Source organism: Vicia villosa, linkage group LG6 (genome assembly GCF_029867415.1).
Source record: "Vicia villosa cultivar HV-30 ecotype Madison, WI linkage group LG6, Vvil1.0, whole genome shotgun sequence".
In the NCBI taxonomy this organism is placed as follows: Eukaryota; Viridiplantae; Streptophyta; class Magnoliopsida; order Fabales; family Fabaceae; genus Vicia; species Vicia villosa.
Window position 1 is genome coordinate 141,229,593 of NC_081185.1, and position 144,179 is coordinate 141,373,771.

General features: G+C 33.2%; 9 protein-coding genes and 1 pseudogene across 9 annotated transcripts; 8 read left to right on the forward strand and 2 right to left on the reverse strand.

Moving 5' to 3' along the window:
* The first annotated feature begins 2,145 nt into the window (after nt 1-2,145).
* LOC131614826 (auxin response factor 18-like) lies at nt 2,146-3,236 on the forward strand. The gene has a single exon (XM_058886375.1). It carries the CDS (start codon nt 2,151-2,153, stop codon nt 3,234-3,236), a length of 1,086 nt encoding a protein of 361 aa, XP_058742358.1. The 5' UTR covers nt 2,146-2,150.
* A 5,083-nt stretch (nt 3,237-8,319) lies between these two features.
* Nucleotides 8,320-8,770, forward strand: LOC131614827 (uncharacterized). The gene is made up of 2 exons (XM_058886376.1): nt 8,320-8,612; nt 8,695-8,770. Exons 1-2 carry the CDS (start codon nt 8,320-8,322, stop codon nt 8,768-8,770), a joined length of 369 nt encoding a protein of 122 aa, XP_058742359.1.
* Nucleotides 8,771-12,311: 3,541 nt separating this feature from the next.
* Nucleotides 12,312-22,019, forward strand: LOC131614829 (auxin response factor 18-like; annotated as a pseudogene).
* Nucleotides 22,020-24,914: 2,895 nt separating this feature from the next.
* On the forward strand, nt 24,915-30,777 carry LOC131614830 (auxin response factor 18-like). Its single transcript, XM_058886377.1, has 5 exons — nt 24,915-25,880; nt 25,980-26,541; nt 28,616-29,781; nt 30,170-30,512; nt 30,620-30,777. Exons 1-5 carry the CDS (start codon nt 24,930-24,932, stop codon nt 30,676-30,678), a joined length of 3,081 nt encoding a protein of 1,026 aa, XP_058742360.1. The 5' UTR covers nt 24,915-24,929; the 3' UTR covers nt 30,679-30,777.
* Nucleotides 30,778-35,159: 4,382 nt separating this feature from the next.
* Nucleotides 35,160-36,132, forward strand: LOC131612572 (uncharacterized). Its single transcript, XM_058884340.1, has 3 exons — nt 35,160-35,270; nt 35,398-35,454; nt 35,725-36,132. The coding sequence occupies exons 1-3, from the start codon at nt 35,166-35,168 to the stop codon at nt 35,863-35,865; spliced, it is 303 nt and encodes a 100-aa protein (XP_058740323.1). The 5' UTR covers nt 35,160-35,165; the 3' UTR covers nt 35,866-36,132.
* A 9,657-nt stretch (nt 36,133-45,789) lies between these two features.
* On the reverse strand, nt 45,790-46,716 carry LOC131612573 (protein S40-4-like). The gene has a single exon (XM_058884341.1). It carries the CDS (start codon nt 46,580-46,582, stop codon nt 46,085-46,087), a length of 498 nt encoding a protein of 165 aa, XP_058740324.1. The 5' UTR covers nt 46,583-46,716; the 3' UTR covers nt 45,790-46,084.
* Nucleotides 46,717-66,101: 19,385 nt separating this feature from the next.
* On the forward strand, nt 66,102-67,442 carry LOC131610255 (aquaporin PIP2-1-like). The gene is made up of 4 exons (XM_058882148.1): nt 66,102-66,524; nt 66,600-66,895; nt 66,968-67,108; nt 67,192-67,442. The coding sequence occupies exons 1-4, from the start codon at nt 66,218-66,220 to the stop codon at nt 67,309-67,311; spliced, it is 864 nt and encodes a 287-aa protein (XP_058738131.1). The 5' UTR covers nt 66,102-66,217; the 3' UTR covers nt 67,312-67,442.
* A 12,058-nt stretch (nt 67,443-79,500) lies between these two features.
* On the forward strand, nt 79,501-81,660 carry LOC131612574 (V-type proton ATPase subunit G1-like). Its single transcript, XM_058884342.1, has 4 exons — nt 79,501-79,621; nt 80,503-80,591; nt 80,974-81,074; nt 81,175-81,660. The coding sequence occupies exons 2-4, from the start codon at nt 80,504-80,506 to the stop codon at nt 81,316-81,318; spliced, it is 333 nt and encodes a 110-aa protein (XP_058740325.1). The 5' UTR covers nt 79,501-79,621; nt 80,503; the 3' UTR covers nt 81,319-81,660.
* A 25,215-nt stretch (nt 81,661-106,875) lies between these two features.
* Nucleotides 106,876-111,671, forward strand: LOC131610256 (probable E3 ubiquitin-protein ligase LOG2). Its single transcript, XM_058882149.1, has 3 exons — nt 106,876-107,602; nt 110,775-111,270; nt 111,479-111,671. The coding sequence occupies exons 1-3, from the start codon at nt 107,115-107,117 to the stop codon at nt 111,587-111,589; spliced, it is 1,095 nt and encodes a 364-aa protein (XP_058738132.1). The 5' UTR covers nt 106,876-107,114; the 3' UTR covers nt 111,590-111,671.
* A 7,113-nt stretch (nt 111,672-118,784) lies between these two features.
* Nucleotides 118,785-120,958, reverse strand: LOC131610257 (uncharacterized). Its single transcript, XM_058882150.1, has 2 exons — nt 120,600-120,958; nt 118,785-120,394 (listed from the first exon to the last, which is right to left on the reverse strand). Exons 1-2 carry the CDS (start codon nt 120,748-120,750, stop codon nt 119,058-119,060), a joined length of 1,488 nt encoding a protein of 495 aa, XP_058738133.1. The 5' UTR covers nt 120,751-120,958; the 3' UTR covers nt 118,785-119,057.
* Between the last annotated feature and the right edge of the window lie 23,221 nt (nt 120,959-144,179).

The window sequence follows — 144,179 nt, forward strand, 5'->3', positions numbered from 1 at the left end:
AAAATTTTCAAATTTTCAGAAATCCCTCCATCAAGTTGTTAGGGTTTTTAATATTTTTTAAATTAATGTAAATCCAGCGACGTTATGACCACGTCGCAAATATATTTTTTTTAAAAAAAATATCTCTGACTCCATCCATTTTTACGTTATCTTCAATATTTTATTAATAAAAGGTGTAGTGACGTGGTAACCACGTCGCAACCACCAATTTCTAGCCACGTTTTAACCACTTCACAACTTCACGTGGCTGGGAACATATTTTTTGTAGTGAGTGTTAACGAAAAATCTTTTTTAATGTTTTGTAGATAACAAAACTTGTTAATTTCTTGTAAGCTTACTGAAGCTATTTTAATTAGTGGTGTAAGTCTGACGAGATTAAGAAAATACATAGTTGAAAAGGTGTATAGAAGAATTTTTTTAAAGCAAAAGTAAATAAATCTCCTAGATTGCAAGGTCTGAAACATACACTTGAGTGAAATAGTATAAATCTTGTTGTGTGATCTCTCTTAAATTCTATTATCTATTGTATTGTCAATCACACGGTAATTAAAATTGGACCGACCGGTTCAACAGGTTAGACAGAGAACTAGAACCCTAACCGTTTCAAAATAATGCATGATTTAATTTTCTTTTTCCTTTTCTAATCAACTTGATGTCCAGTCCGATTTTAATTACATTGTTCAATCATATTCACACACAACACTAAAATATTATCTTAAATTTACACTAAACTTTCTTCTCCAACTATTCCTTGAAGACTCTTGGAGATGTAAAAATAATTGTACTCCGTTGCTGTTTATTGAAAAAATGAATTTATATTTAATTTTATTTTAGAAAAAATGACTTTTGAATTAAAATATTAAATAAACATAAAGTTATAATTTTTTCTTATAATTTGTACAGTGATAGAAAAAAATTGTGTATTTGTTTTTTCTTATAAATCGATGGGAGTAAGCTATAAAGCTTTTTCCCTAACAAGTTTAGATAAGAATCTATACTTAATAGCAATATAACATAAATTACTAGAAACAATAAACAACACAGAGAGCGCCAAAATTAAAATGAAGAAAAAGTTGAAATTGAAGAGTGAGAGAGAGGGGGAACCACCCGGGAGAAAGGTTAAATGGAATATATTGAGGGTGGCGCTTGCTGCATACATCATCTTTGGCCGGAGGAACTGTACATGCGGAGGTTTACGTATCATTTTTGGTTTCTTTGTACTGATTTGTTTAATTTAGGGCATGTTTGGATAATTGGTTTATTTGAAGTTTATAGCACAACTGCTTAACAAAATAAGCAGAACAAAAATTGCATATGCTATTTTTTATAAAAAAAATTAATTATTTTTATATGTGCCATTAACTATTTCAGTTAATCTATGAGAATTTATAAAGAATACTATAAGCTCTTCTATTGGTGAATTTGCATTGTTGTTGGGTTCATAACTGTTTGCTATGTGGTGCTTCATTCTGTTATAACCGTTTCAAAGCTGTTATTTTTACATCAACTCTTTCAAACTACTACAGACTCTCAAGAACAATTTTACATCAACTTCTAAACTTTGCTATTCTCTCTTTCTCTCCCCATCACATCTCTCTCCTAGGGATTGCAGAATCAAGCAATCAGCGAAGGTACTTTCCTTTTCTTCTTTATCTTTCTTTTTGTTCTTTCTTCTACTCCTCTTGCTTTTTCTATTTCATTTCTATTGCTTCTTCTTTTTAACTTTCAATCTTGTTTTTTATTGCTTCTTGATATCTTTATGAACTTTGGAAGGGGAAGAATCCGCTGCAACTTTGTCATACTGAGATGAGAGTGATTATGTTGTAGGGAGTCCTTAATACACGTTATCTCATTGAAATTTTCTTGAGTTTGTTACACGTTTTCTTCTTTCTCTGTAGTTATAACTAGGGCTGAATATATTTGATCGATTTAGATTTAGATACTTACACGTGTAATAGAGATTTTATGGTTATAACTATTGATTGAACAAATAAACTGCAATTTGTATTTCTGTCCAGTCATTCTTTCTGTAATTTCTGTCTAATTCATATCACAATTTTCCTTTTTAATAAATTTGGTGTGTGTGCAACTGAGTATACATTTCAAAACTAAATGTTAAAACTTCTTTTTATGCAGAACTTGATTTTAAAATGGCAAGATCTAGGAAAGGAAAAGAAAAAGTTGCAATAGAGTCAAAGAAGAATAAGACAGATGGGAACAAGGATGTGGATCCTCAGCTATGGCATGCTCTTGCTGGAAGAATAGTGCAAATTCCACAAGTTAACTCTAACATCTTCTACTTCCCTCAAGGTCATGCCGAGCATGCATATCAACCCGTCAATTTTCCTGCTGACATCAAAATTCCATCCCAAATTCCATGTAGAGTTGCAGCTATCCATTATAGGGCTGATCCTGACACAGATGAAGTGTATGCAAAACTCAGGCTTGTTCCTCTGAATAATAGCGAGGTTAGTTTTGATGATGATGCTGTTGCTGGCATCAATGATATGTCTGTAACTAGGAATAAATATCAATCTTATACAAAAACCTTGACACAATCTGAAGTAAGCCATGCTTCTTTTGGATTATCTTGTCCTAAGAATTGTGCAGAAACAATTTTTCCTCCATTAGATTATTCAGGTAACCCTACTTCCCAGGACATTTCTCCCACGGATGTTCATGGTGAAACATGGGAATTCAAACATGTTTATAAGGATGCGCGAAAGCGGCATCTGTTAACAACTGGGTGGAGTGAGTTTGTAACCGAAAAGCTACTTGTTTCGGGGGATTCACTTGTGTTTCTGAGAGCGGAAAACGGTGATCTTCATATTGGAATTCGAAGGTCTAAAAGAGGAAACAAATTTGGATCTAACCCTTCATCAAAGAGCAAACCTGTTAATGAAATTGGAATTCATCTTGTACCATCCCACGGAGAACTTACCTCGTCTTCAAGAGAGAAAGACGATAAACCTCAAAAACATGATATAGGAAATGAATTGAGAAGTGATAAGGTGATGGGAATTGGGAAAGTGAAGGCTGAAGATGTTATTGAAGCAGTAAGACTTGGTGTCAATAAGCAACCATTTGATGTGGTTTACTATCCTTGGGTTGGTACTCCCGAGTTTTTTGTGAAAACCTCATTAATTAGAACAGCAATTCAGAATAAGTGGCGTTGTGGAATGAGGTTCATGATGGCCATTGAAACTGAAGACCCGTCAATGAAAGCGCTCTGGTAGGGGGGGTTATGAGAGCGCTTTTAAAAAGCGCTCTGGTAGGGGGGGTATGAGAGCGCTTTTAAAAAGCGCTCTGGTAGGGGGGTTATGAAAGCGCTTTTAAAAGCGCTCTTATAGGGTGGGTGCTACGAAAGCGCTTTTGGGATAAAAGCGCTCTGGTAGGGGGTGTTATTAAAGCGCTTTTGAAAAGCGCTCTGGTAGCCCATTTAAAAAATTATATATTTTACAAACACACGCGTTTTGTTTCAGATCTTTCTTCTTCCTTCGTTGCTCCGCCGTCCTCTCTCTGAAACCCTAGCAACCTCCGTCGTTCTTCTTCCTTTCAGATCCAAAACACACGAGTTTATGGTGAGTTGAGGTTCGTGTTGTTGCTGAGTTCGGTTTCGATTCTGAATCTACAAACCAAAACCGGGTGAGACCTTTCTGAGTTTATTTCTTATTCTCTCTTCCTCTCTCAAATTTCTGAAGGGTTTGTTTGATTAGGAAAGTGATGAACAAATGTTTGGGTTTGATGAATGTTTGTCTGGTTATGTTTAATGATGATTTGTGAATGGTTTTGTTTCTGATGAATGGTTTGCGTGTATGAGAAAGATGAACAATTAGGGTTTTGGTTAGTGTTTGCGGCTGTGTATTGTGATTGTTGTTGGATGAATATGAACAATGTATTTACAGTTTCTGGAGAGGTTTTTCGAAGATGATGAACAGAATTTTTTTTAGGGTTTTTGGTTGTTGGCTCTACGGCTCTACGGCTGATTTTTTTTAGGGTTTTTGGTTGTTGGCTCAATTGACTTGTTCTTTTATCAAAAACTATTTTTATGTGCATGTGGTTGTTAATTGATTTCTTATAAATTGGTTTCTGTTCTGGTATAGCACTATTTTTATTAACTATTTTGTCTTTTGTTCGGAGATGAGGAAATTTTTGGTTGATAGAGAAAATATTGAGAATGTGAATGTTGTGTAAATAATCACGTTTTTCTATTGTAGGTTGAGCTTCAAACAGTGGATGGACTGGTAAAGGATAGAACACAATGTGCCCCTGCCGATTATGTTCCACAGAATATGAATCAAGTAATGTACCCCGAAGTCTTCTGTGGCAGGATCGTTCGGGGTACAGTTATTTGATTCATATTCTGTGACACAATACAACATAGCTCAGGTGACTACTGGTTCTCCACTAAAGCATCAATACAACATAGCTCCAGATAATACAGGAAGCGTACATTGGTTGCATAAGAACTCGGAAGTTGTTTCCCATTTAGTTGTTTTGGTTTAGAAATATGTGAATTGGTTTAGTTGTTTTGGTTTAGAAATATGTATATATGTATTTTGATTTACATTAATGGTATATAATATAATACTTTTTTTGTATATAATCGATATCGATTATAATGGTATATATCGATTTGAAATGATAAATTATAGGTTCATGAAAAAATACTGCCAAAAAATAGTAAATTACAGGTTCTAAAATATTGCTGCCAAAAGTGCAGGTTTAGAAATAATAAAAAACATAAAAAAAAAACGCAACATACGAAAGCGCTTTTGAAAAAAGCGCTCTTATAGGGGTGCCTACCAGAGCGCTTTTTCCTGAAAAGCGCTCTTAAAGGGGGGCCTACAAGAGCGCTTTTTCCAGAAAAGCGCTCTTATAGGGGGGCCTACCAGAGCGCTTTTAAAAGCGCTTTCGTAGCCTATGCCAGCGCTGGCTTTGGCAGCGCTTTAAAGCGCTGTTAGAGGCCAAAAAAAGCGCTTTTAAAAGCCTTGCGCGTTGTAGTGAACCAGGACAGGTTGAACGATAAATCCATCAGCTAGAAGTCTTCCATTGCCTTCATTATTTCCATCGCTTCGTTTTTGGAAACCCTACTAATTCGAGGTTGGGTATTTGTAATGGGCCAACATAACTATGAAGAGGACATGAAGGAAACCTTACCGCAAATCAAACTTAAATGGACTATTATCAGTGTTTTAAAAATCGAACCAAATCGGTAGATCAAATCAGAAACCGAAAGAATTATTGGTCGGGTCTAATTGTTAGACCGAGTATGCTATTGAATTGGTGAAAACGGGTGAATGAGTGGTTTTGGAAAACCGGCAGTTCAAAACGACGTTGTTTTCATAATTCTTTTAAGAAAAAAATTAAACTTTATTCAAAATTTATATGGAACAACTTTCCCTTATTTGCAATTATCTGATTCAAAATTTATTTAAATTTGTATTTCATATTATTATTTTGTTGTGAGTGATGATTATATTTAAATATTAAATTTAAATAATGAACATGTGAAATTATGATAATTTTGAAGGTGTCGTGATATTTTTTAGAAACCGAGTCATCCGGTTCGACCGATTTAATAAATATATAGTTTATTATAGAGTTCCGTTTATTCAACCGAATTATCCGGATTAATCCGATTAAGTTGAGTGGTTTGACCACTGACCCAGTGGTTCGACCAATGAACTAGTATCCTCACTGGTTTGATGACCGGTCCGACATTTAAAAAACTGAATACTACAAGGCACAAATATTTAAAAGACTTTGTGGTCCCCAAAGGAAGGAAACACCGATTCAAAAGAGTCTAGAATAGTTCTTGCTGAGTCATTTATTTTTTGTTACATCAAGAATCCTAGTGGGATGTAAATTACGGTTGTGTTGTAACCAATTATGGCCATATACTCACTCCGTCCCAAATTATAAGACGCGTTGGAGAAAAAACTTGTCCCAAATTACTAGTCACTTTTCATTTCCAATGCAACATTCATACAATTTTTTCAAATATACCCTCTATCATTTATTACTCTTCTTTTTCATACTCTTTTAGTTTCGCTTTTCAATGTAATTATTGAAGGATATTTTGTTAAAATTATACATCATTTCACTTTTCCATAAAGCAATACTTACATTTCTTAATTCGTGTGAAATGCCCAAAACGTCTTATAAATTGGGTCGGAGATAGTAGTACAATTCATTAGATTTTCTTCTCTGTTGTATTGTGTTCACAACATTTGGTGCTTTCATTACATTGCCACCATGAGTTCACCGCCCCCCCCCCCCTTTGAGAACTATTCTTCCATTCCTGTTTCATCTTCCCCAACTTCCACAAGTACTCCATCTTTCACTACTTCGTCTACCCACAAACTGACTTCCAGCTTGTTTAATGTAAATTTCTTAATAATTCATTTTTTTCTTTATTTAGATGGCATGCTACATGAATATGTGAAAAAATTAATTATATTCTTCCATATTGAATTTTACTATTCTTTGTTGATATATTTGCGGTTTGGTGTGGGCTGAATTTTTAACTTTGAATAATATAATAGGCATTAAAATTTCCCAATCAACAACTTGCAATTTAAATAGAAAAGTCTCAACTTGATGTTTATTTGGAGGAGCCTAGCTTGGATTCTACTTATCAAAACTATGATGACTTGAATGTTCTTCAATGGCGGAAGGAGAATATGTATCGGTTTAAAGATTAATCTTTAATGGCTCGTGATTTGATAGACAATCCTATCACTACTGTTGCATCTGAATATGCTTTTAGCATTGGTTCTATCATTCTTAACAAATATAGAAGTCGTTTATTAACGAAAAATGTGGAGGCTTTTTTTTGCACTCGCAATTGGCTTCACGGTTTTAACAGTTCAGGTATATAATCATATATAATCATATTTTTAATTGATTTATTTCATTTATATGTGGTTTATTTGGCTACATAAAATATATGGTTGTGACTTTTTTTACATCTTATTTTATGTTGTTGTAGTGGGTGACGATGAGGAAAGGAATGATGTAAGGTTCCAGCCAATTTCTATGACATTAACTAAAGCTTCATATGCTTATGACGTAGACTATAATTGATGAAGTGTTTGTCATGGAGCCTTTAGGATTGGGTTTTTGCTTATTGTTTTTGGTTGTCTTTGTTTAACTTGTGCTAGTTTGTTTTACTAATTTATGTCTCTGCATGTCCTAAACTAGATTAGATTGTGGATGTTGGTTTTTTGGTATTATGATGTTAGTGCCATAACATGATTGAACTAAGTAGACTATTTTGGTGTTTTACTATGTTAGTTTTTCAGTTTTTGATTATGACATTGACATTAAGATTTATTGAAGTTTTATTATGCATGGTTAAAAAATATATTTTGTTGGCCTATTTGATAATGATTAAAAAATTTGTAAATTGTGTAATAAATGAAATTGTAAAAAAAAATTAAACAAAATTGACGGGACAGCCCGCTAACCCGCCAACTCGTAAATAAACGGGACAGACTTGACTTTTAAACTCAGACACCTAAGTTGGTCTGCCCTGCCCCGCTTTTGAACGGGCCTAAACGGGACGGATAACCCACTTTACCACCCCTAATTGCCATCATTTGAAATGACTTTCCTCAAAATTAAAGTGTTTGTTGAAATTAGAAATAATTGAATTGTTACCAATAATTTCTTCGATAAATATAGCATAAAGAAACATCTTAAAAAATATTAAAAACTCTTGGAGTTGTAAAAATAATTGTAATTGGTTGTTGTTTATTGAAAACTTGAGTCATAAAACAAATTAGATACAATTTAATTATAATTTTATTTTAGAAAAAACAACTTTTAAATTAAAATGATTAGATAAAAATAAAGTTATGTTTTTTTCTTATAAATTAAAATGATTAAGAAATAGAAAAAAACGTGTATTTGTTTTCTATTTCATTTCTATTGCTTCTTGATTTTAAGTTTCAATTATCTTCTTGATTTTAAGTTTCATTTGCTGGGTTAGTCCTTTATACACATTTTCTTCTTTCTGTGTGGTTTTACAAAGTTGCACTGCAATGAGCTAATGACTAGGGCTGAATATATTTGGTTGATTTAGATTGAGCAAAAAAAGTGAAATTTCGTTTGGCTTATTTTGCAAATCACCTTATAATGCAGAATTCGATTTTAAAATGCCGAGATCTAAGAAAGGTTGCAGTAGAGAGTCAAAGAAGAAGAAGAAGAAGAAGAAGATAGATGGAAACAAGGATGTGGATCCTCAGCTATGGCATGTTGAGTAGTCTAAAAGATGATGAAAGAAATTTTGTGAATGACGTGACGAAGTACAATATGGCACCAAGGTACATCGTGTCTGCTTTGAAAGACAAAGACTTAGAAAATCCCACGAGTATTACCCAGATATATCGAGCTAGAGCAACATACAGATTGGGCAAGAGAGGTGCACTGACAGAAATGAAAATTTTATTGAGCCTTATTCACCGAGAGAAATACATATGTTGGTCTAGAAATAAGGAGAATTCAAATATTGTGGCTGATATCTTCAAGACATGCCTTGACTCTGTCAAGTTGTTGAATATGTTTCCTCTGGTGTTGTTTTTTGATTGCACATACAAGACAAAAAGGTAATAATTTTAATGTTAATTTCTCCCATCTTAAAAATATGTCGAGTGATCTGGTTGCTGAATGCGTTTTTTAATCGTGTAGGTACCGACTACCACTGCTTGAGATTGTTGGTGTTACATCAACAAAATTGACGTTTTCAGTTGCTTTTGCATATTAGAAACATGAAATGGAGGAGAACTTCACATGAGCACTAGAGAGGCTTAAGGAGTTGTTCTATTATGAGAAGTTGCTACCAGATGTCCTGGTGACGGACCGGGAACTTGCATTAATGAATGCCATTGATTCTATGTATCCAAATGCGTCTCATTTGTTATGTACGTTTCATATTTCAAAAAAATGTTAGCATGAAATGTAAAGAGTATGTGAAATTAGAAATACAAGAACATGTCATGGATCAGTGGAATAACATGATGTGTTCAAATACAGAAGACGAATTTGATGTACATCTAAACCACTTCGAGAGTGTATGTGGTGATATTCTATCATTTGTCAAGTATATGAAAGAAACATGGTTAACACCATTAAAGGAAAGAGTTGTTGCTGAATGGACTAACAGAGTCACTCATTTAGGGAACAACACAACAAACAGGTACATTCTTCTAAAAGAAAATATGTTTATGTTTTCTATCTGTGAGTTGTTTTATTTAACGTGTCTATGATTCCTAGGGTGGATTCTGCATATTGGAGTCTGAAGAACATGTTGACTACAAGTCGTGCGGATTTATGTGCAAGCTGGGAGGCTGTGAACATAATGTTGAAGTTGCAGCTAGGTTCCATACGAGTGTCGTTTCGAAAAAGTATCGTCAACATTGAGCATCGGTATAACACTCCATTCTATTCTAAATTGCATATTTTTGTTTCAAGACAGTGTGTTCAACTCATTAGAAAGGAACTAGAAAGAGTCAAATTTGTTGGTGCGAGCAAGCAGATGTGTGGTTGTTACATTAGAACAACACATGGGTTACCGTGTGCGTGTCAGCTCGCCGGTTACCAAATTCTAGGCATACCTATAGCTTTGGAGTCTATCCATGTGTTTTGGAGGAAATTGCAAATTTCAGAATATGAGGTGAGTCCTGACGAGACCAAGTGGGATTTAGAAGAGGAGTGCGAAGAGTTGAAGCGACAATTCAATACTATGGGTATTGTGGGTCAAAGGGTGTTGAAAAAAAGAAGTTTGTGATCTTGCCTATCCATCTATATCTTCAGTATGTCCACCGCCAGTGAAATAAAAACCAAAGAGAGGAGTTAAGAAGAGTAGAAAAAGTGAGGAAAATGATGTGCATCGTGATCCAAGTCAGTCAGAATATGATGATGCTTCACAGAGGAGTCAGACTGCAAAGAGATCATGCACACAACCAAGTGGGAGTCAATCATCAACCATGCCTATTAGTAAGTAACCTTCTACCAATCCTACAAAAGCCAAGTACTTGTCACAGTTTCCTGCTTTCTATCATCTGTACATCGATGACATTGTTGATGTTGAACCAGATGAAAATTGTGGTTTCCGTTGTATTTCATCTGCATTAGGATTGAGGGAAGATGCATGTTATAATGTTCGAAGACAGTTGCATACTCAAATCCAGCAACACACAGATTTGATTTCCAAGTTGTTCTATGACAATGTCTCTGATGCTAGTAATTCATTACTCATAAATCACTTGGGTGTTCAGGGTAAGGAGAATTGGATGACGACTCTGATATGAGTTACCCTATTGCTTCTAATTATAGTGTTGTATTTGTTTCTCTTTCCAAGTTAATGAACATAACATTTTTCCCGCTTCTCATAGCTCCACCCCCATACACGAGTCGACATACAATCATTGTTGTTGGTTTTGTCAACCGTAATCATTGGGTTCAGGTGAAGTTGAGACCTGATTGTCCACTGCCTCCCATCAGTGATCGTTGGAGAAAGAATTGTTCTAATAATGCAAAAGCATGGGAATCAACATATGCGGGTCGGTTCAGACACTGGGAAGAATTGTCTAGGAAGTCAGACATTGGAAAAAATTGTTCTAATGATGCAAAAACTGTAGTTTTGTTGTAATGCATCTATGTATGACATATATTATATTTATATATTAAGACAGTTAGTTAGTTAAAAAAAATTAAGACCCAGTATTACCGGAAATTTGAAATTTCTGGTATTTTTCAATTATTGAAAATTTCAAATTTTCGGTAATTTTATAAACTGAAGTCACATCGGAATTTTCAAATTTTCGGCAAAATTTTCGGTACCGAATTCTGGTAAGTTTTTAATTGAAAAACATACCGGATATTTAAAATTTCCGGTGCCGGAAATTTAAAATATCCCATATCTATTATCTGGCGCGGTAACTAGGTAATTTCAACAAAATTTTTGATATTTATCTAAAAATTCCGGTACGGAACCGGAAATTTCCAAAAATCCAATATCTTACAAGGTTATATGATAAAAACGCACCCCTTAAGAGTGACATGTATAATATGAGAGTGACATGTAAATTTCTCGTAATTTCTCCCAATCTCGTATATTAGTTCTTTTGGGCTTAAGACTACCCTTCATAAAAAAAATGGTTCTATATAACATAATTCTAAAAAAAATATAGTTATAAATTTAAGTGGATCAATGTGTATCAAGTACGTACTCAATTTTATAATATATATTGTATACTTTAAATGGAAAAATTATTTTTAAATTGCAATTACATTTAGAATTATTATTATTGTGCTCTTTTAAATTTTATATATCATCTCATCCACTTTTACACTTTTATACACATAAAATTAATATTTTATTTTCTAAAATCATTCTTAAATCTTTAAATATGAAAGTTTGACAAATTTTGACAACTCAAAATTACACGTGACACACTCAAATTATAATTTATTGTAAAAAAGAATTTTATGCTACTTCATTAAAAATATTATTATTTATTCCAAGTCATGCATCAGTGATAAAATATTACCAAAATATAATAATTAGTAATTACCATGATATACGTAACAGAAATGAGTTGAAACTTGAAACAAACCACATGGCGTAGACGGAGGAGCTCGAAGAGTGGTTTGATATTTTCTGTTAGAGAGTTAGACACGTGGCTTAATCTAAAACACCCGATTCATCTAACGGCCTAGATTCATCCAAAGGAAGGTAACATTCCCGCAATATTTATAGTGACGTGTTATTCTGCATGTGTAGTAAGTAGTAACATTCCCTATTTTAATGGAAACAAAACAGGAGATATTCTTGGTCTTTTGAAACAAAGCACTAAAGCAGGAGATATTCTTTGAAACAAAACAGGAGTCTGTCAACGGTTTTTGCATATATATAGTTTATGGTTCCTCTTTATTCACCACACCAAATACTCTCACACTGTACACGCTGAATTTTTTAACAGGTTAATTTCACTGTTTTTCCATTGCAATCTTTGATACAAGTTTTTGTTGTCAACATTGGGAAGAAAATTCTCAAACTCCATGTTATATGATTTCTTGCAAATAAGTAGCACTGATTATTGTGTTTTTAAGGAAAAAAATGCATTACGATAACACTCTTTTTTTCATCGTTTGATGCAGAATTTAATTTTAATATGGCGGGGTCTATGAAACCGAGAGCAAACGGTTGCAATCGAACTCGTCCTTCTAATAAGAAGAAGGAAAAGGAGTCAAGGAAGAAGTTGATTGATGGGAACAGAGATGTGGATCCTCAACTATGGCATGCTGTTGCTGGAGGAATGGTTCAAATTCCAGAACTTAACTCTAAGATATTCTACTTCCCTCAAGGTCACGCCGAGCATGCATATCAACCTGTCAATTTTCCTACTGACTTCAAAATTCCATCCAAAATTCCATGTAGAGTTGCAGCTATTCATTATAGGGCCGATCCGGCCACAGATGAAGTGTATGCAAAACTTAGGCTTGTTCCTCTGCATACTAGCGAAGTTAGTATGGATGATGACGATGTTGCTGACATCGATAATATGTCTGAAACCAAAAATAAATATCAATCTTACACGAAAATATTGACACAGTCTGATGCAAACAATGGTGGTGGATTCTCTTGTCCTAAATATTGTGATAGAAGGGTAATAATAGGATTTATATTATTAGTATGGTTATTGGGCTTTTAGTAGTGTTTGGGCTTTTAAGTTATTATTATTATCCATTAAGAATGTTATATAATGTAGTCTCATGGAGACATTTAGAATCAATCAAAGAAATCAAAGTTTATGTTTATCTTTTATTTTAAGTCCTTTAATTTTAGTGTTCTTCCCCTTTTCAATTACAAACCCTAGATTATAGTTTTGATAGGATTAACTTCTTATCAATTGGTGCTTTCATCATGTACTCAAATCCTCCTATGAATTACCCTTATCTTACACCTTCATCTCATCAATGGAGCATCCCTCCTACCTATCCCACAAACCCCTCTTTCACAACTCCTATCACACCTCCACCTTCATTTCCATCCTTTCCATGGGAACTTTTCTCATCCTATTACACAAATCCATATGTTCCAACATCATCACCAAGTTTGTATCCAAATCATGGATATTCACCACATCCACCTAACCCTAATCCATATTCATCTTACTCATCATCTCCTTATTCATATTCATATGACTACAATATTTATCACCAACAACTCCAACCAACCAACACCTCCTCCATAATTTCTCATCAATATCAAACCTATTCTAGAAATAGAAGAGATTTTGATAAATATCTCCAAGTGACTCATTCCTCTTTTAAGAAATTATCTCAAAAAAATTCTCAAAAGCTTTCTGTTTCGCGAAAAAAACAAAAAGCTAAGTTTCCCAAAGTTCTCTTTGAAACAAATCTAAAACAACAATCAGAACAAACTCCTAATCCGAACATGGTCGGATTTTCTGCTTTCAACTTTGAATTGTCTTCTTTCACCGCGACTTCTTCTATGTTCGGATCTTCATCGGCGAATTCAACACAGTTTGGAGCATCTTTTTCGAACCCATTTGGAGCACCGTCGGATTCTCCACCGTTTGGAGCATCTACCTCGGCTTCTTCGACTTCTTCAACGCTGTTTGGGGCACCATCGTCGTCCTCGACCTCTTCGACTCTGTTGGGATTTGCGTCTTACATAACACCGTTTGGAGGAACTTCATCTGCTTCGACAACATCAACTCTGTTTGGTGGAACATCATCTACGACTGCAACAACAACATCCGTTTTTAACTCATATGAGACCGGCGCGAAGATATTGTTGTTTAATGATGTTTTAGAACATAATGCATATAAGGTGTTTGATAAAATACCTCTCTATGTTTCTGATGCGCTTACGTCGGAAGATACTGGTTCTATTGTTTCTATTGAAGCTGAGAATGACAAGGAAAGGATTGTGGATGGACAAGGTTTTCGAATTAGAGCAGATTGTGATGGATACTCTACTGCTAGTTCAATTGATTATGATGGTTTTAGTGACAGCGTGATGCAACACCGTTCCCAACAACCACGGTTCCCAGGGGAGTTAGATTTGGAGTTGCAGCAAGGTTTCCCTTTGAATACCATAGCGAAACCTCCACGACCTCCGGAACCTCCAGTTGTGTTGAATGCCTCAGCAGGCTCATATATTAGCGCCGAGACAGAATCTATACGTTGTGATTTTTCTGCAACATTATCACCAAAAGTCCCTTTGACTTCTCAAGAAATCACACCTTCACCAGCAGTAGAATCAAGTTTTGAACCCCCGGGTCAGATCAATTCACAAAAAGCAATAGAAGAAGGCGAGGAATATCTTGAGGTTCAAAATTGTGGCGTGGAAACAAATGATCATCCACACTCAATCTCATTGGAGTTACACGACCCTACCGGTTCCACGACTAACAACAACACCGAAATTGTGAATTTTGATTCTGCGGCAATAGAAATAGTTATCGAATCACTGACATTAGCATGGCCAGATGCACCGGGAACAAGCTTTGAACCCTTGACTGAACTTGGTCTACATACTGAAACAGAACCTCAAGTATCGGAAGCTGTAGCATATATTGAGAGCCACCATCCTACTGAGGAAACCGATATTGAGATTGATGCCGCTTCCGAGGTTAGTGCTGAAACCGAAACTGAAAACGAAGGTTCTCAAGTGAAAGTGGAGATGGATGTTCTCACTGGTGAGATGGTAATAATTCAATTGCCTCAAGTGTCGGTTTATCTTACGTATGGTGATAAAGATTTTGAAAAGTCAATAGTATATTACAGCAAATTTGGAGATTATTCAAATTCTTCTCAAATGGCATTCTTTCTCAATTATTCTCGCACTCTTCGTTTCATTCGTTCTCCCATTCCCGCAATGCTTCTTTCTTCTTCCGCATTTCAACAAGGTGATTATTTGGTGCTAAACAAGTGCAAGCTGATGGATGTCGGTAATGCTTGTTGGACGTATAAACAATTTACGAATGATATTCAGACAAGGCAATATAGATGTCCCGAGGTTCTTCTTGGTTCCAACTACTCAACTCCAGCTGATATGTGGTTCTTTGCTTGCTTTTGCTTTGAGCTTGCCACTGGTGATGTTCCTTTTTATCCTCACAGTGGTGATAACGATGATAGGGATGGGGACCATCTGGCATTGATGAGGGAGCTTCTTGGAATGATGCCTCGCAAGATTGCTCTTAATGGTCGTTATTCCCGGCACTTTTTCAATAGATGTAGTGATTGGCGACACATTTGTCGGTTGCGGTTCTGGCCTATCACTAAGGTGCTGCATGTGGGTTGCAAGAGTGGAAATTGCATATGGTCTGCTTCATATCCCAGAAACAAGGCATCTAACAAGGCATCTGCTAGATCTGTCAAGGGGATTAAGAAAATTGGTGTCATTGGTTCTCCTTTCACATTTGCCACTACATTAGAGCATGAATACAAGAGTGATATCTTTGGAGAGAGAGGAATTTTACTGGGTGCCGTTCATGGAATTGTTGAGTCCTTGTTTAGAAGGTACACTGAAAATGGAATGAGTGAAGATCTTGCTTATAAGAACACTGTTGAGTCCATAACAGGAGTAATATCTAAAACCATCTCAACTCAGGGCATGTTGGCTGTATACAATGCTTTATCTGAAGATGGAAAGAAGGAATTTGAGAAAAGTTATGGTAAAGCGGTGCAATTCTTTACCATGTTCCGAAAATCAAAACTACCTTGCATGATAAAATTGATTTTTCAAGTTCTGAATTTTGTGTTGCAAATAATCAGTGACAATTTTTCATTCAAGCAATGGGATCCAGGAACAATATCTCTATTCTCATATTGATTTTTAGAACCTTGAGGACAAGGTTCATGTGAACCCCGCGGCAATGATAGAAGGGTAATAATAGGATTTATATTATTAGTATGGTTATTGGGCTTTTAGTAGTGTTTGGGCTTTTAAGTTATTATTATTATCCATTAAGAATGTTATATAATGTAGTCTCATGGAGACATTTAGAATCAATCAATGAAAAATCAAAGTTTATTTTATCTTTTATTCTCTTAGCTTGTAGTGTTCTTCCCCTTTAGTGTAGACAACCCTAATTTCATAGTTTGGTAGGAATCTTCCTATCATATTGTGCCGAAACACTTTTTCCTCCATTAGACTATTCAGATATGCTTCCTTCTCAGGAAATTTCTCCCAAGGATGTGCATGGAGAAACATGGACATTCAGACATGCCTACAGGGGCGCGCCAAAGCGGCATCTGTTCACAACTGGATGGAGTGATTTTGTGACCGCCAAGCTACTTGTTTCGGGGGATTCTCTTGTGTTTGTGAGAGATGAATACAATGATCTTCATGTTGGAATTCGAAGGTCTAAAAAACGAAACGACTGTAAATTTAACTTTTCATTAAAGAGGAAACTTGGTAGTGAAACTGGAATTTGCCTTGGACCATCATACGGTAGACATTCTTCATCTTTAGGAGAATTGAGAATAAGTGATAAGGTGATGGGAATTGGGAAAGTGAAGGCTGAAGATGTTATTGAAGCAGTAAAACGTGGTGTCAATATGCAACCGTTTGATGTGGTTTATTATCCTGGGGTTGGTACTCCCGAATTTTTTGTGAAAACCTCTTTAATTAGAACAGCACTTCAGATTAGGTGGCATCGTGGAATGAGGTTTAAGATGGCCATTGAAACTGAAGACTCGTCAAAGATAAATTGGTATATGGGAACAATTGCTTCTATTCAGGCTGCTGATCCAGCATGGCCCGACTCACTTTGGAGACTTCTGCAGGTATAGACATGTTCATTATATACTCCTTTTGAACTCAGATTTGTATTTTTAAAATTTGTTTGATTATTCTTGTAGGTTACATGGGACGAACCTGATTTAGTTACAAATACAAAAATGCTGAATCTGTGGCAAGTCGAAATAGCATCGGAAATGCCTTTTCCCCCTTTCTTGCCATCAAGTAAGAAACTGAGATTGGCTCAACACCCAACTTTCTCCATTGATGGCCAATTATCAATGCCAACTTTTCCAAATGCAGGCATGCAGGGAGCCAGGCATGATCATTTTAGTCACTCCAATTCACACTATCGTGTCGAGAAAATTCCACTAGGTCTCTTTTGGCCTTATTTCCGACAATCCTTTGATCAAGATGCCTCAACATCGAGGACTGTCCCTAATAGCCCGACATTGCAAAAGGACAGCAGTAGTGAGAATGCTTCCGGTGAGAATGTTTCAGGCTTGATATCAATTTCTACACAACCATCAGAGAAAATGGATCATGCGAAGCCGAAACATCTGGTGCTTTTTGGCCAAAAAATAGTTCATAGTAAGCCGAAGGAGTTGGTGCTTTTTGGCCAAAAGATACACATTGACTCAGGATATGAAAATGGTGAGGAGAAAATCACTAAATATTCTTCTGATTCTCCTCTACAAGACTCCTCTAGTGAGAGGCTGGAATGTAATCTAGAGAACCAATGCATAAAAGATACACTGGAAGGAGAAACAATGGAGATTGAAGATTCAGGTAAGAACTAGAAATGAAATGTAGCATCGTTTTATGTATTGCAAAAACTGGTTCATCTCTTAGAAATTGATAATAATAATAAATTTGATGCTGTTTCAGTGAGTCCATCAAATGAGGCAGCGTGACAGTTCTATTAGCAATGGAAGGAAGAAATGTAGCCTGTGTGCGAGTGAATCCTATTACTATAGTCATAATTTGCTACAAAATGTTATCTGTGTATTCCAATACTTGGACAGTTTATTCAATTCTAATTCATCTTGCATTGAGTTTTTCTACTATGTTGATTTTTTTGGTAGCGCTATGGATAACTGAAGTTCGAAACCCACCACTTATGTTGAGATAAATGGATTCCAATTTCAGTGACATGACAGAAAAAGTTTTGACTCAAGTGACATGACAAAATTAAACTTATTTCAATACATATTAATTCAGACTTAATATTATACTCTATCCTTTTCAAATTATACATCAAAGAAAAATAAAAGTCACATTTATTAAAAAAAACATAACATAATATATTCACAATTGACTTTCAACCATATTGAGCATCACAAATTTCAATGATCCGACTCAAAATTTCTTCTTTATGTACTCTAATATATGTGGTGACAAAGTTGTCAATTTTTACTCAACACATCCCAACTTAAACTATTGAAATGATACTTGATTACAACTCTATAGTATTTAAGACTTCATCATAATAAACTTTGGTTGTAATTTGCTTTCTAACAATTTAAATTAATGTTGCACAAAATTAAGTGACTCTTGAGTATGAAGATATGATGAATCGATTAAACAAATGCGAGCACAATTTATATTACACAGAATTAAAAAAAAAAAATTGGTGAGACATTTGTTAGCCATTGTGTTAGTTGGTTAGAAGTTAGTTATCAGTTATGGTAGTTACTCGCTTTGCAAGTAATATAACTCACTCTTGTATATAAGGACCATTTTATATCAATAAATAAAGTGATTTTTCCCTTGCACTAACAAGTGGTATCTGGAGCCCCTCCAAAGGGTCTTCTTTTCCTTGATTCATAGAAAAATAAAAAACGTAGTATTTGATTCAGGGTTTATCTTCTCGCTGGATCCGTGGATTTCAGATCCAAAGGCTTGTTTAGGATGGAAAGTCTAACTGTATGCTCGATGGCTGCAGAATTTTTTTTGTTTGTGAGAGGGTTTGGCAGTGGTGAGGAAGTGGTAGCAGCTGGGGTGGGTGGTTTGCGTTTCAGATGAGATTGTTGTTAGCTGGTCTGTGTTGGTCAATGTGAGAAATTTGGATGGTGTGATCTTTTTGTCTGCAGCTTGCATGAGATGGTCGTGCAATTGTATCTTCTGTTTCTTTTCTGGTTTTGTATCAGAGTGGTTTTGTTTCCAATTTGCAATGTGTTTGGGTATAACTATTTGCTTAGCTGATTTTGTGTAGCTGGGAACAATGTGACTTGTTATCGTTCTACTTAGACTATGGTTAGAAGTTGCAAAAAACAAGCTCTCCATTATGAAAAGAGAGAGATGATGAAATGCAAGAGTGAGAGAGAGGGAAGCTCTCGGGTGAAAGGTGAAATGGAATATATTGAGGGCGGCGCTCGCTGCATACACATCTTTGGTCAGAGGAACTGTCCATGCGGAGGTTTACGTAAGTTTTTGGTGTATTTCTCTCTAATTTCTTTGTACTGATTTGTTTAATTTAGGGCATGTTTCGATAATTGGTTTATTTGGAGTTTTATAACACAAGTGCTTATCAAAATAAACATTTATGCATAAAAATTGCATAAGCTATTTTTCTAAATTTTTTTAAAATTATTTTTATATGTGCCATAAATTACTTTCAGTTATCTATGAGAATTTATAAAAATAAATTAATTTTTTTTATAAATAATACTATAAGTTCTTCTATTGGTCAATTTGCATTGTTGTTGGGTTCATAACTGTTTGCTTTGTGGTGCTTCATTCTGTTATAACCGTTTCAAAGCTGTTATTTTTAAATGACCCAATTCTTTTACATCAACTCTTACAAACTACAGACTCTCAAGCACAATTTTACATTAACTTCTAAACTTTGCTATTCTCTCTTTCTCTCCCCATCACATCTCTCTCTTAGGGATTGCAGAATCAGGCAATAAGGGAAGGTACTTTGCTTTTCTTTTTATTCATTTCTATTGCTTCTTCATTTTAACTTTCAATCTTGTTTTTTATTGCTTCTTGATATGTCTATGAACTTTGGAAGGGGAAGAATCCGCTGCAACTTTGTCATACTGATAGTGATTTAGATTCATCTCATTGAAATTCTTGTGTTTGATACAAAGTTGCTATGCAATGTATTTGATTCATCTAGATTTAGATACTTTCACATGTAATGGTTATGACTTATGGCTATGCAATGACTGGGGCTAAATATATTTGATTCATTCTTTCTGTAATTTCTGTCTAATTCATATCACAACTTTCCTTTTTAATAAATTTGGTGTGTGTGCAACTGAGTATACAGTTTGACTTTTTTATGCAGAACTCGATTTTAAAATGGAAACATCTGGGAAAGGAAAAGAAAAAGATTGCAATAGAGAGTCAAAGAAGAACAAAGAGGTGGATCCTCAGCTATGGCATGCTTTTGCTGGAGTATTGGTTCAAATTCCACAAGTTAACTCTAACATCTTCTACTTTCCTCAAGGTCATGTCGAGCACGCATCTGAACCTGTCAATTTTCCTGCTGACTTCAAAATTCCATCCCGAATTCTATGTAGAGTTGAAGCTACCCGTTACAGGGCTGATCCTGACACAGATGAGGTGTATGCAAAACTCAGGCTTGTTCCTCTTAATAATAGTGAGGTTGGTTTTGATGATGACGATGTTGGTGGCATCAATGATATGTCTGTAACTAGGAATAACTATCAATCTTATACGAAAACCTTGACACATTCTGATGCAAACAATGGTTCTAATGGATTATGTTGTCCTAAGAGTTGTGCAAAAACAATTTTCCCCCCATTAGACTATTCAGGTACCCCTCCTTCTCAGAACATTTATCTCACTGATGTTCATGGCAAAGCGTGGGAATTCAAACATGTTTACAAGTGCAAGCCGAAGCGACATATGTTACAAACCAACTGGAGTGATTTTGTAACCGACAAGCATCTTGTTTCGGGGGATTCACTTGTGTTTTTGAGAGCTGAAAACGGTGATCTTCATATTGGAATTCGAAGGTCTAAAAGACTAAACGAAATTGGACTTAACCTTTCATCAAAGAGGAAACTTGGTAGCGAAATTGGCATTCCTATTGTACCATCATCATTCTCCGGACTTACCTTGTCTTGTGGAGAGAAAGATAATAAACTTCAAAAAAATGATAATGAAAATGGATTGAGAATAAATGATAAGATTATGGGTAGGGGAAAAGTGAAGGCTGAAGATGTTCTGGAAGCAGTAAGACTTGCTGTCAACATGCAACCGTTTGATGTGGTTTACTATCCTCGGGTTGGTACTCCCGAGTTTTTTGTAAAAACTTCTTCAATTAGAACAGCACTTCAGACTCAGTGGTATAGTGGAATGAGGTTCCAGATGGCCATTGAAATGGAAGACTCATCAAGGATAAATTGGTTTAGCGGAAGAATTGCTTCTGTTCAGGCAGCTGATCCAGCATGGCCTGACTCTCTTTGGAAACTTCTGCAGGTATATATGAACATGTTTATTACATACTACTTTTGAACTCAGTTATAATGATAAATAACTAATTGCATTTTTAACTTTGTATCAGTTTTAAATAATCTTTTGATATCATACTTTTTAGGTTACTTGGGATCAATCTGGTTTACATCAAAATACAAAAAGGGTAAATCCGTGGCAAGTGGAAATAGTATGGAACCCTTTTTCCTCTTTCCTGCCACCATCAAGGAAGAACCTGGGATTGCTTGAACATCCAGCTTCCCCCACTGATGGCCAACTTTCAATGCCAACTTTTCCAAACTACTTTCAAACTCCAAATATTCCAATTTTTCATTTACCAGAAACTAGTCCTGCTGGTATGCAGGGAGCCAGGCATGATCCTTTTGGTCTCTCTTTATCAGACCTTCACATCAATAAGTCTCCATTAGGTCTCTTTAATCCTAATTTCCAACAACCACATGACCATAATGCATCAACATCGAAGACGGTCCCGAGTAATGCTGTATTGCAAAAGGCGAATGACAGTGAAAATATTGTTTCGTGCACGCCATCAGAGAAACATAATCATGCAAAGTCGGCGCAGATTGTGCTTTTTGGTAAAACAATAAGGATTGACAAGGGATATGAAAATGCTGTGAATAAAATCACTACTAATTTTTCTAATCTTCTACAAGACCCGCCAAAACAATCTTCTGGTGAGAGGCTCGAACGTTATCCCGAGAACCAATGCATAAAAGAAACTTTGGCAGGAGAAACATCAGAGATTGAAGATTCAGGTAGAACTTAGGAATGAATTAAATTTAGTATTCTTTTTTGCATTGCAATTATTGGTCCATCTCCTATAAATTGATATATTATATATGTTGATGAATTTTTCCCTGCTCTTTCAGCAACTTCATCAAAAGAGGAAGGAGGTTCAAAATTTTAACGGAATCCATTAGCTGCACGACGGAGTCTACAGCAAAATTGCATCAGTTCAATTTGAAGAGCTTGATGATCAATTTTAAGTTCTTTCCCTTTTCTGTAAGATCATAGTTGGCTTATGTTGGTGTTTTATCATGATTTTTAAAAAAAAAAGACAGTTCTGAGTAAATATGAGTGGATCCTATAGGAAGAATTTCTTATAAACATGATTGGTTTATAAGAAGTTATCTATGTATTTCAACTTTCATTCATCTTGCATTATGTGCATTCTAAGGCTGAAATTTTATATCATGTACCTCAAAAAAATGGTGCATAATACTAAGAATTGTGCTAGTTTACAGAAAAGTGAAGAAAGAAAGATAGAAGAATTTTAAGTTTGGCGAAAGTCTAATAAGCAAATTAAAAACAAAAGTGTTGACTAATCAACAATATGATATGTTACACACACGACAACAGATTCATACACTTAATGAGCATGGAACTTGTAACTATGTGTTCTCCTCAATTCTCGTACACTCATATAGCATCTTGTTATTTCTATCATCTATCAAAACAATCTTTCTTGGTCTCAATATCTCTCTTAAACTTAGAAATATATACATTATTTTTGGGTGTACATCAAGTAGTTTTTTTAAAACAAAATGTGATACACGACGGCTTATGTTGCAGCAAATTGATTTTAAGTATTGAATTGATTTTAAAAAGTTGGTATTCGTTCAAAATAAATAAAATAATTTAAGTGACAAATTAGTTAAATAAGTTGATATTAATTCAAAGTAAATAAAATTAATTTTAAATATTGAATTGGTTTTGAGAGAAACCGGTTTAAAACTAGTTTTTTTAAAAGTTGGTTTTTTGTGAGAAACCGGTTTAAAACTGAACCGATCCACATGTAAACCGATTTTAAAAAAATAAACCGGTTTTATAAAAACGGTTTTAAGATCCAAACCAAACCATATATATGGTTCAATTTGGTTTGGTTTTTGATCCATGCACACCCCTAATGTTGCTGAACTATAGGGCATACTGGAAAGTTTAAAAATTAAAATTGCTAAAAAAAATTGGGATATAACAAGTTAGTAGTCAAGATGGATTCCAATGTTATCATGGATATGATCCAAAATGAAAGGAATGGCAATGTTTCTGATTGGAGTCTGGTTAGGAAAATTCTAAGTTTGTTGAATAATGAATTAGAAGATCAAGTTTCATCATGTGTTTTGAGAAGCAAGCAACTACACAATCATGTTAGCAAATATAAGGTGTACATAGACCCAAGTTTCGTTGATCCACCACAATCCTCCATTGAGTTTGGTGCAAATTCTTGATCATGTATTCCGGAACCTAGGTTTCGGTGACGAATTGGTGAGAGAATCTAATCAATAATATAACTCTGATTGTCCAAAATATTAGTGATGGGATTGTTCATATTATCATTTAAATTGGTGAGTAGGATTGGTATCACATGCATATGGTGATGAAGTGATAAGAACATTGCATTATGTGGTGATATTTACAATTGTAATCGGTGATGGTTATGATTGTATTGGTGATGATTGTCATTGAATTATGAATAACTTATATGAATGGCAATTGTGTGAATATGCTACCATTGCTATGTTTTGCTCCGCTAATCTAGGATAAAGAAGATCAGGTTAAGGAGTAGCTGCTTGAGGTAGAGGACAACGTTGATGCCTCCTTAGTTGCTTTATCGCTCGAATCTTTAGTAGAGTCGCTCTGATATGCTTTTTTAATAACCAATGATGTCTTCGTTTTTTCTTATAAATCGATGGGAGTAAGCTATAAAGCTTTTTCGGTAACAAGTGAGATAATTAGGTAATAATCTTTACAGAATAGCAATATAACATGACATTACCAGAAAAAAAATAAAATCCACAGGGAATCTAGTCTTAATAAGTTATTTTAATAAGTTTTTCTAAACAGTGTCAGAGTATAAGCTGGTTTTGTGTATTTGTTGTTTGATTATTGGTCAATTTGTGTCCAATTTGCATTGTTGTTGGGTTCATAACTGTTTCTTTTGTGGCGGTTCAATCTGTTATAACAGTTTCGAAACAGTTATTTTTAACTAACCCTATTCTTTTAGTCTTAACTCTTTCAAACAACTACAGGCTCTCAACAACAATTTTACATCAACTTCTTAACTTTGTTATTCATAAACCCAATTCACTTATATTAAGTTTCATATGCTTAACTCACCATTACATCTCTCTCTTACGCATTGCAGAAACTGGCAATAAGGAAAGGTAATCTCCTTTTCTTTTTCCTTTCTTTTCTTCTCTATCTTTCCTTTTATTCTTTCTTCTACTCTTCTTTTATTTTTCTTGATTTTAAGTTTCAATTTTCTTTTTTATTGCTTCTTGATATGTTAATGAACTCTGGAAGGGGAAGAATTGGCTGCAACTTTGTGATACTGACAGTCTTTCATGTTGTAGCTAGGGAGTAGTGTTAGTCCTTAATACACATTATCTCATTCAAATTCTCGTGTTTGTTACACATTTTCGTCTTTCTTTGTGGTTATAACTAGGGATGAATATATTTGATTGATTTAGATTTTGTTGTTATAACCATTGATTGAACAAAGAATGTGCAATTTGTATTACAGTAACCGTTTGGCTTATTTTGCAAATCAACTTTTAATGCAGAATTCGATTTTAAAATGGCGAGATCTAAGAAAGGTTGCAATAGAGACTCAAAGAAGAAGATAGATGGAAACAAGGATGTGGATCCTCAGCTATGGCATGCTGTTGCTGGAAGAATGGTTCAAATTCCACAAGTTAACTCTAACGTCTTCTACTTCCCTCAAGGTCATGCTGAGCATGCATATCAACCTGTCCATTTTCCTGCTGACTTCAAAATTCCATCCAAAATTCCATGTAGAGTTGCGGCTATCCATTATAGGGCTGATCCTGCCACTGATGAAGTGTATGCAAAACTCAGGCTTGTTCCTCTGCATATTAGCAAAGTTAGTATTGATGATGACGATGTTGTTGGCAACGATAATATGTCTGAAACTAAAAACAAATATCAATCTCATACGAAAACCTTGACACAATCAGATGCAAACAATGGTGGTGGATTCTCTTGTCCTAAGAATTGTGCCGAAACACTTTTTCCACCATTAGACTATTCAGGTCAGCTTCTTTCTCAGGACATTTTTCTCATGGATGCGCATGGAGAAACGTGGAGATTCAGACATGTTTATAGTGGTATGCCGAAGCGCCATTTGTTAACAACTGGGTGGAGTGACTTTGTAACTGACAAGCTACTTGTTTCAGGGGATTCACTTGTGTTTGTGAAAGCTGAAAACAGTGATCTTCATATTGGAATTCGAAGGTCTAAAAAACGAAATGACTGTAGATTTAACTTTCCATCAAAAAGGAAATCTGGTAGTGAAACTGGAATTCGTCTTCGGCCACCATCATACGGAGGGAAAGTGAAGGCTGAAGATGTTATTGATGCAGTAAAACTTGGTGTCAATATGCAGCCGTTTGATGTTGTTTACTATCCTCGGGTTGGTACTCCCGAGTTTTTTGTGAAAACCTCTTTAATTAGAACAACACTTCAGACTAGGTGGTGTTCTGGAATGAGGTTCAAGATGGTCATTGAAACGGAAGACTCGTCAAGGATACTTTGGTTTTACGGAACAATTGCTTCTGTTCAGGCTGTTGATCCAGCATGGCCCGACTCTCTTTGGAGACTTCTGCAGGTATAGACATTCTCCTTTTGGATTCAGTTAAAAGCAAATATAATTAATTGCATTTTTAAATTTGCTTTGAGTAATCTTTTGATATAATAATACTTTTAGGTTACATGGGATAATCCTTATGTACTCACAAATATGAAAATACTGAATCCGTGGCAAGTCAAAATACTACCAGACATGCCAACTTTCCCTATTGACGGCCAATTATCAATGCCAACTTTTCCAAACATTCAGACTCCAAATGTTCCAATTATGTATTTACCAGAAACTAGTCCTGCAGGCATGCAGGGAGCTAGGCATGATCATTTTAGTCACTCCAAATCAGTTCCATTTAATCGCGATGCTACAACATCGACGACTGTCTCTAATAATCTGACACTGCAAAAGGAGAGTGCCAGTGAGAATGCTTCGTGCTTGATATCAATGTCTACACAACCGTCAGAAAAACAGGATCATACGAAGCCGAAACAGATTGTGCTTTTTGGAAAAACAATACAAATTGACACGGGAAATGGAAATGCTGAGAAGAAAATCACTAGTTCTTCTTCTGATCCTCTACAAGACCTGCCGAAACGTTGCTCTGGCGAGAGGCTGGAATGTGATCCAGAGAGCCAATGCAAAGAAGATACTTTGGCAGGAGAAACAGTGGAGATTGAAGATTCAGGTATGAATTAGAAATGAATAAAATGTAGTATGCTTTTATGTATTGCAAAAACTTAGAAATTGATATATGTTAATAATACTTTTTATGCTCTTTCAGTGACTTCATCAAAAGATGCACCGTGACAATTATATTAGCAATGGAAGGAAGAAGTATGATGATCATGTACTGCATCTTACGTTAGATTTTTCATCTTGTTGCAAAATTTTATTGAGAACAACTGTGAGTGGTTCCTATAGCCATAATTGGCTATAAACATGATTGGTTTATAAGAAGTTATCTATGTATTCCAACTCTTGGGAGTTTATTTCAATTCTGATTCATCTTGCATTATGTGCTTTCTAAGACTGAAATTTTAAGTAGTCTTAGTCATTAACTTAGATGTTTAAGGTCAAACTTCCACAATTTGTAACTATGCAAGCCTCAAAGGAGAAAGAAATAGTAAAATTTGATCACAAAGTTTACCAAAGAAAACTTCCATCATGTTACTAATTATAGCATTTCTCTAATCATCACAATCTAAAAATAAGTCAGCGTTACAATTTAAAATTTCGATCTCTAAAAAAATCACAATACCTATCAAATTTTAAAATTCGATCTCTAAAAAAATCACAATACCTATCAAATTTTAAAATTTCAAAATATTATAATTTATAATTTCAATCTTTAAAATCAAATTCTAAACATAATCATCACACATAACAAAATAGTATAAAATAGAAATCAAAATAAATTTTGAACAAAGTCTAATTGTAATATATACTAAATAACATTGTTAAAAAGTTGCATACAAGAATTTTTTTTAAGCATAAGTAAAGAAATCTCGTACATTGTGAGGACTGAAACATAAGTGAAATAGTATAAATCTCCTGTGTGATATCTCTTATAATTTGTTCAGTAATAGAAAAAGTGTATTTGTTTTTCCTTATAAATCGATGGGAGTAAGCTAAAAAGCTTTTTAGGTAACAAGTGTGTAACAACTGAATACCAATATAACATAACATTACCAGCAACAATAAATAACAGAGAGTGTGCCAAAATTAAAATTAAATTGTCTCAGATACAAAGAAAAAGGTGAAATTGAAGAGTGAGAGATATGATGAAATGCAAGAGTGAGAGAGATGGAGCCACCCGAGAGAAAAGTGAAATGGAATATGTTTGGGGCGGCGCTCGCTGCATACATCATCATTGGCCGGAGGAACTCTCAATGCGGAGGTTTACATTTCGTTTTTCGTCTCTTTGTACTGATTTGTTTGATTTAGGGCAGGTTTGGATAATTGGTTTATTTGGAGTTTATAGCATAAGCTATTTTTCTAGAAAATTTTTTTAATTAGTTTATATGTGTCATAAATTACTTTCAGTTATGTATGAGAATTTGTAAAAATAATTTTTTTTTTAATAAAGAATACTATAAGCTCTTCTATTCTTCTATTGGTCAATTTGCATTGTTGTTGGGTTCATAACAGTTTGCTTTGTGGTGGTTCATTCTGTTATAACCGTTTCAAAGCTGTTATTTTTAACTGACTCAAATTCTTTGAAACTACAGAGACTCTCACTATCTCAGAAACAATTTTACATCAACTTCTAAACTTTGCTATTCTCTCTTTCTCTCCCTTCACATCTCTCTCTCTTAGGGATTGCAGAATCACGCAATCAGCGAAGGTACTTTCATTTTCTTCTTTTTCCTTTCTTTTTGCTATTATCTCTTTCTTTCATTTTTATTGATTCTTGCTTTTCAGTCTCAGTTATCTTTTTTTTATTGCTTCTTGATATGTTAATAAACCTTGGAAGGGAACTTTGTGATACTGAGATTGGTCAAGTAGTGTTAGTCCTTAATACATATTTTCTTCTTTCTATCTGGTTATACAATGTTGCAATGCAATCACTAGGGCTGAATTTATTTGATTGATTTAGATTTACATACTTTCACATGTAATAGAGATTTTATGGTTATGACTGAGTTTACTCTTAAACATTTGAAAACTAACTTTTAAAAATTCACAAACAAAAACAACTATATTTTCATCTTTTTATGTGTAACCGTTTCGCTTATTTAGCAAATCCTCTTTTAATGCAGAATTCAATTTTAAAATGACGAGATCTAAGAAAGGTTGCAATAAAGAGTCCAAGAAGAAGAAGATAGATGGAAACACGGATGTGGATCCTCCGCTATGGCATGCTATTGCTGGAAGAATCGTGCAAATTCCCCAAGTTAACTCTAAGATCTTCTACTTCCCTCAAGGTCATGCCGAGCATGCATATCAACCTGTCAATTTTCCTGCTGACATCAAAATTCCATCCCGAATTCCATGTAGAGTTGCAGCTATCAGTTATAGGGCTGATCCTGACACAGATGAAGTGTATGCAAAACTCAAGCTTGTTCCTCTGAATAATAGCGAGGTTAGTTCTGATGATGACGCTGTTGGTGGCATTGATGATATGTCTAAAACTAAGATTAAATATAAATCTTATACAAAAACCTTGACACATTCTGATGCAACCTGTGGTTGTAGTGGTGGATTTTCCTGTCCTAGGTATTGTGCAGAAACACTTTTTCCTCCATTAGACTATTCAGGTACCCCTCCTTCTCAGAACATTTCTCCAACAGATGTTCATGGCGAAACATGGGTATTCAAACATGTTTATAGGGGCGCCCCGAAGAGGCATATATTAGTAACTGGGTGGAGAGAGTTTGTAACCGAAAAGCATCTTGTTTCGGGGGATTCACTTGTGTTTTTGAGAGCTGAAAACGGTGATCTTCATATTGGAATTCGAAGGTCTAAGAGAGGAAACGACTATGGATTTAACCCTTCATCAAAGAGCAAACCTGGTAATGAAATTGGAATTCGTCTTGTACCTTCATCCGGAGAACTTACCTCGTCTTCAGGAGAGAAAGATGATAAACTTCAAAAAAATGATAAAGGAAATGACTTGAGAATAAGTGATAAGGTGATGGGAATAGGAAAAGTGAAGGCTGAAGATGTTATTGAAGCAGTAAAACTTGGTGTCAATATGCAGCCGTTTGATGTGGTTTACTATCCTCGGGTTGGAACTCCCGAGTTTTTTGTGGAAACTTCTTTAATTAGAACAGCACTTCAGACTCAGTGGTATTGTGGAATGAGGTTCAAGATGGCCATTGAAACTGAAGAAGACTTGTCAAGGATAATTTGGTTTTACGGAACAATTACTTCTTTTATAGCTGCGGATCCAGCATGGCCTGATTCTCTTTGGAGACTTCTGCAGGTATAGGCATGTTTATAATACTCATTTTGAATTCAGTTATAAGCAAATATAACTAATTACATTTTCAACGTTGTGTCAGCATTGAATAATCTTATGATATCATACTTTTTAGGTTACATGGGATGCACCTGGTGATTTACTTACAAATACGAAGAGGCTGAATCCCTGGCAAGTTGAAATATTACAGCACGTGCCACCTCAGGTCCCTTTTTCCCCTTTCTTGCCATCAAAAAAGGAACTGGGATTTCCTGAACTCCCAACTTTTCCCATAGATGGCCAATTTTCAATGCCATCTTTTCCAAACAACTTTCAAACTCCAAGTGCTCCAATTTTGTATAGTACTACACGCATGCAGGGAGTCAGGAATGATTCTTTTAGTCCCTTTAAGCCTTATTTCCAACAACCATTTAATCACGATGATGCTACAACATCGACGATAATCTCTAATAACCCCGCATTGCAAATGGCAAGCACCAGTGAGAATGTTTCATACTCTACACAACCATCAGAGACACTGGATCATGCCAAGTCGGAAGAGTTTGTGCCTTTTAGCCAAACAATACAAATTGACTCGGGAAATGAAAATGCTGAGAAGAGAGTCACCAATTATTCTTCTGATCCTCTACAAGACCTGCTGAAAGTTTCCTCTGGTGAGAAGCTGGAGTGTAATCCCGACAACCAATGCAAAAAAGATGCTTTGGCTGGAGAAACAGTGGAGATTGAAGATTCAGGTAAGAATTAGAAGTGAATAAAATGTAATATCCTTTTATGCATTGCAAATACTGGTACATCTCTTAGAAGTTGATATATGATAATAATATTTTTTATGCTGTTTCAGTGAGTTCATCAGAAGAGGAAGCGTGGCAATTGTATTTGCAGTGGAATGAAGAAGAATGATCTTGTATTGAAAAAGAAGTCTGATATTGTAATTTGACAATCCAAAGTTTAATTGAGAATAAATGTGAGTGGATCCTATAGCCATAATTTCCTATAAACATGATTGGTTTTTAAGTGGTCTATGTATTCCAACTCTTGGAAAGTTTATTTCAGTTCTCATTCATCTTGTGTTAGTGCATTATAAGGCTGAAATTTTATCTTTAAATAGTCTCAGTCATCAACTTAGATGTTCAGTTCTGATTTTCGTCTTACTAAACTTTCTTACTTAATCTGAAAAAGTGAAAGAAAGAAAGTACAAAAAAGACTAAATTTGGTGAAAGTCTACTAGGAAAAAAGACTAATTGTATACACTGACAGGGGTGTCAGTATTATGATATGCTTGGTCTGTTAGTGATCCTGTTTTAAGGCGCCTGATCTTTTCTCAGTTTACAGACAACCTCTACTTTTGCTCTGGTTTGGTTTTTGAGAGTAGAGGTTGTGGAATATAATTTAGTTAAACTAATATTTTTAGTTTGTTAGGAAGACTGTCAGGTTATGGAACAAATAATAAGAGAATAAAACACAAATGATTTATTTTAAAGAAACAAAGTCTCAGATTTGTGTGTGGGTGGGGTGGAAGGGAGGTGCATGTCTAGCAGCTAGATTGTCATCAGTGGGGAGTTTATCATGAAGCATTCTCCAAAGCATTGCCCCAGTTGACATTAGGAGACTTTTTGACAAAGAAAACATAAGCTTGCTTGAGGGATAAGTCACCCAACTCAATAGGATTCAAAACTCTCTTGTTCTCAAAATCCTCCAATGGAATGTGATACAAGCTGATAATGTTCATCAGATTGGGATATGCCATCTTCAAGTTATTATAAATTAACCCTTTTTTTTAGTTAATGATGAAATCTCTAAATTTGGAATTAAGGGATATAAGGTTAACTAGAGGAAATATTCAATGATTGAGCTAGGATTTGACCATACCTGTTATCTAGTCAAGAATTTATCAGTCTTTCCATTGCCAAGAATCCAACTAGGATTGTTACTGATTGAATTGTATGATTCCTTTAAACCACTCTTAAGAGATGAGAAAATATGTTGTGAAATTGTTATGCCATATCTCAAAACTACTAGGATTTAAGATGTCACCTCTAAAATTATATCTAGTACTCTCAATTTTTTTAATATAAAAAATATTCCTTTTTTAAAAAAGAATAATTTTTTCTGTACTTTGATGAAAATTTCCGACACGTTACAAATTTTTTCGGAATTTTCATAATTTACCATTCTATATCAGAAATTTAGTTCATTTAAAACTATTGATATTTTTTAAGAAAAAGTTAAACTATCGGAAATTTCATAATTTCCGATAAGATCTACCGAAATTTTTTGGAAATTCTTTCGGAAATTCTTTGAAATTTTTTGAAATTTTTTCAAAGAATTTATAGTATATAGGTGAAATTTCCGAAATTCTACTTGCTACTTTTAAATAGGGATGTCAACTTTCCTCCGTTAGCGGTAATCCACATGGGGATTCTCAATTTGGGGCTCCAAAGACGGGGAAATTTTCCCCCGCGGAGACGGGGATGGAGAACAAAGTCTCTCCGAAGACACTTCGGGGACGGGGGTGGCGTAAATATCCTCCGCCCCGTAGAGTCTCCGCCCCGCCTAAATTAACATAATGTCTTTAATTAATATATAATTTTAAATTATTATGTAACTTTATTTGTCATTTCATATAATTAATCTTATACACAAATTTAATATATATATATATATATATATATATATATATATATATATATATATATATATATATATATATATATATATATATATATATATATATATATATTTTGTTAGTAAAAGAGTGAGATCTAAATGATCATTTCAATTTTTTTTTAGTTTGAAATTTTGGTGGTCATGACACTCAATATTATATATTAAATATTGTTAAAACAATATATTTATCATAAAGGAATAATTTTTAAATTTTTTGTGGCTAGTTTTTGAAGCTTTTACTTTAATTTGGTTTAAAATAAAAAATAAAAAAACATATTTATAAACCTTGGAGATTTGTAGGGATCCGCGGGCACGGGGATGGAGGACAAAATCCCGCGAGAATCCGAAGCGGAAATGAGGAATAGATTCAAGGGCGAAGACTGAGATGCAAATGTATCCCTCCGCCTCCGCCCCGCCCTATTGACATCCCTACCAGGAGCAATGGTGCAACTCATTTTTGAGTTCTTTATGGGTCCCACCAGCCATATCATCTCAAAATAATTTATTTAATATTTATTTTATTGATGTAATTCAAATGGGTCCCACAACTTTATCTTATAAATTAATTTGATTGGGTACCACAATTTTTTACTAGTTGCATTGCAATGCAACTCTACTATGACATGGCAAATTGATTCAATATTTAATTATTATATTTATGTCTAGTTGGAGAACTCATTGAAAAATACTACCATTGGAGATTCTAATCTCTAAGTAATCATCAAATAGTCAAACACGTTTTGTTCTTTCATTAACACTCTATGACAAAATTGATATATAATAACAAAATAATAGGTAAATATCATTTATATTTATGATTTTTTAGTTGTAACCAAAGAAACTTCTATTTGTATATAACAATTTTTTTTAGTGTGTTAATTAAGAAGGAATATGCATCTATTTGATAAGTTAAAGGAGAAAATTGTATCTTATAAAATTAAAGGTTAATAGTAATTCACCCCCCTCTAATGTTAGCGAATTTTATTTTTGCCCCCTCCCTACCCTTTGGCAACAGTTTTTTCAAAAAAACCGTTGCCAAAACCTGTCTTTGGCAACGGTAGGGGGGTAAACCAAAACACGCTCATATTACAGGGGGCAAACTACTATTAACCCTAAAATTAAAGAGGGTGGTGTTATTTTAGTAGATTTTAGGGAAGGAGGTTGTATTTCCCTATTTCTTAATATTAAAACAAAATAAGTTTATTAGTAATAGTTTAAACAATAGACATATCTTTTTTATTGAAACTATATATAGATTATTTTTATCCACAGTATTTTATTGAAACTATATATATATATATATATATATATATATATATATATATATATATATATATATATATATATATATATATATATATATATATATATATATATATATATATATATATATAAATTAATTAATTTTGAGAGTATTTTTTTACTAAAACATCTAGAATGAAGAAAATTCAGCAGTCTTCCATATCCCTTACAAGCATCATACATTCTTTAATTAGATTACTTAAACTTAGACTATAATTATCTTCCTCCTAAAGTAACTATATAGTATATAAACAATTTTTTTAGCTTATTAAATAATTGAAATATTTAATTTATATATAAATTAGATATATCAATTAATTAAATCATAAATTATAATAATAAAATAAAATATTCATTTCCAATTCCATGGGTTGTGCTTGGTATTTGAAACGAGGATTGTGTGTTTGCATATCAAAATGAAATGATGCTAAATATATTTATTTCTCTTATTTATAAGACCAAAATGGAAATGTCTTAATTAACTTCTTTTTAAGAAATTACTAACCATGACAACATAGCCTATGTAATTTTTATAAAGTATAAATATAATAAAAATATATAAATATAGTACAAAATACTGAAGGACAAAATCTATAGTCTAAAAGAAATAACGCTAAATTACAGTTTTGGTCCCCCTGTTTTGATATTTTTACGGTTTTAGTCCTCCCATTTTTTTTTAAACAGTTTTAGTCCCTCATCTCAATTTTGATTCAACTGTTCATGTACAATCATGTACTGAGCCAAGAAATAAAAACACGCAATAAACACTACCTATACTACTTAACAAATCTGCGTACAAGAACGAAAACAAATAACAAAACAATGGTCTTGTTTGAGGTTAATGTTTGTTTCAACCTTTAAACACATGTTTAGCCAATGCTTTAAATTTAAACTTTTGAATTTTCATGTTAAGCCAATGTTTCTTTGGAACACGAGAAAAACATCTCAAACTTATATCCAAAATATTTAGAGTTTTAAGACGTTTATTTTTTTATAAAAGAATAATGTTAAAAAAATTATAATATATTTTTTAAAACACTTGTTATTAAATGTGAGATTACATTCTATTATCAAAAAATAAAATGTGAGATTACATTTACAATTTCTGTTTAAGAATAATAATTTTATTAATATTTGTTAGTATAAATTTAAAAAACTTAAAAAATTATTTTGCATGAAATCTATTTTATAAAATTTTAAACATGATTATTGAACGTAATTGAAGGCACAATAATTTTTTTAGTAAGAAATATATAATTAAGTTTATATTTAGACCCACAGTTTACAAAAAAATCACTTTAAAAGCCCACTGAAAAACATTTGTAGTTGAAACAACGTAAAATGTAGGAGATTTTTTTCTTATATATAGAAAAGACAATTAGCTTAACTAATTATATTTTACTTTGCCTCAACTACAAATGTCTCACAATGAACATAAAGCTGCAAAGATAATATCTAAGGAAGTAGATGATGAAAGAAGACTACATATTTGTGCAAAAAAGTATGAAACCATCATCAAACAGGTATCAAAATCAATGTTGAAGTGCTTAAATTTCATTAGAATTTGCAAATTTAAAATTATTATCTTATCAATTATGAATAATGTCATATAAACGATTTTAAAAATTGGTGATCTATTACTTCTTTCAGTTTGATGAGTTAATGGAAATAATGAATGCCGATAACACATTGGTGCAGCCACGCAAGGTATGTCTTTTTTTTTTTTTTTTTTTACTTTAAACCACCGGTTTAGTCCGGTCCAGAGGCGAGTTCTGGCATCAAGTAAAAATTTATAATTATTTTTGGCTTTATAATTATTTTTTGAAAATTTTTTTTTTATAATTGAGCTTAATGGAAATTTGATATAATCACATACAACTTTTAATTTTATGAAAAATAAAATTTAAATTCATTCTTTACTAATTAATTTTGTAAAAATTGATCTTATACGTAAGCATTATTGTTTTAAATTTGTAGAGACAAAAAAGGAGCGGTTCAAATGCAAGCACAAGTACTTCTTCACACCAATTGTATCGTGAAAGTAATGAAGTCATATTGCAGACAGTGACTAAGTTTTTGCAAGAACTAGGAGCTAATCCTTCAGATTCTGACTCTTGAAGTTAAGATCAAGAAAGATTACTGTCTTAGAAGCTATACTTCAGTGTTTTGTATATATGTAAGATAGTATTTGACAATCAAAGCGTTCGACCGTGTTGAAATAGTGTGTCGAAGAAATTGTAGTTAATATAGTTGCATTTTGTACTTCGTGTTTTGAATTGTGTATTTTACTTGTTTTGGGCATGGACTTTAACTGCCTATATAAAGGCATTGCATGATGTAAATAACAATAACTCACTCAATACAAATCCTATTTTTACAATTCAATTTCTCTCTTTTCTCTCTTCTTCTTCTCTAATCTTTCTTGAAAATCATAATTGTTTCAACAAATTGGTATCATTGTCAACTAGTTCCACATAGTGGTTATCAACATTATTGCTAGCAAATACCTGGGGTCAATGATGACGAGTTATCAGTTGAAGGGAATGCTCATAACTGAGCCTTACACATATCTCAATGAAGTGATTAGATAGCATATTATCCAGGGCACTGGTAGATACACACGTGGAAAGATTCATCGGAGGAAATGGTGCAAAGACGTCGAAATGATGACCAACTTGAGACTTTTGGCAGAGACAAGGGAAAATTTCAAAAAAAAAAAGAAGGAAAAAGTCTTGAAGTCTTGTAAATAGTGAAAAGAGGGACAATTGCCCAAGAACCATTTTTTATATTCTTAAAAAAAAACATATAATCCACGAAAGCAAGCATTATGAAGTATGATCATGCTACCAACGATCGTGATCTTGCATCAAACTTTTCAAAACACTCTATTACTCTAACATAAGAAGGCATTATTACTGTTAGTCCTAGGGCCACACACCAAACTCTCCATCGAAACTTTTCAAGTTACAAGAAAGACATTCGATGCGCTTGTTCCCGAAGTTATCGACGTCAAATATATTACTCTCCCTTCGACCAGGACCAATAGCAAGCACTACGAGGAAATTCACGAGGAATATGTGCGACCTCACTCAAGCATAAAGCATGAGATTCCAACCTCCTGCCAACTTCCCACAATGGGATCTAATCGGACTTTGGTCCACATGAAACGCTGAATTAAGCAGAAGTAATTATATCTGCATTTCATATATAAAGTTATACATGCGTTGAGATCTATGTATTCTACTTATTCTCACACTCAAATATTTCTCATACATTCACTGACTTGGACGTTGGAGTGTTAACCTTGCAAATCCATCTCGTTTTGCCGCATCGAAAGTTCACTCCACCACACTGGAACCATATCTCGTTCATCATCAACTATTTATGATTCATGAACAAAACATATATCTAAAATAAGTCTCTAACTAAAACAGAATAACATAATTCACAATTCAATTACAAGTTTTTTGGCCAAAATATATAATTAAATTAATAATTTGTAAGAAACTCTAAGATTTTGTTTGGAAGTTTCAAAGAAAAGAGATGAGAGAGCTTTGAAAAGGGGAACAATGGAATGAAATGATTCAAGCGATTTAGGTTTAGAGTTTTGGTGAATTTAATTTTATCGATAATACAAAGCACTCCTAATTTGAAGGAACTAAAAAACTGTATGTGAGGAGGGCTTTGGAGAATTTTGAAGGATTTAGTGTGTGAGATATTTGATCGAACTCTAGTAAGGTCGAAGAGTAGCTTTCTGGTTTGACAGTTCGATAGGGTTAAGCATGAAGACGAAGGTTGTTCACATGCTTGTGTTGAAGATGCTAGGGTTGTTAGCATGTTAAATTAGGTTTTAGTGTTTAAACCCTAGTTTGTTAAGTTAGCTTGTTTATTAAGTTGGCTTGTGTAATGGGCCTTGTGAAAAAAGCCCATTAGTTAGTATGTTAGGTTTTATTATAAATAGCATACTAGTCTCTCATCATTGCTAAGGCTGCAAATCCTAATTTAGGGTGAGAGAGGTTATTTGTTATTCTTGTAAAGTTGTAATCTTGTTTTCTAAGAGAAAGTAAAAGAATAGCAGTTATAACCAATTCTTGTGTTCTTCTTCCTTGTCCTTTATTCTTCCCTTGCATTATACTTTGTTCTTGGCTTCGTTTTTCACAACAAATTGGTGCGGTGAGCGTGGAGAAGATGCCTTCAACAAAGTATGAGATTGAAAAGTTCACCGGAGTTAATGATTTCGGTCTATGGCGCTTGAAGATGAAAGCTCTACTGGTTCAGCAGGTTTGCTTGGAAGCGTTGAAGGGAGAGGCATCCATGAGTGCAGAATTGACGGCAGCGGAGAAGACGAATATGATCGAGAAAGCACACAGCGCAATTTTGTTGAGCCTTGGTGATAAGGTTCTCCAAAAGGTATCAAAGGAGACGACGACATCAGGGTTATGGGTGAAACTTAAAAGTTTGTATATGACCAAATCACTGGTAAATCGACTTTACCTGAAGTAAGATTTGTATTCATTCAAGATGATTGAAGACAAAGTGTTGGCTGAGCAGTTGGATATGTTCAACAAGCTGATTCTTGATCTTGAAAATATTGATGTGAAGATCGATGATGAAGATCAAGCGCTGTTACTATTGTGTTCTTTGCCTCGATCACATGCTCACTTCAAAGAAACTCTCTTGTATGGAAGGGAGTCCCTGACGTTTGAAGAAGTTCAATCAGCCTTATATTCTAAGGACTTGAATGAACGAAAGGAGCAAAAACCTTCGACTGTTGGTGAAGGTTTGGCTGTTAAAGGAAAATTCTTGCAGAAGCATGGTAAGTTCGTGTCATACCCCAAAATTTACCCACCATTTTTGAAAGTATCTTGGGTCAAGCAGTCTCCTCAGATACCTATGATCATCAGATGTTCAAGGCTACACAAGAATTGGGCATGATCACATTTCTCCTAAGCAATATGTCCTCAGCTAGGGTTTGACTTCTTTTCAAAGGAAATAAGTTTTATAATACCTCAAAAGGATCTCATGACCTATTATAAGTTCCAAAGGATCCCCACATCAATTTTCAAGCCTCAATTCACAATATTGCTCAATCAATTGTCCTGAAAGTCAACAGTCGACTATGCTAGGTCAAAAGTCAACTATGGTCAAAACACAGTCAAAAATCCTGATTTTTGGTCAACATCAACATTTTTATGTTATATTCATCCTTTGATCAAGGGTTGATCATGATTCATCAGGAAAAGCTCAAAAATCATCAAAAAGGAAAATTTCTAAATTAGGGTTTTAAGGAGAAGGACAACTGAACTTTGACTGATCATATCTCCCACATGGTTCATCAAAAATTCCCCAACCAAAGCTCGTTCTCAAGGAAATTAAATTGTCTACAACTTTTATGTTGGGCCCAAGGTCAAGAAATGCTTCAGCATAAGAGATATGAGCCAAAACATTACAGGTCCCTTTAAAGGTTCACAAAAAGCTGTTTTTTGCCAGGACCATTAACTTCAAATTAAATTCCTCAAATGCAAAAAATGTTCCAAAGGGGAATGTAGAGGACATCTTGGGGTCTCCAAAAAGTATAATAACATCTCTATAGGACAAAATTTGAGAAAGTTATGATTGGTAGAAGTTGGCTAATTTTTGAAAAAATGCATGAAGCCACATTTGAGAAAATTTTGAGTTTTTAGGTAAGGGACCTATCTTTTCAAGTTTGAGACATGTTCCTAATATTATCCAAGGCCCCTATATTAACTCTTACATTTTTATGATTTATTTATTTATATTTATTTGAATTTGTTTCACTTAAATAATAAATAAATAAAATAAAATAGTAAGTAAATGGATCTTTGCACATAAGCTTGTATTTGGATCAACATGGAGGCCCAATAATTCAAACTTGAAGTCCAATTTTCGTTCAAAGACAAGGGAGAGACAAGATCATGCAAAAGAGGAAGCTTGAAAAAACATGTTTTGTTAAAAATGGCAATATCTTAATCCCCTTGATTCGCGTTTTGATACGAACCCCAAGGACGTGGGTTCAAGTCCCAGCATCCACAAAGTTTCATTTTTGACCAATTTCCCTCTTCTTTCATTATCTCCATGCCTTCCTTTTTTTTTTTTAATTATTTAATTTCTAATTGTTTTTTTTTAATTAAGATCACCAAAATAATAACTAATAAAATAATTAAAATAATAATGATAATATTAGAATTAGTTTTTTTTAAGCTTTGTTCTAACTATTTAATTTAATATGTAAATAACTTTTTTTATGATTTTATTATTAAAAAAAAAAACTCACAAAAAAACAAATAAAAAATCAACTTAGGATTAATTTAATTTTCCTTTTTGAATTAATATTTTGCATATAATTAATGTGTATAACTAGACTTAATTTGTATATAATTTCTCTAATGTTTATTTAATTAAAAATAATAACTCATAAAAAATAACTTTAGATTAGCTATTAATTTTAAATCTAATTTCCTTTATTAATTTGTAAATAACTAAATTAATTTTGTAAAAATGTGAATTTACTTGATTAGGTTTTTAATTAAAATTATATAATTGTTATTTTATTTATAGGATTTTATGTAAATATTTTTTTTTTAATTTTGGGATTAATTTATTTCTCTGAAATAATATAGGATATAATCAGTTCACTCACTATTAATTCTAAACCACCTTCTTCTAAAAAATACAAACATAAAAACTTTCTTCTAAATGTTATTTTCTATTGTTATTTAATTTTCTTAGAACAATTGTATAAGTGCCAAATATTTGTAATAGCTCTAAATAGGTTTTATATTCTCACATCCCCCATTTTTTATTGTAAACCCCTAACTCAGCCTTTTAATAGTTAGGATTTATTTTCTTTTTTTTTATTTTCTGCAATATATACTTGTTAGATGTATGCTTAGGATTGTATGAGAAGATAAAACTAATCGTTAGATCACCTTTAATTCAAAGATAAAAAAAATAACCGAATTTAACACACGTGATTGTTGCACACACTCACCTCTAGGGTACGCCCCTCTTGGTTGCCTTTGGAATAAGGTCGCGTCCCTCGAATGTAGAGGTATTTTAGCAAAGATGACCCTCGAATAAATCATCATAAAAATGACCCTGTCCCTCAGAGCCCCTTTCGGAAAAAAATGATGATAGTCCCGTAAAGATGCTAGAATACCTCTACATGTTGCCTTCAACGACCTCCGATGACCCTTCGATGACCCTTCGATGACCTCTACATAAATCTACCCCCCGAGCCCGTTTTCTTTTTAAAAGGTCCTTTTCTGTACTTTTTACCTTTCCTAAAATTGGACAAAATAAAAGTCGGTGGCGACTCATGCTTAACCGCGACATTTAAAGTCAGTTCACTGAGTTACAGTTCGACAAGAAGAAGGGCAAAAGTCAGTCGGAGTCTTATAGTGGTGAAACAGCTGGCATTCGATGCTATCATTGTAAGAAGGAGGGTCACACGAGAAAGGTCTGCCTTGAACGCCTGAAAGATCATGGAGGTAAGGATAATGGTAATGCAGCCATTGTTCAAGATGATTTTGAATCATCTGATGTCCTTGTGGTTTTGAGCAGTGACTCTAGGAAGGAGTGGATTGTGGATTCAGGTTGCACTTGGCACATGACTCCAAGCAAAGACTTGTTCGAGGAATTATGTGATCAAGATGGTGGATCAGTACTGCTGGGAAATAATAAAGCTTGCAAGATTGCAGGTGTTGGATCTGTGAGATTCAATCTCTATGATGAGTCAATAAAGTTGTTGACTGAAGAGAAATCTGCTTTCTCTTGGTGAATTCGACAAGAAAGGATATATTTTCCAAGGAGAGAAAAGTATCCTAAGAGTCATGAAGGGGTCGAAGGAATTCTTGAGAGGCGTGAAGAAACAAGGCTTGTATACCCTTGAGGCTGAAGTTGTAAGTGGTTCGACAAATGTTGCATCCACGAAACCTTTGTCAAAGACAGAAATCTGACACATGAGATTGGGCCATGTCAGTGAAAGGGGTCTGGTCGAATTAGGGAAACAAAATCTGCTTGGTGGAGACAAAGTCGAAAAGCTGATGTTTATTGAAACTTGTGTATTTGGAAAATCTTGCAGAGTGAAGTTCAACAAAGGCAATCAAAGAACACATGGATCCCTTGATTACATCCATGTTGATCTTTGGGGGCCTACAAGGTGTCCATCACATTCAGGAGCAAGGTATTTTCTATCCATAGTTGGTGATTATTCTAGAAAGTTATGGGTATTCATCTAGAAGACTAAGGATGAAACTTTTGAGAATTTCAAAGGTTGGAAGACTCTGGTCAAAAATCAGACTGGCAGAAAGGTCAAGAGGTTGAGAACCAACAATGGCCTTGAATTTTGCAATGAGGCATTCGACAATTTTTGTGTTGCCTCTGGTATTGCAAGGCACAGAACTACTGCAGGGACTCCACAGCAAAATGGTTTGGCTGAAAAGTTTAATCGAAATATTTTGGAGAGAGTCAGATGCATGTTGACTAGTGCTGGGTTAAAGAAGGTGTTTTGGGTTGAGGCTATTTCGACAGCAAGATATTTGATAAACAGATGTCCTTCGACAGCGTTAGATATGAAGACACCTGAAGAAGTTTGGTCGGGACATCCACCAGATCTCGACAAACTGAGAGTATTTGGCTGCGTAGCCTATGCTCACATTAGGCAAGACAAGTTCGAACCTAGAGCTCTGAAATGCATGTTCATGGGATACCCTTAAGGAGTCAAAGCTTATAGGCTATGGTGCCTAGAGCCAGGTCACAGGAGGTGCATCACCAGTCGAGAGTAGTTTTCAATGAAGCTGAAATGGCTTTCAAGAAAACTGATGATGATGGTCAAAATGCAGAAGAGCTGGAACAGGTAGAGATTCCTGTTGAGGCTGAGTAATTTGATGATGAATTGCATATCCCTGATGAAGTCGGAGAAGAAGCAGAAGATGTTGAGGAAATTGAGGAAACTGACGATGACTACCTATTGTCAAGAGATAGGTCGAGAAAAGCCATCAAACCACCTCAGAGACTTGGATATGCAGATCTTATAGCTTATGCCTTAATCTCTGCAAGTGAGGTTCTAGACGAAGAACCTAGAGACTACAAGGACGTTATGAGGAGTCTAAATAAGACTGAATGGCTGAAGGCCATGGATGATGAGATGAAATCTCTTCATGATAATCACACTTGGGAACTGATTAAGAAACCTGTTGGGGCAAGGTTAGTCAGCAGTAAATGGATTTTCAAAGTTAAGGAAAGAATCGAAGGAGTGGCGTCGAAAAGATACAAGGCAAGGTTAGTTGCAAGGAGTTTCAGTCAAAAAGTAGGTGTCGACTTCAATGATGTGTTTTCTCCTGTTGTGAAGCATAAATCCATTCGAATGTTGCTTGCCATGGTGGCACAGTCCGACCTTGAATTGGAACAGATAGATGTGAAGACTGCGTTCTTGTATGGTGATCTAGATGAAACAATCCTGATGAGGCAACCTGAAGGGTATGTCGAAAAGGGGAAGGAAGATTATGTGTGCAAGCTAAAGAGATCCTTATATGGACTAAAACAATCTCCTCGATAGTGGAATAGGAGATTCGACAAGTTCATGGTATGCATAAGTTTCATTAGAAGTCAGTTCGACCACTGCGTTTACTTCAGATTTCGACCTGGTAATTCATTTGTTATTTTGTTGCTCTATGTGGATGATATTTTCATAGCAAGCAACAATGTTGAAGATGTGATGAGGGTGAAAGCTGAACTCAATAAAGAGTTCGATATGAAGGATCTGGGAGCTGCTTCCAGGATTCTTGGAATTGACATTCGAAGAGATAGAAAGAAGTTGAAGTTATGCTTATCTCAAGAGGCATATCTACGAAAGATTCTCGAAAAGTTTGGTATGTCGAATTCGAAGCTAGTTGTGACTCCAACAAACCCTCAATTCAAGATGAGTATTGATCAGTGTCCTAGTACTGATGTCAAAAGAGCCTATATGAACAACATCCCATATGCTAATATAGTTGGTTCTTTGATGTATGTTATGGTCTGTACTAGACCCAACATAGCATATGCAGTAAGTCTTGTAAGCAGGTACATGGCGAATCCTGGAAAGGCTCACTGGCAAGCATTGAAGTGGATTTTAAGGTACATAAATGGGTCTCTGAACAAGGTCCTAATTTATGGTGGAGCCTTGGGTGAAGATAGTAAAGCAGTAATCGAAGGATATGTCGACTCTGATTATGCAGGTTGTATGGATTCCAGAAAATCTATTTCTAGATATGTTTTCACTATGTTTGGCACTGCAATTAGTTGGAAAGCAACACTTCAGAAGGTTGTTTCTCTATCAACCACTGAAGTGGAGTATATTTCCCTAACTGAAGCTGTGAAAGAAGCATTGTGGCTTGAAGGTTTTGCTAAGGAGCTGAAACTTCAAGGTAAAGGTATCACTGTTAAATGTGATGGTCAAAGTGCAATACACCTGTCGAAGAACTCAGCCTATCATGAGCGAACTAAGCACATTGATGTGAGGCTGAATTTCGTCAGAGTAGTAATTGAGCGTGGAGAAGTCCAAGTGCTGAAGGTTTCGACTGAGGACAATGCTGCTGATACGATCACCAAGTCATTGCCGAGTTGCAAGTTTTTCCACTGTATGCAGTTGATAAAGCTGCATGAAGAAAGCTAGTTTGTTCCCTTGATGTTGTAGAGTCAGATCCAAGGTGGATATTTGTGAGATATTGGATCGAACTCTAGTATGGTCGAAGAGTAGCTTTTTGGTTCGACATTTCGACAGGGTTAAGCATGAAGTCGAAGGTTGTTCACATGCTTGTGTCGAAGATGCTAGGGTTGTTAGCATGTTAAATTAGGTTTTAGTGTTTAAACCCTAATTTGTTAAGTTAGCTTGTTTATTAAGTTGGCTTGTGTAATGAGCCTTGTGAAAAAAGCCCATTAGTTATTAGGTTTTATTATAAATAGCATACTAGTCTCTCATCATTGCTAAGGCTGCAAATCCTAATTTAGAGTGAGAGATGTTATTTGTTATTCTTGTAAACTTGTAATTTTGTTTTCTAAGAGAAAGTAAAAGAATATCAGTTATAATCAATTCTTGTGTTTTTCTTTTTCGTCATTTATTCTTCCCTTGCAATATACTTTGTTCTTGGCATCGTTTTTCACAACATAGTGAAATTCTTTAATTATGACTTATGTTGATATAATATTTTATAAATTGAAAATATATTAATTAAAAATATTTATTTAACATTTCATATAAAATTATTATTTTTTTCAAATAATTAATAAATATTTTTATAAAAAAAATCTCCATCCTAAAAAGTCTTCTCCCCTCCTAACTCACAAAAATAGCTTAAAGCTTATAATAGACTCCTACTTCTAAATGTTGTAGCATTTAGATATTGAATCATATTTGAAAGACATGTCAACCATTGTTAGTTTGGATTTTATATAAATGCCTACAATACAAATACCTCCCAAAGAAAGCTTAAAAACAAAAGTGACGTAGATAATAGTTGGAAAGTTGGGAGAAATAGCAATTATAAAATATTACCTTGTTTTATGGTCAAAGGAAGCTTCAACAAACTAAAATTCACTTATAAAAAAAATTGAATAGAATTTCCATACTATTGTTAGTTAACCCTCATATATACTATTTCTTAGTATTATACAATTATTCAATAAAAATCAAGTCTATCCATCACAACTCCTTGCATTGTTTAGACTTATATACATGTTCACAATCTCGTAACTATGTCATCATATACACTTCATTATCCGAAAAATATAAATAATCAAAAGAAAGAATATGCTGGAATTTAGAATATATATTTTATTATATAAAAAAATAACGTGTAAGTAACGCTACTCTTTGATGAATTATTGATGGATAGCATTGTTTTTTTTTTCCACCAACCAGTTCATTCAAGTCTTTACTTTACCCACCAACATTATTAGTATTACTCACATACTCCAATCTCACACGACATCGTTTTCAATAAGAAGATGAAAACAGAAAAAAAAAAAAAAAAAACAGAATGAACATTGCCACAAAAGATTAAACATACTTAATTATGCATTATAGAGAATAATACAGTTAATTACAATATACAAGCATGATGAGTGATCCAAATCCTAAAAGTTAAAAAAAACACTTAGACACTCAAAATGAAAGTAAGATCATGACTATTTTTTATGCAGATAATAACACGATAATAACCACTAGAAATTCATACACACAACTCCGAGTGTGAGTGTTAGAGTTTGTTCGAACTCTGATGATGATGTCTAACCTAGCAATATTGGCTTCGGCTTCTGGCAGTTGAAGTTTTGATTAATCTTCAAAACCAACTTTCTTCCAAATAGCATTCCTAACACTACGCAAATCCCTACCTTTCAAAGTCCTTCCTTTCCCTTCATGAACAGAAAGAGAAGCTCCTCTAGTTCTAGCAAGATACTCATGAGGAGGTAAACGAGTTTCTCCATCATAACCATCTCCATCTTCATCATCATCACTACTCTCTTTGTTCTTCTTCTTGTATTCATCCTTCAAAATCTTTGACCAATCCGGTATATTCATCGGTAAAGAAGATGAACCTATAGGGTTAACTCTCTTACTGGATTCCATTTTTCTCGAAACTTTCTTCAAACATGGTAGCACACACTTTTTTGATTCTGTCACGTTGTTTGAATTTGAATATGACATGTTCCATACATCGGCTTCATCGAACTCGAACTCACTTGCTCCTGATGAATTTGTATTGAAACTTGTCTCTATCTCTGGAAAAATGTAACTTGATCTTGAAAGAAAACTCTTCCTAGAAGAAGCCATTGAAACTGGTTTTGGTGTTTTTGTTTAAGCTAATGTTACTATGTTTTCATTTTGTTATGTTTTTTTGGCTTATATTGTACACTCTGGTCTCACTCTACGCGTTATAATAATTAAACAAATAGTGATAATAGTAATGACTAGTTATAGAATGGGTTGAGTGGAATTTAATGTAATGGACCTCACGTGCTTTAGCATGGGGCACTCGTTAATTTGGTGTATTATGGTAACGATGGAGATGCACCAATAGTGATCATTCAAGATGTGGTACGTGCCTCGTGAACATCAACATGGGACCGCAACCATAGTTCAATCCAATCCAATCCAATCCTAAAGTTCAATAAGATAATTCAAACCATACTTGATAGTGTCATATATGGTTTATGCATATTTTTTTAAAGAGTTTAATGGTTATATAATGAGAGTTGAATATGTATTTGTGTTGTTAAAGTTTTTTTAAGTTTTAAATTGTTTAAGTTTATGATATATTGAATGAATAAATATGTGAGCACAATCTTACAATCTTACATTTTGAGTTAATTTTTGGAGAATGAAACTCAAACATAATCCAACTATAATTTGAAGATGATATTCTTATTTTGGAACACTTAAAGGAGGTTATAAGCTCAAGAACAAGTTATTCCACTCCCTTTAAAAGGAAACTTGTAGACAAAATTGAATCATGGCGAAGGTAATGCTTTTTAAAATAGAATATATTACATAAGAGTATCAATGGAGGAGGATATAGCTTTACAAATTCACATTTAAACAATTATGAACTACACTTGGAGTTACGGAAATATGCATCAAGGAGTGTGCATCAATTTCAACACTCCTCCTAACAACCTTCGAATTGGTTAAGAGTGATTAATAGGATTAACAATGAATCGAATCAACTCAAAAATAATTTGGAATTCGGTTTGATAATTAAATAAGGTTTTTTCTTCACCCACCTCCTAACCTTCTTGCCCACCCCTGGTGAATTTACAACATTGCCCCTTGTTTCGGAAGTTCATTTCCGAAACTCTACTTTTTTTCTTAAAAAAGGTGTTTTCGGAAATGAACTTCCGAAAACGTGTTTTTTTTAATATAAAATATTGGTTTCGGAGATGCATCTCCGAAATAAAGTTACATTTTCAGAAAATGTGGTGTTTCGGAAGTTCATCTCCGAACGCACCCCCCTTGGAGAATTCGGAAATGAACCTCCGAAAATATGTTTGGACAGAATAAAATGAAAAACAACAACAATTCGCTTTATTTAATCGGGTGAAGATTACAACGATAATATTACATATAATTAAAGTTACATATTGTTGAACACGGGTAGGTGGGGATGAGAGAGTGGTGGGGAGAAAAAAAGGCTTCCAAATTTCAAAAGGTGTACTACTGTAAGTAACAAATGACGGATGAGGTGTAACCGGGGCCGGAACATATGACGGAGGAGGTGGATGTCCGGAGGAAGAAGAACCGGAGGTACGTCCACCGCGAGACAAAGGAGCCAATCAATGTAAGCTATAATTTATCATTATCATTAGGGGACGTCATTACAAAAAATTGGGAAAAAAATCTTATTATTTTTAATCTTGATTTTTTAGAAATGACGTCCCCAGATGATAATGATAAACTATAGCTTACAATGATTGGCTCCTTTGTCTCGCGGTGGACGTACCTCCGGTTCTTCTTCCTCCGGACATCCACCTCCTCCGTCATTTGTTACTTACAGTAGTACGTATTTTTATTAACATGATAAATCCAATACAAAAACATTGTGCGATACAATCCGAAATCCGAACAAAACAAAACAAAACAAAACACGTCAAACAAAACAAAAACATGTTATTCTGCCCGACGAGCGTTACAAAATACACATCAAACAAAATAAAAACACATTATTCTTCTCGACGAGCGAACTCCTCCGAATGAAGATAATTATACCAATCTTCATCCCACTCATTATCAGAACCATCAGCGTTGATCACGCCTGAAGGCTGAGCCTGCGCGTCCGAGCCATGGACTCCCAGGGGACGTGAAGCAGAACCAGTCAAAAGCTTCTTCTTCTCCTTCACCACCTTCACCTCCTTCACCTCCTTCACCTCTTTCACCTCCTTCTTTGAAGAACCCTTTCTTCCCTTAGCGCCCTCTTTAGAAGACGCAGTCCTGCGTGCTTGTTGGTTGTCTGACATGTTCCTGTAAACAGTTGAAATCGATTAATATGCGAGACAAAATAAAAAACAAAAAAATTTGAACTTCTGATACAATTCGGAAGTTCATTTCCGAAAACTGGGAGGGAGGTGTTTTCGGAAATGAACTTCCGAAACACCCCTGCGATGGACTTTTCTGCAACTTCCATGGCAGACAGGCCCCTAAACCAAACTTCAAACCAAATCAAAATGCTTCTAAACAACCTAAATACTACTAACAACCTAACCATATATCATTTATGCAATTAAAACCCTAAATAACATGCATTTGAATAATAGATCTAAAAATTTCAAAACTTACAAAGTGTTAGGATTGAGGGCTTTTGAATGTTGTTTAGCAGTGTGATTGGAGCCTTGATGCAGCTTTGGAATTCTGTTTGCACAAATTTTCGCCTTTGCCACTTTTTGTTTTGATTTAGGGTAAATGATTGGGGGAGGGGGAGTGTTTTGATAAATCTGCAGAAATCGCAGTATTTCGGAAGTTCACTTCCGAAACCCCTGCTTCGGAAATGAACTTCCGAAATAAGTCAATTTTTTCAAAAAAAAGCGCTTCGGAAGTTCATTTCCGAAGCAGGGGTATTTTGGTATTTTCGCTGGGGGTGACCCCCATAGGGAGGTGGCCAAAGAAATTTTCTTAAATTATTGAATTAGGTTTATGAATCAAATGAGCTGAATATAAACTAATAAATAATAAATTCTATAATTAAATGAGCTGAATTTGAACTACATATAATTCGACTTGTTAGGTTCATAAGTCAACCCGATTATATATGAGATGAATTATATTGTCTTTAATAATATATTTGAAGATTTGTTTTAAATCTTATCCCTATATTTTCTTTTATTTTAATAGTTTTAATTGATAAATGAACAAAATATTTCTAAAAATAATTATACAAATAAAATCAATATCGTATAAATTCCAATCTTATAATTTATATTTATTTTTATATTTTTTATTTAAAAATATTAATTTAAAATGTCACATATATATAAAAGTAATAGACTTTAAAAAATGTCTTGTAAGTCGGAAAGCTAGCGAGATGAACCTAACGAGTTGAACCAAGTTGCTCGTGAACTTCTATTGAGTCGAGTTTGAGCTATAAAAAAAATTAATAACAAACTCGAACTGATATTTTAGCACAAATAATTCTTAAAGAATCGAGTCGAACTGAAGCGAATTTGACTTTGACTCGACTCATTTTCAACCCTAGTGGTTAAGAGTCACGTGAAGTTATAAAAAAATTAGACACTAGTTTTTCTATAGACATAGAGTTCATTTTCTATTTCAAAACCTATCTAAAAAAGATTTCACATGCGGATAAAAATATTATTGGTTAGGTAAAAACGTATGACATACTTTACTCCTCTTTATTATATATATGTCACCCAATTTTTTCGTAGTTTAATGTATTTTACTGTTTGTTATTCTTATTTTCTATTGCTTTATTTTCGAAATTACATCAATTATAAGTTGCTTGAAATAGTAGTAATAACTTGTACCATAAAACCTATCAACTAAGAACTCTATGAGATTTTGACTTGAGTCCTTAAATGATGCTCGAGTCCATTTGTTGAAGAAAATTTCTTTAGCCACCTCCCTATGGGGGTCACCCCAGCGAAAATCCCAAAATACCCCTGCTTCGGAAGTTCATTTCCGAAAGCGTCTTTTTTTTGAAAAAATTGACTTATTTCGGAAGTTCATTTCCGAAAACATTATTTGGGAAGTTCACTTTCGAAATACTGCGATTTCTGCAGATTTATCAAAACACTCCCCCTCCCCCAATCATTTACCCTAAATCAAAACAAAAAGTGGCAAAGGTGAAAATTTGTGCAAACAGAATTCCAAAGCTGCATCAAGGCTCCAATCACACTGCTAAACAACATTCAAAAGCCCTCAATCCTAACACTTTGTAAGTTTTGAAATTTTTAGATCTATTATTCAAATGCATGTTATTTAGGGTTTTAATTGCATAAATGATATATGGTTAGGTTGTTAGTAGTATTTAGGTTGTTTAGAAGCATTTTGATTTGGTTTGAAGTTTGGTTTGGGGGTCTGCCATGGAAGTTGCAGAAAACTCCATCGCAGGGGTGTTTCGGAAGTTCATTTCCGAAAACACCTCCATCCCAGTTTTCGGAAATGAACTTCCGAAATGTATCAGAAGTTCAAATTTTTTTGTTTTTTATTTTGTCTCGCATATTAATCGATTTCAATTGTTTACAGGAACATGTCAGACAATCAACCAGCACGCAGGACTGCGTCTTCTAGAGAGGGTAGGGAGCGTCCGTTTTAATTTGCAAGTACTTTATTTTTAACGCCTTTGTTTATTGTGCCTGTTTCTTTGAAGTTTGTGTCCCTTTCTTCTTTTATAAAAGGAGGTCTCATGGACCTTTCTTTCTTCATTTTTACGCAGGAATGGGTGGCGCTAAGGGAAGAAAGGGTTCTTCAAAGAAGGAGGTGAAGGAGAAGAAGAAGGTTTTGACTGGTTCTGCTTCTCGTCCCCAGGGGGTCCATGGCTCGGACGTGCAGACTCAGTCTTCAGGCGTGATCAACGCTGATGGTTCTGATACTGAGTGGGATGAGGATTGGTATAATTATCTTCATTCTGAGGAGTTCGCTCGTCGGGAAGAATAACGTGTTTTTATTTTGTTTGATGTGTATTTTGTAACGCTCGTCGGGCAGAATAACGTGTTTTTGTTTTGTTTGACGTGTTTTGTTTTGTTTTGTTCTGATTTCGGATTGTATCGCACAGTGTTTTTGTATTGGATTTATCATCTTAGTTTTTGGATTGTTCTGATTTCAATATGTAGATTCTTGGATTTCATCGCCGCGAACACTATCCATCTTCTGGATTATAAACATAGAACTTTGACTTTCCCAGCGCACCCCTTTGTTTGATTTTTTTGTAATGACGTCCCCTGATCAGGTAAGAAATGTGGACACATGTGCCTACGTAAGCCTTCTAAGACGGTTACCTTCTAAGAAATGTGGTAACACTTTCCTACTTAAAAGCCTACGTAACAAAAATTGGGAAGCTCCACAGCCACGCCCTATTTAAAAGAATAAAAAACCTTTTGAAATTTCGAAGTTCCCTTTTCCTTCTCCCCTCCACTCTCAGACGGTTAACTTCTAAAACACTTTCCTATTTAAAAGCTTCTCACCCATTTTTCTTTCAAAATATCCCAAATCATTTTCGATCCTAAGTCTTCTTCTTTGCTTTAACATTTTCTATCTCTTGTTACTGCTTTCATCACAATGTCTCGCCGCGGTGGAGGAAATCATCCCGAAAATCGCCGGAGTCAACCATCTCCTGCACATTCTCAACAATCATCCATCAATGTTGCAGGATCAGGCCGTGGTGGTGGTGGTCGTGGCTCTCGCGGTGGACGTACCTCCAATCCTTCTTCCTCCGGACATCCACGTCCTCCGTCATATGCTTCGGCCCCGGTTACCTCTCCTCTGTCTGTTGTTGCAGCTCCGGTTGTTCGTCCATCTGTTTCAGCGCCGTTTGTTCCATCTGTCGCAGCGCCGGTTGCTTCCTTGAGTTCGGCTCTGATCTCCATCGAGAGCCTGACTGCCGAAGTTAAACAGAAGGCTACTCTATAGTCGGCTCCGTCGTCTCAGAAGGAAAATTGGGAAGGAAAATTCAAGTTCGTGCTAATCATTTTCAATTGCGAGTGGCTGATAAGGATCTACACCACTATGATGTAAGTATAGTTTGCTCATAAGTTTTTTGTTGTTGTTTATTATGTTGGTAAGTTACAATGTGGTATGGATTTCTAGAGGATCAGGACTTTCTAACCTGTTGCAGCGTCTCCTCCATTGTCTTCATCCGATTAAATAAAGCGAATCGTTCTTGTTTGTTATTTTTCTTCTGTCCAGACCTTTTTTCGGAAGTGCATTTCCGAATTCCTCCAAGGGGGGTGAGTTCGGAGATGAACTTCCGAAACACCACATTTTCTGAAAATGTAACTTTATTTCGGAGATGCATCTCCGAAATCAATATTTTATATTAAAAAAAACACGTTTTCGGAAGTTCATTTCTGAAAACACCTTTTTTTCAAAAAAAAGTACCTTTTCGGAAATGAACTTCCGAAACAAGGGGTAGTGTTGTAAATTCACCAGGGGTGAGCAAGAAGGTTAGGAGGTGGGTGAAGAAATTCTCTTGTTGAAAGTAATACAATTTATAATCAACATATTCGCCTGTCCAAATGAGACATTTATTTGAGATAGTTTCCTTCAAAAAATGAAGAATAGAAGACGAAGAAAAAAGAGTTTCCTTCAAATAGATAAAGACCCATAAGTATCCTTGGTAAAAAGTGAAGAGCGTGTACACTACAAAAAATGTGTTCTCATGCGACATATATTAGCGACGTGTTTTACACGTCACAGGTTGCGACGTGTTACCCACGTCACAACAAACTTTTATATTAAAAAAATCAGTCCAACGTTATAATCAGACTTGTCAAAGGGTTTTTTTTAAACAGTTGCGACGTGTGAGTCACGTCGCTACTACAAAGTAAAAAATAAAAAAAAATACAAACTTTAACGTTGTAGCTGAAGGGAGATTTGAAATTCTTTTAAATTTTGTAGCGACGTTATCCCCACGTCGCAACCTTTTACTTGGGAAAATAACTCTGCCACTTGTACAGATGTGGCAGAGTATGTAATAATTGTTATGACCGTTTGAGTGTAACGACGTGTAACCCACGTGGCAAAGTTGCGACGTGATGTTAACGTCGCTGATGTGTTAATTAATACACGCAATTTTCTTCTTCCCCTTTACCATTTCAGACGCATTTTCTTCTTGTTGTTCTCTGCAACTCTCTCCAAAATCCCCCATTTCCTACAAACCCAAATTTTCTCCTCTCCCAAAATCCCCAAACTTTCAATCTCATTCAATTGCACTACAAGGTATTCAAAGTATTTTATAATTTTGTGTTCATACTGTGTTTTATGCTGTCAATATATAGTTTAATTTTTTTTTCATTTAATTTGAAGGAAGAAGAAGGTGAAGGAAGAAGAAGGTGAAGGAAGAAGAAGGAGGAGTAGATTGAAGAAGAGGTAAGTTTTTACATTTTTTTAGGTTATTTTTTTAATTAAGTTATTTTTTAATTAGGTTATTATAAAACGAAATTATAGATTAAATATTATGTTGTTGTTTAAATTTAATTAGAATATTAATTTAGGGTGTAATATATTTTTCAATGTTGTTTAAATGTTAATAGAAAAATGTTTAAATTTATTATGTTAGAAAAATGTTTAGAATAATATTGTATACGTATTTTAGAAAAATGTTTAGATTTATTATGTTAGAAAAATGTTTAGATTTATTATGTTAGAAAAATGTTGTATAAAAAAACTATTAGAAAAACTATTATATATGTATTTTAGAATTTTAAAAATTAATAGAAAAATGTTTAGATTTATTTTTAAAATCTGTTTTTTATTTTCTTAATAAAATATATGTATTTTATGATATTAATCTTAAAAACTGAATATTAATAAAAAAGAATATATGTTAAATAGAAAAAGAATATATGTTATGTTATTGTTATTATATTAAAAATACATTTTTTAAATATTAAAATATATATTAAAAGTAGAATATATATTATACTGAATTAATAAGGTAATTGGCGAGACGCGAAAATGAGGCCCAAATGAAGATGATGCGGAAGAAGCAGTCTGATATGGAGGAGCAGCATGCGCGGCAGATAGAGGGTATTATGAAGAAGCAAGCTGAGGTGGAGGAGCAGATGAGACGGTTTATGCAAGGAGGTGGAAATTACAGTAATGCTCCTCCTCAAGAGCCAGAGGATGACGGAGTGGCTGATGATTTTAATCCGGATAATTATTTTCCGGATGATGCCTCTTAAAAACATTTTGTATTTTATTTGTTTTTAATTTATTTTTATGTAAATTATTCTACATTTTAATTCATTAAAATATTAATTTTATATTTTTAGTTTTATTTAATTGAATTTATTATATAAAGTTTATTATATGAATTTATTTTTTAAAATTTTATTATATAAATTATATTTTATAGATTTTATTATATAAATTTTATTATATATAAATTTTATTATATATATTTTATTATATATATTTTATTATATATTAATTAATTATATAAAACCAATAAAACCAATCACATCCAGCGTGATTAAATTTAAAAAAAAAAGCATTTAATGTAGCAAAGTGGAAACCACGTCGCTACATTGGTCAACTTCACATCTTTCCACACCTGCCACACCTGCTGTGTGTGTAGGTAGTTGTTTTCCATGTAATCCTGTTGCGACGTTGGAGTCACGTCGCTACTTTCTGACGTGGTCTCCACGTCGCTACGTAGTTGCCACTTTAGCTCCTGCGACATGTTGGCCCACGTCGCATCAGAGCATCTTTTTGTAGTGGTAGCTAACACTTATAATGAATTAAGTAATCAAATTTTTAACCACTCCGAATTAAAACTAGGGCCATCTTATAAGTGTCTAAATTTTAAAGTCGTGGATTCAAATATCAAACTTAAAAAAACAAAAGTGTACTTTTAGTATTAGTAAGGCTGATCAACTTTATGATATTCTATTGAAAGATCAACAAATATAATTGTGTGAAGGCCATAAAATTCCTCCTTTTGAGCAAATAAGAGCAATAAAGTAATGAATAATATGCAATCCAAAAGGCCATAGAAGAATGTAAAAGTGAGTTTGATTACAAGATATAAACACCAATGAAAGTTTATGATGATCTCTTCCATGTAGTTGCACACTTTATTGAGCTTAGTTTCAACATTTGTATTGTAGAAGATGTATTATGGAAAATGAGACCATCAAAGTTATGATTGATGAGTTCAAAGAGGAATCTATGGATAAGATGTATCCCAATAAAGACAAAATGGAGTTGGAGTTCCTACAAAAGAAATGCAACACAAACAAAGAAGCCATGTTATGTTCCCAATACAATTTGGTACAATTTGGTGTTTGATATATATATATATATATATATATATATATATATATATATATATATATATATATATATATATATATAGGGAACATATCAAGTGAGAGCATTTTATAATGAGAGAAGAGAGGAACAAGTATTAACCATTGGATTCATCAAGAGAGAGAATGTTAATGCATTAATGTGTTCTCACTTGATATGCTCCATATATATATATATATATATATATATATATATATATATATATATATATATATATATATATATATATATATATATATATATAAGGTTTTCTAACAAGTTAAGTAAATGGTAAATAAAGAAGGAAATATATGTGCTTGCAGGTACAAAACATGCAACAATCAAATGATCTCAATGATTTTGATGACGACATCACTATGGCGTAAAGTATTCATATGAAGTTATGATCTTGATGATAAAGTTGCTTGGCTTGTGAAATGTCAAATCCAATACCTTAAGAACAACATATAATGATAAGCAGAATTCGGTAGAATCTATGATGATCTCCGGTCAAACAATCTCAGATGACGGTATCTATCAAGAAGTCTTTTCAAGTCTCATCTGATAAAAGAAGTCAACTCCCAATTAAAGTGCTCAATCGTTGATGAATTGAGAAAAGAAACATGAATTTTAAAAGCTGTGAAATAGAGGAAGTGTGAAAGCTCGTCAGGTTCTTGTTTGAGTGATCAATATCTTGGAAATTATAGTAGGGTAATTCTTGAATTACTAAGACAGTGTACACACTCGCCTAATACTGTTTTTAAACTCTATTTGATAAAAAAAATACCTTTAAACTCTTAGAGGAATCATCAAGATGCTTGTGGAGTTGATCGAGGATGTTCCTAAATATTTAAGAAGCTTGTATACATTATCTAATCGATTAAGACCCTTAGCCAACCGAATAGATTAATGAATAAAGCTTTTTAATTGATTAATACCACTCCTAATCAATTAAGACACTAGTTGTATGTCTTTCTTTTTTTGTCATTTTTTTAAGCTCGTTATTGATTAGACCTATGACATAATCTATTATGACATTTTAAAGGCCACTGTATCATTTTCCTTTTTGAGACATATTTTTTTATCTATAAATAGTGGGTTTCTCCTCACTTTCATAGAAACCAAAACACCTATTTCTACTTACTTTGTCACTCTCTACTCTCTCCTTTCTCATTTCTTTATTTTAAACTAAATTTTCTTAGTGCTTTAAGAGTGAAAAGTATCAATGAGACATTTTTGTGTATTATGGTGTTGGGGTATCATTGTAATTTATGCAAGAGAAATTTATCTCTTGTGTAATATCTATTATGAGAAGTTGTTGTTTTGTTTGTGAACTTAATCAATAAAAGCTCTCGTTTATTTTGTGATATTGTTCATTAAAATATCTATTTGATTCATCAACTTCACCTAGTGTAAAAGCTCTCGTTTGATTCGTGAGATTGTCCATTAAAATCTATGTTTGATTTGTGACCTTAGACTATTGCAAAAGTTCACTATTGGTTATGAAATTATCCATGTGTAAAATATAGTGTTTTGTTAGGAGGATAACCTAGTGTATACCTCCAATTTGATTGTCAGAAGAGTCGTGGGCATAGCTTGTGAAAAATCACATCTATAAATATCTGGTGCAATTCTCTCAACTATTATCTCTTTTTATTTATGTTATTTATTTATTTATTTCTATTGTGCTTAAATATCTTCCTTACTCTAATTTGGTTTTCTTTATTTACTCTGCTACCTATTCTTTTATAAAGTTGAGCAAGGAAACAAATGACAATCTTGTAAACAGAACTTAATACAAGCAAATCACTGTCTCACTTAGATATATGTGTAACACAAGACGAGACTTCTGATAATGGTTGTCTGATAAATATGTTCACTGGGAAGCCTAAAACATGCCAATTACTAACAACTAAATGAATTATAAGGTATATATCGAAAGCATAACATATCATGGTGTACTTAGGCCAATTCAGAAGAACACTAGCAAGAAAGCATTGATATATGATTATTCTGACTCAGATCAGAAAGGAGATCAAGATGATAGGGAAAGTAATGCAGGATATCATTTCATGAATGGAGCAGATCCAATCTTATGAAACTCAAAGAAGCAAGGAGTAATGGCTTTATCATCCAATGAAGTTGAATATGTAGAAGCCTCGTATGCATATTGACAAACACTTTAGATGGAAATGTTATTGGAGAAATTGAAGATTATTGAAGCATTAAAGATTAAACTATTGATGATAACAAGCATCATTTGAATTAATGTATGGCCTAACTCATCCTTACAAAATCAACTTGTAAGATGAGGAGTGTCACTTTATATAAATTATTTTCAATCTCTATCTCTAACCAATTACGATTTGAAATCTTCTTAACACATCCCATCAAGCCAAACACTATTGGACTTGATATCATATTAGAATTACAATTCGATCTAACTCATCCTTACAAACCCAGCTTATAAGATGAAGAATGTCACTCGATATAAAAAAATTCAAACTCTATCTCTAACAAATGTGTGAGTTGAGATCAATAAGCATATTAAAAGAAAATATGACTTCTTGAGAGATTAAATAAATAAAAGTAAATTCGAGATTAAGTATTATAAATTAGAAGTGCAATTTAGAAACATACTTATTTTGATTGCTCGCAGGAAATTATGAAAATGAAAAAACTAGTAAATACTGTAATATTTTTGTTTTAAAATACATTAACATCACATAATAATATTATTAATTAATTAAATAATAAGTGCATATTCAACTAAATTTTATGATATCAATCTTTCACTTTAATGATTTGTGATTTAAATCTCCTGCCCATGAAATGACACATTGGCGTATTCACTTTGTGTTGTGAGCTATTCTCTGATTGTTATTTTTTTGTTGCATTAATATCCTTAAAATGATTACTATCAGTTATCATAATAATAAAAATCTATTATCCTTAAAACATGCAGAAGCAGATAAGGGTGGAGTTATGGAATTTTTAGATGAGACACTTGGACCAATGAGAGCTTTATTCGCCGACAATAAAAGTACAATAATTTTAATGGCTGTTATGTTAATGGTCACGCTTTGATGTTGAAATTCCAACCTTTCTCAGTGAGTAATGTATTTTTCTTAAACAGATAATCACATCAATATCAATATAAAAATCCATTTAGTTTTTTAAAAAATGAACATAATTACTACTACTATTACTAAACAATTGCTTAGTGCATCTAGTCTAAGAAATAGAGAGTTGGTTCATTTTATCTTGCATTCACGTATCCTCTGAGTGAAAGTTAAAGTTTTGAGGTCCACTTTCATTAATATTAGAATGTCCACGTCTTGACACGTGGTGAGAAAATTTTGTCGCGACATGTACTTTGCAAAGAAGGAAATTTTGATCATGAGATAAGGTAAAACTACAACCATGAAATGTCATTTGGATATACTATGGTAGAGACATGTCATTTCAAATGTTCTAATATATGGTTTATAAATTAGCTCCAGAAAGAAAATAGTGAATATGTTATGTGAAATGTTCTTTTGGCTGTAGTTACTATATTATATGGAACAGTATACATTATTTAAGGCAATTTTGTATATTGCTTTCATAGTTAGGTTTATAAAAATATTAGAAAAAGCTTTTACATGCGGGAGTGCGTTATTCTTAATTCTTTTCAAACATGAAAGTATATATTGTAAAATTTACTCTGCTTCTAATATATAAAATAATTTCTCCTTAAGAAATGGCCATTCATAATACACAATGCGTAATTTTGATACATGAGAACGAGTTGCTCAATGTAGTATATAATTAATTAATCAAGAAAAAAATACGGTGGCCAAATTAAGCTCAGAATGGCTCACCGTGCAAATTAATTGTTGGTTTGATTGATTCTCAAATTTTTTCTTAAAAAAAGCTTATAAAAAATTGACTAAAAACTATATATATATATATATATATATATATATATATATATATATATATATATATATATATATATATATATATATGGGATATGATCAAATGCACTAAGGTATCAAATTTTAATTTAGACATATGTATATTTTTGGACTCTAATTTTAACACATGTCTTCTCATCCAGAAGAAACTGACATGCAATTGGATGACCGACCAACTTTTGACTTAGATCATGGTTGTGTAAACCACATATCACATTAAATTTCCATTTGTTATTTACCAAAAGATAACCTCCCAATCTGAATGGGCATACACTTTTTCTTGAACTGGTGTCGTCGCGCTTCAATGTTTGGATACGACGGATATATTTCCTATTTCTTTCGCATGTCAAAGTCACAAATTCATTTCTTCTAGCCGTACCATTATCAGACATTCCAATCACAACACCAAATCCTAGTTTCGTAGTCTCTGTACGAATCCAATACAACATGTCGTCACGTAATTCAAACTTTTCTCCATTTTCAAAATGCTCGCGAATATCTACCACCTTTGTTACGATAGGAGATACGAGTGGTGAAACAACTTCACATACATTAGGTTTGGGAATGTTATCGGGATGAACCATACCTAATGTAATAGACAACATAATTATCAGTTCTGTTGGAAAAATAAACACAGACAGAAACCGGAAATGTACCTCCGATTTAGTTCAACTACAAACCCGAAATATGGCTTTAGTTTTCGTGTGACCTATTTTTAAATTCAAAAACAGCATAATCTATGGAATGGGGATTGAATAGAATAAACTTTACCTTAAATTCCACTTCCTTGAGCTCCTTTTGATATGATGAACCACAAAAATGAAGATTTATAGTGAAAAAATGGATTGAATATGGAAGGGTTTGGAGAGGTTTAATGGAAAGATGAAGAAATAGAGTGATCAAAAGGTGATCATGGTGATCATGCTGGTTACTTTTTTAAGCTATATATAGTTGCCATAATATTCAAAGTATACTTTTGGCTATATACAAATTGAAAAGGTGACAGACATTCCCGCTTTACTAACCGGGATTTTATTTTCGATTCTGAATCATAAATATATCTCTAGTATGATTTTTTACATTTTGATGGTCTAGACCACATTTGAACTATTTTTAACAGATATGGTGCGAACTAAAAATATATTCCTAATATTTAAATGGGCAAAAACAAAATTCCGAAAGTCTTTTTTAAAAGTATGGAGTGGAATAAGGATTCCCCCAATAATACATGCCCGGTCTCTTTCAAAGAGTATATTAATAACCCATGCAACATGCGTTTGTAACTAAAAAATTACTATATACACTTACCTACCTATAATTTTGATAAAATAAACAAATTGTCCCTCGCATGCTTTAATTGTTTCTTATCTTATACTAACTCTTTAGATGAGCAATTATTTGGACACTTCATCATTTTAAAATGCACCTTGACCAAGAAAAATTTGGCAACAATTGTAATTCAATTTGTTAACGAAATTGACTAGTGTGAATTCAACAGTATAGTTCGGTAATTATGTAATTTACGTTTTGGGTATCGTGCAATATTATGAACAAAATATTTTAGTTTGAAAGGACAACTTCAATGTAAAGCAGGATATTCTTTTCACCATTATTTTGTTTTAACTCAGGTAAAGAATATCTAGAAAATAGATAGTTTGGTTGATTTGGTAATGAATGAATGGGAATGGGCCATGTTTTCAATCTATAGGAGGTATGTAGAGTAAAAATATTATTATTCGGTAATAGTTTGAGCCCAAACCATTTATACGACTTTAGTAATTGGTCCAAAGATTGATCAAGAGAAAATTCATAAGTTACTTCAAACTCGTCAAATTATATTTCTATCCCTCTAAATCATTTGAAGTAACTAAATTGCTTTTCATTTAAATAAATTATAACTTTTTATGTTTTCTATGAGATCAAAATTTGAATTTTCCAAAATAAAAAGGTTTTGAAAAATTAAATTTTGAGTTTGTAAAAATAGAAATAAGTTTCCACAAAATTGAATGTAATTCTGATTAGAAAAAGATTTTAACAAACTAAAATTAAATGTGTTAAAATAAATTTGATATTTGCATTTGCCAATAGACAAATGTGTTTAAATGCTTCATTCAAGAACAAACTTATACATCACCGATGTGTCAAATTTAATAATATGACACCTCTGATAATTTTTCACTCCATATCAATATGATAAAATTTACCGTTAGATTAAAAACTATTATGATATAGACCACATCTATAAAATTTCACATCAATCAAATATAATTTGATATACTAAAGAGAATGATTAAAATTAACAGTTTTCATGAAGTTTTGTGAGCTTAGTTTTTATACATCTCGTTGACATGTCTGATGATTTTCACTTAATGTTAAATTATATAAACACGATTTAAATGATAATAGCTTTCAACCCAACGGTGGATTTTATTATATGAAGATACAGTAAACAACTATCGAATGTGTCATGTTACTAAGTTTGACATCTTGGTGTAAGTCTAAAGTCTTACACTCAATCTCACTCGTTAATAAAAATGAATCAAATGATCACACTACTACAAAAAAATACACTTAACCTCATACGCAAAATACATTTAGCCTCAGCTACAGAAGTGAGGTAACAAATGACGTCATGAAAAGCTACCACTTTACCCCCCCTCATATTTTTAATAACCGAAGGATAAAGTTATGTGCGCATGGGTTCAATCCACAACATCTGCATTTTTATTATTTTTAAAATTGGATGATGCGCCCAATATTAACTCTCGGTGTTGTGTAAAACCGAGGTAACAGCTCACTGTTTTAACCTCGGTTTTAATTAAAAAATTGAGGGGATAAGATTATTTTTTCAGTACTGTCACATGCACCCTGGATTACAAAACCATATCACAGAATATAGAACCATATTTTGCAAAATCATGAAACATAAACATTATACATTTTGCCAAGTTCTCAAACAGAAATATTGTACCACAAATATTCATTGTTTACATCAAATGCAAACCCAAAATGGCACACACTTTATAATTTTACTGCAAAACTGAAACAAATGATTAACCAACAAAAGCAATAATCAAAATGAAAAGTTTTGTAGGTTGTCTAACAGGGTTTGTCACTGGTCGTTAAGCACATGTAATTTGAACATCATTTGAAACCAATTAGGATAACCAACAACAACTTTAAATCTTTAGTACAAGGAATAAAATAATAAAATGAATAATTATAAATTACTAACTGATATAAAATACTTACTTACTAGTTTTCTCATATCTCCTCTTTATAATCACAACGAATAGCATGCACATCATTTGAATTAGTTTCTTCAGATAAATGACGTACATGTGTTGCGAAACAAGGGGCCTCATAATTAAAATCTTAACTTTAATCAGTACTATCAAGAAGATATTTTCCGTGAAGAACAATTAATCATTAAGTGTTATAAGGATCATTGACATAAAAAATTTGTTTTGCTTGAGATGCCATGATGAATTGTTCGTTTTTATAAGTTATCTTTCGAATATCAACCTATGTGAGTCCTAATTCATTGGTTTCTACACTATTATTACTATCAATCTACTTGCACTTAAATAAAGGAACTTTAAAAGCAACATAGTCAACTCCAAAATCTCCTCAATGACCCCAAAGTATGCTCTAGATGCTAATACAAAATTTTATCTTTGGAACTAGAAAAATACATGGATTTAACTTCAACCATAACCCCACTATTTTGCATGGTGCTTCAATCTTCTTTTGATTTTGTATAGAATGAAAAATTAGTAATGTCGTAGCACTCCAAGTAATTACATTAAACTTAAGAATTCATGACAATCATTTGATTGTATTTGATGCACAACTCTCTTTAGAAACACTTTCATTAAACCAAGTTATGAAAGTTTTGTTATGCTCTGTCAACAGTCATCTTTCATTCATCCGGGAAAAGTTTTCCTTTATAAAACTTTTGTGAGCGGTCAAGTATGGTTGAATTTCACTAAGGTTATTCAATATATACTAATGTGTTTAAAGAACTACTTCTCGGCCAAATGTCTTAATATTTAAACCTTGAATACCTCTACCATCATAACATCCACCATGACGAGACTCCGGAATTCCTATAGAGTTTTCTTCTGACAATTAGTTTGTACAAAACTCAATACCTTCTTCTACGATGTATCGTTCAACGATCGAAGCCTTCGAATGGTGATGATTATCTGCATACCCTTTAAAGTATGTATGTATTGCTCTATCGAATACATCCACTGCAAATAAACTGGACCACAAATTCTAATCTCCCTTACTAGATGAACAACTAAGTGAACCATAATGTCAAAGAATGATTGAGGGAAAAATATCTCTAATTGACACAATATAGCTGCAACCTCATGTTCCAAGTCGTCTAAATTTACACGATCAATGACTTTATTGCATCAAGACATGACAATCATGAGATTGTAAGCCAACTAACTTCAGATCATTCATTGACGCAAGTTTCTTGACATTTGATGAGTATCCTTGAAGAAAGTTGATGTCATGCAAACAATCGCAATTTTTTTCTTTTTTAGACAGAGTGTGACATGCTTGGGGCAAATAGGTAATATTTTATATTTCTTTTGGGGTTTACTCTTGTCGTATACCCATCATAACTATATCTTCACGGAATTTCTTTGTATCTTTTGTCTTTCCTTTAATGTTGAGAAGTGTTCTGATCAAACTATCACATATATTTTTCTCCACGTGCATCATATCAAGATAATATCTTACATCAAGACTAGACCAGTATGGAAGATCAAAGAACACCGACCTCTTTTTCCAAATCTTTTTTTCCACGGACTTTTTTTATTTCTTTCCCAAGAAAGTATTAATGTGTTGTTGTCTTTTATAAACTTCCTTCCGGTTAAAGGTTTTGGAGCGATACCAAACTCCTGCTCTCCATTAAAAGCCTTATGTAATTTATGGTATGGACATTGTACCCAGACAGATTAGCGTATGTAGGAAATTCATTGATTGTACAAAACAACATGACACACAACTTAAATTTATCACCTATATACGTATCATCAACATCAACACCTTCAAATTTGCTAACATTGCATAATGTAAAATATTTTTTTTATTTTGAATATTAAACGTTGGAAAAACATGAAAAATGGTACAAACGGATTTTGAACCCAGGATCATACATAGTCTTCCTTATGCAATAACATCTTACCACTAGGCCAACTATTTTAACTTATTAATAAATTCATAGAAGGTGTTGAACGATCAAACCAATCAAGGATCTATGTATTAGAGTTAATTTGGATTTAAATTTTTTCATTTTCATCCTCGACAAATCAAAGATCTATATTTGTATGTATATTGAGAATCCAAAAAAAAAAATTACCAAGGATAAATTGAATCTCACTTACATTTTATGGGGCATTTTATATTTAACTCTGAAATTAATTAAGAGTTTGTTTGAATTATTTTTATTTATTTTATAAATCAGTTTTAAAAAGGTATTGTGAAGAATAAATAAAAGAGAATATGTTTAATAATTTTATTTTTAAAATTGAACAACATTACAAATTTTTTATTAATGTAAATTTAAAAAAATTATTTTTATTTTTTGATTTACAAAATTAAAAACTAAAACCTTTAAAATTCATTTTAGATTTTTAATTTTTAATACAATAGAAAAGATAATATAACTTTTAAAATCGAATTAAACGGACTCTGAAAATTTTATATGAATAAAAAGTAAAAAAGAATTACTTTAAAAATAAAGTGAAGAGTTTTTTTTTTGGTTTATCACCGCCGATTTAGTTCGATTCGAGAGTCACTTTCTTCCTACCAAGTTCAGTGTCAATCATCACTGGACCAACTAACTATTGATAAAGTGAAGAGTATTAATGAGATGAATTCATAAAAAACATCAAAATTATATTAAAAATTATCAATATGTTCGCAAAGGTGCCAATTCTGGAACCTTCATTCAGTCTAGAAGTATGTGGCAAAATAAACAAAGAATAGTATTTGCGAATCTTCTGCAGACGCATGACACGACGGACATGAGAAGGATTAGCATGTGAGTGAGTGGGACCAACACGAGACAAAGCGGTGGCTTGAGATAGATTCCAGAACTAAACAAAGGCGTAACCGTTATTACAGCGTAAAACATTCTAAAAAGAGACAAAACGCATCAATTTTCAAATTCTTATGTAACATAGTCTCACATGTTTCATGATTGTTGTAATTTTTTTTGTAGATATTAGTTTACTTCAGTATTTATCTTGAGTTTTAACTGTTAAATTTTTTTTTTATAATCTTAAAAAAAATGAAATGTTGCAAACTTATAAAACTTATGTATTAAGTGATTAAAACTTAAGTGTTATATGTCTCCACATACATGCATGTAATGTTTTGTTATATAAAAAACTACATTTACTTCATTCCTTCAACATTATCTTAACAACAAACATAACTCACAAACACCACACTCTCTCTAACTTCGATGGCAAAATACCCTGAAACAGAACCTCAAGGTGGTTTACCAAACAAAGACTACCAAGATCCACCACCGGCACCACTCTTCGACACCGCCGAACTCGGCCAATGGTCCTTCTACAGAGCCCTCATCGCCGAATTCATCGCCACCCTCCTCTTCCTCTACGTCACCATTTTAACCGTCATTGGCTACAAATCCCAAACCGATCCTGCTCATAACGGTACCGACTGTGACGGAGTTGGCCTCCTCGGTATCGCTTGGGCCTTCGGTGGCATGATCTTTGTCCTCGTCTATTGCACCGCCGGCATATCAGGTAATTAAACCGACCTAACTTAACTACTAAATAATTACACCACAGTCACACTGATATCTTGTGAATTGGTGGCAGGAGGACACATAAATCCGGCGGTCACGTTTGGGTTATTTCTGGCGAGGAAGGTGTCGTTGATTAGAGCAATACTATACATGGTGGCTCAATGTTTAGGAGCAATATGTGGTGTTGGACTAGTAAAAGCTTTTCAGAAAAGTTACTATAATAGATACAAAGGTGGTGCAAACATGTTAAACGATGGTTACAGTAAAGGAACTGGTTTAGGTGCTGAAATAATTGGAACTTTTGTTCTTGTCTACACCGTTTTCTCTGCCACCGATCCAAAGAGAAGTGCCAGAGACTCTCATGTTCCCGTACGTCATGTATTTCTTAATTTTCTATATTTTTTGTTTGTTTTGAATAATTGAAGTGCTATATTTGTGTAGGTTTTGGCACCACTTCCAATTGGTTTTGCTGTGTTTATGGTTCACCTTGCTACGATTCCTATCACTGGAACTGGGATCAACCCTGCTAGAAGCTTTGGAGCTGCTGTTATTTACAACAATGAGAAGGCTTGGGATGACCAAGTATGCATTACTTTCTATAGTAAATATTTACTATTTCATAGCGGTGAGGTGGTTTTAACTGATATGTTGTTGTTTGTGTGTAGTGGATCTTCTGGGTTGGGCCCTTTATTGGTGCTGCCATTGCTGCAATCTACCACCAGTTTGTGTTAAGAGCTCAAGCAGCAAAGGCTTTGGGTTCTTTCAGGAGCTCTTCAAATCTATAATGGACTTTCTAGCAACTGAGGTTAATTTGGTCACTTCTTTGCATGGTTAGACATGGTGGATTTGAATTTGCATATCCTCATCACTATGTATCGACAATGTTTAATTATGTTAAATTTGATATTTCACATCATATATTTTAAGTTTATGCTCACGATTTTATTTATTTTTTGGTAAAATTGAAATGATATGATTATGGATAAGGATGTTGAGAATTGGGATGGTGAGGTGTAGTTGTGATTCTGTGAAGTCTATAATAGGTAGAGGGTTGAATTGTGTCTGGTTTTAGTTGTGTTGCATTTAATGGATTTATCTAATGTTGGTCACTTTACGTGATCGAGATGGTCCATGCTTGATTAATTTTTCTGGTGATAATGGTGCCTCTTGACTCTTGAGGATGATGTCTATCTTTGTTAGCTATCCATTTATTATGAATGAGTAGCATATAGGGGATTTGTGTGTATATTGGGTGGATGGGGTCGGAGTTTAAATTTTAAATAATCACTTATATTCTCTCATATGAATTAAGAAATGGAGACAATTTCTCTACCTATCACAAAAAGTTGGGTAGTGTACATTCCACCAATCACATTACATTATTTAGTTTTATCTTATTTAATTAATTATTAAATAGTATATTTTTTTGTTGTTTCCAAAACATTTTACATTGAAGGTAACTCTACCCAATTTTTTGAGTTGGGTATATAAGAATTCACGTTAAGGAAGAGTTGTTGTTTCCAAAACATTTTACATTGAAGGTAACTTTACCCAATTTTTTGAGTTGGGTAGATAAGAATTCACGTTAAGGAAGAGGACAACTTCTCTACCCATCACAAAAAGTTGGATATTGTACATTTCACCAATCACATTATATCATTTAGAATTTGATTGGATATTGATGTTAAAGAAAGTTCTTTTAAAAATTCAATTTATTTTAAAATTAAGTAATATAAAAAAAATGGTAGGTTCATACTGTAACTATGGTACATATCAGTGTTGATCAAATTGAAAATATCTTTGTAAATTGATTTATTTGCTAAAGTAAGAATATCTTGAGAAAAGTTAAATTAGTTATTATAATTTTGAAATTTAAAAAGACATATAAATTTAGTTTAAAAATGATATGAATAGAAACGTATATTCCTCTTGAAATTAGACATTTCTGAGAAATGGGGGAACAAAGAGTAAGGATGTTTACTTCTTTAAAGTTTGAATCAAGTTCTTTTGGATGAATAGGTTCGTGGGTAAAGGAGGAATAGTTGTTCAGTTGGATTCGATCTTTCTTTTTTTTTTTTATATTTTTTTATTTATGAAGATGACAATGTCTATTTGGAATAAGTTAGTTGGGATACAAAGCAGGTTTCCTTTGGGGTTTTTGGTAGGTTGTGTGTGAATCTAGGAGGGAGGGTTGTTAATTCTCTCCTGGTTCTCTCTGGGTTATGAACTTATGATAAGTTCCGGGGTAAAAAGTTGTGATCAATCCTCCTTCGAATTCCAATAACTCCAATTATAAGCTTATATTTAACTCTCTCCTGATTCTCTCTGGGTTATGAACTTATGATAAGTTCCGGGGTAAAAAGTTGTGATCAATCCTCCTTCGAATTCCAATAACTCCAATTATAAGCTTATATTTATAATTTTTTTTATGTATGAACTATTCTCTTAGTTGAGCTAGCAACGGAGAAAAAAAATTACGATCAACTTTATTCAAATATTAACAACTGCATTTAAGCGTACTTTATTTTATAAAATTTTTTAGTTATGAAACTATTCTCTCGGTTGAATTGTAAACCGAGAAGAAAGTTTTGTGTTTGTTTATATTACTAATGTATATTTGTCGTACATTTATAAAGCAACAATGGTCAAGATATTGGAACTTATTAATCATCATGAAATATCAGCAATCTGTATGAAATACACATTAACCAATATATTATAACGTAAATACCACAATCATTTATCTTGAAATGGAGAGTGTAGAGAGATGAAATGTAAACACCACATATAATGAGAACACACATTGATAATGAAAATATTTAATATAGTACAAAATTATATCTCGTGATTGATTCAAAAACACATAAATGTTTTAAGATAGGTTCTTTAATGTATCTTCTCCTGTAGTTTTTAAAATTATTTTCTTAAATGGGTGCTTGTTAAAAATGCTTGATGTTAGTTATGAAAAGCATGGATAAACCTTAGTAATTTTTTTTTTGTAGTAGTAGTTGTTGTTGCTGCTGTTAAAAAATTTAAAACTCAACAACAAAAACTCTGTCTATATTTTCTAACAACATTAAAAATAATTTATAAGCATGTATTGATGAAAATAATTTTAGCAATTACAAAAGAAGATATTACATTCAGAAATCAACCTTGATTAAAATGTTTTTCTACTCTTGTAATTCATCCAAGAGAGTGGATAAGTAGTTTTGATTTAACCCCGGTGTAATTATAAACCGAGGGGAAAAAATTGTTGATTTCGTAATTTAGATTTTACTTCGGTGAAAAAACCAACCAAGGGGAAAAAGGGTGAACTTTCCATAACTTCATTTGTTACCTTTTCCATAAAACTGAGGTAAAAAAACATGTTCATAGTAGTGGATTGGGTGGTTGTTTGAGTGAAGTGAGAGGTTGTGTGTAAATCTAAGAGGAAGGGTGGTTTAGGGGTTAAGAACTTAGGCTTATGAATTTGGATCTTTTAAGGAAATGGAAGTGAAAGATGCTTGAGGATAAGTTGTCTCTATGGATGGAGATAATCTCTTCTAGATATGGTTCTCAGGTGTGCAGTTATCTGAGAGTGTTCGGGTGGATAGTCTTAGAAAGACCTCTTACTGGTGGAAAGTGATATTTTTCTTGGACCTACATTATATCATTCACCGGATTGGTTCACTCTGTCTTGTTCTAAGGTCATTAGAGATGGTTTGAGAATTAAATTTCGACATGATGTTTGAATTGGGTCTTATATAATGTGTGTCTCGTTTTAGAGGTTGTTTCTTATTTACGAGCAAAAGACTCTAGTAGTGGGTAGAGCTGTCAAAATGGGCCGAAGCCCATGGGCCGGCCCATCAGGCCCGAAAATATTTAGGGCTTGGGCCTTATTTTTCGAGCCCATTTACATCCGGGCCTTTTTAAGCCCTGCCCTAAAAAGCTCTAAAAAATATGGGCCGGCCCGTATGGGCCATGGGTAGCCCGCGAGCCCGAAAAAAATTAAAATTTTTAATATAACTAGAAATTATCTTTTCCTAAATCATAAAGGTATGTTATAAACAATTTGTGTATTATGTATTTTAATTTATTTTTGGTATTACAAAGGTATAAATATCAAACAAAAGTTGATGGTTTGACTTAATTTCAAACTAAAAGGTTTCATCCTAATATAATTATGTAGATAGTATAGAAAAGACACCATGATATATTCTAATTAAAAATAAGGTTGAAATGAGATTTAAAAAGTTATGATGTAATTTTTTATGGTAGGATAGAGTTAGTCCAAATCATATATATAACAATTTGCTATAAAATAATATCTCATCAATCTAATTATAATTGTTATAAAATTTTATAACAGTTTGTTGTTATGATTGTTATAAAATTATAATTGTATGAATATTTATATCTTAAATTTGTTGGAACAATTATTTAATTTTGTGTGCAAAATTAAATATAATTTAAGATGTATTTTCAGTAGTTGAAATTAAGTTAATATGTTGTTTTATATTTTAATTGTAACTTATATAGATTATTTAGAAATCGTAATTTTAGATATGAAAATTGATATATATATATATATATATATATATATATATATATATATATATATATATATATATTATTGCATGCAATTGTATGGTTATTAGAAAAATAAGGAGAAAATTTTATTTTTTTAGAAATAGGCCCGTTTAGGGCCGAGGCCCATTTAGGCCGGGTAGCCCACAGCCCAGACAGGGCTGGGCCTGGGTAGTAAAAATGGGCTTTTTGAGCCCGGCCCTGAAAAGCCCGAGGCCCGCATGGGCCGGCCCGTTTAGGTCCGGGTAGCCCATTTTGACAGCTCTAGTGGTGGGGTCGATGGAGGCTTAGGAGGGGGATGAGTGGAATTGGTCTATCTAAGGTGACTCATTCACTCACCATACATGGTTGGTGAGGTGTCTAATCACTAACTAGCAATATGAATTAGTCTAAATAGGAAACCACTCCCCTATTAATAATAGGAAGAGACAGGTATTCCCAGGTTGCCACTATTAACCAAAAAATAGGGAAATTGTCCTTTATGATCATCCAACTGATGCCTAATAAGTCTTTATATATATATATATATATATATATATATATATATATATATATATATATATATATATATATATATATATATATATATATATATATATATATATATATACACACACACACTCTACTCCTAGAGAGGGAAAGTCTCTTCAACTTCTACCTGAAATTTTATACATAGAGTTTATAACCACGGTGCTTGAGTTAGTCCCTACGAATCACCAAGATACCCTAAACACACAAGACAACCCTATACAATAAGGGGTTGTCATAATTGTCCCTTTTTAGCAAGTACAATGAAAAACTAGTAAAGCAAAACAATCATGAGCATCAAGAAAGAAGAAACGATTGAAGTTAATGAAAAAAAACTAAGAAGGTTTGAGTGTTTAAAGGAAAGAAAGTCAAATGTTAAGATCAAGTAACAAACTATTTTTAATTATTAGTCGAGAACCTCTAGTCTTGATTTGTTGATTAATTATTGAACAATCTATTTTCGTTGATTTATTTTGTGATCAAAATAATTTTTTAATTGGTTGTTCTTAAACTCTTAATTATAAGATAATTAAATTATTTGTTTTATGTAAAGTAATAAATGTATAGGGTAATTGATAAATTAAGTTATTGTTTAATTGTAAGAGTTGGTTAATTAATAATATAATAGTGTGACAATTGAAAAGAGGGGAAAAGTGTATGAATGTGATTCCCGTTTAGTGAGTGAATATAATAATAATATCATATACACTATTGTTACACCCTAATTATATACTAAATATTTACACCAAACATTGTTTACTGTATTAACTAATAGAAGATTCGTACGTCCGCACAAGTTTAAATTATTTACTACAGCACAATTGTACTTATAATAGACATTGAAAATAATATTTATGCACGTTTTCTTGCATGAATCTAATTAATTGTGTGCTGTACCAAATTTTGAAGTATTTCAACCATATTTTTTATATTAGCGACAAATGCAAATGAGTCCTAGTCTAACATCTATCATATAAGTGTGAAAAAAATTTGATACAAAATAATCAAGATTTTTTATATTTCATCATTATGAGCAATATTTATGTATATTTTATTATCCGAATCTAATTGAATCAATATTTATGTATATTTTATGATCCGAATCTAATTGAATGTGTCCCATAAAACTTCATAAAATATTCCAATACGATGCTTCCTTGAGAATCAATATGATGCATGTAAAAGAACAATTAATTTTTTTTTTTAACGTGTTTATGACATTAAAGGGGCAGGTCATCATTTTACTTATCTTGCAGGCTTGCAGCTAGTTTACTTTTTTATTATGATTGAGTACAATTTTTCAATATAGGTTGGAAATTTCATATCAGATGACTGGAATAAGCTAGATAATTCTCTAGTTACTTTTTTTGAAGTTAAAATATGATTTATTTATTTTTTTTACTTTATCGGTGCATTCTTCCAATGAAATTTGCTTTTTCTTTTTAAGTTTTGCCTTCTAAATTATATTCTTTGTTTAGTCACTCTACAGCATCATACATCGCACTACCTAACACATTTAGTTCATAAGCCTATGAGACACGGTGAGATTTGTCTACCTAAACATATGGACAAAATCACAACAAATATTTATTTTTCTTATTTTTTTACCAGATATGTATTATAAAAACGACATGCATGTTAATTTTCTTTACCTAATGTCACATAATGATATTTCAAGACAATAATAGAAGAGCTCAAAATGAACTTTCTGTATATGAAATCTATTACTCCACTGCTAGTTTCTTACTTATAATTTTCGATTTAACTATGCAAGGAATTAAGTAAAGAAAATCACTAAGGTCAAGTAATTAAATTTAAGAGAACAATTGCTTTGAACGTGTCTCTTTCAATAAAACCATTCTACGTGCTTGTGCTTTCTTAGCCATGACCATGTTATATCCGTATTGTGCTCCTTTTGCTACCGTAATGATATGGCTGAAAGTTAAATAGATAAATAAGTTATGTAAATACAATGTACATATATATCATAATTTAAATAGTTGAGGTTTTAAAAATGTTGCACAAATTCATGAAGGATCATCGCATCATGAATGTTCAACATTAATGATTTCCCAAAACAGTTGTGTGAACGAAATGTTATAAAGAGCTATGGTAATTTTGGTTGTGACCGTAAACAGCTATGGTAATTTTGCAATGACAACAACTTAAGTCATAAAGATTTCATACAATGGAACAGTCTATAAATTTGAGAAAATATGACTTGAAAAAATCAGAATGATGAATTGAAATTGATTACAAAGTATACATCAATAAAAATGGATGTTGAGATTACCTCTAGTTTGAAAAGTATATATCTGAATTGGACTTGTGCTTGGTTGAAACGGTCTTTGGTTTAGAATAAGTTTGAAGAGGATGATGACTTTTTGGTTTCCACTACACACGTAGGATCCTGGTAGTCTTCAAATTGGGCCTGGGTATCTAGTCCAATAACGAGATTTTGGACCAACGCTGGGGGCTATAAATACTCTCTTTCACTAGAGGGTCAGGTAACATTCATTCATCCTTACTCTTACCTCGTACTTGCTCTCTGATTGCTTTCTCACTTTGGCATCGGAGTACCTTGCAGGTACATTTCCCAGTTCTCCAAGTCCACCGCAGTTGACCGTGACGATTCACTCTGATCAGGTAAGATCAGATCATTAATATCATTTTTCATGTATAAAAATATATAGATCATTAATAGATTTTTCCCATATACAAATATTATTTATGTTTAGATATCGTTTATATAAAAATATATATCAACATTTAGATCAATAATAGTTTTTTTTCTCGTATACCTTTTTTGAATAAAAAAAACTGGATCATAAATACCATTTTTCGTATATAAAAATATTTAGATCAATAATAGATTTTTTTTTTCCGTATACAAATATTATTTTTGTTAAAGTATCATTTACAAAAATATCTGAATCAATAGAATTTGACTATAAATAATAGTAGTATGTTACAATTGAATAAGTAATACACTTTTTCCCGTAATCAATTGAATAAGTCATTAATGAAGTTTATAGAGGGCATATCATAAGATAATGTCTTTTTTATATGAGAATGTGAGAATGAATCTGAACCATTGGATTTTAAAATAAATGGTGGAGATTATGGATGAATCTTTTTTCTCTCTCTCCTACATCATTTATTTCAAAATGTAGGAAAGAGAAAAAAAGATTCACCCATAATCTCCACCATTTATTTTAAAATCCAATAGTTCAGATTCATTCTCACATTCTCATATAAAAAAGACATTCTCTTATGATATGCCCTCTATAAACTTCATTAATGACTTATATTAATATAATAATATTTTGAATCATATAAATTAAAGTTAATGATAAGTGACACACATTTTTGTATTTTATCCAATAACACACATTTTCAAGTATATTTTTTAATTTATTTTAATTAGAATAATTTTTTTAAACTAAAATTATTATTATTTTCTTAAAAAATATTGTATCTTAAAATAAAAACTATTTCAAATTATATTTCTTCGTTATTAATATTCAAGTACTAAAGTTAATTTTAAAAATTAAATACTATTTTAAATGTAAATTAATAGTTATTTAAAATGATCATAATAATCTTTTTATTAAAAAGTGATTTATTGGAATATTTTGATTAATAATTTATTAGAAATAATAATAATAGTAAAGTAATAAAAAATGAAAAGTGAAAAATGAAAGAGAGTTAAAAAGAGTTGGAAAGTAAAAAGTGAAAAGTGAGTTGGAAAGTAAAAAGTGAAAAGTGAGTTAGAAAAAACCAACAAAAGACATTTTTTGCCCCCAAATTATTAATTTAGACTAAGATAACAAAAGAGTATTTTTGTGATTTTCAGAATAACAACTTTTCTTATATTATAGATATGGTGAACAATATTTATTGAAAATAAAAAATTATATTTATGAACATGTGAACAGTGTAAGTGAACAGTACATGAACAATTGCTGTGAATAGTGTCTGTAAACAATACTTGAAGAGTGACTTTTAGTAGTGAACCAAAGTTGGTTAATGAAATGTAAAAAATTGGTTAATGAAGTTGGTTAATAAACAATTAGATATTAAAAATAATTTTTAATAGTAAAACAAAGTTAGTTAATGAAATGTAAAAAAGTTGGTTAATAAATTGATGAATAAACACACAGATATTAAAAATTATTCTTAGCAGTAAACAAAGTTGGTTAATACAATGTAAAATGTTGGTTAATAAAGTTATGAAATTAGTTCATAAAGGCTCATATTTTAATAGTTATGAAGTTGGTTAATAAAATTTAAAATGTCGATTAATAAAGTTATGAAGTTGGTTAATCAAATAATTTTGTATCCGTACTTCCTTAATTAAAAAAAATTAATTTTTTTTATAAATAATTTATTATTATAATATTTCACTATTCATCATATTGGTGAACAGTGATATACGGTGAAAATATAGATGTTAGTGTAAGAATAACATTTCTTTAGTAGTAGTAAGAAGTAGTGGGGGTAGACCATTTAGTGATAGAGAATAAAGAAAAAATAGTCATAACTATCTATAATATAAGAAAATTAATGGTTGTGGAAAAGTCAAAAATACCCTTATTTGATTTTTTTTTCCACCACATTAAAATTGTGGTTATTTGGTCTTTGCACAATAAAGTTCTTAATTTTATTATTAAAATAATACAACTCTCATATTTTATCAAACTTACCAAATCTCTCTACATTCTCTACTTTTTTTTCTCTTTCATCACTTTCTCACTTCTTTCTTCTAAAAAAAACTACTATTGACAGTTATTTATATACAAAAATTGATATTTATGATCAAAATATTTTTTAGTCAAAAATGGTATACGGGAAAAATTTATTCAAAAAATCTATAATTGATCTAAATAATTTTATATACAAAAATTTAATATTGATCCAAATATTTTTATAAATAATACCTAAATAAAAATAATATTTGTATACGAAAAAAAATCTATTATTTTTGAAAAATGGTATTTATGATCCAAATATTTTTTATTCAAAAATGGTATACGGGAAAAAATCTACTATTGATCTAAATATTTTTCTATACAAAATTTACTATTGATCCAAATATTTTTGTAAATGATACAAAAACAAAAATGAAATTTGTATACGGGTAAAAAATTTATTATTGATCTAAATATTTTTATATACGAAAAATGTTATTTATTATTCAAATATTTTTTATTCAAAAATGACATATGCCAAAAAATCTATTATTGATGCAATGATTACTGTTGATTGTAATGGTTCTGTTTTATGCAAATATTTACATGATACTATTTTTTATCCAAATATTTACTGTTGATTGTAATGGTTCTGTTTTATTGATGCAATGACAATTTAGTTTTCTATTATCGTTGATTTGTTCTACATATGTTCTTAATGCTTTAACCGTCGGACAAACGGATTCTGAACGTTTATGAATAATTTAAGCTAAACAACAATTATTTGTTGATTTGTGTAAGAACATATGATAATAAATATCACATAGGACTAGGGATACTTTATCTTAACTGAAGTTTCTTGTTATCTGAATGTTGGATCATAACCGTAATTACCTATGGACATAGTAATTAGGTGATGACATCAAAGATCTTTTAACTAAGGACTTATGATTAGATGCCCCTAGAGAACCGGTAATCAACTGATGAGAATTATGTTATTGCATTGATATGTCAAAATTGTCACAAGAAGAATCATTCACTGAACCCTAGCAATCTACTCATCTTTGTTCATCATTTAACTATTTTATTTGCTTACTTTAATTTAAATTCTAGTCATAATTTTATCAAACCAAACAAAACCCCCGAGCTTTTGTTTAATTTAAATTGTTTCAGAACTGTGTATCGTCAAGCTGTCCTTGAGATTCGATACTCGGGATTTTCCTATTATTACTACATAGGCAGAATAGTACACTTGCTATTTTTTCTATCAACTTCTAATCACAAAAATATAATTTTAGAAATATATGTTTTTCAGTGTTTTAATGTTGAAAGATAAAAAAGCCTAAAGTAAGAGTTATGTAATTTGTTGTTTGATTCGATCGTGCTATAATTGTAAATCTAGAGTCTTGTTCTCTTGTGATATTGTAATTGATATAAAGGTTGAATGATTAACCTGAGTAAAAGCTTGTATTTTCTTGTAATTTTGTCACAAATATTATTGGAAGACGAACATTTTTTAATGGGTAACAATTGAAGAGACACTAACATGTAAAACCTTAACAATATCCATAATAAGTATCAACACTATTATGTTCGTCATAATATTGAAGAACATATGAACAATAGTGATAAAGTTGATAACACAATTCATCACCTCATTAGCGACATGCAAAGGAAAAATCTTGCTAACAACAAACAAAAAGCTCAAAATATTAGACAACTATTGTAACAACAAGGAAAAGGGAAACAACACTAGTAAAAGTCACGATAGTAGTACCTCTAAGGAGAACATCATTGAAGACGACGAGAAGAAAGATAACAAATGGAAAGAAAAATGAATCACATTGAAGGATTTGGAAAATGGGAGCTATTTTTCAAAGTAATGAAGGTAAATTAGCATTATCTAAATGAAGACGAGCAGGTTACCCAAATCCTATTACAACTGAAGTTCAAGCTATAATTCAAGCTTTAGATTGCGATTGACATGAAGATGATGCATATTCTATTAGAACATATTGTAAGCAGCTTGTGGATTTTATTGTTGAAGAATAACATCACTAGGGATAAAAGTCACCTTGGTTCGTTGATAGGAATATTAGGGTTAGCTTATGGATCTCAAAAGGATTGAATCTAACATATTCGAAAACTTTACCTCATATCCAACAATTATTCTCACACCCCTACATTTTACTAATTATTCCAATTATACCCTTTTTATCTATTATTTTTATTTTTTGAAATTAGAAAAATTGATATCCTTACACCGGTGTACCACATAATGTCACTTAAAGAATTCTGGTACGTAGTTTCTGTTCACCAGATAACCTGCAATCAAGTATTCTGGTAGATTATATGTTCACCAAATAACTTACATAAAATTTATCTGGTATTATAATTTTTTACCAATTTTTTGTTTACCGGATAACTTGTTATAAGTTTTATGATATTTTAATTTTTTTACAAAATTTTTGTCCACCGAATAACTTGTTAAAAGTTTTTGATAGTTTTTTCATTGAAAAAATAAACACCGGTTTAAAAACAGTTGCCAAAAGTGAACAGACAACGGTTGCCAAAGCGTAATGGCACCGCAAGAAAATCAACAAAAACAATTTCCTTTTCTTTTAGGCCACAATATTTCTTTTTTTTAGGTCATGGTTTTTCGCTGTTGCATAAACTCATGTTTATTGTAATCATCCGATTACATATCTATATGTTATTCCAAATATAATATGGATAGGATGAGGTTAGGTAAAATTTTCCACATATTAGTAGAGTTATTTTTTTATATAAACAATTTATTCCTAATAAATATACTCACAAAATTCAAACATTCACCACTAAATCCCACACACATTCATAACAAATAAGTAAATTCTTTGATATTCATGAATATCTTTAGTGTAATTTGTATTAAAATTTTAATTTATTTTAAAAATAAAAAAATAAAAAATGACGTGAATCATAGTGTTTAATTGATTAAAAATACCGATACCAAATTAAACTCGAGGGTAGCAGAGTGTTCACCTAAAAAAAACTAACAGTTCATAATTAAGCCCATTTAACTTCTCATAACAAAAATAAGTTTTCGACTATAAACCAAAAATGCTCAATTCTTTTAATAAATTATTTTATATAAAAAAACAATACAGTATTAATCACAAAAATACTTTTTTTAATAAAATAAAAGTAAAAACAGGGGAGTGTATATCAAAATTATACAAATTATTTTTATTCTAAAAAGCAAATCTTGGGGTTCTCTCTCTCGCGCACTCTTTCTCTGGTTTCGTCTGAATTCAACACTCGATAGGTATGCCTCTCTCTCGTTCATTTCTTCAGATCTGCAATTTCAATAACAATGCAACCGTTTTCGAATTCGATTCGCGTTTTATATTACCTCATCTTTGCATTCCATTCGGTTTCTCCTCTACGTTTATTGCATAATTGATGATCGAATTTTCATCCGCATCTGTTCCATTGTATGTTGATCTGTTTGAATTTCTGAAATCAAATATGAGTAATTGACCTATTCAAAGGACTAATGTGATTGAAGATTATCGATTTCGTAGATGATTTTGAAATTAAGTTAATTTCAAAACCTAATTATTTATGCGAACTGTTTCTTGATTAAATTGGTGATTTCATTGGAATATTATTGAAATTTGATCACTCCACTAAAGGAGCACAGAAGGAAATGGATAGATACCTATGAGCGCCGACACCTCTGAAAAAATGTGTTTGTGTTAGTGTTGTGTCCGAAACCGATACCAACTTTTGTGATTATGTTTAACTTATTATTTTTTTTTAAAATTATTGCCGATGTCGATGTGTCAATGTTGTGATTTAGGTGTTTGTGCTTCATAGATAAATACACCTGTGGATTATTTGACTCGAATGTGTTGTTGCATTATTGCAAATTCCAGACCGTGCTTTCCTGCAAAATTTGTGTTATGATTTAGGTGTCTCTTCTTCTTTTTGGAGAGGAAAATTTCTCAATGGATTATTTGTCTGGTTTTTTGACTCTATTGTATTGGTATCCGTATTCCTATCTTGTTATATCCAATTGAACACCATGGTGGTTTGTATGCAAAAGATTTCATCTCTGGTGCTGACGGTGAAGAAGATTTATGTTTACTTTCTGGTAGCTCTACTTTTTCTACTGTTATTAATTACAAGTTTATTTTATCACAGAATGGCATCCAACAGTCGTCAAGGAGGAATTCAACAGTTGTTGGCTGCTGAACATGAGGCACAGGCAATTGTGAATGCTGCGAAAAACGGTATTGTAGCCAGTCTTCATTTATTATTTTGACATGTTGTTTGCCACGACATGATGTCATCTCATTCTTGGTCCATTTATGTGTTTTAACGGAAAATCTTAACATGCCGTTTTATGTAAAGTGAATTTCCTTCTCTTTATCCTTCTTGAGTCGGTTTTTCATTTTCATAGGGAAAACTGAGTTATTGGTTTTATGATGAGTATGGAATTTCTTGTGTCCTCGTATATGTCACAGAACAAATTATGAGATATTGCTATGATAGACCAGTTTCCCTTCGCCCCTTCTTTTTTGTTTTACTTTTTTTTATTTTATTGTAATGATATCGATTTTGTTTAGTCTCTCTATTTGTACACTAATCAGTATTCGGCATCTCTACTATTAGAAAAATATGCTAGGTTGAAACAAGCCAAAGAAGAGGCTGAAAGGGAGATTGCTGAACAGCGAACTCTTTTGGAAAACCAGTTTCAACAGAAATTATCAGCGGTATGTTGATGATTGACTTCAGTAATTAGTCGAAAAGGTTTCTGTTAGACTTCCTTTCTATCTCATTATAAGTTTGTGTGCATTCTTTTAATGAATACAGAGCAGCGGAGATTCTGGTGCTAATGTCAAGAGACTTGAGCAAGAGACTGATACAAAAATCCATGAGCTGAAGACTGAGGCTGCTAGAATTTCAGGAGATGTTGTTTCCATGCTTCTCAAGTATGTTACAACTGTGAAGAACTAGAGTCCTTGATGATATATTGGTGCTCCAAGCTCTCAAATTATGCTGAATATTGTCTTGTGTTTTTGGTGACTCTAGAGCCTGGTACAGATGAGTTTCTTGTTTAGGTTATAATGCTTAGTATTTTGCTTCCATATATTCAACATTACTTCAAACTTCGTTAAAATAAAATGTTTAGCATTGATAGACATGCCATATGTATCACCGTTTCAACAGAGGTATGCGAGGATCGTTATGTCAGTGCGTATTGAGTAATGCAGGAATGAATGGTTTATTCGTTTATAATAAACGCTATTGTAGGAATGAATGATTTATTATTTTCCTACCAAATCTTGGTTTTTCGAAGGTGTTCTGTTTCTTTATTTTTTTATAGGTAGATGAAGTAGTAATAACCAGTTGAGAGACAAGGTGTTCTGTTTCTAGATGTTAACGTGAGCAAGAGATTGAAGCTTTGTTTTGAAAATGATGAGATGCAATGAAAAGTGTATATTGAATGAGTTTGATTAACGTAACCAAGACTATTGCTTTTTTTTTTTTTTTTGTAGAGGCATAAGTAGTTTTTTTGTAGCAGCTGCATATAATATAGACAGCTTTAAAAAACAACTACTCCCTTTGGCCATTATTATAAGCAAATATTTTCTTTTTAAGTTCATTGAATAATGAATGTATCTGGTCTTTTATGTAGACCAGATACATTCATTACTCAATGAATCTAAAAAGAAAATATTTGCTTATAATTCAGGCCGGAGAGAGTATGTGTAAAATTCTAGACTAGCGCCCCAGCTTCACTGCATACCCAAACACAAAAGAACCTTACAAATACCTTCAGCTAATAAACACAGAAGAAAACAGTTGCTTGGAGCTGCTTGACTGCACAGGTAACAAAATTGCGTGCATCTATAATGCCGAGACATACCGTGAGGTTCAAGAACCACTGAGATATGTTATAGACAACATATATTAGCGTCTTTTACCATCTTTTCTAAACCAATATCCTTCATGTGGAAAATCTTTTCATTTCTATTCTTCCATATGAAACAAACACATCCGAAATGAATAACAACAACCTTCTTTGACATTCTTTGACATTGTTGTGCCGCTAACTAGCAAGCCTTCAAACTGTCGGTGCTCCATCCCTTTCCTCTGCAATATTGTGGAAATTTTGAGCAAATGACAGTTGGATAGCCAAACACTTGTAAAGACTGAACACTCGAAAAACAAATGAAATATTAACTCTCCACTCACACGCTCACTCGTAAAACAAATGAGATATTGACTCTCCATTCACACTCTCTGACACAAAGAAGATTTTCTTAACCAATCACTCCTCTTCTAACAAGGTTATTTTCAGTTTGAATTCTATTCTCAAATATTATTAATACCAAGTAAAAGACTTTTGAAGGAAGCACCATATTTTGCGCCTTTGACCAAACTGACTTAGTACAGCTTAGAATATTCATCGTTAGCCATTTATAAGACTCCTTTACTGAATGTGATTCACATCTATCCAAGTCCATTTGACAAATATCCTCCCACCACCACATTGAACTTCCTCTAACCCGAATTAAGGACATATTGATCATCCCACATTTATTTAATAGCACCTTATTTCACAATCCCCTCATTTATGATTTAATTTTCCACTCTCATTTTCTTAAAAGCGTAACTTTAAAAACCCTCGTGTTTATAACTCTCAAATCCCATCTTCTATTGTCTTACACCATATCATGAATAAAATTAGAATGCATATTTATTATACCACTCTAAGAGAATATTTGTCTTGCATAGTCATGTACATATACAAGAGTATCTTGACTATCAATACGTTACTAAATCATAACGGTAATTTCTCAATTAATGAGATTGATTTTCTAAATAAATACAAATGAATATGTGCTAAATATAAAAGATATTAACATATTCTAATACACTCTCGTAGTCGAAACTAGAGGTTATTGAATGTTGAGACTAAGTCGAACATTATCAAAGAGTTATCTTGGAAGAACCTTGGTGAAAATGTCGACTATTTAGTATGGTGAAGGAACGTGTACACACAAACTTGGCCACTCGTAACTTTCTCACACACAAAGTGAATATCTATCTCAATGTGCGTAGTGTGTTGATGTTGAACGTGATTGTCAGAGATATACATGGAGCTTACGTTATAACAATATACTAATATGGCCAACATGACTCAAATACTACATTAGTGACTACACGGTATTCAACTTCATCATAGGAACGAGACAATGTTGGTTGTCGTTTGGCATATCAAGATATGAGGTTGTCCTCAAGATATACACAATACTCAGATGTGGACCTTTTGGTGTTTGGACATCCACCTCAGTCTGCATCAATATGTGACGAGCTTATTAGTGGAGGAAGGATATAAATGTAGAAAAAAATCAAGAGTAACCTGAATAATTCAAACGCTACGCTTCAAGAAAGACATATTTTGTATTTTCGGATCATGCATAAACAAACACATTTGTTGGACGATATAATTAATACCTACCTTGTAAATTCAAGTATTAAAGTGCCTTAGAAAGACTATGATACTCACTAGGATCATCATATGGATTTCAGGAGATCTACTTTGGTTGGCTTATGTGTTCACCAGTGTAACCGATGAATTGCGAGAAGACATACCCATGCGCTTATTAATTTCCTCAGCATATTTATTTTGAAATAGAAAAATTATCATGTGCATCTAGTAGCAAAAATATCGAGAAAGTAAATAAGAGGACCTAAATCCTTCATAAAAAATTCACAGCCAAGTTTAAGTCCATAGAGTTACTTCTTGAGAAAGCATACATAATAAGGATATTAAGATTGTTGAATCATGGTGGCTTATGCATGTAGACAGTTTCATTAAGATTACCATGCAAAAGTGTATTCTTTAAATCTAATTGATGAAGACGTCGTGATTTTTATAAAGTAAAACTGGGTATTTTCCTAATAGTGGCTACTGTGACTACGGGACTGAATGTCTTACCATAATCAATGCCATTTTTAACCAACATCATCACATACAAACTGAGCTTGGTACCTCTTAATGGACCCATCAAATTTATTTTTATGCTTGAAAATATACAAACTTATAATAATATTAGCATTAGGAGGAAGAACATTAAATTCCACCTCTTATTTTTAATAAGACCATACCTTTAGTCTTTTATGACCATTTTCTATTTATGATCATGTAATGTATAAATGAGATTGATAAGCAATGAAGAAATGAAGAAATAGAGTATTTAGATTAGGTATGAAGATTAAAAAGTTTGCTAAGGCTTAAAAATTTCATGTTGTCCTCGGGTGGTCATATGAGGGGAGAGAGGTGGGTGATGCAGTGAAATGATTGGGTCGACAATCAGTGGTGAGGCCAACTGTGAGGACGAGATAGGATTTTTTGTATGTGATGGAATTTGTTGGGAGGTAGGTGTTGTAGTGGTGGTATTTGAAGATGAGCAAGTTATGGTCAGGGTAGTATGTTAAGTGAGGGAGGGTTGGTTTGTCGTAGTAGTGTTTTGATTAGAATAGGTTGGATACGAGTTAAGAAATGGTGTGTCATTTGTATCAAAAAGTTCATGATTAGAGGTTAGAGGAGCATTGAAGATAGAAAACAAAAACACATTTTTATCAAAGGTGACATGCCTAAAAATAATTATCGTACGACTCGACAACTCATTACACTTTTTTTAACAAAACAACTCATTACATTTATAACCTCTATAATTTTAAGGATAACAAAAAAATACACATGGTGTTAAGCGGAATTGTACTTTATTTTTAGAGGTAGATGGAATGATAGGGTTACAAACACAGCTAAATACTTTGAGGTGAGAGTATCACGAGTCTTTTTGGTGAAGAATTTTAGTGGGAATATGTAGGGATGGCTTTTTTCCAGGGAGAATGTTAAGGAGGTAAGTGAACATCTATATTGCATAATGCTAAATATGAGGCGTGAGAAAGGCATGAGCTAAAAGGGTGTGAATGATATTATTGATGCTGCAAATTTTCCATCTTCTTTTCCATTTTGAGGAGAGGTTTACGGATAAGAAAATAAAATGATCATTGATAAGTGCAAATTGTATCTCTTTTTGTGTATAAGTTTTGTTGCACTTATCTATTCTTTTTGATATTATCGTTTGAATAAACGTCGATTTGTGTGTAAATACGTTTACTTTACGGATAATTGAATTTTTGTGTAATTGTGTACCGTTTGATAGTTTTAATGTCTTTTTGTATGTATTATTGCATATTTGGAGTCTCGAGTAATAAAGTGTCGAAGACACGGCTCCATATGCGCATTTTGAAGAAATAATGAGCCAAAGTTCTGTCAAACTCACTAAGCGCAAATTCTAGCGCGCTATGGCCCTTTTTGTGTTCCTCTGGCAGTAACGTTTGCTTCGCAAGCTCGCTTAGCCAGCTTTTTCTCGCTTAGCCAGAAATAGCTCGCTTAGCCAAATCAATTTTTGTCGTTTAGTGTAAAATATCTGTAAATAGTGTACGGATTAGTGGAAGCTTGCTTAGCGAGATCTCTGTGGCTTAGCAAGGTATGCGAGTTCAGAATTGTATATATGTTGTAAAATCATATTTTTGTTAAGTTTTATCATATTTTCTTTGACAAGTTGAGCTATGATCCATTCTTGATGGTTTAGAGGCTTAGGAAACACCATTGGGTTCTATATCATGTGGATTGGCCATGGATTTGTCTCGATTGCCTTAATACGGTGAGAGTTTCCGGTTCATCTCCTTTCTTCCCCATGTTTCATTCCAATGGTGGGTTTTGTATGTATATTTCTACTCTTATTGTATGTACATTTGTTGATCTTGGGATCTTTTTTATATATTTGCTTTACAAATCATCATTGTTGTTGTTCTTGATCTTTTTTCCTAAATGCTCTGGATTTGTGTTGTTTTAGAAATAGACATCATAGATCTTGATTAGGAATGATAGTTGTTAGTTTCTAGATTTCATAAATGGATTTAGGGCTAATAACCGTAATGGGTATTGAATTTAATGCCTATGTGTTGTTTGTATCGGTTGAGACATCGCTGATGTGAATAACACGGTTGAGCTTTCGTTGGTGTTTCAGACATGGACACGATAATTCCCGAATAAATACTTCCAAAACTTTTTTTGCTTGCCGCTTTACCGCTTCAACAATCATTCCTGCTAGTTCACAAAATTTATTAAAGTATGCATCGTCACACTCTTTTTTACTATCACATTAAAAACATTTGAGTTCTCTTTCAATTTCCGTTTTAATATGGTACAAAATTGAAGAGAAATGGAATGTACTTGAGATTTATTTGCAATTGAAAAAGTCCATGAAAAAATTGTGAAATTATCAATGGATATGTCATAATAGCAATGTCCACGTGAACTTAGAATATGTGAAGTCTAAATATCACAATGCACAATATCAAAGCAACAGAGTATAGGAAAAAGATTCATATAATGATAATTTTATTTGCTTTCTAAGAGGGGCAAAAATGATAAAAAAAACTTCCAGAACTTATTACAGAAAATGATTTTTTTTTTGGTGAAGAGAACTTAAAACAGGAGTGTCTTGATGTCCTATGTGGTTGTTCCATAATTATTTCGATAAAGTAACAAAGGTGGATGGTGGGGAGTTGGAAATAGTTAGTATTTTGTAATTAGATAGAGGTCACACGATATATCACATCTTTTAAAAATAATCTGTCTAAAAATCCTTTACAGAAAAACTAAAAGGATTAATTACAACAAAAATATCATTTTTAATGGTAGATTTTTTTACATAAACAATATTTTTAATTAACTTTTATGCAAGTAAGATATTGTTTAAGGTTAGGTAATGATAAGGATTAGGTACTAATTCATTTCCACAAATAATTATTGGAATATTATGACCACTAAGAATAGTAATATTATTGGTCATATTGAAATAAGATGTGAGAATACCACTATTGTTAAGGCTTAGACCCAAGAATTCCAAGCTATGAATGAGAAGGAGGTTGATTATGCTAATTTTAGTGTTATTGGGTACATACACAGTGGCATATCATATTTCAACTCTTGGTGGAAATCCCCGTTGAGGTTGTTGTGACAAAATGTCGGCCAACGACCTTTACGACTTCCACCTCAATCCCTACCAGGACCATCATAGCTATTTCCTCTACCACGGTTGAAGGGTGAATTATTAAGCCCACCGTAACTATCATGACATTTGTATCCCTATGATTTTGATGATGAGAAGAATTGTCTGCATAGTTTTCATATTACAATACGGTGGTTGCTTCCTTTTTTGCCATTGTTGTTTCCTCTAAAACGATCATTGAGCAAGCTTTGTAGAAAGGTGGGAGTGTATTCCCGTGTAGAATTTGTGATCCGATGATCACATGAGCATCTTTAAATTCTGTGATGGCTAGGATACAGTCGAGGGAAGTACTTCATTTGACAGTGACAGACTCTTGTGGGGAATTTTGGTCTAAATGCATAAGGACTAACGAGAGGTCTTCATATTTTTTCAGGACCAGCATGCCTGGCACAAGAAGTTATACTCTCTTCACAATGGGCGAGTCATAAATAGGCCACTAACATTTCCGAAACATATTTTAAGGGAGCTGTTGAAAGAGGATGAGGAAGATGACCAGGAGCACCATTCTGAAAGGAATGATTAATATAAAGAACATCTGGAAAAGAAGAAGGGTAAGAAGAAGATATATTGACTCAGCTAGAGGCAAGCTCTTATGTGTCGGTGGGGGGCATACCTAAAAAGACAAGAAGAAGTTCAAAAAGATCAAGAAGCCAACAGAAAACCCATAAAAAGCCAATAAGTGAAGAATTAAGCCCAGAGAAAGAGTTTGATATCAAGCAACCAACAAAAAAGAATTAGATGATGAATATGATAGGAAATTTAATGACATAATCAACAAAGTGACCTAGCATAATGAGGAGCTGAAGAAAAATGAACTTGCTGAATAAGAAAGTGTAGAGAAGGATGACCAAATTGATGTTGTAGAACAAAAAGAGGAAGAAGAACAATTTGTGGAGGAAAAGCAAGTTGAAGAAGAGGACCGAGAAAAAGAAGATGAAGAGGATACTAAAATTGAAAAAGAGAAAGTCATTGCTGAGGACTCAGGTGAGTCTAAAACTGAGTCTGAAACTAAGTTTAAATAGGTTGGTAATGTTGAGGGTGAGGATCCAAAAGAACCTCTGCAGGTCATTGTGAGGTTTCCAGTCCAATAAGCACACAAAATTGTGTAAAAAGATGAAGTAAGCCAAAGAGCACTTCAAATAAGTTTGTGCGCCAGAAACTGGAGGAATAACTGATGTATTCAGCACTAGTAACAGGTTGGACTCACTGCAAGTGAGATCCCGTTAAGTGAAATGTGAAGCATCTAGCAAGAGTTATCAATAATAATAAAAATGCATGTGGAAGCCTCATGTTCAAAATAAGCTAAAAGTCAAGAGAAAAATAGTCAATTCCCCTTTCTAAAACTGAGAAATGAATTCTTGGACCATAGGATAAAATATTCAAACTAGGATTTAGGTTCACTATCTTAACGGAAGAGTTCTGGTATGGCCGACAACATCAGGAAACACACACACGCTCTAACAAAACTAAATTGCAAAGAGACTGAGTTGTACCAATTTTTGGATGAAGTCCGCTTAGATGAATCCCGAGTTAAATAAGAAATGAGCTACTAGAAAAAGGGAAAGAGGGATGTAAAAAGTTTATTGCCTGATATTTCCTGCCGCATCACTTGAGGAAAGGTAATGATTCAAATTTGGGGGTGTGATAACTCACCATTTGTGAGTTATTATATAACTGAATAGTTGAATTTATCTTACTATTTTAATTATTGAATAGCTTATTTTATTGCATTTTACTGTTTTTAAGTAGTTTATAAAGAGTACAAGAGGCGCTCTCTTTTGTTAGTTTTTAAATATTTTGTTGAATGTGTAGAATTATCTTATGATGAGGCCTAGCACGACAGTTCTGGTTCAGCACTCTAACCCCAATTGAAAGAGAAGAGCTAGAAGCAATGGAAGTCACAAGGAGTATAGATTCATAGTGTAGGGATTACGGGGGAATAATTTGGAGATTGGAGGGCGTTTAAATTAAATATGAAAAGAGATAAGATAAAGGCCCTAGAGGATAAATTCTACAATATAGTACACATACTATAGCGCTTATAAAGAACAAATGAAAAACTCCTCCGACTAAATGCCTATATCACTACCTTGCCACATGACACATGTCTCCCACAAGCTTTTGGTGCCTGATTCTGTATTGGTACAAAATGGAAGAATTTTAGGGAATTATGTTGATTGTTTTAGGCCACGATTCACGAAATCACACAAATCCCATGATCTGATACAACACAAAAACCCTAGTTGAATGTTACTATAAAATGATCTCTTGGAGGAAATAAAAGAGTTCAGCATTTTAGAGAAAGAATCTCTTAGAGAAAATCAGTGAAGAGAGTGACTTAAATAGAGTGAAAATATTCTTCTCCTCGTCCGCTCAAGTGTATGCTACCAGCAGTTGGCGTGACAGAGGTCGTCTCTTGGTGATTAACGATTGCAAGAAGACAAAGAAGTTACTCTTAAACTTTCATTTCTTTTTTATTATGTCCTTAAGAATGTTTAGCTTAGTACCAATGTTGATGCATGTATTAAGCTCATAATGAGCTAAACCCTTTTATGTTGAGATATGAGAAGTTAAAATGAATTAGTTGTTTATCTTAAATGATTTGTTGTTAGTGCTTTGTTTTATCATGTATTAAACTGTTATAAATTTGTTTCTTTGAGTGATTGACTTAGGAAGAGATACAAGCTTGTTGTTGTAAGAGATTCAACAACAAGTGGATTTTATGATAACAGTGATTGAAAATAGTAGGATAGAGATACTCACTAAATTAACTACTTTAGAGATAAAGGGCTATAATAATAGAGTATATTCAAAATAAAACCAAACATGCATTAAAGTTACAAGTGAGGCTTAGAGATTTGCCCCCTTGCTTTACTATATATGTTTATGATGATGTAGAGATACACCACAAGATCACTTTCTGACCTCTTCTGGCATGACATAACACATAAAGTACACTTAAACGACAATTCATATTAACATATCATTGTCCAACATGATCTCCATTATTGAACTCTTTTACCCTATTTAAATTGTTCTTCGCATTGTTTGTTGCCAAATTGAATTTGTGACAACCTTAAACTATTTTTAATATTGCTTATGCTCATTTATAAAAGATAACTTTACAAAATCAACCTAAGTTATTTTCCACTATGGGTTCGACATTTTTATTATTCTATTGTTATTTTAAACATACATGTATACTAGCATGTGACATCACATGTTTTCAAGCAACACACGCGCATTTCTAAAAGCCTATATCGAATGATTTGTCCACCTGCTCAACATTCTTCATACAACACAAATACATTTATGCTCGCTCTATACTATTTGAGGGCTCTATCACCTTACCGCTATCATCTAAATCACCAATGATTGCAAGTGAAATAGAAAATGAGTGATGAGAAGTAAAAGTCTATATCTGCAAAAAAAAAAAAAGGAATAAAGGTTGGGCTTGGAGAGTTTCAAAGATGAGTTCGCTCTGAGCTTGATGAAAGGATTTAAGTGTAAGTTTGAAGAAGGATGGATATGAAACGTAAGGGAGTGGAGGTTGAACTCCTCTTTATAGATCTAAAAAACTAGGCCTAGTAGGTAATGAACAATTTCTTGAGGCAAATCCATCATTATCTACATTTAAAATTGTACATATATTTGTTTGTGATGCTTCAAGAACTCGTCTGAAGCTCTGCATGAGGGACTCGCTCCAAGGTTGACATTTAAAAGGCTCTTTAGTCCAAATATGAAGACTTGAATGGATCAAATTAATTTATTTCGTCCTTTCTAACTAGTGAGATATGATTGAATTCTTATTATCTTATATGTCAAAAATATATATTTCCCAAAAATATTTACAATACCATTAATAAATTAATATTTAATATTTTTTAACATTAATTTTATAATTTTAGTTTAAAATCATCATTCTTTAGCATTATTCATCCACATACAGTCAAAATGGCATACTCTGAGCCAAAATGATAACAAAACCTCCCAACAACTTAGATTTTGTATATCTAAATTAATAAGCAAAGATAATTCTAAACTAAAAAGAATTAAATAGAAGGAAAAATATTAAATTTCAAAATTATTAAATTTCAAAATAAAAGGATCAAATAACGAAATAACAAAAAGCTATAAATGTATATAGGGGTATAATCGAATCTGTTTACATCGGTTTTTAGTAAAAAAAAAAAGGTCTCAATCGATGATATATCCATCGGTTTGGTTTGATTTGGTTCTTAACATTTTTAAAAAATAGAACCAAATCAAACTAACTGGTTTGATTTGGTTCAGTTGATCGGTTTACAATATTTTTTTCAAACATTATATTATTCACTATCGTATTTTTCGGTGTATTTTATGTTACTTCTTATTTTTTAAAATTGCATTTAACGTAATTTATTTCATGCTTTATTTTTTCAAACAAATTACGAATTGCTTTTAATTTATACGAAACATTAACATGATTTTCATTGCATTATAAAATAAATCACTTTCAAATTCAAAAGTTAACACTTGGCATCAAAATGTTGGAAAGAGATTTGAAAGCTTAATAAATAGAACCAAAATCAATTAACATGTTTCACACCTCAAACACATATCAAAATTATTTTGTAACAAGACTAGAAGGAATTTTGTTGAAGAAGAAATAAAAAAGATAAAAAAAAAGAAAATTAATGAAGAGAACTTGAACACGAAGAAGACGACCGTAATATATCAGAATGACGGTAGTGAGATCAACAATGGTGACAGGCAGTGAGAGCTGCAGTTCCAAAAAAGCAATTTTTTTGTGACTTATGGTTTTTACTTTCTATGTTTTAGAGTTTGGTTCTAGATGTGTGCTTTACTTAAGAAACAAAGTGTAAACAAAGATGTAAAATGGTTGGACCGATATAAAATTTGGACTTGATGATGAGTGGAATAAAATATTTAGAGCGTAATTATTTCTATTGGTTCGGTTTATCGGTTAGGCGGTTCCTAAAAACTAAAATCGGGAACCAAACCAAATCATGTCGGTTTTTATCGGTTTGTTTGGTTTTATAACTGAACGAAAAACAATCGATTTTATTTCTATTTAATTTAGATTGAATTGTCGATTTAATTAAATTTTTCTGATCCGCTTACTTCCGATAAATGTATGGACTATTCAAATTGCCTATCTTAAGATATTTTGATGTATTTGTCCATCTTAAAATCCACATGCTTTTCTTTCTCATGGGAGTTTAATGACATGAGATTGTCCCGTTTCATGATTTATAAATCATTTTAATCTATTTCACTTTCTTCACTCTCTTTCTAACCAATATCAACTACTACCACCATTCTTTTAAATGAATAAATAAGTAAATCGTTTTAATTCAAACTCGCCTTTTTCATCATTTTCTCTATCAACCATCACTCTAGTTGATTTTTTTTTTTCAAGCTCAAACTTTTACTTTATAAGTATGTTTGGTTTCACTTGAGGCACACAAAATTGATCTTAAATATATAGAATTTATTTAAATATAAAATAATTTATCTCCAATTCTCCTTTTATTAGGAATTTAATATTTATGCCTTGACACACTTTTTATTAGGAATTTAATAGTTATATACTGAAGTACATCATAAAACAACATAAAATAGTTTTACACTATCAATCAATAACAATTAATTATTCTTTCATGTTGTAATTTAAAATTTACATTATGATATGATGAAATATATGATAATGATTGGTTGACAGTGTAAAATAATATTACATTGTTGATGTATATCTCATTTTCTCTTTTATTAAAATCAATTTTAGAATAAATTTATTAAAACTAATTTCATTTTAAAATTTTTGAATATTTTATATTTTTAGTAATGAAATTTATATATAAGAGAAAAAGATGGTATAAAGATATACTTTTTAATATAAGATTTGAATAGTAAAATTAAAAAGATTTTTTGAATATTAAATTTATAAACCTTAAAGTAATTAGGTCTATATACATGAGTTCTAGTCATAGACAATATTAAAACTAGTCATGTGAGTATTCATCGATAAAAGGAATAAAAGAATAGCTTAAAATTCTTATTAGACTATGAAGTTTCAAATTGAATTAACCGAGGAACAGAATGCATGTGAAGTAAAATAAAGAAGAAAACAACAATGAGATAGAATCTACAAAAGGAAGAGTAACAAGCCTATTACAAACACACATAAAATGACAAATATGACAGTACCTTGTAATAAATGAAATAAAAGACAATTTGAATTTCTCATCAATCATGAAAAATAGTAGTATAAAATAGTAGTATAGTTTTAATCTTAGTACATTCATACATTACTTTAAATATTTGAAAGCTAAGTAATAGAGACTATTCTCCACAAGATTCTTATTATAAAAAATTTGCAGCTTTATTTACAACTTTCTGGTTCTACGTCAGAGATTCATGTCTATTAGGGAGTTCTTCTCTCTTTAGTCACATTGTGAATACATGTGATTTTAAAATTTTGTTTTTTTTATTTTTTATTTATAGAATGAATGTTTCCATTCATGTTAGCACAACAAATAATTTTTTTTAACCACTCTACTAATTATGATTAATAAAATATTTTAATAAATTTTGTCAATTTTAAAATTAAAATAATCATTTTAAAAAAAATTGTCAATTGAAAATATTTCAAATTTTACATTGGTTGAGCTAAAATCTTAAAAGAGTTTATATCGAATGACATTTTTCACACATTACAAGTAGCTTTTTGAAATATGAATTAGATAACCTCTAATATAATATTAGGGTCTATCAATCCGACCTTGAATTGTCCACAGGTTAAATCTACACATTAAACTCAAAAGATGACCAAGTGTAGAGAGTGTATTGAAAATTTTTTAAGTTCAATGTTGGTTGAAAATATACCTTGAAAAACATTTATATAGATCAACATCCTCACTTTAAAAAAAATTTAAGTGTGTGTTTAGATCTAGATTGATAAAAATTATTTTTAAAATAATTGATTATGTAAAATTAATATTTATTAAAAATAAATTAAATTTAAAATAATTTATATTCAAATATATTTATATAATATTGAGTTTAAAACTTCGATTTAAAAGCATGGTTAATCTTAAAAGGTATAAATTCTAACTTTAATTAAAATAATTGTTGAAGCAAAATTACACTACTAAAATACGATTAAAATATGTCAAAATAAATTTAAAGTGTGTCATAGATAGGGATGAAAATAAGTTAGGATGAGATATATTTGTCAAATCTAAATTCGATTGTTAAAAATATTAAAACTTAAGTTTAGTATATACTCTGTTATAGAATTATTTTTAAATTTGAGTCTAATTTTTTCAAAGCTTTGATTAGCCTGTCATCCTATATAAAAATCTATTTTATTTAAAAATGTTTAAATAATTAAATATTTATATAGATTAAAAAACTAAAAGATCAATAATAATGAAAATTTGTTTGCATTAATTTATTTAGTAGCATAAGTTTCGTGAAACTATTTTTTTTAAATAAATTATAAAAACAACTTATGATGTTGTTCGAAAGATATTATCAACCTATTTTCATATGTTCTTTAAAATAATTAAAATTTATTTTTGTATTTTAATTTAAATAATAATAATAATAATAATAAATTTTATTTATTTATTTAAATAGTCTGATTAATTAAACTTTAAAAAAAATAAATTAAGCGTGAGACACAATCTCTATAATAAAATAGACTTATAAAAAAATTTAAACAACTTTATTAAAGAAAATCTAATCTAAAAACCCACTAAACCCAACAAAAAAAAAAACACACAAAAACATTATCCACCATTTATTTTTGTTAGTTTGTCTAACTATTTTCACTCCTACTTGTAACCAAACATAAATTTATTATGTAATTGTTAGTATAAATTATTCTCTCCATCATTTAACTATTTTCACTTAACCAAACATAAATTTATTATGTAATTGTTACTATAAATTATTCTCTCCAATCATTTATTATAAGCCACTTTAAGACTTATGGATATTTATTAAAAAAAATGATTGTAACAATAAATTTTTAAAATATTTGCGTTTTTTTTTACATAATTTATAACAATAAATTTGTTATAAATTACTTTCTCCGTCATTTATTATAAGTCTCTTTAAGACTTTTACGAATATTAAAAGAAGTGATTGTAACAATAAATTTGTTAAGGTATTTCTGTTATTCTTACATAACTATTGTCACTATAAATATTTGTTAATGATATAACAAATTTTTGCAGTTGAGATTTGGTCAGTGATTTTGGATTGGTTAGGGGTAAATAATCTTAATTACCCTATTAATATTTTTGATCATTTCTTGTTGTTTGAGTCTATAGAGAGGAGGACAAAGAAAAATAATAGGATTCTTATTTGGTCATCTATTATGAGAGCTTGTCTTATATAATTCGGTTTTATATAATTCGGTTTTATTCATCTTTTTAGTTTGATACTCCTTGTGCTTACTTTAATACAATCTATTTGCTTATAAAATAAATAAAAATTATTTTCTTTTATAAATATAAATTTAATATAGATATAGCTGGAAAAAATAATTAATACATATACAAGTTTAAAAAGCAACATATAGAAAGGATCTAGATCTTTTTTTTCTATCTTTTTCTACCTTGGAAATCGACATGATAAAAACTTGAGACTTAGCCGTGTATACGATGATCAATCTCATGTTTGAGGTTTAAATTATGTTATGTGTTAACAATATCTATGTTGAGTCAATTTATATAATCTGATGTCTTTTCTCTTGGTACTTTTAAAATTCAAACTAGTAAAAAAATACATTTCAAAATAAATAGACTAATAAAAGTTATAATAAAATATGTTTTTATAATTTTGATAGTTTGAATCACTAATGTGAGCTTGCTGCATCACACATTGAAATAGCAAAAGTAGAACAAGAAATAACACAGAGTGTGGGACAAAAGAGGTAAATATGTTGTTGTTTAGAGAAGTACAGTACTAAAATGTGTGGGAATATAGGAATCTATAGATTCAATCCAAACACTTGTAGACAAATCACTTTGTCAAGACAATACTGACTCACTTGTGCTGCCTTTTATGTTATTATTAACTTTCAAACATTAAGACATCCCTACATATCCATCTCATCCACCACTATACACAATATGCCATTCATTTTCTGTCCCCCTTCTAACCCTATCTCAACATCTAACCCTAACCCTAGCTACCTACTATACCTATCTTCTTTCAACTCTATAAAAGAAGCTCATTCTTCTTCCTTATTGCTTCACATATACAAATGCTCATTAGTTTCTTCTATATGTATACACACAAACACAAATACAAACACTACTCTTATAGATCATTTCTTTCATCAACAATACATGCTAGGAGAGAAACTAGGGTTAACTAAAGGTTACATTTATAATTTGGTGATTTTTTTGTGTAGTACTATCATGCTTGGTATGCCTGGCTCCCTGTATGCCATTTGCGGAGCTCATTAGGTTAATGATTGCCTTAGTGAATGGCGTACCAGGAGCCAAGCATGCTGTGAAAGAGAAGAATCTCAACTGGTTTCTATCTTTTATTATAGTAATATATATCAATTATTCAAATTCAGTTTTAATCTCATATATGTTTCTTATACTATCTTTTTGAGTTTGATTAGCACAGGAGGTTAATGTATGAAGGTTTATCATAAACTGCTCTTGCAGACGTAGACATAATTGGCCAAACTCCGTAAATAAAGATGGTATAGTATACATTTTCTTGTGATTTATGTTTATTACTAGTTGTTGTTTTAACATATAAATTTTATATGATTTTAGAGATAAAAACGCCGGATCTCTAACAAGTTCAACAAGCTTCCGGGTGAATTGATGCATTTGTTTGATCGGGATCTTATCGGCTTTTCAAGAGAGCAAGTGAGAGTAAAGAGATACTTAGAAGTGCACACAATCTTTAGTGAAGTAGAGAATGTTTGGATATGATTAACTTCAGAAAAATTGAGGTTTTGATTAGTCAAGTAGTGTAAAACAAGTCTAGTATATAATGTAAGCCCTGTAACGTGACTAAAAAATAATGTGTTGTTAATCTTCTACTGATATATAGTATAGTGCTTCCCTGTAATTAATGGATGTTCTTTGATATTGTCTGATTGTTGTACTGGATTTCATTCTGAGTTGTTTATTGATGTGACAAATCAGAATGTGTATGAGTTTTCCTTTAAGTAATGAAAATACATAGATTCTTCATGGTTTATGATTTTTGAGTATAAACTAATTATAATCAATTGAATTAATAGAGTGTTTACTTAGGCATAACAGTGAGGAAAGAAGGAAATCAATAAATGAATAAAATTATCAAAATAGTAAGAAAACTAAAATATTGGTTGTATAATAATAATAATAAGATGGATATCAAGATATATTGAGGTTTACCACAACAATCATCGTTTATGATTTAACATTGACTACTTGTTAGCTCATGCCACCTTCCATGAGAGAGACTAAAAAAACTAATCAAAAGGGTCTTTTACCGAAGCATATATATATATATATATATATAAAAATTATATATAACAGAAAGCCTAAACTTCCTAAACTAAAGACTAAAGGAAACGGACCAAAAATTAAAATTAAATGGCATATAAATTAAGTCCTATACGAGGTTCTAGAGACAGTGTGTTGTTTCTTACTTTTCCAACATATTAATGATGTTCCAAGGTAGAATCAAAAACATGTAGTCGATCGCCTTGTCGCATCACATGCTCCCCAATCGAAATCTGTAGCCAGTGAGAATTGTTGAAGAAGATGCTTGGAAAATAAGGCCTTTTGCCAGTTCTGTTTTGATCTAGTGCAGAATTTGTACAGCAGCGTGAAAGTGATCTTCAGTAGGTTTGGATAGAAACTGGCTTAACTGCAAACAACATAACAAATATCAGGGCGAGTATGAGTCAAATACAATAGCTTGCCAATCAAGCTACAAAAAGAAGTGGGGTTAGATAAAAGGGGAGAGGTCGAGTCCGAGGCAAGTTTGTGGCCAGGATCCATGGGAGTGGAAGCAGATTTGGCTTCAAGCAAGCATGCTTCTTATAAAAGATCCAAACTATATTTATGTTGACAAATAGACATGTCAGTTGATGAACGAGCAATTTCAAAGCCTAGGAAATATTTCAAGTTGCCTAGGTCTTTGATGTTGAATTTGGAGTTTAATACTTGCTTTAGAAGGGAGATGTTAGTCATAGCATTTCCAGCTATCATAAGGTCATCAAGTTTGGATTCTGGCCACAGGTGCAACCGATCATGTGTGCCATAGTCATACCTTGTTTCAATCCTTAGTTAGCATTCCTAGAATAACTGTTAAACTCCTTAATGGAACAAACATTACTACTAGCCAAGTTGGCACACTTCAGTTACTTTCTATCTGACTGGTGTGTTATGTATTCTTGAGTTTTTCACAAACCTCGTATCCATCCCTAGATTAACAAAGTCCTTAAAATGTAGAGTCACTTTAATTCTGATTCTTGCATCATACAAGGGACCCTTACCCAGAGGATGATTGGGGCATCTAGACTCCGCCAAGGTCTTTGACCAATCCTACTAATCTTACCCCTCCCCCCATAGAAACAGGCTCAACCATGTCAACACTTTAATCTTTGGCGACATTGTTGTTTCTCATATAAATAAAAAGTTTCCATTGCAGAATTTTTCTAAAAATAATCTACCTTGTGATTCCTGCTATATGGCTAAACAAAAACGTCTCCCTTTTAATAATAGCCAATCTCATGCTTTTAATTTTTTGATATTATTCATATGGACATACGGGGTCCTTATTTTGTTCCTTCTATGCTTGGTTTTAAATACTTTCTCACTATAGATGATGATCCCAATAGGTATTGTTCGAATTTTCTCATGCTTTTCTCATATGTGTTGTGTGTCTAAGAAGTTTATGTTCAAGAACCATGTCTTGGATAATTGGGATGGTCAAAGGATGATCCTGTGTTTGATTACTTGTTGGATCAATTTATTTCTGATTCAAGGAAGTGGGAATGAAGTGGTCTGATATATAGGCTTATGAGGTAGTGGTTTCTTCCGATACAAGAAAAAAATTGTGCCAGTCTAAAGCTTGTGAAGCAAGCAAACTGAAGGTGTAGGTCAAATCCAGTTTGCATGACATCTTAGTCTTCCATAGCGTCACGACTATGTGAGTGGATCAATTATGGTATTATTAAGCAACTAAGTCTGGGTGCTTAGAGGTGTGCTCAAGGAGTTACATCAAGATTGATCTTACATGGTGTAACTAAGTTCAGCAGAAATATGAAGGTGTGACTTCCCATTCTGAGTACGTGAAGTCTGCTTCAGGTGATTTCTTCTGGTTCTCAAGGGTTCATTATCAGCTAGAGCATTATTTATTCATGATAAGGGGAGTTAAGTCTTGTATATGGATTATTGCTTCAATGGTACAATCCTTTGAATCTTGGATTTTGGTCAAGCTTGTGGAGGTTATATACCTTTTATAAGGTGATGATGTCAGACGACATGTCGTGACATAGGAATACCTATGTGTAGTTTGTTCACTTGTAAAGAGCATGTATGACTCTAGCCACAGAGAATTTTCTGGTTGAATCATGGGTACGCACGCTTCTTAGGAGTTCTCTGAGAGACATTGTTTTGAATGGGAGAATTTATTTTTCTCTTCAAGTCTATGTGTGACTCAATGAAGGTCTGGTTCTAGCATGAGATATGTCATGGTGATTTTAACTTCAGGTCACGTAATGGCTCTATACACGGGCTTTCTCTATTGACTGAAGAAGTCTTGGGAATACAAGAGAAGAAAGTCAATGTCTGACAAGATGTCAGGACATTATTCAGGACTTGGCTCCTTCAAGACCAACATGGGAATGTTGTGGACGGTGTAATTAAGAACACGTCAGGAGGGGGTGAAAACGTGCTTGTGCATGCGCATTAATTGAAACTGACATTTTCAGGAGAACTAGTCCATAGTCAATAAAACCATTCAAAAATGACTTGGACGGTGCATATTATTTATGGTTATCCTCCTCAAATAACATTTTCTTTGACCAAGACCATTGTCACAATCAAGGATCGTTAATTTCTAAGTAATTGCCCAACTACTTAAAGAGGTCATTCCTTATCTCTTCTCATTTTGTGTTGTCTCTTTTCTGGATAGGCTTACGGCTTTTATCCGTGTATGGGTCAGCACTGTTTGGGTATGGGTCTGTAACGACTTTCTTTGTCAATTTCTTGGCTAACAAAGGGGGAGAAAAAATATGTTAAGGGGTATGAATTTGAGCTTGTTTTTCCTCTTCCAGCAGAGTTTGTGGGTTTTCAAAGACGTCAAATAGGATGTTCCATCCTGATTCATGCTTGTTTTGTGTCTTGTGATCTGAGTCATGAACACAGTTGTGTCATGTGTTGAGTCACCTAGGGTGGTGTTTGGTTGTCGTTTAGGGGGTCTCTAATGCCGCTTAATGGGTCTCTTATGTCCTCTGGAAGAATTATCCATCATTATAAAGAAATGGGTAATTTCATTAGTGGCAAGAATTAGCTTTTCGGTTGAGGGGGAGTGTCTGTTATCTTCTTCCAAATGTATAGCAAATGACTTCAGGAATTTCTACTCCTTTCTTGAGGTTGGTGGACTATGGTGATGATTTGGTTGGAGGTGGTTGGACTGTTGTGTAAAGATGTCAAACATGAAGTCCTGAGAACCTTCATATGATTGAGCTGAAGATAAACTCTCAGGCATTTAAGTCTGCTGCTAAAGCCTCAAGTTAAGAATTGATATTGAGGAGTGCATGAGTACTGTTGGGGCCTTGCTTGCTGGACTTCTGGTCTTTTTTTGTTTGTGTATTTTGTTTTGTTTCTAAAATCTAAATTATAATATGTTAATTTTTTTTAGCCAAAATTTTCCAAATGGGGAGATTGTTAATTCTCTGATTGAATGATTGACATAAATTTTAGTAACACAAATTAGACAACATGTTAAATAGGATGTTCCAACTAGTAGAAAATTTATGTCGAATAGAATATTTTATCAACTGCAACTGAAGAAACATGTCGAGAAATATGTCTTATGCAAAGATCATCCGACATCGTGACTGTGTGCAAAGCTGGGCCTTTGGAATATGTTTGGGTTGTTACATATGCGCAATATTTTGGGAATATTATGCGATCCAATGTGGTGTTAAATTTGAGGATAAAAGATTTTATCTTTTTTGAAGATGTATTCATAGTTTCTAAATATGGAGAATATTTTAGAAACTAATTATTATATACATATTTTTATGGAGAATCTTGTGCAGTTTTTTAGCAGTGTCCTTGCTGCGTTTTGAAGCTCATATCTAGTTCAGATGTGTGCTTTAAATAGAAGACTACAAACCTAATTGATGAGCAGAACTTACGGGGAATAGATTGTTTGTGTGTTAATTGTGAGCCTCTCTAATATCATATTTATAGAAGAGTTGGATGTTATCATTGAGTTGTAAGTTCAATCATGCATTCATAAGCTGTTAAGTATTGAATGTATGTATGTCACTTAGGTATCATTGATACAGGAATCTAAGTGTGTGTTGCTTTTGTTTCAAGCTATTGTTCTTGATCAAAGCTTTTAAGCAAGATCAAGTACTCTTTTGATTATGGGGTTCTTAATCTAGTATCACTTGTAATTGAAGATTGAGGTAAAGGGTCGTCAATATCAGTAATTGATATTGTTATTATGAGACATCACTACGATGATTGGAAGTGAGAGGGGTTTCTCTTATCTAGGAAGTTCTTAGGTAGAAGTTGCATTGGATAGGGATTAAGTGAGAAGTTGTAAACCTGAGGTTGTTTAGCTTTGACTTGATACTACTGATAGTGGATTTCCTTTCTGGCTTGGTAGCCCCCAGAGTAGGTGTTGTTGTACACCGAACTGGGTTAACAATTTTGTGTGTTCAGTTACCTTCCATCTTGTTTTTACATCATGTTTACCTTGTCATTGTATGTTGTTCAGAGATCAATGTCTCGACATCTATTAGGACATATGAGATATGTATACCAGAATTTCAAATAAGAATCGGACTCCAAATTAATCATTTTAACTTTTTCCAAACCAAGCATTGTCCCTTAGAGTGTGTTTGGATGAGGTAATAGAAAATTTTAATGGAATTTAAAATTCAAAGCAATTCAAATGATTCAATTGAAATCCATTCATTTTAAATTTTTGGGGTCATTTTTTATAAAATATAAATTTTTTGGACCAAAAAAAAAATGAAAAGTAGGGACCAAATGGTAATTTTTAAAAATTTGAAGGACCAAATTGTAATTTTAAAAATTATTAAGGACCAATTTGCAAATTTTAAAAAAAAATTAGGGTCAATTTTATAATTTTGGAAAATATGAGAACCAATTTGCAAAATTTGAAGAAATAATAGTTACAAATATTATGGAGTATGAAGGAATTTCAAATTCTTTGGTTTTAGGTGTCATTTTAAAATGATTAAATTTAACATAAATAAAATACTCCATAAATTTCCATCATTTTAACAATTCTTCATTTTTGTATCCAAACAATAAATTTTGTGCAAATCATTTTGAGTTCCCTCAAAACATTACATTACCTCATTAAAATGCTTCATCCAAACACACTCTTAGAGTATTAGGAATCGGTGGTATAACGTCTTACATTACACTAGATCAATATCTTTTATAGTCACTCACATATTTAGAGACGAGAATCACTGTGTGAATAAATTAGCTAACATCGATTTATATGTACAAAAATTTAAATGGTGAGAAGTATTTCATAGGGACCATAATAGAATTTACCGGAAATCCTATTGGTTTTTCCTTTTATAGAGTTTTGTATTGAAGGGTTTTGGTTTGATCCCCAATCTTTGTCTAAATGTAACTATATCTTCTTTTTATATTTTTATTGGTGGAATTTGACCATCTTTTGCCAAAAATAAAAAATAAAAAAAATTCTGAAACCAATATCTTTTTATTTGTGCAAAATATAAAGAGAAACTCTTACCATACCCCTTGTATATCTCACACACCATGTGAGTTGCCTAAAATATCCTCCTGTTTCGTAGATGTACCTCTAGAAGCATTTTTTTGTTTAACGTTGTTTTGTTCCGTAGATGTACATACGAAAGCTTTCGTAGATGCATCTGCGAAAGCATTTGGTGTTATATTCTCCCCATTCTTCACTTTCTCATTTCAAAACTCTCACTTTCTTTCGACCTTAAAAATCAAACTTCCAAACAAGTTGTTTTCTTCCTCTTGAGTTCAGCCAATAACGTCAAGATCAACTACCAACACATTCCAACAAGTTCTAAACTCCATTTAATTAGTAAGTTTTCAATGTTTCAAGTTATTTTAGAGTTTTTGAAATATAGATTGAATTCGATTATTAGGTGTAGAAATGATTGAGTAGTGTAAGAAATATGGTTTAGAGATAATGTAGGTATTGTTTCAAGTGTAAAATGGACGATCAATCCATTAAAAAGGGTGTTTTAACCCTGTGCAACAGTGACCAGACACCATTGTTGAGTTTTGGGGGTTTCAGAACCTTCCGTAGATGCATCTACGAATGAGTGGAATGTTGGGTCATTCCGTAGATGCACCTACGGAAGAAACCCATTTTTTGAAATGTAAGATACTTCTGTAGATGCATCTACGGAAGGTTCTGATAATTTTTTCTTTCTTTCTCTTGTTATAACTACCTACTAACTTACTCGATTTTATTATATCACAATGCATATATTATGGTCGACCATCTAGATCACATTATACATGGGTGGACTTCACAACATGCATACGTGCGGTGTGAACGAATGTGTGTAGTATCACAAGTGACAGATGGAGATACCGTTTCAGCTGATGTACCTGATACACCCGTTCTAGCCGGGCCTTCTCCATCTATTCTAGTCGACGGACCTTCTCCGTCCGTTCCAGTTGAGAAGCCTACTCAATCTACTACTGTATCACAGAGGCCTTGGGATGATGCTGAGGGTTCGTCACAGATGCCCTCCGCCGGCAGCATCGACGGGGAAATTCTACTACATCTATGCATGTGCCAATGACAGATGCTGCAGGATCTTTGGTGCCACCTGCCGAGCTACGCGAGGATGATCCGGTGCCGGAACCTATGTGGTACCCGGGGGGTCCTGTAAATGCGTCCTTATTGACACTGTATGCAGATCATTTGGGTAGGCATATATGAGAGAGGGAGGTAAATTTTCTTTGTTTATTACTTATTATTATTTTTATTCAGTTTATGACTTTGCTTGAAGGTAACCATTTTTCTGGAAAATTTTAGGAAAGGGATGCACTCACACAACCTGACGAGCCATGGTTTCAGGATGCACTCGCAGCTTCTGGTCTGAGGGACCTCTGCATGGTCAACTTCTAGACAATTCATAACGGGATGCTGATGGCATTTGCGGAGAGGTGGCATCAAGAGACCTCGTCCTTTCATCTTCCTCACGGTGAGATTACCATCACTTTGGACGACATTACATGCCTCCTATCTACCTACCAGGGGTACCCTCCTTAGTCACGGTAGGCTGACGAAGGGGGAAGCGATGGAGATACTGATTGAGGAGCTGGGAGCTGGTCCTGCTGATGCGCTTGAGGAGGTGGAAAGGACGCGCAGGGTGCACGTGAGGTTTCACACCTTGCAGCGGATATATGATGAAGAGCTTCTTGCGACACATCAGGCTGCTGGTGACGAGGCAGAGCTGGATATACACAGAGAGCGGGTGCTGAGATGTTACTTACTATATTTGATAGGCACTTAGCTCTTTGTGGACACAAGCTCGACGTACACAGACGTCGTTTACCTAACGTACTTATCGTACATCGGAGGTGTCTATGAGTACAACTGGGGAGCGGCTACACTGGTGTACACCTACCATAGACTCAGAGAGGGATGCTGAAGGCAAGGACTGTGGCTGGAAGATGTACCCTTTTAGTGGTAACAATCTTATATCCTTCTACATTTTCTCAAAGTTAATTATATATATTTGTGATAGTATGTTTGATCACCGTGTTTTTTTCCAGGGTTGGACACTACAGAACTTCCCTGATATTATATGTTGGGGAGAGGTGTCGGGTTACACTAAGGACATGCTGTGTGTCAGAGTCTTCGCCCCCTCAGAGGGAACCAGGTGTCGGATCCTTGCAGGCGCTGTCTTGACCGCATGGCTGCTGAGGACATCCACTACGACTGCTACGCTGATCACCGTGAAACGGTTTTGTTTGATGAGATCGCACTATATTCTGGATGGTTGGTTGCCAGTTTGACCATCATTATTCGTTATCTTATGGAGCGCGTCATGCGTCAGTTCGGCTACCAGCAGACGATACCTCGCCCCCTTCTAACTCCGCGTTCCTATCGCCATGACCCGTAGGCATCTAGATGAGGTCTTTGCACACTGGGAGCACCACATGGTTCCTGTCGAGGCTCGGGCGACCACATCAGAGAGGAACTGGAGCTGCATCGAGGGGTACATCACCTGGTATTACAGAGTGTCACACCCATACATGCTTCCCACCGCACCTGGATCACCGTCCAGACCAGCTCACGAGGAGATTTTGCAGACTCAGATGGATCACACTCAGGATGTTCTTCCTCGGTATCGTGAGATATCTGACATGGCGCGGGCAGGCATTGCCGATAGTTTATTTTCTGAGGGGTCTGTTGGCTTTCATCTAGTAGAGAGTATCATTAGGGTGGCTGAGGAGGCATTTTTGTACCGTAGAAACCGTGTTAGGACATGTAGGACACTCGACGGTAGAGGCAGAGTAGCAAGCACACGGTGCGGTGGACGCAAAGGCGGAGGCGGCACCAGAGGCAGTTGAGAGACGCATGATGATGTCCGATACTCACAATAGTGATGTCTGTGATTTATTTGATATATGTATTTTGATTTCATCTATGTACGAGGTTTTGATATATGTATTTGTCATTATTGGTCGTTGATTTATACAATATATTTTTTTTGGTGTACTATTTACTATTGCGTTTAAATTGCATTACTTTAATTTACTGTAATTGGGTTTTTCATTGTTATTATAAAAATTGAGTTTTTGAGTGAAATGTATGTCATTTGAAAATATATCAGACTGTTTCGTAGGTGCATATACGAAACACTCTATTTTAACACGTTCAGTAGATATACCTAAAAAAACAAATTTGTTTAAAAAAAAAAATTTGAAAATGCATCTACAGCAAAATTGAAGTTTTGTCGGGGGTTAAAATTCAAGTGGATTGAGATTTTCTGAATATAAAACCGGCGGGGTAAAGTAGTGTTTTGTTGGAAAAATCATAACTGTAAAACACTCACCAAAATTTCAATTAATTAATTAATTAATTAACTAATATAATTAATTAAAATTAAAAAAATAAAAATAAAGAAAAAGCGTTCAAAATCGAATTCATCAATGGCGTTTCTCCTGAGTGGAGATATACGCAAACCCCATTATACCCACCACCACCATCATTCCTTTCCTCCATTCTTTTTTATTCTCTCTTTTTAATCCTTTCACTTTCACAATTTCATTTTCATTTTTATTCCTTTTTCAGCTTTTGATTTCTCCAAAACCATAACCTATATGCAAAAGGAGAATCAATTCTGAATTAGGGCTTTTTCATCCCTTCTCCACCATGGGAAACATCTCTAGCAACGGTTCCAACAACCGTCGCCGCCACGGTCCCGCTTCCCGGAGAACTCACCCGCCGCCACCACCTCCGGTAACACCTCAACCCGAAATTGCCACGCATCAATTTATCTATCCCGGTGCCCCGCCGTACCCGAACCCGAACCCTCCTATGCATTATCCTCAGTATCATTATCCTGGCTATTATCCACCACAGCCGGTACCTATGCCTCATCATCATCAACAGCATCCTCAACATCCTCATCATCATCAGCAACAGCATCCTCATCCGCATATGGACCCTGATTGGGCTTCCCGGTATTACCCTTGTGGACCGGTGATGAATCAGCCTGCTCCGTTTGTTGAGCATCAGAAAGCTGTTACTATAAGGAATGATGTTAATATTAAGAAGGAGACTCTTTCGATTTCGCCCGATGAGGAAAACGCTGGGTTCTTCCTCGTTTCTTTTACATTTGATGCCACCATTTCTGGGAGGTTTGTTTTCTTCTTATTCTATTTAATGAATGCATTATTTTAGTCTTTTTGCTTTTTGATTGTTGATGTAATTTTAGTTTTTCATATTTTAGCATTGTATGTTGTTGTGTTTAGCTGACAATTTGGAAAACATGGTTGTTCTGGTATGGATATTGGCTTTAGAACTGTATTGTTTCATTATAAAGTCTATATAGGTTGAGCTTGGTATGGTAGAAGTAGAGAACACTAGAATAGGAGTGGACATGATATGAGATTGAGAAAGTGATAGATGTTTTGGTGTGGTTGAATTCACGGAACAGAAAAAGGACAGATTAATCTGTTATGTTTGGTTCCGTTTTGTTCACATGCTAAATGTTAGTTGAAGAATTTCATGTTGTCAAAGTAAGGGTTGGAGTTATTGTTATTTGTCTTTTATTGTAAGTTTGATTTAAGAATGGATGAGGAGCCATGAAAAAGGAGAAAGTGGTTATGTCCAGAATAGTTTACTGTCTTTTTGTGGGTTTTATGCAGTTGGAAGTATTGGGGGGTGGTTTACCATAATTAGCATCATCTTTAATTTTGAATGAACTTCATTTTCTACCCTTAATCTTAGAATAAATCAGTTTGCAACATAAGGACTAACTAAGTAAAATCTTGGAATTACGTTGAGTCGCCATTTGACTCGAACCGAGAATGAAACTATGTGTTGTAGGTTTATGTTTAATGCATGGTGAGTGGGCTGCTATACGGGGAAGCAAACAGCCACTAAGACATAATTTTATAAGCACTACAAATGTCATATCTTCTAGGCGATATGGAACTAAACCCAACCCCTCAAGTCGGCACAATACGTTGTACTGCTACAATAAAAGCAGATAAAGTTGCCCAATAACAAGCTGCTGGGTTGCCACAATTTCCAACAATATCTTTTGTCATTCATATTGAAATTCTGATTTGGTTGTTTGGCAAATAGAATTGTTGGAAGAGTATGGTGGCACTTTTATTCATCCCAATTACTAAAAATATGGCTAGATAGTAGCAAAACAATAGTGATTTTTATACTATATTTCAAGACATGGTTGTCAAACGATCATGTCAACTCATAGAATTGAATTGAATATTGCTATTAGAATCTGTTAGAGGGGAAAGCTACACCGCTATAGTATATTGGGGATTGCTATAGAAAATCTTTAAGGTGATATATCACATACAACCTTAAATTAATTGAAGAGTCAAGTCATAAATCAAATAACAAAAGAAAAGTTGCTGACTATACAAAGTTGGCAGAAAAAATGGCCAGTTACACTAAGTTAAGGTAGTGAGTCATTAGAATAAATTAGGATCCATCATAGTAAACCAGGATTCATCATTATGAACTGGAATTCAAGATGAGCTTCGTGTCTAAAATTGATGCACTAGGGATTTGTATGGATTTAGTTGAGTTTTTGAATCAAGATATGACTCGCATGTATATTAAGATGTTGATCTCTACAGTCAACCGTGGTGGCGGAGCGCTACGCAAAACGGTGTTGCAGTGTGGATTAGGGTTGCAGCATAATCACAGAAGCCAAAGCTCAATCGTCTCATAAAATCCACTCCTGTTATTTAATTACGAAAAATAAAAATACTCCGTTTTAAACCGTTTAGGGTTATTTTTAATTCTTTTTTTGGTTATACTTGTCTCTATTTAAATGTGTAATGCTTTATTATAATATATAATAAAAAGGCCTCATCATCTTTCTTTCTTCTCCGACATCCCACAACCTCTTTTTTTCTTTCTTCTCCAAAAGCCTTTCTTTTTAGTGAGTTCAATTCTCTGCGACACCTCTTTTTTCTCAGCAGAGTGAGTTCTTTCCTTCTTGCCACTGATTCCACTGTTCTCTGCAACCAGTCTTCTCCATGTTCCGTTCTTCTCCTCCAAAATTCATTTCCCCTGTTTTTCTGTTTATACTCAAACAGTCCACTTCCTCTCTATTATGGCATCATCTTAGTCTCAGCCAACACGATCAACACCATTTAAGAAATCACTTGGATGTATTTAAATGCTTGGATGTTTTATTTTGAGCCTTGGAGGCTAGAACTTATTTCCTTTTTTTGCTTTATATTATGTTTGAGTATCATGTCTTATTTTGCTGTTTGATTTATATTATATTTGAAATATTAGTGTAATGAACTTTGATTATTAGTTACTAAATGCATGTTTAACTTTGATGTTATAGTCTTCATAAGTGTAGTGCTTGTATTGTTTCCCTAGGCGAGGCTCGATGTAGCAGCAGCCATACCCTGCTACACCGCTATAGCATTTTGAGGATTGGCTGCTACGCTATGCTATCTGCTACTGACTACATAGATACTGATAACCATCTTGACCTGATAGTTCCTAGCTTAAATAAAGTCATAAACCAAAATATATGAACAAACCCATATTGCAATATGCAATGAACCCAACATGCCTATGAGTTAAAATGTTGAAATGTTGAATATGCTCTCTGCATATAGTAAATCATGTATACATACTAGCTAGATGTTTTAACATTACTTTTGTATTATGCAACTATTAAGAGTTTATGATTCAAGCCTAGAGATTTCAAGAATTACGTGAATTCTTGAGTATTACACTATGTTTTAAGGTATATGTAGAAGCACGCCTACTTTTTCTCTATGAAGTATCCAAATTATTGATTCAATTAACATAGATTTCACTTATTCTTTTTGCCATCATTGCTTTAGTAACTAACTTTTGTGTTTTACACTTGTGGAAATATCAGCAAAATATTATCAACAAGAGAAATGTTAACAACACTCTTGTTACACATTCTGCAACACACTCCATGTAATTGCTTTATTTTTAAAAAACCAATACATTTTAAAAAAGATTATCAATTTATGAGACAAGGGAGTTGACTTTGTAAAAAATAGACCAATTACATGAAAATGTAGAAGAGTATAATTTCTTCTGGCATTTGACTACTTATCGCTCTTTGCTCTCATATATTAAGGGGCATTCTATAAGCTGGAAGCAACTAAATGTATATCAGTTTAGTCACATGTTTGATATTTTAGTAATTCTGATTCTCTGAATGCTAATTGACATGTCTGTGTGATTGTCATCAAATCATAATGATGATTATGGATGTGGACATTCTTACTTTGGTTGTTCTAAAGGTTTTATTTCCTTGTGTCTATTTGACAGCATCACCATATTTTTCTTTGCCAAAGAAGATGAAGGCTGCATCCTCACACCGACCAAGGAAAACCTTCTTGCACCTGTAACTATACAATTCCAGCAAGGTCTTGGACAGAAGTTTAGACAGCAAGCTGGAACTGGTATTAACTTTTCAACGTTTGAGGAGTCAGATTTATTGAAGGTGGGTGACATGGATGTATACCCTTTGGCAGTGAAGGCAGAGGCATCCTCTAATAATCACGATGAATCAAATGAAACTGTGGCAACTGGCAACACAAACTCTCAGATAACTCAAGCGGTGTTCGAAAAGGAAAAAGGAGAATTCCGGGTAAAAGTTGTTAAGCAGATCTTGTCGGTGAATGGAATGCGGTATGAACTGCAGGAGATATATGGTATTGGAAATTCAGTGGAGAGTGGCGTGGATGACAACGACCAAGGAAAAGAGTGCGTGATCTGCTTGTCGGAGCCTCGTGACACAATTGTTCATCCCTGCCGACATATGGTATATGCAGCATCCTTTTTTTAATGTATTTTTTCTTTGATTAGGTCATTAAATGGTACTGATGTTAGTAATCAATATCAATATTTTTCATGAAAATCTGTTCAATCTTAGGTTCTTAGCAAACTCATGATCATTGTCAAATTTAACAATTGAAAACTGCTTATTTGGTCCTTGACATTCTTTGGATGGATTCTACTCTTTTTCGCAGTGCATGTGCAGCGGATGTGCGAAGGTTTTGAGGTTCCAGACAAATAGATGCCCGATTTGCAGACAACCAGTTGAGAGGCTTTTGGAGATAAAGGTAGGGACTGAGGAGTAAAGAAGATACATACATTGTTAACTCTATAAACTTCTTGTACAGCCCAACTGTAATAATAATACTTTTCCCTGGTTTCTTTTCATTTTTCATGGTTTCTCCCTCACTTTTTCTTGTTTTTCGAATGAGAAGAAAAAAAAAGAAGGAAAATGGAATTATATATACGACACTTGGTTTTAACATCAGGCTTATTGAACATGAAATTGTACACGACAATGACTCCAACAAACTTGTTTGTCTTTGTGTTTAGATTGCTTCAATTTTCTCTTGGGATCACTTTTAATCAAGGTATCATAAATTGAAGAAATCAAAGCGTTAAGTTGAAGAATCATAAGATTTGTAATAAAAATGTTACTAACATGAGTCCATTGATTGATAAGAATGATTAACATGATGCAGAACAAAACATTATAGAGAACATTGGATCAAGGTATTGCATTTATTGAATCTCTTGGAAGAAGTAGCATTTTTTTTCAGATTTGATTCTCTACAGAAGGCCATTGCAACAAGTGTTTCATGGTGAACCATGTTTTAGAAACATTAGATCAGATAATCTCAAATGATACTATTTTATGTGGCTCACTGTTGTCTTTCATGTGACGTGGTCTTAAAAAAGAAAGATTATCATTTGCTTGAGTAGCACATGTGATAGGATATGGGCGTAAAAATCATATAGATTTTTATTCTGATTCTCTTTGTTTGGGGAGGGAGGAGCAAAGTTGCAGAATAATGTAGTAGTGGGGCAAAGGAGCCATTAAGTGTAGAGATAGAAAAAGGGGACACCAGGACGACAATGGTAGTGGTGAGTGAGAGAATAATAGAAAAGTTAGTGATGGAAAGTGATCTGGTGTAGGAGGTTGTACAATAGCATCAAAAAAATTGTTTAATCCAATGGTTTTTAAATATGATCCACCAACCACATTTTTTGTTACAATCTACCAATACAAGTCAATAACAATATTTTAAAAACCAGACCCAACCAACCAAATGAATCGAAAATTGGAGAGCTCACCGGTTTGATCTCATTACTCAATCATGTAAGTTATTGAACCAGAATCGGCGGTTTTGAAAAATCGTGTATTAAAATATATAAGTAAATTTTATTCAAAGTTTATTTGGAACAACTTTCCCTTTTTGAAATTAAATTTATCATACACTACATTTATTTTATTGTTTAGTTTATATTACAATTAGATTTTATTCTAAATTTATTTGAATTTGTGTTATTCAAAGTTTATTTGGAACAACTTTCCCTTTTTGAAATTAAATTTATCATACACTACATTTATTTTATTGTTTAGTTTATATTACAATTAGATTTTATTCTAAATTTATTTGAATTTGTGTTTTGTACTATTTTATTGTGTGTGATGACTATGTTTTGAATTTGAATTTAAAAATGAACTTGTAAAATTATGCTATTTTAAAATTTTGAAATTTTATAGGTGGCGTGATTTTTTTTAGACACCAAATCATTCGGTTCGACAGGTTTAATAACTATATAATTTTGTTATAAATATTGGTTTATTCAATCAAATTATCCAGTTTAATTTGATTTAGTTATGCAGTTTGTCCAATAATCTAATGGTCCAACTAACGAATCAATTACCTCGATTTGATGATCTATTCGAGTTTTTAAACACAGATGAATAACATAAATATTACGACTAATTTTCTAAATGTACTCTTCATGTAATTTTTTTTTAGAACATCTTTAATTACTTTTTTTTTATTAAAAGATAATATATTATCGTGATTAGGGATAAGAATAGGTCAGACCGGCCTACAGGTGTCTATAGCCTAGCATATTTAAGGCCAGGTAAGGTCTATTTAATAAAAAGGTCAGACTTAGACTTTTTAAAGTCTACTTAATTAAATAGGTTTGACTTTGGCTATTAAAAAGTCTATGAAACCTTATAGGTCGATCTATATTTTCATATATATTAAAAATAGTCTAAATATGTTGGTCGATATATGTATATATATTAGAAAAAAAAGTTAAATAGGTTGACCTATATATAGGTATGTATTAAAAAAAATGTTAAATAAGTCGGTCTATATATGATATTTAGATCGACCTATAAGGCTTCTTAAAAAAATATGGATTAATTGAAAATTTTAATAAAGGCTTCTTTTAATAATATGGACAGGTCAGACAAAAAAAGTGTTTAAGTAGGCCATAGATCAGGGTCAGGTCTTATAAATTTGTCGTAAGTTAGACTCAGGTCTTATAAAGTCTAGCCTAGCCTATTCAGTATTTTAAAAACCAAACCGGCTACTCGGACCGGTTGGACCGGGAACCGGAGAGATCACAGGGATTCGTCTGATTGTTGGACCACATATGTTATTGAACCGGTGAGAACCGGCCAAAATCGGAAAAAACCGTTGAACCAACGGTTTTAGAAATTCGGTGGTTCAAATGCATGCTTTTTTTTCCGCACAAAACAACGTCGTGTTCATGTTTTTTTTAATATAATTAAATTTTATTCAAACCTTATTTGGAACAACTTTTCTCCTGTTTGCAATTAGACCAGATTTAAAATTTATTTAAATTTATTTTTTGTATTATTTTGATGTGAGTAATGATTATAATTAGAATTTGAATGTAAAGAATAAACATGTAAAATTATGATATTTTAAAATTTTGTAGGTGTTGTGATATTTTTTAGATACTAAATCATCTGGTTCGACCGATTTAATAAATATATAGTATTGTAATAGAGATCGATTTATTCAATCAAATTATCTGATTTAATCCGATTTAGTCATGAGGTTCCACCAATGACCCTGTGGTTGAACCAATGAATCAGTAATTCAGTACCCTCACCGGTTTGATGACTGATTCGGTTTATAAAACACTTTTAAACATTAATGATAATATTATATTATTTTTTTAAAAAAAATCTATATTTTCTATGGTGTTTTAGTGAAAGCCATTTTAGTATTTTTATTAGAATTACTCTTATTGACAAATATTTATCGGAGTATTTTAATAAGAAAAAAATAGGGTTAAATACTATTCATCCCCCTGCCAAAGTAGCGAGATTCGGTTTTCCCCCTTATTAAAAAAAATTTTAGCCTTCGCCCCTTAGAAAACAAGATTCTGTTTCCAGGAACCCCCTATCATAAATAAATGCTAACATTTTTTCATCTCAATTTTATTTTTATTTGTATCATGTAATAATAATATATATCATTTTTTATCAGGTATATGATATTTTTGTTTAAAAAATTTATAAAAGAAATCATACTTAATTGATTGAAACAATTTTTATAGAAGCAAATTATTGTTGCCTATAAAATTGACATTCTAAATCAAAAACAAATTTGAAAATCAAAATAAAATTGAATTAATTAATTTAACATTTTATTAATAAGTATTTATATGAATTACATATATAAGAAAATTAAAAAAAATATGGATTATACCATATTATATTTTGGTTATATTGATTAATATAATTTAATAATTATATAATATAGCAGTTCAAACCTATTACTTTGCATCTTTTAACATGATTTTTTACTAATATAAATTTATGAGTGGTAATGTAAGAATATTCCAATTATTTTAAGATAATTTAGATAATTATGGAATGATGTTGGAAAACGAAAAAGTTGAAATATTCACATCGGAAGAGAAAACATGCGTGGAAAATTGTTATGAAGCATGCTTGGAATGGTTTTACAATAAAGAGGTGATTAGTGTAAATGGGGTTGATGAAAAGAATATAGGGTAAAATATGATTTGTAATTAATATTCCCTCTGTTCCTTTTAAGTGTCGTTTTAGCAAAAAGCTCTTCCACCAACATAATGGATTATTAGAGTTACTTTTTCCATTATACCCTTATTTATTTTTCTCTTTCTAAATAAATTCAATCATATACTCTTTTTTTCAATAACTAATTGAAAAATTTGAGGTGGAGTTATTGAAAAAATAAGGATATAAATGACAAATTATAACATTAAATTATAAAATGTCACTTAAATAGGAACAAAAATATTCTTCTAAAACGACACTTAAAAAGGAACGGAGGGAGTATTAGGTTATCAAATTCGTGATATTTCTCAATGTTTGGAATGATTAAGGTAAATGAACGGAGGTAAAAAAAACGTGAAAGATGGAGAAAACCAATGGACCAATAAAAATTAAATAAAATCTTTAAATAATTAAATAAAATTTACTAAATAAATGAAATGCAATTATTTATAATTAATAATGATTTACAAATGAAAATGACTTACTTGCCCATGAAAAACACCCTTAAAACTGATTTTCATATGATAATAAAGTACTTTTGATGGTAATTAGTTTTTATATATTAAAGATGAATTCTTAAAATAATTTGAATTCAAAATTAAATCAATATTTTTATTTATTTATTAGATTTAAAATAAAAATCAATTATCTTAATTAAAAAGGTTTAGGTCAATTTTAGTTATTACTTGATATCATTGCATAAAAAAAATGGATAAAAAAATAGCCAAACATTGGGAAGTGTCATATCTATTTAGAATGAATAAATTAATACACATAAATGAATAAATCAATATACTTATATCTTAGAATTGATATAATTGATTATTACCTCCTGTATGTTTTGAAACATGGTTACAAAAATTCAATACAAACCAAACTCTAAGACATGTGAATTCCGTATTTTTGATACACACAGAGACCAAAAGTTCATCAATTATCAGAAACATAATTTAACTTAGAAAATTACTAAACAGGAGGAAAATAATATAAGAATAATTATCATCAACTATTACTCACCTTAAAAATAGTATAAAATTGGATAATTAAAATAGAATCAGCAGAAACTTTCATAATCCTAAACACCATAACCCTAAACAGAAATTTCAAGATATAAAAATACAAATGAATAGAGTCCCTTCTAATAATTATTAATTTCACAAAATACAAAAATACACATGAAAACTGATTGATAAACTAAATCTAACTCATGCATACATGAAAAAACAGAACTTGAAACTTTTCAAAATTAAAAACAATTTTAGAATTATCGAGTAATCGATCATGAGAAGAATAACAAAATATATAATATTTAGAATAAATATGATCCATTTTCAATAATTCGTTTGAAAACTACTTTGATAAATTTGTAAGAAATGAGTTTATAACATAAACAATAATATTATTAAAAATAGAACTAAATTCAGATCTGGGAAAAATATTTGAACCTCAGGAAAAGAATGAATAAAAAATAGATTAGAAGTTAGACAGATAAAAATAATATGCTTCAAATCAAACAAACACCACTTATATGTAAATAAAATCATACAACATGGAAATCATCTCCACTCTATCAATCTTGCGGTAAAAGTGCAACTTTATTTTTTTCAAAGTTTAGAAAGTACAACTTCATTTTTTTCAAAGTTTAGAAAGTCTTATGTAAACAACCTGCAAATGCAATGTATAAACTGTGAAATCGAATGGAAAAGAGAATTGAACTAAAAGAATTATTAGTGAAAGACGAAGGAATAGTAGCGAATCTGATATCCCATCTGATACTCTGTTGTTGTTTTCCAATGCCTAAATCCCTTCAAAAGAGAAAAAAAAATAGGTTGGAATTAGAATAGGGTTTACAGAAGTAATTTATAGAGGAAAAATGAGAGATTTGGGATTTTTTTTTGGAGGAGAAAGAGAGAGTATGAGGAAGGTGGAGGAAATGAGAGAGAAAATAAATGTTGCTTGTAGTGTACAACTTTATAGATGTATGGAGGAAATTGAAAGGGGTTAGGGTTTTGAAAAACTCAATATTCAAATGTATTCTGCAGGGAGAGAAAATGAAAGGGTAGGGTTTATTAACATGAATGTTCCAATGCAATAAGTGGCATAGAACGTAGTGTATATTTTTCATATTCCAATAAAAAAGATTTGCATTAAATTTTATTATTAGTTGTGTAATTACTCTCAGGGATATGTTAAACCATCTTAAATTGATTGTGATTAGGGTAATTAAGGGAATTTGGTGGTAATAGATTTTTATATATTAATGTAGACTTCATTCTTTTTTAATACATAGAGGCTTTATTAAAAAAATATATTTACTACATAATATTACATCCCCACGTTTGTACTTTTATGTTTTACTTTTGCACAATGTTCATTTTTTTTCTTTGTTTAATCTATCTTCTACTATAACTATGAGACAACTATGCAGTTTGAAAAGTAAGTGAGTTTCAGCTCTCAAATCATGACTAGTTGCATGTCAAAATGTAGGACAATCTAAATTATTAACTATGTACTACACATTACATCATGTGCAAAGATGAATTGAACGATGTCCACTTTGCCATATAACGACAGATTTAAAAGCTCCACTATGATTAGGACTCCTAACTAAGTTCCTGACGTCATAAGCAAATCATTAGAAGGGGTGGTTTGTAAGTAAAACTGAGTTTGACCAGTACTGGAGTAAATAATTAAGTTTACTCTAATTGTGTTTTTTTTGAAAGGCCAAAAATCAGACATAAGTAATGCCTGTGAAACAAACTTGTCTATAACATACTCTCTCTGACTATTATTATAAGTATATATATTTTATTTTTAGATTCATTGAATAATAAATATATCTGATCTTTTATGTAGACCAGATACATTTATTACTCAATAAACCTAAACAGAGAATATTTACTTATAATTACTAGTTCTCCCGTTCAATTAACACCAAACACTGCCCCTCTACTGTAATTGTGTTGCAAATAACTGTTTGAATACTTCAGTGTAGTAATAATAACAATCTTTTAATGTGTCTGTTTTTTTTCATAACACGTTAAACGTTTGGTATACCATTATTAGCTGGTTGTCTTTCCAAATATACAACCAAACTTTTAAGATTCCATTTTATCATCAATGGGGTTTCATTCACGCTTTTAAAGACTCTTTTACTCTCACTTCAAGACTCCATTAATGATGAACAAAAAAAGATTTGTCTGTATAGATTCAATGAATCCAAGAATTACTAGTTGCGTGGCAACAATTTGATGGATCCAGTAAATATAACAATGATTATCTTGATCCAATTATAAACTGGTTCATTTTTTACTACTACTAGTACTAGTATTTTTTATAGCCTTTCTATATTTGTCTGTCATCATCAACCCAATTTTTAAATATCATTAACTCAACCCAATCACCAGTTAAAATAGAAAGAAAAAAAAAAGCATCACTAACAACAATCAACACATAAATTTACTAGCAAACCAGAAATACACAACAATGGTTGTTTATTTAGTGTAAGCACCCAACCATATAGCACTCAGATGACATAGCATCTTACATAGTAACCTCAACATACTACAACAACAACAACAACACATCACATAGTTGGACTATAGTCCTTTTACATCAAACACATAGAAATTCAAATAACACAGCATATTTTTTTTCCACACATAATCACCAAAGGCTATAAACACCTAAGGTTTTGTCTTGTAAGCAATTTAGTCTCCCCACAGTTGATGCACATAGACACCGTTGCTCCTAAGACTCTTGTAAACATCCATGCAACTTTCCTTGGTTTTATCACCATCTCCTTTCTCAGGACATCTTAGAAACAATTCATGAACAAAGCATATAGCTCCACTGTCAAACACATCAGACAAGAACTTGAGCTCAACTTCACCTGCATTCATTTTCAACACAACAAAATCAGCATATTGCACTGTTTCTTTGAACCAAGCAAGGAAATCAAACTCTTCCTCCCCAGCATAAGGATCCACTTCATCATCTTCCACATCGTCTTCAACATCGGCCGCAGTGTCGACCTTGCCGGCTAATCCAGGGTGATAAACAAACGTGATACCGGGTCTCTTCACATAAGACAACATTAACGAAGTGTTGTAGTGAACAAAATAAACATTGAAATCTTTCTGATCAATTGGATATGAAGGTAGAAACCAATCACTAACATTTGCATTCAAAAGCTCTCCTACCCCAATATCAATATACACCAACCTCTTCCTAGTAGAAACATCTACAAACTTCGGCAAATACGAAACCGACGTCGCGCAAGACGGTTTCGGTTTCTCACTCACAAGAGGCTCCATCAGATCTATAAGAGGTTTGGTCAATGCCAAACTAGGACAATCAGCAGGTAAAGTAAGCTGATGGTGATTGAAAAAAGTTGTCACATTTTCAGATCTTTTCTTAAAAACAACAAGGTTGAGTTCATCATCAATAGAATCAACATGAACAACACTAGAAGATCTCAACAACGACGAAACCGGTGTAGCCGATCGAATCAAATCATTGTGATGCGCACTTTTAGCACCAACAAGAAATGCACCAATTCCATTAGGCTTAAGAACACGTTCAACCTCAAGTACAAGCATAGCAGGTACAGAAACCTTATCAAGATCTCTAGACAAAACGAAATCAAATGAAGAATCTTGATAATCCAGCTCATAAACGATTCTCTTCATATTGAGTGTGAAAAAACGGTTGGTGTAAACACCACTAACAGTTGAAAAACCCAACTGTTTCATTGCCTTAACGGCCATTGAAGAACCTTCACCAACACAAAGAGTATTCGCATCACAGTTCAGAAACTGTTTACCCATTAACTCAGTGACGACATTCACTGTCAAGTTAACGTCTTTTTCACAATCCATGCTACCCCAGAATCGATTCTGAAAGAAATTCGAACTGGGGTTATCAGAATCTGCAAAACAGTTTAAATTGTTTGCAATGGGAACCAAATTTCCCAAATCGAAATCCGATAAAGCGCGAAAGAGAGCCACCATTGAAATGGTGGCTGCTAGCATGATTGAACGGAAGAACACGCGCCGGATGATTGACCCATGAAGGATCTGGAAATTCTGGACCTTCGTGTCCATGAAAAATCCAAGCTTTAGATCGATTAGGATCTAGGGTTTTGTGTATTTATCAAAAAGATGAGATTTTTTGATGAATTTAGAAGTTTGAGAGAGAGGTAGAGAGAGAAGTTGAAAAGCCGGAGGTGAGTGAGAGAAGAATTTAGCGAGTACAAAACCTTGATGATGTATGGTTTCCACCCACGAGGTTTGCCATTGATATTTGGAAGCTTAGCCAGACTCTTGATGGAACTCTTTTTTTCTGTGACGATTCGTGAATGTTTTTGGTGCCCATTTTTTTGGATGGGTTGAAACCCATCATTGTGAAGTTCAGAAGATGTAACTACTTCATTTTGTGGTTTGAAATGTTGGGTTGAATGTGTTGTGGAATGAAGAGGTTTTGGGTTGGATCTGGAGAAGAAAATGGGGATGAAAAAAGGTTGAAGAAGAAGCGTGTGATGTGAATGAGTGATGAGAGTGTGGAAGAAAGGAAGAAAGATATAGGACTCGATATTATTGATGCTGTTGGAACAGTTGCCAGCTAAGGTGAGATTTACTACGTGTCATCTCATCTTGTAGAACCTTCTCACCCTTTTCCATTTTTTTTTTTTTGGGTTACATTTACACAACTCTTTTCCCTTTAAATTACACTAATCATTTAACTTCAATAGAATTTTCGGAAAAAGAGATTAAAAGAGGTATGTGGGATTGCAAGACTTCGAAGAATTCAAGGTAAGACGATTCATCAAGGAATTCTTGAATCTGATTAAAGAGGACTTTTTGCTATTCATTACTGAATTTCATGAAATGGCAGGCTGGCTCGTGGTTTCAATAATGTTTTTACTGCAGTTAAATTCGGTAAGATTGGAAGAATTTCGACTCATATCTCTAATAGGGGCATGTATAAGGTGTTGGCCAAAAAAGTGCTTGCAAATAGATTAAAAAGGGTGATTCAAAAAATAATATCATCTTCACCATTTGTATTTATGGAGAATACACTAATGGTGGACAACATACTTATCGCGAATGAGCTAGTTGATAATATAAAGAGAAAATAAAGATAAGCTTTGTTGTTCAAAGTTGACTTCAAAAAGGTGTACAATTTGGTGGGTTAGCAATACCTTGACTTCGTCATGGATAGAATGGGATTTCATGTAAAATGGCGAAAATGGATTTCTGAATGTCTTCGTACAAGCCAGATGACTATTTTGGTAAATAGGGGTCCTACTCTGGAGTTTAGAGTCGGTAAATGACTTAGACAAGGAGATCCCTTATCGCCATTTCTCTTTTTAATAGCAGTACAGGGTCTAAATTTAGTGACGGCAAAAGCAGTTATGTTGAATAAGTTTGAAGATTACCAATTTGGTCGGGGAGGTATATCGATATCACACCTGCTATACGCTGACGATACATTGATTACTGGGAAAAGGAGCTAGAAAAATGTGTGGGCAATTAAATTCACTAAACAATTATTTGAATTGGTGTCAGGTCTGAAGGTAAACTTCCATAAAAGCCTTTTAGTTGGTGTTAATATTCAACTAACATGGCTAGAGGAGGCAACTTTGGTTCTCAATTGTAAACTCGGGAACACGCCATTTAAATACTTAGGACTTCCAATTGGTAGTAATCCTAGGAGAGAAAGAATGTGGAAACCAAACATAGATGCGTCAGACGGAGATTGTTCAATTGGAATAACAAACATCTATCAATCGGCGGTCGAGTTGTCCTTCTAAAATTAGTCTTGTATGCTATACCCGTTCATTGCCTTTTTTTCTTCAAAGCTCTGTCAGGTATCATTTCCAAACGTAAATCTTTATTTAAAAAGATTATTTGGGGAGGAAGTTATGCAACTAAGAAAGTCAATTGGGTTTAATGGGATAAGGTTTGTCGAGAAAAGGGAGAAGGGGAGTTAATTAGAGATAAAAAATTTAAAAGCTTTCAACTTAGCATTATTAGGCAATTGGAAATGGCGTCTTCTTGTAGACAAAAATAGGACATGGTATTAGGTACTATCAAGTAAATACAGTGAGGAAAACGGTAGGATGGATGGAGTAGGGAGAAATTGCTTAACATGGTGGAAGGCCATCCAAAGTGTCGAAAGCGGAACATGGGGATTTTAGCGGAACAGGATGTCCAGAAAGCATAAAATAGTGATAGGAAATGGGGGAGGACATATTCGTGTGGCTAGATTTTTGGTTTGAGAACTTATCCATTGAAGATTGATTCATGGTGGTGGCATTGGAGTTGTTTATCAACTGTTGTATTTAGGGGTTTAAGTGTATTGTTAGTTTTAGCGTGTTACTGCATTTTTTATTGCAGTTTGTTAAGTACTAGACTTTGTTTGCACTTCTTGTGTTAAATTAGAAGAGCACGAGAAGGGTTATTTCCTATGATTTTATTTATAAGAAAAAAAATATTTTTTTTAAATTTATTGAATAATTAATGTATTTGATCTATATATTGTCCAGATACATTAATTATTTAATGTATCGAAGAGTGAAATTTTTCTTATACATAGGATTTGAGGGTAGTATTATCTATTAAATACAAAACAAACACATGCTAAACTCAAGACCATAATGCACCCCCAAAACCAATAAGATACACTTGCTACCGCACTTTCACCAAGATCAAGCCTAGAATAAATACTGCTACAAGTACAAAAGAAAAAAGCCAACCACAAACAACATATAACATAATAGTCATAACAATATGCACCAAATGTATACATAGACTAGTGTTCAATTCCACAACTGCACCATTATCGGAATAGGAAAATCTATTAAATCCCACACCTTGACAAAAGCGTGAGATGTTCCAACCGCCAAAACCTTTAACACTGTCAAACTCCAAAAAATAAATTGGACTCCATTTTTATTTGTGATGGAACGACGAATTTCTCGCAATTAATCGTTGCACACATCGAGCCATGCTCGCGGGTTTAAACACCGCTAGGATAAAATATAGCACATGTCGTTGCTTCTAATTTTCAGGTAATTCCAAGATGATACCTTCCCTTCTTCGAGCAATTTTTCTAAACATACTTCGATATTGCAAAAAATCAAACCATTTCTTGTTTTCCAGATGGTCCAAATACACGCAAACATACCACTGATACATAATGCGAATACGACATTCCACTGCTAATCAATCCCATGAATTGATCAAAGTTCATTAAACCGTCGTTATGAAGGGCAGTTTTCACTCCGAACCAACTGCAGATTTTGCTCCAAATATGTGAAAAAATTAGACAAACAAAAATAGTACAGCGTTGATTCTTCCTCTCCACATCCGCTTACGCATCAAGTTTGCTCTTGGATAAGCACTCCTCTCCTAGCTAAGTTAATTTTAGAGACAATTCTATCTTGGAATAATCTCCACATGAACAATGACACTTTGACGAAATTGATTTATGCCAAGCTCTCGACCAATCTCGGTTAGGTTCACTAGGTAACTCGAAAATTAAAACTTTGTATGATTCTTTGACAGTATAAGTATTTGACTTCCCTCTTACCCAAACCCATTTTTATTTCACCCCTTATGCCAACTCTACATTTTCTAGTAACCTTTCTAGCTCTCTAAGGAACTACCTTTCTCCCCCCTTAATTATGTATTTATTTCACTTTAAATTCCACTTCAGTACTCCATTTTATTTTCTTCTAACCTTGTCGCACGCTCGCGAAAAATGAACAGAGTCGCCACCAATATATTTATCCCATAAGGGAAAGGAATATCAGAAAACCTAACAAAGGAAGGAACAGGGTCTTGCGACCAGAGAATCAAGGTACGGGAGTCGGTTACGCAAGGGGAAGGTATTAGCACCCCTCGCGCCCATCGTACTCGATGGTATCCACCTATGTTTGTTTCTATCTAAAGGGTGTATATCTATGTCTATGTCTAAATGCGAATGAATGCAAAATGTAGGGAAAATAAAGAATTGTACTCGCACGGGCCCTACCCCGCTGCCTACGTATCCTTTTCAGGAATCAGAGTTACCGTAGCTCGGCTAAAGATTTTCTGTTTGTTTTTGTGTTTTTTAATTGGGCGGCGTTAACGCTCGCGCTCTTGCACAAGGGGACAGCCTAGGATGCAATGGAACGGAGATAACGATGCCCTTAAGAAGAAGAAAGAGATTGGTTTGTGTCTTTTAGGGTAGATGAGTGATGAACAGTTCCCAATACCGGGCCACTCACCACTTTCTCTACTTTGCTTTAGTCTGAACCATTGTTAGGTGTTTTGAAATGTTTTTGGTTGTGTGTTTTTTAAGGGAGTTTACTTCACGATTCGAATCACATAAAATGTATAATGATCGAGAAGCAGATTAGGGAATGAATCCCACTCGCTTCCATCCCATTATATAATGTTTGAGAAACAGATTAGAGAATGAATCTCACTCATTTCTCTCCCATTAATTAATGTTTGAGAAACAGATTAGGGAATAAATCCCACTCGTTTCTCTCCCATTAAGTAGTGACCGAGAAACAGATTAGGGAATGAATCCCACTCGCTTCTATGTCACTAAGTGATTGAGAAATAGATTAGGGAATGAATCCCACTCATTTCTCTATCACTTGCTTAATGTGATTCGCATCTTCCGTTTATTAATGTTTTAAAGAGTTGAAAAGAAAAGGGATGCAATAGGGCACTAATCTTAAATGCTAATCTACGTTGTCTATACAAGTCTAAATCCTAACGTTAACATCTAAACTAAATTCTAAGGGGAAGAAAGTTGTTTTAACAACTAAGGGCATTTTGGACAATTCACATGCATGGGAAATATTCATAAAAAGAAAAAAAGTTAAAATCTACATTATTCACAAAGATATTCACAAACAACTCTATCTCTATTTCACGCAAGAGAGTTAATCGAATTATCAAGGAAATCTATTATTTACTTATGACTTTTTAGGTGAAAAAGAATCTATTAAAATTCTAAGAAACTACTAACTAAAAGTTAATTAAAAGAAATTAAAATTTCTAGAGAAATATAATTGGTTAGGAAAATGTTTTGTGGTTCTTTTGTATTTAAAGAAAATCCAATTAATAGGCAAAAGAATTAAAGAAAAATCAATTATATTTTTTATTAACAGCCAGGGGGTGCAAAAGCATTTTTTCATGAATCAAAATCTAGTTATAGCAAAAATAGGCTTAAAACAGGGGGTGTGGGGAGCAAGCAGCGCTGGGGCCCAGTCCAATAGGGCGCATGGTGCATCAGTCATAGCAAGGGTGTATTCAGAAAGCAATTAAGGCCCAGATCCATCACATTACTTGTTTCATTACATCAATTTTTTTTCAGCATGCACTAATGTTATTGAAACGTGACAAAAATAAAACGAACATAGCATCAATCGGTCACCTTCACCTTAAGTGACAAAAGGACAAAAGAATACCATGGACCAATTAGAGCAAGCCACTTCAACATCTAATCATTTGAATAAGATAAAGATTGACAATTAAATGGGAACAAGATCCAATGGGACCATGCCACGTCTGCAGCTGAAGTAAAACATAACAAAAGGACTCGGCCGCCGGAGACGTTCACCGATCATCTTCTCCGGTGACTCTCGCGGCGGCGCCACACATGCCACGTCCAGAAAATATTCAAATCCCCATCACCTTGCTCGGAATTTCCCGTAGATTCCGGATCTATCCTTAGATTTCATTAGTTCTTTCTCTAACTCCATAACTGAACCTAGATCTAAAACCCTAACCTAAACAAACTTCAACAAACCGCGATCTAAGCCTAACAGCGTGCACATGTTCACGAGTTGAATTCACACATTAGATTAAACACATATACTAGCAAGCATTTCATCCGAAAATGAAGTCACATAATCACAAGATGCATGATATTTCGTTTATGGCTTATAGTGACGAAAGAGACTCAAGGAACTTACCTGAGCAAGCTTTGAACGCAGATGTATGCCTCAAGTCGCGCGCTCCACGTAGCTATCGAAGATCTTGGAGTAGGTCTTCAAATCTTTAGCTTCAACTTTGAGAGGTAGCCTCAAAGTGTAGTATGCATATCGTAGAGGAGCAAAGCTTCAAGATGACGCCATGACTGCAGAGCAAGGGTTGGGAACGAGACGTGAAAGTATGGATGATGTGCAGCGGCCGGAGTTGGTTGAGATTGTCAGTTACGGTGGCCGGAGTTAGTTGTGAGGTTGGTTGCGGTGGTGGAAAGGGTTGCCGGAGTGAGGAAAGAGTGAGAGGGAAATAAACGAGGGAAAGTGTGGAGAATGACTCGTGAGTGAGAGGGAGTGAATGAATATGGAGTGAGAGTGCTTTTTCAGAAAGAAAAATCCCCTTGAGTGTGTGAGGTGTTCTTGTTTATATATGGTAAGTAGGAGATGGGTGGTGGGGATATCTTGGATATGGGACTTGTGAGTGAGCACCTTGCAGCAGCATAGTTTCCTTTGGTTTTCTTTAGTGTGGGGCTTGGTTTGGTGTGTATTGTAGTGCAATGCTTAGTGAACAAGTATACCTCATGGAGTAAGTCTTATGCATGCTTTTGTAAGCTGAGTCTTTGCATGGCTATGTGTGGCAATGTGTTGGTGTTGTGGAATTTATGCTGCAGCAACAATGTACATGCATGCCTATGATCATAATGCTTCATGCACCTCACTTTGAGGGTTGATATCTCTCTCCATGTGTGACCAAATGATGCAAGGTTGGTATCATGGCCAAGAGGGCATGGGGGGAAGCAAGGTTGGTGTTGGAGGTATCTCAAAATGAAGCCTAGAAGCGTGAGAAAAATGATCATGAACACATGTAATTCCCACTGCCCCAGCCCTTGCGCGCAGACAGCCTTGCTCTAGCCCGTGACTCCTTCAGCATGTAGTTTGGTAGGAGCATGACTTTGAGGGCTTCTATCTGGATCAATGCATGTCCAAAACTAGTGACACCGGGCTCAATAGATAGGGGACATGTCAAGGAACAATTCGACATCAAGCTTGTTCAGGATGGTGACTTGTGGAGGAAGAAACACGCATTGACATTTGGCCCACCATGTGTTTGACAAAAAGCCTTGCGCATGCCTTAAACTTCTGCTCAGCCAGACGCATCATTGTGACTTGATGAGGGCACGACTTTGAAGACTTGTATCTCATTCAATATTTGCTCAATTGTCCCAATTCTGGTTTCAATGGCTAGATGATATGGCAAAGAAGAGGATGATACCAAGTTTGCGTTCACATCAATTCTGCAGAGCCCTAAAAATGGCTGGGGATTTGGCATGCCATGTGTTTGTGAAAATGCCAGGTCATGACCTGACTGATGACCTGGAATATGACTTGGTTCAAATGAGTTTCCAGCAACTTCACACTACTTTAACTCTTCATACAAGCTTCAAATGAAAAAGTGTCCAACTACAAAGTTGTTCTTCTCCATGAAAGGAACAACTTTGATGTTGGAGATTTCTCCAAAAAATGCCATCTGCCACGTGTAAATCAGGGCTGAAGTGGACTGCTCAACAAGATTCCAAAACACCCAAAATTTTTCTAAGTGTTGGAATTTTGCCTTTTTACTATTTTTTCCCAAATTTTGCTGAACTCTCGATTTTATCCATTCTTCGACTTTTCTTGATTAATTTTCCACCACAAGTCAATATTTGAATAATTCTTCTGATTTTGACCCCAAAAGTCAGCTGTTCCGATTTTTCCGACTATTGATGAAATTCCCGATTAAATCTCCTCCAGTCGATTACAGTCAAACAAACACATCCACCTAGTCAATATGAGAACTTTTCCACACATAGAAACCATTCTTGATTAAATGTCGACCAGAAAGTCAACTGGTTGACTTTGGCCAAAGAAAACCTGATTTAAGGAACCAGATGACTTGCAGGCTTGTACCTTTCAATCAATGCCTTTAATTGAGATTGAGAAAAACCCTAAGCCAGGAGGGCTTCAAATGAACAGGGATCCACATGATTATACCTCAGTCTCCTTATTCTATGATCACCATTCTTTGCAATGGAGCCTTTTCTTGATAACCCTTTGAATAGCACCAATGATATGAATGCATGGATATGGATCATGACCTAAGTGATGCATGTACATGAATGCAAAGCCTGAGCCAGTTAGAAGTTAAAGGGTAGGACAAATTTGGGGTATGACAAACCTCACCGATCTTCTTTGCTTTATCTAACGATTGTTGAAGTATGTCTTAAAATCTTTGTTGATGAAGATAAAGAAAACATATTTCGAGATTTCCAAAAATCAGAAGCCAAAAAGCAGCAAGAATGTTTGGTTTGGGCGGTTCGCAGATTTTGAGTTTGACTTGTTCGGTTTATGAATCTGTTATTTAATGTTAGAATATTGGATATATATTAATTTAGAAATAATATGAACTATATAAAATATATTATAAGATATTTATAATATTTTATTCTAATAATTAATGGGTTGTGTTTTGGGCTTTGTACGTTGGGTTTTAGTAAATATAAATGGGTGTCTCTTCAATGTTTTACAGTGTGACAATCTTAGAGTTTATAACAAAAAGGTAAAGCAAAGCGTTTAGGGTCTTCTCAAAGGGAAAACTTAGAAGGAAAGGGTTTTGGGAAACCTTTGGAGTTATCTAATGGGATTAGAAAACACTTGTTTACACCTTAGGTTTGTGTACTTACATTATTTAGAGTTGGAGAGGTTAGGAAATACTTGGGTAGAAAATAGGGTTTTGTTCTTGGGCGTTATCAGGGTTGTTCTTGGAAACTCTGAAGGCGGAGACTATTTCTTGTAACTCATTTGTAATTAAGTGAAGAGGATTTTGAAGTATATCAATGGTACTAGTGACCATGGCATGTTATATTCTCATAGTTCTGATCTCCTGCTTATAGGATATTGTGATGCATATTGGGCAGGTAGTGCTGATGATATTGAAGGATAGAAAAACACTTAGAAAGGGGGGGTTTGAATAAGTGTAGCTTTAAAAACTTGACAGATAAAAATAAATTGCACAGTTATTTTTATCCTGGTTCGTTGTTAACTAAACTACTCCAGTCCACCCCCGCAGAGATGATTTACCTCAACTGAGGATTTAATCCACTAATCGCACGGATTACAATGGTTTTCCACTTAGTCAGGAACTAAGTCTTCCAGAGTCTTCTGATCACACACTGATCACTCCAGGAACAACTGCTTAGATACCCTCTAAGACTTTTCTAGAGTATACTGATCCACACGATCACTCTAGTTACAATTGCTTAGTTCACTCCTAAGACTTTCCTAGAGTATTCTGATCCACACGATCACTCTAGTTCCTTACAACTTAATGTAATCAATTCTAAGAGTTTACAAATGCTTCTTAAAAGCGATAATCACAACTGTGATATTTCTCTTAATCGTTTAAGCTTAATCTCACTAAAATATTACAACAGCAATGTAGTGAGCTTTGATGAAGATGAAGATTCTGAGTTTTGATATGAACAGAGTTTCAGCAAGTTAATTTGAATTTGTATTGTTCAGAATCGTTAACCTTGCTTCTCATCAGAACTTCATATTTATAGGCGTTGGAGAAGATGACCGTTGAATGCATTTAATGCTTTGCGTGTTCCGTACAGCATCGCATTTAATGTTATACGCTTTTGTCAACTACCTCGAGCCTTGTTCACGCTGTGTCTACTGACGTAGCCTAGAATAGCTTTTAACGTTCCTTTTGTCAGTCAGCGTAGCTTGCCACTTGTACTTTCTTCTGATCTGATGTTTGTGAATACAACGTTTGAATATCATCAGAGTCAAACAGCTTGGTGCATAGCATCTTCTGATCTTCTGACCTTGAAGTGCTTCTGAGCGTGATACCATCAGAACTTCAGTGCTTCTGTTCTCTTGTTCTTCTGATGCTTCCATAGACCCATGTTCTGATTCTGCTTCGACCATCTTCTGATGTCTTGCCAGATCATGTTCTGATGTTGCATGCTGAACCCTTTGAGACAAAGCTTCTGAGCGTTGAATTATGCGTACTCTTTATATATTTCCTGAAAGGGAAATTGCAATGGATTAGAGTACCATATAATCTTAAGCAAAATTCATATTATTGTTATCATCAAAACTAAGATAATTGATCAGAACAAATCTTGTTCTAACAATCTCCCCCTTTTTGATGATGACAAAAACATATATAAATGATATGAATTTGCGATCAGAAAGAACAGACGGCAAAAGACAAATTACACAGCTATAGCATAAGCATATGAATATGTCTCCCCCTGAGATTAACAATCTCCCCCTGAGATAAATAATCTCCCCCTGAAATAAATACTCGAAGAACTTTTAATAAAAGACTTCCCTGATTATTTCGGTAGAGACGATCATATAAGCTTCTGTCTTCAGAGAATTCCTAGCTTCTGACTTCTGCTTCCATTGGACAGCTTCAGAACTAGAATTTCCTTAGATCCCTAGAACACTCACAGCTTCTGATTCCTGCTTCCATCTAGGACAGCTTCAGAACTTGAATTTCTTTGATCTTCTGAACATTCACAGCTTCTGACTTCTGCTTCCATCTAGGACAGCTTCAGAACTTGAATTTCTTTGATCTTCTGAACATTCACAGCTTCTGATTTCTGCTTCCATTTAGGACAGCTTCAGAACTTGAGTTTTCTGGATCTTTAGAACATTCACAGCTACTGATTTCTGCTTCCCTCGGATAGCTTCAGAGCTTTGAATTTCTATCAACATCACTTCATGCTAGATTTGTATCAGAACATTGTTGAATGTACCAGAGCATCATCAGAGCATCTCTACATCCTGAAATGTTACAGAACAAAAACTAAACGACAAAAGTCAGCATGAACGAGTTAGAACATAAAATGTATATTTGAACACATTATATGTATCAGAGCCATATAGGCTAAAATAATGTATCAGAGCAAATAATATATCAGAGCAAATAGAATTTTGTCAAATCAAATAGACAAATATGGATCAAATTCTATTATCAGTGCTTCTGATTCATTCTTCTTTCTTGCTTCTGATTTCTGAAGCTTGACAGCACTCAGCTTGCTTCAGTTTCCATGGTGTGTTTGCTTTGAAGATTTTCTTCACTTCTTTATACCTGCAAAACATTTAAACCATATAGAACTTGCAGTTCTTGTTAGTGAATGTGTGGGAGCTTTACCCAGCAACTGATAGATTAAATCAAATCATTTATCATTTATCTTTCTCCCCCTTTTTGTCATATCATCAAAAAGCAAAAAAGATTCAGAGATAAACAAAACGAAACACACGGAGGAAGAAGATGATTTCATTGAAGTGCAAACAGCAGGTACAGAAGTACATGAAGATAAGAAAGATCAGATGCACAAAGACAGATGCAACGAAAAGAAAGAAACAACACAGACTCAATCTAAGATGGCCCTAGTCTTGACAAGATCTTGGTCAGCATCTCTTGAACCATATTGTTGTGTCCTTCTTGCCTTACCATGAAAGCGCTATACTCAGCATTGAGTGAACTTTGCTCATCCTGTCTCTTCTGAATTTCTTCTAGAGTCCTTGCAAGACGAGAAGATTCATCAGAAGAAGCTTCACCGCTTTCAACCACAGGAATAGCATGTTGATCTGCAGCTTCCATAGATAGATCATTTGCAGGGATTTCCTCAACAGGATCAGATTTAGCAACATGATCTTCAGCATCTGCTTCTTGCATAGAAGCATCTCCATATTCTGCAGCAGGAATTTCCGAGTCTTCATTCTCAAGTGCCTGAAGAATGGCAGCTAGATTCCTGGGAGCAGAAGGACCTTCAACTACTGGTGGGTCAACAACTTCTGGAATGACCAAGCTTGGGTCTTTCACAGACGGGTTTTCCCTCAGATAGTCAAAGAGAGTCTTGAAGTCTCCTAGCAGAACAGGATATTGAGGAATAAAGATAACCATATCCCTGCATGGATTTGCTTCCATTGCAGCAGCCAGTTTTAATTGTTCCAATTCATCCAAGAAGGGCTTCTCTTCCAACAGATGTCTTCCTTTGAGACTAGCAAACCAGAAGTCTTCATAATTCCTCAGAATTCCACGAGGCCGTGGGGCAGCAGCTACACAGGCTTCCTGAAGTTCTAAAAACAGAGCATCTGATTCTCTGCGAAAGATCCTCCAGAAGTTCCGCATAGCAACATCATTCAATCCAGAACTTTCAGCAATTCTGAGAGTATCAAAGGTACTTCTGAGATTCCTCTTTATGTTTTCAAAAACTACACCAATAGGATATACAGGGCGGAATTTTATTTGGGTTTTTGAAAAGGCAGGGTTGGAAGTGAAGTACGGATGAGGTTCTCTATCCAACCTATAAGAAGATTCTGCTTCAGTATCAGAATCTAACACTACCACTTCAGCTTCAGGACGAGGCTTGGGAGTGTAGTTGCAATCACGGAGCAGCTGCTCATGTGATGCAGAGGTTGGAAAAGGAGAATCACAAGGATTGTTTTGAGAGGTGGAGGGAGTATGTTCAAGGGTGGCATTGAGAGAAGGTTGAGATGGAAAGAGAGTTTGAAGGGGTGGTATATCCAGAACAGGATTTATGGTAGGAGGAGAGGAAGGAATGGTTATAGGAGAAGATGGAGGTGTAAGAACATGGACAAAGACTGGTGATTCTGATGTGGCTTTTTCTGGTTCAGGTGTAGGGACAACCTCTATTGGTGCAGCTTCTGAACAAACAGCAGGAACAGAATTAGGTTCAGAAATGCATATACCTTTGGAACCTCTCAGAAAAGCTTTGGCTACATCCTCAGTCTTCTTCTGCTTCTTACTCTTCGGCTCTTCAAAAATCTTTGTTTTGCCGCTAGCGATTTCTTTCCTTCTGACATATGCCAGAACTTCTGGTTGATTCTCAGCCTCTTGAGAGATATTTTCTTCATCAGATTCTTGAAGAATCAACTTTCTTTTTCCGAGTTTCTTCTTCTCAACAACTCCAACAATCTCAGCATTGTTATTAGACTTCTTCTTCTTTTTCTCAGCTTCCTTCTTTTTCTTCTCAAAATCAGCAGAGACAGCCTTAGCAACCTTTGCAATGACTTCTTCTGGGACCATTTCTTTATTGGTGGTAGCAGCAGGATGATCAAACTTTCTTTTGGTCCTTTCTTCCTTCTTACGATTCACTTTAATAGGAGCACCTTTGTCTTGATCTTTAAGACTCTTATCCTCTTTTTGTGACTTCAGATACTTAGTTCTGACTTCAGGTACCTCACTATTGAAGAAGGTTTCAAAGTCAGCTAGTACTGGTTTTCTTCTGATTCTTGTTCCAGCTAGAGGTTTAGGAACTTTGAGGATAGTGTCAAAAATTTTCATCTTCTTCAAAGAAAAAGCATTCAGACAGGCTCCAGAGGTGACAGCAAGGTTTTTGATAATACCTTCAGACTCCAGACTCTCAACAATCTTGGAATGCACCAGAAGGTTTGTAATAATTCTACCAAAAGGAATGATTGTTCCACCATTTTCTTTTCTGAAAGCGTTTCTGGAATCCTTTACTGCTTTCCACATATGGTTGAAGATAATGTAAATCGCATCAACCTTCTTCTGAGTGGCAATGCAATACAGAATATACCTTTGATCATTATTGATGAAATCCGGGGCATGTGTTGATTTCCTATGGTAGAAACACCCAAGAAGGATCTTTGTCCAGATTCTGTAGACATCTTTCAAATCCTTGACGTATTTTGTTTTCTTGACATTTAGATAGAGAGTGGATAGAACATCTCCCACATCTGCCCTTTGATCAAACTCATAAACCCCTTCAGGGTTTTTCAGATCAAACATCATTCTTAGGATGTTTTCAGTAATAACAACAAACTTTCCATGGACGAAAGAAAGTATAGATTTTGGAGCAACCACAGCATGTGCCCAGAACTCCTTGACAAGATCCGGATAAACTGGACCAACGAACTCAGCAAACAACGAGGTCCATCCTTGAAAGATGATGTCTTCTTTAAGGTGAAATTGGTTTTCTTCAATGTTGTCAAAGTCAACCATGAGTTCACACAGAACTTCCAATTCATCTTTAGGAATGGAGCATGCAACAACAGGAGTGAGTTGCAAAGTTTCTTCTTGGAGATGATGAGGAACAGATGACTCAGCATTTTGGGATGAGAAGGCAGCCATGGATGCAGAATGGACAAAAACGAACAAGAACAGCGAACTGAGTTTTTTGATTAGGGTTTTTAGAAAACGGCTAAGAACTTTTCAAACGAGAGAATGCAAGGAGAGAGAGAGACAAGGGAGCGAAAAAGATGTAAGATATGATTTGAAAAGAATATATAGAGACGGATTTGAAAAGGAAAATAATAAGAAATATAAATTGAACAGTTCCAGAATCAAAGGAAATCAATTTTATTAAATGATGAGTGACGTGAGGAGAGAGAACGTGGTAAATGAAATGATTTAAAACAGTTACCTAGGTCGGCGTCTTTTCAACTGCACGCTTTGTACTAACCGTACAGACACGTGTTCACCATCAGATAATAGATGACAGCTATAAATTTCAGAATAGACTTTACGCCTTCAGATTCTGATCACTGCTTCTGATCTGATCAACTTTCTCTTCTGGAAACACTCCTTCTGAAGTGTGCTGATATAAATCTGAATGATCTTCTGATCCATTACTTCTGATATACACAGCTTCTGGAGGTTCACTTCTTTGTTCTGCAGCTTCTGATAAGACAGAACTGTATCTGCAGAAGTTCTTAAGCTCTTTGTTTCATCAGAAACAAGTTTATCATCAAACCAGATGTTTATTGATTCGTCCACAGTCAATGTTTCAATTTTGTATATTCTGTAGCATTTAGAGCATTTAGAATACTTAAGAACGAAACACCATTGCTTGAGAAATAAACAAGACAAATGATTTCAAGACTGATAAACTATCCTTTCTGATCTCCTTCAGACAAAGTTTCTTCAACAGATTTAAGTACCAGAACTTGGAAGACAGTCTTTCTTCCCTTCAAGTGTTGAGATCAACTTGAGTCCAGGAGACATGTCATGTTGACTTTTATCTTCTTTGTCACCAAGAGAATCTGCAAAAGAAATAGTCTTTTTCTTTGGTACCCACATTTTCTTGGGTCCTTTCTTGTTAGTTCTCCTTAAGTTCTGATTGAACTTAGGTTTAACATTGTAAGCAGAAGGAGTAACAGCATGATAGTTTTTAATATGAGTTTCATGATATTTCCTAGGTTGTGTCACATGCTTTTTGGTGTGTGTTATGTGAAAACTTTGAGCATGTGAAGTGTGCCTAATATCATGGGAGTGGCCATACTTGAACTGATCATACAATGGCTTGTATGTGAGTTTCATTTCATCAACAGGTTCAAGTTTGTATGGGGTTTCACCCTCAAAACCAATGCCAACTCTTTTGTTTCCAGACACAGCATATATCATAGAAGCTAGCTGACTTCTGCCAATACTTCTAGATAGGAACTTTCTGAAACTTAAATCATATTCTTTCAGAATATGGTTTAGACTAGGAGTGGATTTTTCTGAATCAGAAGGAGATCCAACATTATTGGATAATTTTAAAAGTTTTTCTTTTAATTCAGAATTCTCCAACTCAAGCTTCTTTGTTTCAAATTCAAATAGCTTTTTCAGCTTTTTGTATTTGAGACTAATCTTAGACTTGAGTTCCAGAAGTTCAGTTAGACCGGAAACTAACTCATCTCTAGTAAGTTCAGAAAATACCTCTTCAGAATCTGATTCTGATGTAGATTCTGATCCGTCATCTTCTGTCGCCATCAGCGCACAGTTAGCCTGCTCATCTTCTGAATCATCTTCTGACTCATCCCAGGTTGCCATAAGACCTTTCTTCTTATGAAACTATTTTCTTCTTATGAAACTTTTTCTTGGGACTTTCCTTCTGAAGATTTGGACATTCGTTCTTGTAGTGTCCAGGCTCATTGCATTCATAGCACATGACTTTCTTCTTGTCAAATCTTCTGTCATCAAAAGATTCTCCACGTTCAAATTTCTTTGAACTTCTGAAACCTCTGAACTTCCTTTGCTTGGTCTTCCAGAGTTGATTTAGCCTTCTGGAGATCAAAGACAGTTCATCTTCTTCTTCAGATTCTGATTCTTCAGGATCTTCTTCTCTAGCCTGAAAAGCGTTAGTGCATTTCTTGATATTGGATTTTAATGCAATAGACTTACCTTTCTTTTGAGGCTCATTTGCGTCCAGCTCTATTTCATGACTTCTCAAGGCACTGATAAGCTCTTCCAGAGAAACTTCATTCAGATTCTTTGCAATCTTGAATGCAGTCACCATAGGACCCCATCTTCTGGGTAAGCTTCTGATGATCTTCTTTACATGATCAGCCTTGGTGTATCCCTTGTCAAGAACTCTCAATCCAGCAGTAAGAGTTTGAAATCTTGAAAACATCTTTTCAATGTCTTCATCATCCTCCATCTTGAAGGCTTCATACTTCTGGATTAAAGCTAGAGCTTTAGTCTCTTTGACTTGAGCATTTCCTTCATGAGTCATTTTCAAGGACTCATATATGTCATAGGCCGTTTCCCTGTTAGATATCTTCTCATACTCAGCATGAGAAATAGCATTCAGCAAAACAGTTCTGCATTTATGATGATTCCTGAAAAGCTTCTTCTGATCATCATTCATTTCTTGCCTTGTCAGCTTTACGCCACTGGCATTTACTGGATGTTTGTAACCATCCATTAGAAGATCCCATAGATCACCATCTAGACCAAGAAAGTAACTTTCCAGTTTATCTTTCCAGTATTCAAAGTTTTCACCATCAAATACCGGCGGTCTAGTATAACCATTGTTACCGTTGTATTGCTCAGCAGAGCCAGATGTAGATGCAGGTGTAGGTGTAGACTTTTCACTTTCATCAACCATCTTTTACTGAAGCGTTTTTCTCTTCCTGAATCTTTTCTAAACACGGTTAAGTGCTTGCACCTTAGAACCGGCGCTCTGATGCCAATTGAAGGATAGAAAAACACTTAGAAAGGGGGGGTTTGAATAAGTGTAGCTTTAAAAACTTGACAGATAAAAATAAATTGCACAGTTATTTTTATCCTGGTTCGTTGTTAACTAAACTACTCCAGTCCACCCCCGCAGAGATGATTTACCTCAACTGAGGATTTAATCCACTAATCGCACGAATTACAATGGTTTTCCACTTAGTCAGGAACTAAGTCTTCCAGAGTCTTCTGATCACACACTGATCACTCCAGGAACAACTGCTTAGATACCCTCTAAGACTTTTCTAGAGTATACTGATCCACACGATCACTCTAGTTACAATTGCTTAGTTCACTCCTAAGACTTTCCTAGAGTATTCTGATCCACACGATCACTCTAGTTCCTTACAACTTAATGTAATCAATTCTAAGAGTTTACAAATGCTTCTTAAAAGCGATAATCACAACTGTGATATTTCTCTTAATCGTTTAAGCTTAATCTCACTAAAATATTACAACAGCAATGTAGTGAGCTTTGATGAAGATGAAGATTCTGAGTTTTGATATGAACAGAGTTTCAGCAAGTTAATTTGAATTTGTATTGTTCAGAATCGTTAACCTTGCTTCTCATCAGAACTTCATATTTATAGGCGTTGGAGAAGATGACCGTTGAATGCATTTAATGCTTTGCGTGTTCCGTACAGCATCGCATTTAATGTTATACGCTTTTGTCAACTACCTCGAGCCTTGTTCACGCTGTGTCTACTGACGTAGCCTAGAATAGCTTTTAACGTTCCTTTTGTCAGTCAGCGTAGCTTGCCACTTGTACTTTCTTCTGATCTGATGTTTGTGAATACAACGTTTGAATATCATCAGAGTCAAACAGCTTGGTGCATAGCATCTTCTGATCTTCTGACCTTGAAGTGCTTCTGAGCGTGATACCATCAGAACTTCAGTGCTTCTGTTCTCTTGTTCTTCTGATGCTTCCATAGACCCATGTTCTGATTCTGCTTCGACCATCTTCTGATGTCTTGCCAGATCATGTTCTGATGTTGCATGCTGAACCCTTTGAGACAAAGCTTCTGAGCGCTGAATTATGCGTACTCTTTATATATTTCCTGAAAGGGAAATTGCAATGGATTAGAGTACCATATAATCTTAAGCAAAATTCATATTATTGTTATCATCAAAACTAAGATAATTGATCAGAACAAATCTTGTTCTAACAGATATGAAGTGTAGGTTGTTTCTTCTTGGAAAATAATCTTATATCTTAGTTCAACAAGAAGCAAAATTATGTGTCCCTATCTACTGGTGAGGCTGAGTATATTGCAGCAAGATGCAGTTGTTCTCAACTGATTTGGATGAAGCAGATGTTAAAAGAGTATAATGTCAAACAAGATGTTATGACATTATTCTGTGACAATCTGAGTGCTATCAACATTTCCAAAAATCTCATTCAGCATAGCAGAACTAAGAACATTGACATCTGTCATCATTTTATCAGGGATCTTGTTGAAGATAACGTTGTTACTCTGGAGCATGTGGCCATTTAGAAACAACTAGCTGATATCTTCACCAAAGCATTGAATGCAAATCAATTTAAAAATTAAGGGTTGAAGTAGGGATTTGCATTTTTAGGAACAATAGTTTGTTGATATTGTAGAAGGAGAAAGGGAAAAAAGAGAAGAAAGAGATGGTGCTACTAGAGTTATCACTATAGTTGTTACCAGAATTATGGCTAAAAAAGGGAGAAATGGTGTGATTTGTTTGTTGGATATGTGCATGTTTGCACGTGCATTTTTGTTATGTGTGTTAGATCTGTTCCAGAGAGGGAGTTTTGATCCTATGTGACATGGGGAGTAATGATCGTATGTGATAGGGGGAGTAATGATCCTATGTTTCACCGGGAGTAATGATCCTATGTGATAGAGAGAGCATGGTGCTGGTGAGTTGTGTTGTTGTTGTTACTGTGATGTCAGACAAAATGTTAGAACATCTCATATCTGAAGGAATTCTAGAGTGTGAGAGTTTATTTCTCTCTACGTGTTTAGTTGTGTGTGAGGCTGAGTCTCTTTTTAATTTTGTTGTGTGTGCCTCTAATATGTTTGTGGTGATATACCAAGTATGCATGTGATTTATGTATCTTGTATTTTCTGGTTGTTTGCTATTGTTTTTATTTCGTATCTCCAGCTTCATTACGCAAAGGTTCTTTAAGCCAAAATTTTCCAAAGGGGGAGATTGTTAGCTCTGTGATTTTATGATTGGCAACAATTTTGGTAAAACATGTATTACAACAAGATATTGTGCAAGATGTCTTGACATACTGGTCAGACATCACTGCAGACAGATGTTAAGCAAGATGTCGTGACATGTTGTACCAGACATCAGTGCAGGTTTAGGTTTTACTTCTTGGAAGATTTGATTTATTTAATGAGAGATTCTCTGTTATTTTATCTCTCATATTTTTGCAGTTCAAGATTGATTTATTTTGGAACAACTGTTTCTTTCCAACTATACACTTGTTTCATAAAATAGGATATTGAGACATTTTATAAAACATGTGATGTTTGTTCTTTATTTTAAGCAGAATATTATGCAAAAGATTTGCAGCTTCTGTTTTGGATATATGTTTCACTTGGATGAAGAGCCTGAAGCCCATGCTTATGGAAATCTATTTAAAAGAACAACCTAAACCTAATTAAGGAACTAAGTCATGTGTATGCAATAAGGATTTAGGGTTTTAACTTGTTAATTTTTCTTTGTGATCCACTCTATTATTATCTTGATATTATAGTTGGACTGAGTTTGAGTTGTAATGTGTCAGTCACGCATAAGCTTTTAAGCAAGAGTGAATTATGTGTCTTAGAAGTGTGTCTTCTATCTTTGATTGTCATTGTTGTTATCATTGCTGTGTGATTGAAGGGAAGTGAGAGGAGTCTCATATCTAGGTGTGTCATGGATAGAAATAACACATGTAGTGATTAGGTGATAAGAATGTAAACCAGAGGTTGTTTACTTGGGTTTCAAACAAATACTATTTAAGTGGATTTTCTCTCTGGCTTGGATGTTCTCAGAGTAGGTGATGTTGCACCGAGTTGGATTAACAATTACATCTGTTATTTACTTTCAGCAATTTATTCTACCTGCATAATTGTTATTGATGTAGTGACTGATCTGATGTTAGTGGCGTGACATCTGATTCGACATCTGGTATATGTGTATCAAAATTTCAAGTTTCATGGTTGTTCCTGGGAATGAGTGAATGTCAGATCCTTGGGTATTAAAGGTGAAGGGAAACTGGGTGGTGGAATGGAGGTGTGAAGGTCAAGAATTCTGAGGTGAGGTTGTTGATGTTAGCAGAAACACTTGCTTGGAATGAGTGGTGTTGCCTATGAGAAAGTTGCGTGATGGTTGTAGAAAGTTCCTCGATTGAATGAGTGGGAGATGGATTCATGACAATGAAAGCACCGATTGTTATGATTTTGTTTAGAAATTAAGAGTACAACTACTACTAATGACTAGAGAGTACTAATTGTATCAAATTCATTGCATTCATTCATGTGTAAAGTAATACATAAATATTACAATCTTGGGATAAAATCTAAGAGCACTTTTAACAACTTAGTGACTCACCATCTAACAAAATTGGTGACTCATAGCAAAGGAATATTTTAAAGATACTAATCATTTCTTGCGCTCTTTCTTCCACTTAGGCATGACAAAATCCTTGAAATGCTTAGGCTTATTTGTATTTCTCTTGGCCTTTTGGCCTTTGGTTGGAGTCAAGATCCTCTATATTTTCTTCTTCTCTATTTTGACAATTATCAAAGTTTTGTAAGTATAAATGCATAATGTGATATTTGATGGGTCTATTTATTTTTAATACACTATAATTTTTTTCAAAACTATAATAATAGAGAGGAAAAATGAAGAGGATCTTGCCTCCTTTGGTTGAGGGATCAATTTTTCCTTTTCTTTATTGTATAAAAGACTTGTGTTTTCTAAATTGATGGTACATAACATCAACATATCATATCATAAGTGATTAAGTGTTTTTTAAATTGACGGAAAAGACTTATGTTGACTTATCTTGATATATATTTTTATAAAAAGTCGTATTTTATTTTGGTTTGGTTTTATTTTTAAACTAGTAACAAACCCGTGCATACGCACGGGTTCTGGTCTGATATGCGCATTTATTTACATAATATATTTATTTTAAATAGAATATTTAAAATGAAAAAATATTTAGATCAATAATAAATTTTTCGTATATCAAAATATTTAAATCAATAATAATTTTTTTCCTCTTATATCATTCTTGGATCATAAATGTTTGAATCATAAATATCATCTTTCTTATATATAAATATGTAGACAAGAATATACTTTTTCCCGTATTCAAATATTATTTATGTTTAGGTATCATTTATAAAAATATTTGGATAAATTGTAAATTTTTTTATATAAAAATATTTAGATCAATAATAGATTTTTTCTCATATACCATTTTTGAATAAATTTTTTATGGATCTAAATACCATTTCTCGTATATAAAAATATTTAGATCAATAATAATTTTTTTCCATATCCAAATATTATTTTTGTTTAGGTATCATTTATAAAAATATTTGAATGAATAGTAAATTTACGTATAAAAAAATATTTAGATCAATAATAGATTTTTTCCCGTATATCATTTTTGAATAATTTTTTTTTGGATGATAGATTCCATTTTTCGTATATAAAAATATTTAGATCAATAAAAGATTTTTCCCGTATTTAAATATTATTTATGTTCAGTATCATTTACAAAAATATCTGAATCAATAGTAAATTTTTTTATATAAAAATATTTAAATCAATAGTAGACTTTTTCCCGTATACCATTTTTGAATTAAAATTTTTTGGATCATAAGTACCATTTTTCATATAGAAAAATATTTAGATCAATAAAAAAAAAATTCCCGTAGACAAATATTATTTATGTTTAGGTATCGTTTACTAAAATATCTGAATCAATAGTAAATTTTTGTATATAAAAATATTTAGATCATTAATAGATTTTTTCCCGTATACCATTTTTGAATTAAATTTTTTTGGATCATAAATACTATTTTTCATATAGAAAAATATTTAGGTCAATTATAGATTTTTCCCGTATACAATATTATTTATGTTTAGGTATCGTTTATAAATATATCTGGATCAATAGTAAATTTTTGTATATAAAAATATTTATATCATTAATAGATTTTTTCCCGTATACCATTTTTGAATTAATTTTTTTTTTATCATAAATACTATTTTTCATATAGAAAAATATTTAGGTCAATTAAAGATTTTTTCCCGTATACAATATTATTTATGTTTAGGTATCGTTTATAAATATATCTGGATCAATAGTAAATGTTCGTATATAAAAATATTTAGATCAATAATAAACTTTTTCCCGCATATCATTTTTTAATTCAACTTTTTGGGATCATAAAAACCATTTTTCATATAGAAAAATATTTAGATCAATTATAGATTTTTCCCGTATACAAATATTTATGTTTAGGTAATGTTTACAAAAATATCTATATCAATAGTAAATTTTCGTATATAAAAATATTTAGATCAATAATAGATTTTTTTCCCGTATACCATTTTTGAATAAAATTTTTTGGATCATAAATATCATTTTCCGTATATAAAAATATTTAGATCAATAATAAATTTTTTCCGTATACAAATATTACTTTTGTTTAGATATCATTTATAAAAATATTTGAGTGAATAGTAAATTTTTGGATAAAAAATATTTAGATCAATAATAGATTTTTTCCTGTATACCATTTTTGAATAAATTTTTTTAATCATTAATAATATTTTTCTTATATAAAAATATTTAGATCAATAATAGATTTTTCTGATACAAATATTATTTATATTTAGGTATCATTTACAAAAAAATATGAATGAATAGTAAATTTTTGTATACAAAAATATTTAGATCAATAATAATTTTTTCCCTTATATTATTTTTTATTAAAATTTTGTGGATCATAAATACCATTTTTTTTAAAGAGTAAATGGAGTATAGAGAGATTAGGGTAGAAAACTAAAAAGGTGAAGAGAGAGAAAGAATGGTGAAAATAAGTTATAATATAGTTGAATAAAATATGGGTCATGCTAACGAGTGCCCCAGGGGCACTCTTTAAGCATTCTAAATAAAGAAAATATTCTTTCAAAAGTTCACTATTTCAATTTTCGATGCATTAATTACGCATATTTCCAAAAAAAACTTACTTTTTAAAGCTATTAAAGAGTGCCCCTGGGGGACTTGTTAGCATTTCCCATAAAATATTAAGATATAATGGACAATGGTGAGGATAGACCAAAAAACCAACAATTTTAATAGGTGTACAAAAAGTAAGGATGGGTAATTTTGTAAAAACCAGAGCCACTTATTTTCTTATATTATAGAAGGCAATTGAACCAAAATAAATTAAACTTTTTTTTATGGTTAAGATGATTTTTAATCTAAAAAACATTCAAACTGCACTGCAAATATTCATATAGTGAAATATTTTTATTATTAATTAACTTTATTAGATATTAATATTATTTTATAGTGAACCTAAGTTAATTGATCCAGAAGTAAGTCTATAACATACAGATCAAGATCAGACTCTTTGTCTTCAACTGACAGCCAAAAAAACAAAGGCGGAAACAAAGAGCTAAACACAAGACAATGACAACACATAAACAACAACGTCGGTTTATCATGTTTACATAACTAGTAGTATTTATTAGTATGAGTTTTTTATATAAAGTTTAGATAAATAAAATAAAATAAAAATATGCATAATGTAG

What these genes read in the sequence shown, in the direction of transcription:
- LOC131614827 (XM_058886376.1), top strand. Translation starts at nt 8,320, where the DNA reads ATGGCACCAAGGTACATCGTGTCTGCTTTGAAAGACAAAGACTTAGAA. An exon ending in TGCACATACAAGACAAAAAG is followed by an intron (nt 8,613 to 8,694) that starts GTAATAATTTTA and finishes TTAATCGTGTAG; the next exon opens with GTACCGACTACCACTGCTTG.
- LOC131610257 (XM_058882150.1), bottom strand. Translation starts at nt 120,750, where the DNA reads ATGATGGGTTTCAACCCATCCAAAAAAATGGGCACCAAAAACATTCAC. An exon ending in TACATCATCAAGGTTTTGTA is followed by an intron (nt 120,395 to 120,599) that starts CTCGCTAAATTC and finishes TCCGGCGCGTGT; the next exon opens with TCTTCCGTTCAATCATGCTA.
- LOC131614826 (XM_058886375.1), top strand. Translation starts at nt 2,151, where the DNA reads ATGGCAAGATCTAGGAAAGGAAAAGAAAAAGTTGCAATAGAGTCAAAG.
- LOC131614830 (XM_058886377.1), top strand. Translation starts at nt 24,930, where the DNA reads ATGGTTCAAATTCCACAAGTTAACTCTAACGTCTTCTACTTCCCTCAA. An exon ending in CTCTTTGGAGACTTCTGCAG is followed by an intron (nt 29,782 to 30,169) that starts GTATAGGCATGT and finishes AGTCCCTTTAAG; the next exon opens with CCTTATTTCCAACAACCATT. An exon ending in AGTGGAGATTGAAGATTCAG is followed by an intron (nt 30,513 to 30,619) that starts GTAAGAATTAGA and finishes ATGCTGTTTCAG; the next exon opens with TGAGTTCATCAGAAGAGGAA.
- LOC131610256 (XM_058882149.1), top strand. Translation starts at nt 107,115, where the DNA reads ATGGGAAACATCTCTAGCAACGGTTCCAACAACCGTCGCCGCCACGGT. An exon ending in GATGCCACCATTTCTGGGAG is followed by an intron (nt 107,603 to 110,774) that starts GTTTGTTTTCTT and finishes TCTATTTGACAG; the next exon opens with CATCACCATATTTTTCTTTG. An exon ending in TTCATCCCTGCCGACATATG is followed by an intron (nt 111,271 to 111,478) that starts GTATATGCAGCA and finishes TCTTTTTCGCAG; the next exon opens with TGCATGTGCAGCGGATGTGC.
- LOC131612572 (XM_058884340.1), top strand. Translation starts at nt 35,166, where the DNA reads ATGTCTCACAATGAACATAAAGCTGCAAAGATAATATCTAAGGAAGTA. An exon ending in ATGAAACCATCATCAAACAG is followed by an intron (nt 35,271 to 35,397) that starts GTATCAAAATCA and finishes TACTTCTTTCAG; the next exon opens with TTTGATGAGTTAATGGAAAT. An exon ending in CATTGGTGCAGCCACGCAAG is followed by an intron (nt 35,455 to 35,724) that starts GTATGTCTTTTT and finishes TTAAATTTGTAG; the next exon opens with AGACAAAAAAGGAGCGGTTC.
- LOC131612574 (XM_058884342.1), top strand. Translation starts at nt 80,504, where the DNA reads ATGGCATCCAACAGTCGTCAAGGAGGAATTCAACAGTTGTTGGCTGCT. An exon ending in TGTGAATGCTGCGAAAAACG is followed by an intron (nt 80,592 to 80,973) that starts GTATTGTAGCCA and finishes CTCTACTATTAG; the next exon opens with AAAAATATGCTAGGTTGAAA. An exon ending in TTCAACAGAAATTATCAGCG is followed by an intron (nt 81,075 to 81,174) that starts GTATGTTGATGA and finishes TAATGAATACAG; the next exon opens with AGCAGCGGAGATTCTGGTGC.
- LOC131610255 (XM_058882148.1), top strand. Translation starts at nt 66,218, where the DNA reads ATGGCAAAATACCCTGAAACAGAACCTCAAGGTGGTTTACCAAACAAA. An exon ending in TTGCACCGCCGGCATATCAG is followed by an intron (nt 66,525 to 66,599) that starts GTAATTAAACCG and finishes AATTGGTGGCAG; the next exon opens with GAGGACACATAAATCCGGCG. An exon ending in AGAAGGCTTGGGATGACCAA is followed by an intron (nt 67,109 to 67,191) that starts GTATGCATTACT and finishes GTTTGTGTGTAG; the next exon opens with TGGATCTTCTGGGTTGGGCC.
- LOC131612573 (XM_058884341.1), bottom strand. Translation starts at nt 46,582, where the DNA reads ATGGCTTCTTCTAGGAAGAGTTTTCTTTCAAGATCAAGTTACATTTTT.